The following is a 141,607-nucleotide window of genomic DNA, read 5'->3' on the forward strand; positions in this document are numbered from 1 at the left end:
CACTTTGGTTAGCAGGAAGCAGTTGAACAGCTTGGAGAAGTCAGCAGAGATGCAAGTTCTCAGACTTTCCCTGCTACAGTTAGCACAGTCACAGACAAGATCTACAAATAAAGTCTGGAAAAGGAGGGAACTTAGAGGATGAATATAATTACATAGCCGAGTCCCACACAGCAGACTACTGCAGTGTTAGTACTACATTTTTACAGAAAGAATCCATTTATGCCGTTATCCAAGAGGATAGAGTACAGGGGAGAAAGTTTTCCTCTCTAGGGCAGGTGAAGGAGGAGAGCACTGATAAGCAATCATTAGTAAAATAATTGCCTCCCTGCTTTGCACAATTGCCACAAAATGTTTGTGCTGTCAGTGCCATGAAAGTGTTGGCTTGCCAAAGTCACAGCTGTGCCAAGGAACTGTCTACCACCAAGGCTGCTGTTGCATTTCACCTTGTAGGTATAAGATGCACCCCTGGGTCATCACCCCTATTCCCCTGCTATCCCAGGCACCATATCAGCAAAATGTGTTATTAGCCTCCTTCTGAAACCTAGAATTTTGGTCCCCATGATTCCTATCAGGAGCTGTCCTGGTTTGAGTGACTCAGGACTAATTTCTCTTCTAATACTTGGAAAGACTGCACTTTTAGAAGACTCCGGTGTCTGAATTTGTGAAAATATTTACTTTGCAGCCAGCTATGGTATGTGAGTTTCAAGGTCTTGGTGTTTTCAAGCTCACCAGGCGCAGGGATGAGGAGGAGCAAGACCCGGGCACTTGACCCAAGCTGGCCAACAGGATTATTTCATACCATGAACACCACATCCAATATAAATTAGAAAGTTCGCTGCAAAGTTTGCTCTCTCCCTTGATGGCTGCCATCCTGAGAACTTCTTGTCCCAGTGCCGGACCCCTGAGCACTTCCCTTCCTCCCGAAGCTGCAGTGCTCACAGTGTCCGACAGTTATTGTCCAGTGCTGGGAGTGCACAGCTTCCTACAGATAGAATGGGCTGAGTATAATCTTTGCATATTCAGTATTGGTGTCAGGATCAATATTGGTTCTTTAGTGCTACTAATGTTAATTATCTTATTCTATGAAATCTATTTATATTTCAGCCCCCAGGTTTCCTTGTTTTTCCTTTGATTCCCCTTCCTGGGTCAGAAGGGGTCTAAACGACAATGATTGTCCAAACGACAGTAAATTGCTATGGGTTTCTCAAACCATAACAGGAACAAATATAACATCTCAAACCTACTTTTAAGAAATGAAGATACTATGCTGTCTGATAGAGGATCTGAATTAAGTTTTGTTTTCTTAAAGTAGTAATAAGTTGGAAGCTTCTGTGTCGGAGAACAAGAAAAAGACCTGTTGTTTTTTCCTGCTGTAGAGAGAAAGAAATGTTAACGTCTTACATTCAAGGGCAACAATACTGAGTTTATTGTACTGTGCTGGAGTGGGGTAGAAGTGTCACTTCAAGAAAGTATTTTTGTTTGCTTTTCCCCCCCTCATTTTCAAACAAACTTCAACAAAGCACACCTTGAAGAAAGAAGGATGTCTTTGTTTTGTATCAAAGAAGATAGACACAGAAAAGAACTCATAAGAGACCCAAAAAGGGTCAACCGAGCACAGGCAGTCATTGCAAAAATTTCTTGAAGAAGTCTCGCTTATCAGAGAGAAATCATATTAAAGAAGGATATGGTCTAGGAATAAAAGACACGCACCACACAGTAACTTATTCATATACTTCATATGTAAAGAAAGCTTCTAAGAGCACAATCCTGAAAGGTGCTGCAGGCTCCCTGCAAGTTATTGCTGCTCTCAGTTGAGCCCACTCAGCACACTGCAGGATTTACCTCTAAGGGCTATCTGATCCAAAAGCCAAACTGTTAAATGAATAAAATACCTGTGTGCTAGATCAGGACATGAGAGATTAAGATTATCAAGTAAATAAATCTAGCATGCGATAGATAAAACAAATACCCATTAAAATACAAATCTCTCAACACTAGGAAGACAAACGCATTCCCAGCACAGACTCTGAAAGACAGACATACTCAGCATCAGAACAGATAGAGAAAATGAACAATAATTGCTTTCCAAGCATCCATGCCCATAAAAGTAGGGAGCATTGGCCCACAAAAGAGATAGATGTTTCAAAGATACTCTTCATTTTTCTTTTGCTTTTATTATCTAAGAATTGACTAGAACAGGTGGGAATCTCTGCTTCAAAATGCTATATACTTGAGACGAACCCCGACATTTCTAGCTACTCAGTCAATAGTTTAGTTGGCATTGCCTTGATCTCGGACAGAAATTTTCACCAACTTTTGTAGGTGAGAGAGGTCTAACTGCACCAGACTTGTGACCCTCATTCTTGACACCAGTCAGCCCAAGGTAAATCCAAATTCCACATCTTTTGTCCCTATCCTTTACTGACTTTGGAAATCACCTTCCCCTTCTAAGGGCAAGACAGTTCCAGTTATTTCACACAAGTTTCCCCAGGTATGTCTCAGTCGAGAAGGTGCCGTTAGTCTTCCCTCATTCAACTGTCTGCAACCACATTTCTACATTTACCTGAGCACACTCAGGATGAAACTTAGCAACAGTGTTATGTAAAAGAGGTTGCTACCAACAGGGATCTTGGGTGGCTTCCCCAATTCACATGGACAGGGCAGACAAAACATAACTAGAGCATATGCATGGATATAGTATTATATCATAGTTCTTCCACTACTATCATGTAAGCTCTATGTAGAAGTCATCCCTGCTAACTGAACCTTTCCAGCTCAAGGTTTGGTATCTCCAGCTTGTCTTTTTCTCGCAAGAACCATGTTACAGGCTCCAACTCAGGGCACATCTGTCACAGCACAAACCGTCGCAGGTTGCTTCTGCATGTGTCAGAGCAGACAGAATATGAACCCATCCAGGCAGCCTTCAGGCTCAGTAGTAACCCAAGTAAAACCCTGAGCACAGTCCTGCTGGGAAGACCTTGGCTGCAAACTCAGGACTGCCTTCCCCTGCCTGTGCAGGCAGGTTTTTCTTTAGACAGTCCAATGTTCAGAATCACTGAACTAGTAACATATTTCAGGTCTGGAAGAAATAGGAAAGGACTTTTTAAGCCAGTGGAGAGAACCGGAACCATAAAGAATAGCTGAAAGCTAAAGCCATGTAAGTTATGATACAGCACATTGACAAAAGGCATTTAGTTGCTGGAAGGAGAATGACCACAAGGCAAATGTCCTACCTCCACTCTGCACCACAGTGGGGTTCAGCTGCATCCCCCTTCTGGTGAAAACTTGTCTTTTCCTATTTGCAGCCCTTTTAAGAATTTCCAGGACACCTTGCTGTACTGGAATGATTCAGGAAATTCCAACTCCAGCAGAGAGAGGGTAGCAGAACAAGGCTCATTATTAATGATTTAATCAGCCATTTGTGGGGATTTTTGGGTTTGTGCCAACTCTACCTTCAGAGTTTTAGGATGCACACTGTGTGAGGGGACGTAGAACTTCTGTGCGCTCTCTCAGGCTGTTCCATTACACCTGATTTATAGTATGACACTACTTGTTCTGGCCCATAACCTTGAGCTTGTAAACTACACAGGGGAAAATTTACTAACTACTGAGTTCATCTTAATGCACTTTGGGGAATTTTAAGTGGGGAAAAAAGAAGGCAATGGAATTGGGGGCATCTAGAAGAGCTGGTTTTGAACAGCAATCCTTTAATGGCCCAGCACAGTGCACCTCACGGTCCACTCCGTTTTCATTTAATTAAGGTTTTATTTTACATGGCCAGCATACAGTAAGGACCCATGTTTGTCTTACTCTGAAGGAGATAATCAATAGCAGATGTAGACACATTTCACCACTTATTAGCTGCATACGTTGATGGAGTTTACTACAATAAAACGTAAAAATGCCTTTACTCCACTCTTAGCTAGCCCAAGAGTTTGATTAATAACAGAAGCCAGAAAACTGTTTTGCAATTTCTCTATTAGGAAAGAAAATTATCATCACAGAACAATTTCCTAGTGGTAAAGGAGTCCTCACTAGTGTCTACAGAAAAGCAATGAAAGCTGGAACACTGGTGCCACAGGTACTTACTGCAATTCTGATGAGCGACCTAAAAAGGACCTGAGAGTTGCATGAACATCAAGCTGAATGAGAGCCAACAACACGCTCTCATCGCAGACACAGCAGACTGCATACTTGACTGTTAAAAGCATGGCAAGCAGACCAAGGGAAGTTATCTCCCTCTCATCACTGCCAGTGAAGCTGTACCTGGAAAACTGAGTCTGATTTTAGGTCCCCCCACTGCAACAGAGATGGGAAACTGGAAAGGGTACAGCACGAGGGCTAGATAACTAGATTTATGAGGAGAGACTGAAGCTGGGCTTGTTCAGCCTGCCAAAAAGGCAGTTAGCAGGGTGATCTGACAGCAACAGGAGAATTACAATGTGATAGAGTCAGCCACTTCTCAGTAGCACTGGGCAATGGAATAAAGGACAAGCACAACAGACTACAGCTTGGGAGGCTCAGGCTGAGCTTTGCAAGAAGTTTTCACAAGAGTAGAGTAGCGCTAGCACAGGCTACCCGAGAGGTTACTGGATTTCCAGTATTGTTAGACAGAAACACGGGTGACTTGATGCACTGCTGACAATGGTTCCAACTCCAAGCTAATTTAAAATAAGATACCATATGAATACACATATGGTTTAAGCCTCTGTTTCATTATTTTCGGAGGAAAAAAAGGGAGTGAATCTAAGTTCATATATGACAAATTCCTTTTACCACACAAAACTTGATGGCTGTACTACTGTGCAATACACAGAAGTAGCACCCACAGATGCAGCAGTTATTCAGATTATCTGCACCACATCATCAGTTTCAAGAATGCTCTGTTCCAGAGTTATAGCTGAGGAAATGAATATGAAAGTCTAATACTCAGAGGTGGATGCCTAATTTGCCCAATGTAAAGTTATGCTCTCCTTGGCTCTTTCTCTTCAATGGCAGTCTGCCCTCTGTATTAGCTTCTTTGAAACATGAAGAGAGTGTTGATGTTACAGAGCAAATACAAAATTAGCTCTGCATTTGCTGACTACTCCTAAGAGAGATCTTGTTCCTTACTTCAGTCCAAGCACTCAAAAGTCAGTTCCTGAAACTTTCCCCTCCTTCCAGGTTATTCTCCCTAGGTAAGGCTCCAGCAGACAGTAACTTGTATGATTATTATTGCTATTACAGTCTCTTATTTTGTATAATTAGTAATTATTTTAAATTACATGGCTGAAGTACAGCTAGACAGATGTCATTCAGCAATAAAGGCTTGGTCTTTGAAAAGTTAGAAACAGATATTTTCAGCAGGACTACAGCTCATACGGTGAAGAATGTCACACTGTTTCTATGGTTCATTGAGGATATTAGGAGTAACCTTATTTCTGTTTAAAGGAGAATTCTGTTTGCAAATGACTTTCCAGCATCCCAGCAGTGGATTTTCATACAGACTGGCAGAAAGCAAACAGTGATTCCTATTCTTCCTTCACACCAGTGACTGAAGGATTTCCCAAGCAACTCTGCAATGCAGAGGTAGCCACTGTCACACGCCTCCCATTTGTGCAAACAGGGGTAATCAGAAGAGTTGCATTGCATGACCTTGGTCTAGTCAAGTTCATGCCAGGTACAGCAACACAGCTCAAGCCCTGGGCAGAACATGCCAGTCTGTGCCCAGGCACCACCTGAGCCCTTATGCAGTCCACTTCACAACAGTACGCAGTCCACATCACAACAGCAATTTTCAGTACAGGCCTGACCAGAATCAGAGGTCCCCAACTGTCCAGTCACTATCACATTCACGTTTATCTTCCATGTTTTTAAAGAGACTGATGATCACTTCATAACTATATTCATGAGTCTTTCCTTACTCTGCCTTTGATGAACCATCTCAATAACTGTCCAAGAGTTTTAAAAAGAAAAAAGAAAACAAACAAACAAAAAAACCCCAAACAAAACAAACACCACATCTAAAAAAACATCACATTGTCTGACAAAAGTACTTTGACTTTCTCACTGGATACTTTAAAATGTTTATGAACAAACCCAACAGCAGGTTTTTAAGTTTTCATCAATTAAATCTCACATTGCTCAGCACAGCTCACAGTTATGCTCTCTTCAGATTTCCCTGAAGCCTTACTACACCTTCACGCGTACTTGCTCCTTCTCCAGTTTCTGTAACATCAGCACATAAATACACAAGTGGTGAGTTTACAGTGCCCCCAGATGTTACTAATAAAATTAGCATCAAGCAGCAGCCTAGGTGCCTCTCCCCCTCCCTTCTGGGGACAGATCATTTAAGAATGTTCTTTTATTGGAGGTCAAAGTAATAAGTGATCATCTTCTGCTAGAGACCCATTGCAGTTAGCATGAAATTTTCTGTCTGAATCCATATCAAATATCTAACTGAGGTGTAGATGTACTAATTACAAAGAAAGCACAGTAGAATCCAAACCTCCAAATTTTATTTATATATAGACCTTGACAGCACAAATCATTAGATCTTACTGAATTTTTAAAAGGCTCAGGCAGGTTCCCATACCAATGTTCTGACGCACTTATCACACAAACCACATCAGACACTCTTACCATTCCACCAGTGAAAGGCAGGGATTGAGCCAGTTCAAGTTCCTCATCTCACTAAATCTCCCATCGTTGCACTGTTACTGCCACAGAGCTTCCTTAGCCAACACTGTAAGGATCCACTACGGGTTACACACCTTCAAGAAGGCAGAAAAGGGGACTAGGGAATAAGAGGAATGCTGAAAAACATGTCAAAAAAAGTGTCTTCCCACTTACTGTTTTGAGAAAGAACAAGAATGACAAGCAACAACCTCGCTTTTTTAACTGAAAAATTTTAAAAGCCCAGGTCTGTTTGTTTAAAGGAGTGTCAGGGCCACCTGCTGCATCATAAAGAAGCTGGAAAAGACATCAGTCACATTCTCACTTTTCTCCCCACCTGCAGATTCATAACTAGAGCAATGACATCTATAAGGATACAGCCTTGTCCGGAGGTCCAGAAGGGATCCAAAGCAAAACGTACAGCATGCAGGAGAAACAGGTACTGGAATAAAATATCTAGAAGCCAGGTTTTACATGCTTAGATGACAAGTGCTTATTAAGCTTGGCTTATTTTGCAATTCCATAGTGTTCTCCCAGATCACTGGCCCCCAAAAAGATTAAGTCATTCAAGTCTGCTACAACTTCTAAGAGATTCGTTATGACAGAAAGTTTAACAGCAGCTGGCAGAGCAAAGCACAGCTGTTTATCATAGTACATCAGAAACAGCTCTTCAAGCACACCAGGAACATACCTTTCAGACAAAAGTTATACATCACAGCTTTAAAGCAAGTAATGCATCTGTAAGTGGACTGCAGAAAAAATGAGTGCAAATAAGCACCCATTAATGGTATTGAGTTAGGCATGTACTTCTTGTGTAACTTGACAATCCCCTAACACTCTAACATCATGAGATGCTTTCTTTGGTAGCCAAAAGAAGCAACCATATGCCACTTTCATTAATACAACAAAGATAACTTGTTTCCTTATAGGAACCGTCCCTTTGCCATCATTCAAGTACTGATCAAAGCAAACACATAAGAGGCTACCACTAGCTTGTGTGGTAAAAAGATCCAAATGAGCTAAGCAATCTATCTCCCATTCTAATGTTCCCAGAATGGAAAAGAAAGGTCTAAATATCAGACATTTGCATAAACAAGCAATTACTCATTCTCTTTTTATGCTGATGTTCATGATCTCTGGCCATCTGACTTGAAAATTTGACTGGGTGAAATGAGATTCCCCCTACTGACCTCAGTCTTTTTCTTTTTAAAAAAAAAAATAAGGATAGAAATAGGATTGTTTTCAGAGAACTGAAAGCCTGATTTGTATATGCAACATGCCATTCCATATTAAATCCACGGAGTATTTTACTCGCTTCAGCATTACAAAAGCAATTTGTTTTCAGACAGTACAGAATAATTAGTTCACTCTTCACCAAGACAAGCTTTTCTCCATATTGTGCCTGTTACCCACACCGAGTTTCCACGGAGCCTGAACTCCATGCACATACCAGACTATTAATGCCATGGTCAGAATCAAGGGAGTTTCAACATGCTGTAAGTTTTCATTGCTGCTTCCCTCTCTGACAAACTAAACATTGCCACCTACCGACTCTGTTCAAACCTGAACTTTAAATGTGGGGTTTTTTTTTGTTTTGTTTGGGTTTTTTTTGTTGTTTTTTTTTTTTTTTTTTTTTTTTTAAATTTCCCACTCCCACACACAATGCCTAAGATGCACAACAGAGGCTGTAAGGCAAGAGCATTACAGCCCAGACAAATAAACCATAAATTGATGCCCGATAAACTCAACTATTACCTTTACTTGTTTTGTTCCACAGTTGTAGCTACTTTAAGATGTCAAATTTTAGTAATTTTAGTTCAAGTCTATCTCGCAACTTGACTGTCAAGCACATATTTTTTTACAATAAAAGACCCATCAATACATAACAGAGACAGCTGTGTAAGTTTGAGGACAACCACAGTTTCTTACAAGCTTTATAACATCACTGTGCGTTCTAGATTTGATAGTCCAGGGTAGAGGTTGAATGCTGTGGTCCAAGTAACCCAAAAAGTAACATCTATTGCTCCTTTTCCAAGATTTTTCCATACCTATGGCTTGACAAATAAAAAAAAAAAAAAACACCACTATGATCATTCTTGCATCATCCAGCTCCAGCAGCACCAAAGATGTAAGTAAAACATTTTAATTATTCTTTTAATATAATTACATTGTCAAACAAGAAATACCTATACAGTCACAAAAGCCTGTCACAGTGTATTAACAAGTGTTCTACTTCGCAGCTGCTGCACATATTCTTTTGCTTGGTCAAAACCAGTCCTTGGTGGCTCTGGAGGAGGAGGAGGACCTTCCACCAACTTCACAAAGTAATGGCACCTGGTGATTTTCATGATGCCAAACATGCCTTTGCCATGGTAACGAATCCGCTTCACATAGCGGCCTCTGCCCGTCATTGACTCAGCTGAAGGAAAAAGGCGGGGGGAAGGGGGGAGAGAAGACTATTCAGTCAAGAATAAACTACTACACATCTGCAACTGAAACACCCACTTGCCAGTGTATTTTTCATGACTGCATATGAAAAGTTAATTCTATTCAGGATTCTCTCCTCCATCTTCTACCACATTTAGCAGATTACTGCTATAGAGGAAGCAGTGAGTTGAATTAAGACTCTTCAGAAGCACCAAAAAGGTGAATTTAGAAAGCATGCAAAGATAAATATATAGTAAAGGACAAATCCAAATGAAGCTACACTGAGCCCTGACTAGATTATATAGCTCTTCTGAAGGTGGTATTAATTCCATTGCTTTTTAGTAGCTTGTCTCATGAATTCCTGTAGAATAATTCTTAGAGACTTCATTTTCCCTCCTTTCTCCCTTTATTGCATTCAGCATAGGTATTTTCATTATCTACACATCCAGTCCTGCACTAGCAGATAAACCTCCTTCTGGCAGAGGCCTAGAAAGGCTCCAAAGAATTCTAATCTAATCTGCTCTACAATCCAGGTTACTTTAAAGTTATGAGGTCAGCTTAATAACATTTATACCATATTTGACAAAAAGGGAATTTCTTTCTTTGGGCCTAAAAACAGCTAGAAGTAAACATTTCTCTAAGCAAGAAAGTGCTGTAGTTATTACAAGCTTACCCTGTAATCATCTATAGCAAAGCCTTTTAAAGAAGTCTACTGTCAATATTCATTTACTTTTATACTGTTTCTAACAGAAGTTTGGATTCCAATCCTGCAAAGCTAGTAGTACTAGTCACAGACAAAGCTTCCAGCATCTATATTCACTGGCAACAGTAAAAAGTAGTAACAGTTTGCTTCTTGTTATCTCGTCTTTCATAATCATGTCACACATCTTCCTCCTCAGGACTTTCTGTTCACACAGGGAGCAGAAATTCCACTTTAAGATGAACGCATCTTAAAAACAATGCATCCAGCAGATTCCAGCACCGGTCAGACACCAACTATAACAAACCAATGGTTGAAGGCTCAACCACCACACTAACTTTAGTTCTGCTGCAAGTTGAAAGCACGTGCCTATCATGTTTTGGCAAAGATAAGTTTACTAGAAATTATCGCCTAATCACTTCTGCAACAAAACCTTAGGATTAAAACTTTTTCCTGTTGGGTAGGATGACATTTTTCTGCCCTAGAATAAGAAAAACATGTACCTATATGTAAATTTGATTTGAATTCCACGTTGTGATTTCTTACTGCCATTTCCTGAGCTTCTAATAGAACCTGTAACAAAAGGAAAAGAAATTGAAATACTGAGTAGGAATTTAAGCAATGCTATTTCTTATCTCTAGATAGCTTGGAAGAAATTGCAAGTTTAAGTCAGTTCCAGAAAAAGTATTCTACAGAGATCAAAATTCCTAAAAGACAAACACCTTTTACATAAGTATGTTCTTTTCATACAGACTGAAAAAGCTTCAGGACAACTTTATTACATTTTGGGGGAGGAAAGGGAGTGGAAAAGATGGTTCCCACCAGCATTTTTCAGCCTTCCATCCACAGACCTTTGTCTAATTAGACACCAGACTAGAAAAAAGTTCCAAGCTGGTCAAAATGAACTTAGGCCATTCAATATTTTCAGCTAATACAGGATACCACTTTGTCATTATTACGCCAGAAATCAACGCTTGGCTGAGAAAATAAGTAATTTGAGACTCCTAACGATTACAGTATATGAAAAGTTTTCATGCCTTTACAGAACTCAGTCCTTTCCCTGATGATATCCTTTATCTCTTACAATTTTAAGAGCCAAAGCATATAGGTGTAGCAGCTGTTAGTGACAACGATTCTGCATTATTTACCATGAACTTAACACCGAGCATTGCTAGAGAGGGTACTCATGTAATGTATTGTGTTGTCTATTTTAGCGTGTAATGACAAGTGACCTCTGCACATTCATAAGTCACTACATTACTACAAAAATATGTTGTTTGAATGTGCTCCTGACAGGCTTAATAGAAACATAGAAAAACACAGAAATAGAAATGTCTCCAAACTTCTAGTGATAGATATTTAAAGTTTTCTTGAAACTAGGAGTGTTAAAGAATACTCCCACATACCTCTTTAATCACCTTTGCTCCCTTTTTATCATTAAATTCCAACTGAGCAAGAGCCTGATCAATGGACATTCCTTTTATCTGCAATCAAAGTGTTAAAGTTAACTTCAGCAATTACAAATATTTCCCTTTACTTATTCAGAAGACAGTATTTATATTATTTTCCCATTATAAAGAGCAAATCAAAACTTATATCCTTAATTGCCATTTTTTCAATATAATATCTTACATAATTTCTGAGCTAAATACTGAGTAAATCTTGATAAAACATTCAATTATTATTTTTAAGAGAAGAACAGCCCATTACTATTGTTCCAAGTTCCCCTTGCCATCTACTACTAGGCAGAAACCAACAGGAAAATTCTTCCACACTGCATAATCTGAATATGATCCTGGGTACACATTTGAGAGTGTACAAGGATAAAGCAGCTAAACCAAACTACAAGCCACTGTTTGCCTGCACAGATGCATGCTCTTCCCTAGGACTTCTTTATGAAGATGCTGATTAGACTGTGATTGAATTAAGCTGTTAAGGCAAATACAGCAATTAAATTCTGCATTCTAACAAATACAGTACAAAGTACTTTTTGCTTACCAGTTTTGCCAGATACCACATCTTATCTTTGCTATATTTTATTTCCCTCCGACAGTGATATATTTCCTAGGTGCGAAGAAAAGTTAGAGTATCAGTAATTTTGCTGTGAAAACAAGAATGGAGCATACATGTCTGCTCCACAATCTATTTTCTTACTCAGAATAAAATAAGTATGACTCTCCCTACTATGCCACAAACATACCAAATCAGGCATACCTTTGACATTTGAAACTGAAAGGATTAAGAGAGGTAGCTAGCATATGAAAAATTTTAATATAACCTCATGAGAATTAGTTTATAAGCAGAAGTCCCTGCAAAGGATAACCAGAAGATTTTTAATCATCTTTTCCTTTCCTCCTCCCCACCTTTTGAAGCAGTCTAAGACTGACATGCCCATTTAGCATCAAAAACATTACTCTGCTGTCAAGTCAGCTTACTGGGATAGCAACTAAACAATATTACTAAAATGAACTTAATTAGCTCTTCAGAAGTGAAGAGGGTTTCAAGTTTGATAGGCATGAAGAGCTGTCTCCAAAGACCCATTTAACATTATTACTGTACCAACAGGGACCAAAACTAGCTAGTAAAATTTAACATCAATTCAAATTTGAAAAAGATGGCATTCTTTATGTACAGATACAAAACTGATTTAATAAGCGAGTTGGTCAATAACTGCATTTTCACATACATTGCATTAGTCAGCACAGTACGCAGCATGTACTTCTGTGTCCTAGGCCATAATGTTCACAGAAGCAATAAATATTCATAGTCCACAAAAGCACACGTCCAAAAAACCCTATTCATTTGAAATGCAAATATTTTGCTGAGCAGTATGCCTAACAGAGGCCACAATATATTAATTCCTAGTGAAGAATAATTACAAAAATGGAATTCCAAATTATCAGTTCTCAAGAGTGAGGAAATATTGAAGAATTCACCTAAAATTCTCCCAGGCTGCGGTGTAGAGAAAGCAGCACTGATTAGTCCCTTCAGTGACGAAATACACAACATTTAGTTTTCATGCACAACTTGAATGTGAATAGAAGTGTCTTAATTTAACTGCACTTCCCAGTTGTAAAGTGATCAATAAGAGGGGATAGGGAGAAACAGGCGTAAGCATGCTGTTATCAAAAACTAATCTGTTATGACTGCATTTAAAAAATCGACCATGTTACTTATGATGATTTTTCCAAAAGTTGTCTTGAACAGAAAGCAGAAGGCCCTATACCAAGCACACAGATAACAAAAAGATTTTAGATTCTTTGCTTCAGCTTCTGGTTTAGTAAAACACAAGTTACTGTGCAACAGACTGAAGAAACAACCCCACTGTACAGTATGAAATGGTTTCCTAAGGAAAAAAACTTACTGCAATCATATGCCACATGACTCACACATCCCTTCCCACCTAACTGTAGAACTTGTCAGTCCCTATTAAGCATTTAAAGCAACCACTGTGACAGAAAACAACCTCCGAATAGTTTCATTAAGGGGAGGCCATAGCAAGAGGCAACACCTTAACAGACCTCAGAGACTCTATAATGCAGGGAAATTAAGAAATGAAAAGAGTGTGCACTGTATTGTATCTACATCAAAACAGGCACCATCAGTTCCACTACGCAAGGAAAATTACCTTTATATCTTTGTGCACAGAGGTAACAATACAATCACGTTCTTCTCTAGTTATTTACTGTCAGTACAGACAGAAGTGTATCCTGATAAATCCTTGGTAACTTCTACCTCCTCGTAGTTCAGCAACTTCCACAAAGACAGGGTGGTACCTGTATTTGCAGTTCGCATCACAAGTTAGGTAAGTGATCAGCTGCAAGCAACTTGAAGCTCCAATATAATTTTGAAATGGAAAACATTCAAAGTGATGTTACCTTTTACAATATAGATATGCCAAACTGACTAAAATCTTAAATAACAAATGAATAAGCTATGTAACTAGCGCTTTGTGGAGTCACACAGAGACAGTGACAATCTGTTAGGAAGTTGCTAGACATAAACAGGTAAGGAAATTCACAGGTGTATCCTTACAGCTGGTCTGCGAGGTTCTCCAGGCAACTGCGGAGGATAAACAATCCTGTTCTTTTTCTCCCACTTCCCAAATTTCTGTAGAGATGTGCTCGTGTGGATGCATGACAGAGGAAAAAGGCTACCAGTTGCTAGCCACCTGCAAGACAAGACCACAGTCTTTGCTGATGAACATGAGTTCTTTGTCCTTGCGCAGTTTATCTGGAAAATTGTGAACCTACCTGACTTGATAAAGACAACCAACACATTTGATTACTCACAAAATAAAACTGTTCAAGTCCTCTATAGTTTATATTGGAAGGGCTTTTTAATTCAACAAGAAGCCTCAGGCTTCCTAAAGCAAACCATGAACCACAAGTGACATTGGTACAGCATAAGATTCCACATTAAGTGTCCCCGGATCGTGACACAAGGACACAGCTACCTCTTTGTTCTTATGTAGGGTTCATTACTCACACAATTTATATCTTCTCCAAGACTAGCCAATACTTATTTAACTTTTTAACAACATTTTTAGCAATAAAAGTCCCCTGAAAAACTAGAAATTGAGTATCAAAGTATTAGAAGTTTATAAACATTCTGAAATTTGAAAGGAAAGCTGTTCCAATCTACTTTCAAAATGCAATCAAGTCAATAGCAGCTGAGAGAAAAAAAAACTCTAGTTTTCAGTCAGTTTGCTCACCTCAGATTCAGAAAAAAACAGCTACCTTTTACTCCCTGCTGACTAGATAAAGCAGTACTGGGCAGCCGCTTGTAATTACAAGAAACAGATGAGTTCAAGACCAGATATTGTGAGTTTTACTAAGGCTTGAATGGCTTTGTGTGGGTAGCCCAACCATGCAAAGCATTTTAAAAATGACTGGCAAACAGAACACATTGATATAGTTTCAAGAGAGCACTGTACACTGTTAAAGTTTTCACATCCTATCAGTAGGGGGTAGCATAAGACACTAATTTAAATGTTATTTTTTCAGATATTTACCAAAACTGCTTTATTTGTTTAATATTTAAAAGTGTCACACAATGCAATTCATCATCACCAGACATAACATGATCAATTAATACAGGAAACTATTTGACAAACGCATAAATATTTTGCAGATTAACAACTTAAGCAGTAATGAATTAAGGATTGTCTTCCTGGTATTAGCAGAACACATTAATATATGCTACAAACTAAGGAATCTCACATTCCCTCTACCATAAGGTAATCCAACCTCATGTGAAGAGCAACTCTATTTATCACACCTTTAGGAGAAGAAAGAGGACACAAACACATTATAAGCAAAAGAAGATAGCAACAAGCAACAAACAAAAGTACGTTATTTATGGGTAAGTAAGGGGAACAGGAAAAAAAAGTGCTGAGCACCCTTCTAAAAAGAAACGTGCATAAGCAGTAAGTGAGAAACATACAGACTAGAAGAACAGAGTAAAACAATTAGCATGTAACTCTGTTCAACTGCAATACAGTAAGCAAAGCACAGACAACATAAGTCTATTTCTTCTTCCTTCAGTGACACAGGTCTCTGCAGTTCAAATCCAGAGACTCTAGCCGAGACCAAAGCTCTGCACTTTAAGAATCCACATCAGCCTTTCTTCTGAAGTCAGGGGTACAGGCAGCAGTGACCAAAACTCCCCCAGCACAACTTTGCCATTCCTCCAGACTCAGGAAAAGACCAGCAACTACAGAAAAGCAGTGACCAGGGAGAACGCAGGGGGGAGCAACAGGTACTATATTACTGTGACCTGCACCATAAAGTCGGAGGTAATCTGGGTGCCCGATAGAAAGCAGCCAGGAGAGAGAAGCACCTCCATCCCGCTACAATATAAAAAGTACGTAGAAAGAAACGACAGAGACACGGAGCAACCTGTTTCCCACAGCTCCGGGGCAGGGAAGAGCAAGAAAGCAGCGAGAAGACCGAGCCAATGACCCAGGGAGCCTCCAGCCCCGAGGAACACCCAAACGAGGAGGCCCAAAGCCCGGCTACCCAGGGCGCCGGAGGGACAGGCCTGCTCCAGGACTGACTCACCTCTCCGGCCGCGCCCAGCCGAGAAGACTGCACGCCCAGGCACTACCTGTAAGAAAGCAGCACGGTAAGCAAGGAAAAAGCAGGCGAGAACTCCCAAAACCAGCGCTCCACTCCATCCCCTCAAACTTACCCGCGTTAATTACCCACCGCGCCGCCATCTTCCCCGCCTTACTTGACGGCGGGCGCTATCGGCGCAAGCGCAGTGATGGGTTTTGTTTGCGACGGTTTGCGACGGCGTGCGCGACGCTTGGCGGCACGCCCGCGGCGGCCTGGCGGGGAGCGTGGGTATCGCGGAGCGGCCCGGGGCGATGGTGGCGGTGCGGGTGCTGCCCGCCTCGCCCAACTGGTACAGCAGCCGCTGCAGCGACACCAGCAGCGATGGCCGCCTCTTCGGCTTCGCGGCGAGGCACCGCATCTGCCTGCTGGATGTTAGCGCCACCGCACCTGCGTTTTACGGTACCGCCACGACCTGCTCCTGCGGAGACCCCGAGCCTGCCGGCGGCTCTCCTTTACTACCTCGGCCTTTTATAAGGGCGCTCCGGCCTCGTCGGACCGGTCCTCCGCCAGGAGCCGCCGTGCGCCGCTTGGGCAGGGGAGCCCGGGAGTCCGGGAGGCAGCGGGAACCCCGGGGATGGGGGGCGGGATCGGGATCGAGAAGGTGCCGGGCGCTTACGGCGGGTCCCATCTGCGGTCTTTTGCTGTCGGTGCAGGAGAGCTCATCGGGCACACGGACAGGATCTCCGGGTTCGCGTTTTGCCATAGCCCCGGGCAGAGCAGCCTTTGCGCCAGCAGCTCCGACGATGGAAGCGTCCAAATTTGGGACACGGAGGCCTTGGCTCCGGTGGCGGAGTACAGCCTGCACCAGGTAGGGTGCCCACCGGGAGCCACCGCTGAGGGGATGGAGACAGCGAGACAGAAAGAACCCACAGGGTGGGGTGGGCGTTTGTAGGTCTTGCAGACAAAGCAGGGTGATGTTACTTCAGCAAAGGTGAGTTTCAAACCCGGTGAAATTAAAACCGTTGAATGCTTTTGGCCAGCGTTTTGTTTTCGCCTTAGGCCTGCAGCGTTGTTACATCACCTCAATAAGGTGTTGGTTACCATCAAAGCCTCAGTGAGCGAGTGTGCTCGCAGGGCGTATTCTTTGCCGCTTAACCCAGCTCACTTAAAATCTTTTCAGCAAGTTATTGTTCCACACGGGACAGAGTAAGAACGTATTTTTGAACGGTTACTGTGACCCAGGACACCATATTGGCAAATATGTCCATCGTGCCAAAGCCCAAAAGAACTGAAACACTTTAGAACAGACTCAACTGATGCTGGGGTGTACTTGCAGATTATTTTCTCCTGTTACTCTGTGTTAGATGGTGATAAGACAGCTTTTAATGTATCCAATTCTTTTTCTTCAGAATGCGATCTCAGCATTGCACTGGTCACCTCTTGTGAAAGATCTGATTGTATCCGGTGATGAAAAAGGTATAATTGTTTGTTACTGGCACAACAGAAGTGACAGCCAGCAGTTCTTCCCAGAGCCTCGGACAATTTTTTGTCTCACTTGTTCTCCTCATCATGAAAACCTGGTGGCAATTGGGTAAATATTCGTTATGTTTTGTTTTCTGTTATTCTTCTGCAAAAACCTTATTGTTAATTTTTGGTACACAATTGTAAGGTTATTTTTAAGAGGGTTTGGTGGCTATTTTTTTCTTGTGGTATACAGTAATTTAGAAATAACATTTAGATTTGGCAGACCTGCAAGACCTAGAAATCCTTAACAGTGTAAGGGTCCAGGTTTGGTTTGCATCTCTGAAATTTCTTTAAACTGTTGGTTTTTAATTAGACTTATTCGTTGCATTATCGGTTACTTCATCTCAAGAGAGTTTTTTAGTTTTTCTACGCCTTTGTCAATCACTGCAGTTCCAGTCCTTTAGAGACCCAAGATTGTATTGAAAAGAGCAGGAACAGGAAAGCCCTTTAGACTTGCTGATAGTTCTCTTGAAGGAGAACAGACCCAAGAGGAGGGAAGGAATGAAAATAATTTGCTTTTGTGTTAAAGGGAAAAGTTTTCCTTGTATAAAAGCCACTGTTGTTTTTCAAGTCTCTGAAAACTGTATTACTAACGAATGGATGTCATTCTTGAAGCCAGACGTACTGGTTGCACTTCTTGAAAAGGCAGCTGCAGGTACATCAGTGCTATACTGGAGCTCCCATTCACCATTAGTCTGCTAATCCCATTGCTACTTGTGATTTGGCTTCTCTGTCTGTAATATGGTGATAGTGATCCTGGTAAAGAGCTGGGAAATCGACTCAGATATTATTACACAAGGATGCGAGAATCTCTTCATTAATTTAAATCTCTGGTTTTAGCTACAAGGATGGCATGGTGGTTATAATTGATATCAGCAGGAAGAGAGAAGTACTTCATCGGCTAAGAGGCCATGATGATGAAATACATTGTCTGGCCTGGTGCCCTGTGCCTGGTGAAGAACGGTTACCTGCTTGGCAAGATGAGCTCCAAGGTATGTAGAGGTGATTAATAGTCTATGAAGTGGTTTTTAGTTCATGTAAATGTTCTTCTAGAGAATTGAATTCCTTATAGAAAGTCAGTAAGTAGCTAAGCAGAGGCAACTGGTAAGTTCAATAAAGTATCTTCTGTTACAAATCAATATATTGTCAGTTAATTTTCATAAAGCTTTGAATTTTAAATTATAATAACATGACTTCGTTGTTATTCAGTAGTTCCTTCAGAGGAAGGCAAAGTTCCAAATGGGGAGCTGACACAGGACACAACCACAAAGAAAGGCTGTTACCTGGCTTCGGGAAGCAAAGATCAGACCATACGAATATGGAGCTGTACTAGAGGCAGAAGTAAGTAAGATTAATAATCTGCGATATACAGTAATAAGATGGTGAAAGAATTATACTCTAACTGCAGCATTCATTTACTAACTTGATGGTTTAAAGCTTCAGATTCACAGGACTTCTTTTTCCCTCAGACAATTTTTCTGTACTAGGTCTAGATGATCCCTCTTTGTTCCATAGGTGTGATGACTTTGAAGTTGCCACCCACGAAGAGAAGAGGTGGAGCCATTGATCCCGCTGTTAAAGAGCGCATTTGGCTGACTGTTCACTGGCCTTCTGGTCGATCCACAGAAATTGTATCCAGCTCTTTTGGGTAAGTAGGGTACCTTTGGGTACCGTCAGGAACTGCAGATTAAGACTTAAGGAAGAATTGGGTAGGAAACTTGGACACCCTCTTCCTTCCCAGTGTAAGTGGAGAGAAGACAGGACAAATGTTAAAGTGGGAGTTCAGTACTAGAAAACTACTATTTATCCCATAATTTGTCTGATAATCTAACTGAATATTGACTGCTAATGGCTTGCCCATCTAATAGGAGAAAAATGACATGTCAGTTTTCAGTGTGGTTAACTATGGATATCATATGTAGGGTGGTGTTCATGTGTGTATCTGTGTATAGGCATATATAGTGGATGTGTGTCTAGCTGTATTACTGTTGCACATGTAATGTAGTCTATATTTAGCCTATATTATTCTTTTGAAGTGAACAGTGAAGTACACACTTTAAATTTTGCAGAGGAGAATTGCTGCTCTGGGATTTGACCCAGTGTGGAAAACGCAAGTGGACACTTCTAGGATCTTCAGATGGACAAAATCACTCCCGTATTGTGTTCAATCTGAGTTCTGTGAAGCATCAAGACAAAGAGTTCCTTTTTTCCATTTCAATGGACAGAGATGTAAGAACCATTTATAAAATTAACATAAAAATAGCTGTACCTGTACAGTTTGACTGAGTGCAGCTACTCCTTTTAGGGCCACAAATTTCTCTTAAGGTGGTTTTACTGCAGCATTTTATAACATCATTCCTTAAAATTTGTTCTGCAAACAGGTTGTGTATATTTTTGTTAGTTTATAAGCCCAAGCTCTTACCATGGTGGAGTGAATGTTTATGACATTCTGGACTTGAATGGTTAGCATTTAATAAAGGGAGTTTACCATTTCTTTCTCCTGTATGTTTTATTTTTAAAAGGCCTGTTTTTCCTTCTTAAAATCATTTACTTTTACAAACTAAAGCATCTATTTTATTTTATTAACTTTCTGCTTTTTACAGGCAGCAATGCGCCTACTATTTTGAAGTTAGAAGAGGACTGTAGTATTAAAATATAGTTGGTTTGTCCATTCCATTGCAGTCTTCCAACTACTGCAGCCCTATCTGTGACATGTAATTCTCTAGGTTTAGATCACATACTATGTCAAGCCTCGAATTTGACCCTTTTATTCCTCATCTCACTCATGCTTTGGTTTTCCTTGTCATACCAGTCACTCTACATTTAACCATTCCTTGTTTCTTAAATATTCAGGTGAAATGCTGGGACCTGTCAACTCTCGATTGTAGCTGGACCATGCCCTCGCTTGGGGGGTTTGTTTATAGTCTTGCCTTCTCCCCTGTGGACACAGGCTGTCTTGCCATTGGTGTTGGAGACAGCATGATCCGGGTGTGGAATACTTTGTCCATGAACAATATTTACGATGTTAAAACCTTCTGGCAAAGCATAAAGTCCAAAGTTACAGCAGTAAGTGTGCTTTTGATTCCTTTTTTTTTTACTTTGTCTCTTCTCATTCCATATTTTTCTCTCTCTTTCACTCTGAAGAAGGTTTCTCCCAACTGAAAATATATAAAGCCAAGTTGTTCCTTTTGTACTCAATTCTTTTAGTATACAATACATTTCAGAATCTGGCAATGCATTTTTAGACCTTTTTTACAGCCTTAGATGTTTGCATGACATCTAGTGAAAATTAGCTGAAGTTCAGCTGGCTTTAAATTAATTTTTCACTTTTATCCTCCTTTGTGATCTTTTGTTGCTTCATCCATGGTTGCCCTTGCTCTGCTAGGAAGCTTGACATGCGCAAAACCCAACATGGATCTATTTAGTTTGGGTTCGACCAGTGGTTAGACTGCTGGCAGCAGTAAAACATGGCAGTTATTCTTGTTCACACCAAAAGTTTTCTTGCATTCCTACCACATTCTCCATTTCTGTTCTGTAATGTAGATGTCAAATAGTATTTTAATGATTTTAGTTCCTTTCATCTTTTCCCACAATAGCTGGTAGGGGAAGAGACTTTGATACTCATAGCAAAGTGATCAAATCAAGTGGCTGTAGTTGGAAGGGTTGGTATAAGGGATGGTACTTGCTTATCAGTTTCAATGTTTTCCTTTTGTTTATTGCTTAGAAATAAAGTATCTGTAGCTTGTATCATTATGGGTCTCTCTCTGTTTTGCTTGCAGTTATCCTGGCATCCAACTAAGGAAGGCTGCTTGGCTTTTGGAACAGATGATGGAAAAGTTGGCATATTTGACACCTTCTCCAGCAGGTAAGCTTTCAAATTCATTAGTGTCAGATCCTGTTGGTATATTACCATGCATAGGTGGTGTGGTCTTTCCTGAGGTATATCTTTACTGTTAGAAAAGATTAGGATTAAATTAGCTTCTAAGGTAATTTAATCAAATCTCATGACCAGAGATCATCTGTGGAGGACGTCAGTCAAGGAAAACTTTAGCCAGAAAGACATTTTCAGAGAATGAAGAGCAACTTGCAGGTACAGGTCATCAGGACAGTTTTGTTACGGTTTTAGTAGTGTCCTACAGGAGAAGTTAGATGCTTGGTTGAGCCATTGCTTTAGCATGTTAGAGCACGCGGTGTCTGTTTTCACCACTGGAAATATATTGCTTTTAATTATTTATTTTCCCCCTTTTGCTGAACTCTGACTGCCGCTGCTTCCTTGTCTCCCCACCCAGTGCTAAGAATAAGCCGCCTCAGATCTCCAGCACTTACCACAAGAAGACTGTATACACATTAGCCTGGGGGCCTCCAACTCCTCCTCTGTCTTCTGGTGAGTCTTCCAGCACTTTGTGACAAAGTAGAACACCCATGCAGAGCACACAGACTCCATGAAGTTGGTATGCCCTCCCTTCTTAGGAAAAGCAGCCCCATTTGCTTGGTAGCAATCCTTTCTAGCAGCTAAGAATGCATTCTGCTTGAGGAATTGTTAATATTTCTGCAAGGGAGCAAAACAATCTTTTTTAGTTTTTGAATTCTAGTAGCTTCAGGAAATAGGTGGGAGTAGCGTACCACACCTCTGTGCATACTTCAGGGTATTACAGACCAGTGACTGTCTGCACGGGCTTCCTGCAGTAACTGCATCAGATCAAATATGTGTTCCTTAGCTCCAGAAGTATGTTTCCAATAGTTGAACTAAACATTACAGCTCCATTAGCTCTTCTTCAACAACTTGGATGTTTTTAAGGACCAAACTTTAAAAGGAATTTTAATGCTTGCAGTGATTGTGCTATGGAGAGATGTGTTGGTAGAAATGAGAGGTCCTTTCAGAGGATCAAATTGTGAGAATTTCTTGCTTCCGGATCACAGGCAATTGAAGCGTGTATATAGCCTTTTAAAATAATGGTTTGATTTATAGTGGGAGTGATTACTTCTGGGAAGACCTATGAAAAACATAAATATATTTAGCTTTTTTTCTCTGTTGGATAGAAGAAGGTGAACATCCCCCTGTAACTTTATATAGTTGTGCTGGAGAAGGTATTGTTTTTCAACACAACCCCTGGAAGCTTAACGGAGAAGCAAATGACATCAACAAAGTCATCCGAGACACTAATTCAATCAAAGTGAGTATGATTTTGAGGAGGGTTTATGGATTTATGTTAACCATGTCATAGTTTCTGTGGCCTTGTAGTTGTTGGTTTCTGATTTTGCCTTCATGATGTATCTGTAACAAATAAAAAAATTGAAACCTGCAGTCTCCACAGATGAACTTCAGAGACAGTTATTGACTCAAACTATTAAAACAGTTTATGTGTTTGCCTCTGAAAAAGGGTCTCCTTTTTTTCCGCAATGTCAACATGGCACATCTGTTCCTGGCATCACTTACTTAATTTTCTACTATGTAATTTACTTAACCAAAAAAGTTAAACTGAAGTGTAGAGTTTGGTTTCAAAGCTCTGTGTGGCGGTTAAAAATAATTAGTTCATACAGAGCTTTCCAGCTGAAAAGCACTTGAAGTAATATCCTGAATAATGTCAATCACATGGTGGGCATGCATGAGTTAACTACCGCAACTTCTCTAGTTCTCTTCTTTCAAATGTTTCCTGCAAAATTTATTTAAAAAAAGAAAAAGTTAAGGCAGTCATGATTTTGCAGGAGTCTTTCCATTTACACTGCAACTAATGCAGAGTGGTTGGTAGTAACTGACTATAACATCTTCTCAAGTATGATCAGTCATTTCCTAGTTCTAAGTACAAAATAAGTGACGTGGGCTAGATCTTCAGTTGCTTTAAGTCAGCATAAGTCAACTGAAGTCACTCAAACTATACTGTTTTATATCAGCTGGGTTTTGGCTTCTTCCTTGAGTGGAAGACTCACTGGGGGTTAAGATATTCATGTCACAGGCAATGAAACGATTTTTAGGCATCTAAGTTTTAAATTATAAGTAGCTTTTGTCTGAATGAGAAAGAATAGAAATAATTACATGTAAACTTTGATTTCTTTTGAAATATGATTGCGATGTCTGGGCTTTGCAAGGAACATAAGGAGGTGAAGGTCCTACTGGAATCCAGACAAACTTCCTTTGGGACATTTCACTGAACTGATAAAAATAATCACTGGTTCTTGCATCAGTTCACTGAGTCTTTCTTAATTGCTCAAGCTTATGTTACTGCTACAAAAGCAGTGGACACTTAAGTGACTTTCATTTCGCAGACTAATTGCAGCTCTGTCCAGTTGCCAGTCTTGCTCTGTTGAATGTATGAGAGAGATTTAAGAGGTCATGTTAATAGTTTTGTCTTCTCTCTACAGCACAAACTGCCTGCACGTACAGAGATCAGCTGGAAACCAGATGGCAAACTCTTGGCTCTTGGCAATGAAGATGGGTATGTTTCACTTGTAGGTTAAGGTGGTATGTGTGCTCGTCTTGACTAGAATCACAGTAGTGAAGCAAAAGTACTTTTCGTTGCCCTGGTTTGTCTCTATTCTTTCACTGCCAATGTATTTGAATTGTGATAATACAGCATTCCTTGCTGTTATTTAGTTTAGCCGCTCTTGGCATGAAGAATCCACATCATTGTGTTAAATTATTTTTCAAGGATCCACTCACGGTTGAAACGCACTTTTGCTAATGTACTAAATAAGGGTTTGAGTTGAATCCAGAAGAGAAAAACTCATTTAGTTACTCTATTTCATGTTCTGTAATTCTGCTCATGCAGGATAACAAAAAAAAAATCCCTATTTTCACTGACTACTGGAATTCTTACACTTTCTTTCGTACCTTTCAGGTCAATTGAAATATTTCAGGCACCAAACTTGAAGCTGCTCTGCACTATACAACAACATCATAAACTGATTAATGCCATTCGTTGGCATCATGAGCATGGGAGTGAGACAGACCTGAGTTACTTGATAGCTTCAGGTTCAATCAATGCCACTATTTATGTGCATAATCTGAAGAGCGTTGTAGGTAACGGTTTGCAGATTATATTCCAATTCTTGGCCTCTTGTTTTCGTTTACTCCCAGTTTGTCTTGCTGGCCATATTTGATCCTTTTCTTTTTTCTTTCAGAGAGCACTTCAGAAACTCCTTTGACAATAACAGAGCCTTTTCGAACTCTGGCTGGGCACACAGCTAAAATCACAAGTCTTTCTTGGAGCCCCCACCATGAGGGAAGATTGGTATCTGCTTGCTACGATGGCACTGCGCAGGTATTGCTCCACAACCACTCAGGATTGTATTTCATTTAGTTGCAAATCATCCATTCTACAGTGTTTTAGAACCAGGCTGACTAAACAGCAAAGCTGCTTTTGTGAGATAAACTGCCAGTCATCATTTTCATATTGGCACTTTTGGATCCTTAAAAAAGAAAGATGTTATGCAAATGTATCAATGCAAACAAAGGAAGCCCTGAATTTTCTGCATTTGCATGTTGGTATTTGAAATATCTGTGCAAACACCCTAAAAGAGAAACTCCTACAAGTGCAAATAACTGAAGAGAAAATGCAGAGCATTAGGGGGAGATGAGACTTTCTGAGTAATTCGATTTCTTTCTTGTTTATAAGGTATGGGATGTTATGAAGGAGGAGCCACTCTGCAACTACCGAGGGCACCAGGGCCGGCTACTGAGTGTCCAGTGGTCACCAGTCGATTCAGATTCTGTTTATACTGGAGCAGACGATTTTTCTGTTCACAAATGGCACATTTCAAAGCAGGAGCATACACGGCCTCCCCAGGGTAAGTATATTCAAGCAGAAGATCCTTTCCTGAAGATGATGTTGGAGCTGGGAAGTAGAGGGTTGCCACATTGAAATGGTATGATAAGTTCTTATGTTGAATTCCAAATCTGTCCTGGTACCTATTCAGGAATAAATTGTGTCTAGGTTTTAATTGAGTTTTATTTGGAAACTAAATGTTCATCTTGAGAGACAGACAGCTAATACACTAAAAATCTCTACAGATAGTATCAGGGTAACTTTTGCAACCTTTTACAGGCAAAAAAAGTATAGAATTAGAGAAAAAAAGAAGTATGCAACCAAAAGTCAAAACCAAGAAGAAAAAAAAGCCTATAGGAAAGAATCCAGCCAAGCAGGATCTAAGTGATGCTGTGAATGGAGATGAGAGCATGAAGGAAATGTTGCTAGAGGAAAATGGAGCATCGGACCACGAAGGAGAAAAAGAAGCACAGGAGGCAGAGTTGCCTGATAAAGTCTCCATGACTGGTAATAATCAAATCATCAAAATGGTTCCCAGACTGTTTAGCACTCAGCACATCACCAAGTTTAATATTTTCATGCAGATCTTCTTATAATACAGTTTTATTGAAATAGTCCACTTGAATGAAATACAGTTCTGGAATGCCTTTCATAATTTTCTAAACTAGTTCAGGACTAACTGTCTTTAAATAAGATGATTCTGGCCTAACGAACAAAGTTACTGTGTTTGGTTTGAAACAATTTCATTTTTGATCAGTGTTGCCTTCTGGTGATAAATCTCACTATACTGGTGGACCTTTGTTAGTGTCTGTTGACATCTCATTTATCTTTCTGACAGTTCTGTAATGTTTTCTTAGTATTTCCTTTCCCTAAAAAGCTATTAAGTTCTATGGCAAAGCAAAGCTTGGTTTCTGTATGTTCTGAAATTAATGTAGTAGAATGTGAATATGTTAAGTATTCTGCTATGGGATTTTCTATGTATTGTTTTTCATTTTTTATCACTTTTTTATCACTTAACTCCACAGTGTCCAAGGATACATCTTCATCTGCATATGATAATTCTTCATTCAGCTTGCCAAAGCCCTTTGTGACCCAGAAAGCCATTCCTGTGAAAAAGGATCTACCTAAAGAGAAACCAAGTTAGTATGTTTCGGGAACTATTAACAGTCCTGCATCAAAGCAGAGTTCCCCATTCTAGGCTTCTGTTTGGCTGCAGCTTCCCTTCCTAATGTGACACCAAATATGTGCCAGGGAAAGAAGAGTATGCCTTTTAAATATCTTAAATGTTTTCAGTTGCTTCTTCTTTTACTTGCCCTGCTTGTCATGTCAAATGAGTAGTTGTTTAGTGTGGGCTTAGATATTGCCTTTTAGTTGCTAGTTTCATTCCAGGCAAGATGGGCAGAAAAATACGCAAAGTGATCAGCATTCAAAAGTCAGAGTTGTCACAGTAGAGATGCATGTGGCACTTGAGCATCTGGTTTTTGATTTCCTGTGTGAGGAAGAGGGGGTTTGGGAATACATTGGAGAGTTCTGCTGTAGGAGACTCTTGGAACTGTGCAGCAGCAACTAAAATGTATCTGGTTTTACAGCTCCTGATGCCTCTCTGAAGAAGAGGAAGCCTCGTTCTATTCTACCCTTCAGCACATTCATGGATCACAGATCAAAAGATGAATTGCATCAGGACTGCTTGAGGCTGGCTACGTGTCTGAAAACCAAAGGTATCAGTCTAAAACTAAAATACTTGGGGGGTAGGTGCTCTAAAGCATTCAGAAGCATCTGTCCAAGGACTTGACTTTGGCCAATCAATCTTAGACGTAAGTTCTAAGTGTTCATCTGCAAATTGTTAAATCTGCTATACAGGAAAGAAAGTAGACGACATACGTATTTGCTAACTGTTGAGGGTAATGGAGTGGTACAGTGACTTGGCAGGTCCCAGTTCCCAGTGTTTTACCAAATCTTAAAATACTCATTCTTTTTTATCTGGTTTAGATAGTAATGAAGATATGTCCCCTGACCTCAAGGATCGCATCCACCTGGGGCTGTTCACAGACAGGGCTTCTCTGCACAAGATGATTGATGTGGAAGGTAAGTGGAATAATGAATCCACTTTGACAATATGATCATTCAAGTGCTTGAATTTTCTTTACTGTGGATTAAAGTATAGGATTAAGAATGCAGGTCTGTATGAAAAGAAGAAAAGACATTCTTCCCAAAGAGTTTGTACATCTTTCAGGTACAAACTTGCAACACCTTATGCTTGAATAATCTCACTTTTGCCAAGTTAGTTTACTATGGCAAATAATGGTATTGCATTCGTGCTGATAGGAAGTATGTTTGCTTCCAACAGGAAAACATCACTTGGAGAATGGGCATCCAGAGCTCTTTCAGCAGCTCATGTTATGGAAAGGAGATATGAAGGGTGTCCTCCAGGCAGCTGCTGAGAGGGGAGAGCTAACAGACCAGCTGGTAGCAATGTCACCCATGGGTATGTTTGTTCTGGTAACAGATAAGCAGATGGAATTAGCTGCCAAGGGTGGCCTCATTCTGATTGATTTGGATTGGAAACTCATGATTGTTCCAGACTGGAAGGAAGTCGCTTCTTTAACTGTCTGGTAACAAAAATCAAAACACAAAACATATCTAAGTCTTTGTCATAAATAGGATGTTTCCACCAGCACCCTTAGGTTGGGATAGCAGGAAATAGATGGTTTCCTGCAGTATGTAGCAGTCCTTCTGGCTTGTTGTTCGTTTAAATGTGCTTTTAAGTTATTTTACTGATAGTGAAGTCCTACAGTTGTGTTCAAGCCATAGCTTTGCCCTGTTTCATTGCCTCAGTGATATTTATTAGGATTGTTAAAACACAAAAAACTAATCTGGGGCAGAGAAGAGGTACATGTTGAAGAAACCAGTGATGATGTCATGCCACAGGAATTCTTCCAGTTTTAAAACTTTGTCTCCAATTGTATTGCCTTCTCTTTTGCAGTGGGATACCAGGCCTGGGTTTGGACAGTAGAAGCTTTTGCAAAGCAGCTGTGTTTTCAGGAGCAATATGTGAAGGCTGCCTCCCATCTCCTGTCCATCCACAAAGTGTATGAGGCTGTTGAGCTCCTGAAAGTCAACCATTTTTACAGGTTGCTGTATATTTGTTTAGGATTTGCTCTTGTTTTCTAATGTGGTAGATTTGACATTTTGGTTCACTTCTTGTACACAGTCAATTTACTTTTCTGTCTGGTTTTGTTTATGTGCATTAGGGAAGCAATTGTAATTGCTAAGGCAAGGTTGCGTCCAGAAGATCCAATTCTGAGGGATCTTTACACCAGTTGGGCAGCTCTGTTAGAGAAAGATGGTCATTATTCCATGGCCGCCAAATGGTGAGTATTACTGGGAAGACAGACAGAATTGGTTCCATGCCTGAAACAAAGAAGGTTCGTTGTTTTGTAGCAGCTGAAATCTGTTAACTGGTCAGTCTGGTCATTATTTGTCTACGGTGCTTTCTGAGCCCAATCTCACTAGACTCCCTCTAGAAGCTCCAGAGGGCAGTTCAGAGCAGAAGGTCCAAATGCCATACTACAGTAGAGCCATCTCTTTCCATAGACATTACTGGAAGTCTTTGAAAACTAGTCTAGCAAGACTAAGATTAGTATATATATAGAATCATAGAATCATAGGGTTGGAAGGGACCTCTGGAGATCATCTAGTCCAACCCCCCTGCCAGAGTAGGGACACCTTAGAGCAGGTTGCACAGGAACGCGTCCAGGCGGGTTTTGAATGTCTCCAGAGATGGAGACTCCACCACCTCCCTGGGCAGCCTGTATGAAAAGACTATGTGATGTTTCCAACCTTTCCACTAGAAATGTGCAGTGCCACAGTTCATCTTGAGTTTCTTGAGGCCTTAGCTAATATCCTAATCACTGGGTTATCCTTCTCCAACTAGAGTGTTTAATTTTGGCAGTCACAAATTTTACTAATGATGCTTGAAATATTTTGGCTGGAATACTGTCTTTTTCTTGATGCTGATTTCAGTTCTGGCATTTTTGAGGGTGTTCACATTCATGAAAGGATTCAGATGAAATCCAGAGAAATGCAGTAGAGATAAACTACTGCATATAACCTTTCTCTCTTGAATCTATTGATTTCTGTTTCTCATCCAAGCCAGGCATGGTATGCACACCACCAAAGGTTTCAGTCCAGATTATTAGGCTGTGTGACTTTCCCTTTGTAGCTTTGCATCAGATTACATGCCCTATGTCTATAGTAAACTTTGGTAAGGCAAAGTGATGAGAGCTCTGAGAACAGGTTTATCTTCATTTGTATGTTTGTGCTATTGTGTTGCATTACAATTTAAAAATGCTATTTTAGTACTAATCAAGTCAATTTGCTTCTATCTCTTTTCAGTTATTTGGGGGCTTCCTCACCCTATGATGCAGTTAAAGTGTTGGCAAAAAAGGGGGATGTGACATCCCTTAAAACTGCTGCAGAGCTTGCATTGATATCTGGAGAGGAGGAGTTGTCAGCAAGTTTGTCTTTCAGATGTGCCCAAGACCTGCTGTTATCCAGGAACTGGGTGGGAGCTCAGGAAGTCCTTCAGCAACATAAAACTTTATTTGTGAGTCTGGTTGTTTCCTTTCTCCTTTCTTCAGCGTTGTCTCTCTCCAGACTAACTTGATTAACTTGGCACCACTTCCCATATGTTTATAGTCCACAGGTAGTCCTTCAAGCTGGTTTTGCCTCAAAATATTTTCCTAGAAGTTTATTGCAATGACCCAATGAAAAAGCACATGTCTGTGCAGAGGCAAAGGGCCCAGGGTGGGGAGGCACATAGACTCTATGCTTCTTAGTTATATGAGAGGTAGTTGAGAAAAGTGGGATTTTTTTAAGTATGTAATACTGATCATAAGAAGAAAGAAGCAAAGGAAAGTATTCACTGTTTACATTAAAGAAACAGATGAGCTAACTGTAACTCCGTCTGCTGGAGTCTTAATCCAGAAGTCCATTTTTGTGCAGACTGAGAAGCAGAAGGGTAGCTTAGCTTGTTCTGATGTTTCCTTCTTACCTTAAGTTATCAGCATTGTTCTTCAGTCGCTGCAGTTGTGAAACAGTCTATCACCAACAAGCTGCTACTAGCCATGATGTTCTTAAATTTGTCTACCTGCTGTGGTCAGTAAGGGATTGTTTTAACAGCAGCTCAGTGCTCTTTTTTTATTTTTCTTTTGTTAAAGGGACAAAGACTTGTTTTCTGCCTTAACGAACTGCTTTGCAAGTGCCTTAGTGAAAGAAATCCCTGTGACCGAAAGAGCCCCGTGCCTCCCTGTTATCACAGCTGGGAGCTGAACAGAGAGGCCTCATTTTTTGACATGGTGATAGAAGTGTGGCAGAATATATTTGGCATGGGCACCACTGAACAAGCCACGTGTGCATGGCAGCAGCTGCGCAGTATTGAGCATCCTCCTTCTACCAGCAACGCACACCCAAAGCAGGTAAATGGATTTAGATCTGTATACACACTAAGCTTTAGTATAGCATACACAGTAAAAGGCAGCCACATTGTGGTGTTGTGCCAGCCATTCCCAGGGGACTGATGTCTGCACCCTGCTGCAGGATGAGGTTATTGTCTGGGAGAAGTAGATGATAGGCAGCTGGGACCACTTGCATAGCCACCAGTTTGGTTTTGCATTTGTTTCTGTGCAGGGTAAGAACTGACATACAGTCTCAGTGATGAACACTGAGATCATCAAGATATGCTGGCTGGGTAGGAGTGATTGGCATAGCGAGTAGTCTCAGCAGTGATTCAGGGGTTTGTGCTGAACTGTTAGGAGAGGCAAGGCTGCTTGTTGTTAAAATATCCTGGAGCTCAGAAGGTGCGTTCATAGACTGGTGCTCCTGCAGCTCTTCTCTCTGACCACAGTGAGTCATTGACCTTTGGTGTGCTCCCACATCTCCTCTGCTTAGTAGGACACATGCAAGCACAGCTGCTGCTTTTACAGTTACACGTAATGTAAAAGTGCTCTCTTTCCTGCATGAGGGAGTCTATGTAAATGGCATTGTCGTTAAAATTGCTTTTAAGTCTTGTGCTTCTGGGCTCTCCACAATGGTCATAAGCTGTGAGTAATTCATACTTTGCAGTAAAACTATTAAGCGTGTTCTTTGGTGCTTCCTGTAGGTGCTTTTCCATATCTCCCATGACCTGACCCTTGCAGCCCTGAGCTATCAGACTGCTACCTGGGACGAGGCAGTGAAAAGTATTCTTGGAGCTGTGACCCGCAGTTATGATGCTGGTAATTTCACTCTGATGCAAGAGATTTGCAGTATCATCCTTCCTGAAGGTAAGTCTCTTCTTGTGTATCTCCTGGCACAGACAGATAGGGGGATCTTCCTTGTAATCACAGCTGTGTGTCCATTAATATTACTAGGCATAATAATGTTTGGGAGGAGCAAGACATACCCATATATCATGGAAACCTGTAGAATTTGGCTAGTGCAAGGGCCGTTGGGTGATCAAAATTCCCAACTGTGTAAGGAAGCTCAAGTGTCAGCTGGTGTGGGTGATGTAAGAAACTGAGCAAACTCTATTCTATAAGGGAGATGGGGACAGTGGAAAGCTGTGTTCATCTCATAGTTACAAATCACTCCAACCAGCCCTTCCCTTCATTCTCTGCAGAGTACGCAGTACATTTATTTTGCAGTTCTTGATCATGTGAACATCTTGATATGCGGCTCAGGGCCAAGGAATTTTGCTGTAGATGATGAGAACTTGCAGTCTCATGCTAGCTAGAACAGAGTATCGTGTTTAAAAAGATGCCAAAGGTGTCTGCCTTTCTGCTTTCCACACCACTCTGCCAGTATCTGAGTAAATCTCAGGTTTGGGTCTTCAGGATAGCCGTTCATCTACCAGATCTGGTCTTTTTCTTTGGCAATCTCTGTAAACTATTTGTAATCCCTTTTTTCATAATTAGGTTGTGATAACCTGAGAGACAAACTGGACAGCACAAATTCTCAGAGCACAGATGCTTGCAGAAGCTTAGAGGGCTTTGTGGCTTACGGACTGCTGTACGACCTGTGGTGGAACCCACCCAAAGACTCCCTTGGCTTGCAAAAGGCTGTCTTGGATCCTGTGCTGCGTCCCAGTGAGCAGACAGCTCTTGAGAAGAGTTACGTTTCAGATCAGTCCTCCGAAGAAACTCTTGATCAAACTGCAGTTGAGATGGATGAAAACCTCTGCAATACAAATGAAGTTTGTAGGTGTGAGACAGAAAGCGACTTGAGAACTAGCTCAGTCAATTTGGTATACAGTCAGGCAAAACTGAATGGCTGCAAAGTGCTTCTTTCAGAAGAGATTGCTGCTTTACAAAACACCCAGAGAGATATAGCTGAGGTCCAGCAGATTTTAGCAGATATGATCCGCCAGCATCAGCAGCAGAGGAACAATCTCCAGGAAAACACAAATGGGAGCACCCAGGAAAGCAACCTGCAGCAGAGTTCAGAGACTGAATCGGACAAACCATGCTCTGACAGCAACCAGATGAATCGGTAAGCTTCAGAACATGAATGAATGGATTGAAAAGCATTGGGGTTTTTGTGTGCTTGTGCAGCCTATTTCTTGGGTTTGCCTCTAATCTCAAGCTTGTCACCCAGGGAAACTTCAACATACAGCTCAAAAGTCTTGCATTTCCCTGGGGCTGAACTGCCATGTGCATAACCTTACTACAGCTGAATAACTTCCTGATACACAGGGTGTGTTGGTATGGTGAATAAACAGGGCAGCTTGAAAAGGGGAGGATAATGAAAAGGACAAGCATGATCTAAGAGGTCTGTCTCTTTGTTGAACAATTATTTGGGACTTTGGCAAGGATGACCTAGACCGTGTTAACACTTGTCCAACTCTCTCCTGTGCTCCCTGTACAGGAGGGAGGCTGTGTAGTCATTTAAGCAAAACAGTTACTCATGAGACCTGCTCTTTTCTTGACAGTAAAGATGAAGTAAAGGAACCAATTACACTCCCTGAGCTAACAAAGCAGCTTCTAAAAGCAAAGCAGAAACTGGCAGAATTTCCAGATAATTTAAAGGTAAGTTTTCGGAAGGGGCATTGTGGTTCTGAAAAAAAGAGTCTTTTTTTAAGGGCAACCTCATCATAGAGTACCTTTCATACAGAAAGTAAGGAACGTATTGACTTTCCTGGTGATCCTGTGGCAATTTTGAGAGAGAACTGACACATGGCATCAGGCTCATATTTTTGTTTCAAGCATAACTTTCTCTGTACGGTGGGAAAGTGTAGGTAAAGCATGGGAGAACTCAGTGGGATATTCTGTATGAATCTCTCCCATGCATTTTAAAAGTAATCCCTTGCTACTTACAATTATGTATGCAAAACCATTTTTGATAAACAGTGAAACCAGGAATTTAAGGTATAAAATGGCCTTTATCAATTAGGAACTCTAGAAACTACTCATCGCATGTTTGAAAACAATGTTTACTAGCCAGTCTCATCCCCTCTGTTCTTCAGCCTATAATATAACTAAAGGTAATCACGGTGATTATACAACAGGGGGCAAACTTGGTTAAAGTGAGCTGATACACTGGAAGAAGAGGAAAAAAATGCATCTGACTCGTGACTCTCTGTTCCAAAGATACTGTAAAGCAATTATAATTGAAAGAGTAGACATCACCTCACGTTCCTGTTTTTGCAGGTCTTCCCATTCCCTGATGTGCTGGAGTGCTGTCTTGTACTCCTTCATGCTGGATCCCAGTGCCCTCCTGAACTACATGAACAGGCATTGGATCTCCTTAGGAAACACAGTAGTGCTAATATTTACAAAAAGGCTGGCAGGAGGTTCTTGACATGACATTGTGAGACCAAACCATCTCCTCTTGAGCTGCCTACAGCTACTTAACACCAAGGCTGTTCTTTTTTCAAGTGAAGGCTTGTTTGGATGGCCGTGGTTATTGAAGACTACTGTTTTGGATAAAACTACAAAAAAATCAGGTTTATATACAGACTCACATGTAGGCATGAACTACTACTATTAAAGGAATTGTGTTAGAAAACTGAAAAGCGGTAGGTTGTGGCCTCGAAATGTATACAGGATTTTTGTATATTTTTTTTTTTTATTTGTTGGAAGTTATGCCGGTGAAAGCTCTTGGAAAAAGAATGTTTTCTGTAAGCAAACTGATCCTTAAGCCAGTATTGTTCTTAAAAGCATTGTAAGTTTCTTTTCCCTCCTTTAAATAAAGTCTTCTACCACCAGGAATTGGCATTTAGTTTGATGGATAGAAATCAGTACCAATCAAGGGTAAATGCATTATAAACCTTTTTTTTTGTTAAAGACACATCAATCAAACTTGGTAGATAAAACAAGTGTGTGCTATGACTTAGCTTTGCATGGTGAAGCCAACTGTACAACATAAAAGGAAGGGGAAGATCTTTCATACTTGATTCCAGCATGATTAGCAAGAGATAAGAGATTTCTCTGGGTCAAGAAAAGCGACAGTCCCTGCTTTTGGCAATATCTGTGACTGAACAAACTGCTTTTTGTTACAATGATGGTAAATTTGAAGTATCTATTTGAGGTACTATCATGTTCTCTAGAAAAGCTGCTCATCTAGAACTGCTCCAAGCTGAGTAAAGCATCAGAAGAAATGAAGAGCAGTAGGTAAAAGCCAGGGGTTATACCAAAAGATCCTCTGGTAGATGTGTTAACCTGGTAAAGTGCTGCCACTTAACTTGAACTTCCTAAATTCTGTACAAAGTACTGGAAACCAGGAGGGGGAGCTAGTGCTTAACCAAACAACCATTCTAGACTTAAGACTCTAGAAGCAGGAAAACTTCACACAGGACAAAGGAGCAAAATGGATTTGTCACTTTAAGTGATTATGCTGCACTTGAAAGAATATTCCACAATACTGCAAGCAGAAAGAGAATACAAGTCCCCCAAACAGATTTTGAGCTCAGTTTTCATCAGCTACTGTACAATAAGCTCAAAAGCAGGTTTTTGCTAAGAACTACTGCAGTGGCACATCATAAACAACAAAAGAAGAAACAAACAAGCATCTTCCCTTTGAGCATGTATCGCTCAAATTCAGATTCCAAAGCCTGAACTTTGGGAATTTTAGTGCTTGATGGAAAATCCAAAACAAGGCCTGGTTTAAAAAAAATTTATTTTACAAAAATTAAAACCAAGTAGTATTTACAAGCATTTTAAATACCAGCTGTAAACCTCAACTCCTAATAATGGTTTAAGCTTGTTTAAAATGCAAGACAAAGTCTTAAAATTTGAAGTTTGCCATGTCCAAAAGGGTTTGGTAGTGGTGGTGTTTCTGGGTTTTTTTGGTTGTTTTTTTTTTTTTTTTTTTAAGAAATGTCATTACAGAGCTGTTGAAAAAAAATACTATAGAATAGCTCATGTTTAAAAAAGTCAGAATCCCAAGTTGGTCTTCCATCCTCTAACTACTTTTCAGATGTTTATAATGAAAAGAAATTGAGCTGTTTTGTTGTCAAGCATAGAGTAAAATTAGGGGGTGGAGAATAGGAACAAATATTTATCCGTCTGCTGAACTGTGTTGCAATGAGAAGAATAAAGTTCGTAGGTTAAGCTGAAGAAGACTGAAGTCAGAGTATTACTCCAGTCCCCTATCAAAAGGTCCTCCAGCAAAGGTGAACTTTTAGGGTCTCTTAATCTATTCCAAAACAGTTTATTAACACCCATAAGTGCTAAGCTGAGGCTCAGTATGAGTCAAACCTGTACCATACAGAATTAGAAACTATGGAGAGCTGATCAGATCAGCTTAGTAACATCCATTCCCACTGTTGTTAAAGCAAGTCTCTGAATATTTTCAGCTGCAAGGATCATTTTTAATGTGATCTGTTCCCAAACCTCTGCAGTGATCAAAGAGAGCAATTTCCACAGACTACACAAAGATAAAATAAGCAAAACATGAGGTGAAGCAGCCACCCTCTCAACATGCAGAAGTTTTAAAATAAGCTTTATAAAGCACAATTTGCAAGTTTGTGTGCAAGTCTGTGTCCATTTTCACTAGATTTTCAGACCCTTAGCTCTACTGAATATTCTCCCATTAAGTCTTCCTTGCAGATTCTGTACAGTATAAAGAGGAAAAAAACAGAGGTATACACAGTAGGTTCTGTCTTTTGCCCTTGGTATTAAAAAGATGGCAAACCACAAATGCTGGCATTAGGAATTCAGTCAACTCTCTTCTGGGTTTCAAATGAAGATGCAGCTCTTCAGCAAAACTGCAGGCCTTCTGCAGGATGAATACTGTAGATGCCTGTTGTTTGAGACACTATTAGGGAAAATGGTTGAGGACAGCAGCTGCCAATATGGTAACCATGTTCTGCTGAGGGGTACCGCTTATCATGGCTGCATGTTGTTGATAATAGCCAAAATGCTCATTTTCTCCTGGGCTGAGTCCACATCTTCATTTTGTTTCTGAGCCACTCCTGTGCCAAGGCCATACAACCTCCCGCAATACTTTGCATCATCAATTGTATCTTCAAAAAACAACTGTAGATTAAAAAAAGAGTGAAGAAACAGGTATTGTTTAATTGTGCCTCTAAATCCGAAAGCAACCAATGTTAATTAAACAGCTCATTTGATGTCAGCCACCTCTAAGACACAGCATGCGAATTAAAATAAACACATGAAAGAGGTGTAAACAGAGGAAGAATGTGCCAGTATCAACAAGTCCTATTATTGACAGTTTGAAGTCTGAAAGCCACAAGAGTCAAGAAAAACCAAAACAAAACCAAAACCACATTGTCGATGATGACATTTATGGATAGGAACTGGAGAAAGAAGAACCATAAAGAATATTGCAGTACCTCTTTCATTCTGAAGAATGCCATTCCCGTGAGAAGAGAGTCCGATCCTGCCTGGTGTTGTCGTCCAATTCGCTGCAAATCCAGCTGATCTGCCACTTCTTGAAGGCCACCCTGCAATGAGAACAGATTTCATTTTGGAAGATCCATCTCTTACCAAAATTGCCACACTTGTCCAGAACATGAGGGCAAACACTGGCTACGATGAATCGATACAGATTCCAGCAATACACACACACCAACTGCGAGTGAAACAGTGCTAAATACTGTTCAAGAACACATAAGTACTGTTCTCAAATGTAGGTACCTTGCTATTCTGCTGCAGATTCTTGAGATGATTGCGGGTACATTCATAGGTTACAAATGCTATGTAACCTATGTATGGACCTTTCCTTCCCTTTCCTCAAACAAGGCTGTGATTCAGTAGATAAATTACTTTCAACCCTCCGAGTGTCTACCAGTTAATCAAGTCATGTAAGAAGAAATACTCCACCTTGCATAGGGAAGATAAGCATGCTGAATTATAATTAGCCTCTGAAATTACTGATACACAAACCGGAAGGTTATGGCAATGTCCCCTATATAATACACATATTGATAAGTCTAAAACCAGGGAGGCAGCATCTATTAGATACAAACTTAGTCATAGGTGCTTATGTGTGACCACTAGCTTTTATACACGTTCCAGTTTTAAGACTGGATAGATGCAGCAGTTCTGTCACTTGTCTTACTGTACATTTACAGTGTTGATGCCCATCCATCACTTGCTGGGGAGATATAAGTACCTTGAGGTTTTTGCAGCTCTTCATTAAGTACTTCACATCATAGATGGATGGGAAGAAAAGGTTCAAGATATGGAAAAATTCATGTTCCTCTTCTGGTAACCTGGAATCTGTCAACAGCTTCACCATGTAGCCAAAGTCATAACCACTGAAAACAAAACCGCAGAAACCAGATAAGCAGGCAACACCTATACTTGGTCAGTAACCATATCTCATTTTTCACAAAAGTTTTATATGCTGTAGCTTTACAACCTTAGCATTTTCTGACATTCATAGAACTCTTCTGGATCGACAGAATTCATCCTGATCATCTATGTCAATGTAGGACTTTTGAATGCTCCCTGGGTGCCTCCACTAACCTCTTGCAGAACAGCTAAGCCTTTGGGAAGAACATACTTTTCTTCCCAACACTGCAACTGTAGCTATAGGCAATACAGAAAAGCAGGAAACCCTGTAAGTATCTTCTGCCACCACCTTCTCCTCCCTCAAGTCCTTTCACTTGCGACGGTATCAAGGACCAGAGGCTTTGTAATCAAGTTGCTTGAAATGCTACAAGAAAGACATCTTAAGTACACAGATTTCTTCTTCAATGTAAACACAAGATAGAAGTTGAGAACACCACCAACAGTGTAAGGAAGAAGAAATAAAACCCTTACTTTACAATGCATACAAGTTAGTAAGTGTAGAAATCACATTTCAGCTTGTTAGTAACTTCTTCCATAGAGGAAAAGACTGTAACAGCAAAAAGATTTTCAAGCAACACATACAAAAAATTCAGATCACAGTAAGTGCTAGTACAAAATAAAGTGCTAAGTGTCCTTCCTTCTTAAACTTGGCCTTTATATCTTTAAGCTTATTTTAAGAACTGCAGAGCTGCTAATTCTCCTTAAAATCTGTGTCAGTCTCCGTGGACAAAAGCAGCAGTATTTCAACCAAAAAGAGATTTTTCACTTCACAGTGTCATGGACCATCTTGGACCTACCTGTGGAAGGACAGCCATTTCACACTGTCACTAAGGACGACCCCAGATGTCATAAGCAACTCGGCAAAATGCAGGGTATCGATCCCTTCTTCTTCGTGTTTCTGGAACTGCAGCCCAGAGCTGGCAAGGAGGTCTATGGAATCCTGAGAGTACATGTCCTCCCTGAAGGAGAAAAGCAGCTTTGCACTCAAGGTACTAACAAGTCAGGCTCATTTTAGAAAAATTCCCCCCACACACTGTGTTTAAAAAAATGGAGTGACAAGCAGGCAGGCTATCTCTGGGTTGCAGGTTTGTCTCTAGAAAATCAAATTGGATCACTTTTAATACTGCTGTTGCAGCTTCCTACATCCATAACAAGCTATTCTCCAACCATAAGTAGTTAATACTTCAGTGCGAATTCCAAAGAATCCACCTCCATGGAACTGAATGACATTTTAAAAAATGTCACTTCCACAAGGTGAACAGAAGCCCCACAGATGAGAACATGGAGAAAAGAGGAGGTCCCCCAAGTAGGATGACGTGCAACTCTAAATCACTGAGCATCATTCCTGTCTACATTTTTCTTTTTCCCTTCACAGCACATACCACTGTATCATCATTGCCAGTTCCAGCTCTGGGAGTAAACAAAATTGCATAATACTTGACTAAGGAAGGTGAGTGATGATATGCTTGGTGGAGAGCTGAGCAGGAACCCGACTCCTATACCAGTTTGTTTCATATGGGGCTGGGGGGGGAAGGACATGACAACACACAGAGCAAACTTCATGCCAAATGTGATAATTGAATCAAATGAAGTGATCACACCGTGAAAACCACTTTGCTCTGATTTCAATACTTTCAAGAAGCTCACAAAGTTGTGGAAGTAAATATTGCAACTTTTGGGTTCAAGATCTGCACATACTAGCTACAAATTTTTGTAGTGTTTTCCAATGACATTTCCATAAAAATACTGACTGATTTCCTAAAAATGTGTGGTTTTGCCAGATAAACCCTCTCTTTATGTCCTGGCAGCTCTAGGGGTAATTATGCTGAGTTTGTCTTCGCAATTACAGGGTAAGGGATAATGACATTTGTTTCAACTGTAACCCAGGGTATTGCAGCATGGAGCTGACAAGAACTGCCACACTCCATTTAACAAGATTCATTCTCCTGAACAGGCGTGATGATCACACCAACATTTTTTTAGATCCCAGTTTATATTTGGGCATGGATCTGTAAAGAGGTATCTTCCTTTTTTCTGAAAACAGCACATCCATTTATTTTTAGCAGAAAGAGATGGACTTTTTTATAGAGAGATATATATAAATGTATAAAGTTTAAAACTATGATGTTGTTGCAGAAAAGAAGTTTAAGGCACATACAATTATTTGGGCTAGGCTATTTATCACAGGAAAGGGTATTAAGAATAGGATTTTAGCATGGCTTTGACGTCCAGAAATACTGCAAACTCCTGTCATGCCAAAATAGGTTAACACATAAACTGCGTTAGAATCTTGTCTTTATTGCTCAGAACCAGCCACAGATGATGAACATACAGACACCTGCATTCTCAAAGGAAAGTATCACTTCAGCAGAATAAAGTAGATGATTATTCCCTAGCTCAAGAGACTCACGTAAGGTTGAATTTGAAGTTAAACTGCCAGGTGTTGATGCCAGAAGGATATTCTCCTTTCTCATTTGTGAAAGTCAGGCCCAGCTGGATAATTTTCAGAAGGTCAACATTACACCGAAGGAGCTGATATTGATAGTCTATGGAACTGCGGAATTCACCAATTGGCCTTACAACAACTCCAGGAAACTCTGTGTCCTAGGAGAGAAGGGAAAACCTTATTTCACCACCTACTTTATTAGGAGTCATTATTATCACTATTAGGAGTCTATTCAGTTCCACGCTTGCAGGTCTCAGTACTGCATTCTGTGAATTCTTCTGTAAAAATCATTTACTTTCTCTCCTTTTCCATATTCATACAGAATAAACTGCTACAAGTCAGATACTAAAAAAACCCTACACAATTTAACTATTGTATTTATTCATTTATTACAGGTATCCTTTCTTGCAGTTTTGTTTTATTCCAAAATAAAAATGTTATAAATTCATCCAATAGGCACTACTGTATAATCTAAACATATCTCTCTCACAAAGGACCAACTCTCTCATTTTCCCTAAATCTACTAAAATGGACTTTTATTTACTTATTCAGTGTTTTTTCATGTTTTAAGTACAAGTTAAATTTAGCACTCTGACCATCTTCATTCAACAGTCCAAACAGTGATAACCTTCACTGTTTTTGAGGAACAGCCTACAATAACAAAAACTATTGCCAATCAAAAAAGACCTTAGCAGCAAAGCAACCATCTATTATACAGAGAACATTTTACTTGGCCAGTAACTGTTGCTATCTTTGCTGAAACCCAAACTTCTAGACTATTTTTACTCTCAGACCAGGTCACGAAACTTATACTGACTAGAGTACACGCAAAAAACTTTCATGAAGAATCCAGTGCTGTGTGTCTGATAAAGTTCTTCCCTTGCCCAAGATCTTTTTGTGTCCACTCTTACAGCACAGCCACTAAAACAGGTCACACAGCACACTTTCAATGAGATCCAACAGAAACATTTTCCATTGACATATGGTAACAAAAAAAATCATATTCACTTACAGAACTCCGTTCTACACTGAAATACTACACACTCTGCAGGGGCATGTGTTTTTATGCTGCACTTTTATTAAGGAATTTTCATATCTTGAAGTTTAGTGTTCCTAAGCAAAGTTGGCATAACTTACAGTATCATAACTAAAACCAATTATTTATGTAACTGACCGGGTCGTGCCAAGCAGATACAGACTTTTACGAGCAGGAAGAGATTCCTCCCACCTGGGGGAGATTCTGGTCATCTTAAACAAAGCTTTCTGAGCACTTTATCTTACTTACAGCCAAAATATTTTCCTTTAATAAGAATCAACATCTGACTCCCTTAAAAAGGAGAGAGCCCAGCAGACTGTCACTTGCAGGTCTTTTGTCCTACAACATCATGGCATCTTCCATGACCAAAGGGAGAAAGACATTCAAAGGACAAATACACTGGTGGAAATCTGAAGATTTAAACCCAGTTGTACATCTGACCCATTTCATTTTCTGTTACATAAACTAATACATGCTGAAAAGGTAAATATTAAATGAATTCAGGTTTTTAAGGTGGTCCCTCTCTCTCCCATCTTTCACTCAATTCATGCGCAACACTACTTGTATTAAATTCCGGAAAGCTTCTACTGTACAGCTTCCTTATTTTCCAGCCCTTAACTGCTAGCTGAGTTCTAGCTGGGGGAAATCACTCCTTGCTCAAGAACTGACTCATTCCCCTTCTCCCCGAAATCCCCTGATTAAGCCCATTAGGTCAAGTATAAAATATTTACCATCGCAATGTAGCTGTAACTTAGAACAATCTCTCGAATCTTCCTCATCTCTTCTTCCAGATTGTTTGCCCATACTTCACAGATAACCTGGCTGTTCTCTGCAAGGGCCGCTGGCATCTTGCGGGGACCAGAGTAAAGACAGCTGACGCTGAATTCAGATGACAGCGTAGAACTGCAAGCTGTGCGATCTTATCAGTGTGCTGCACTAAACAGATAAATAAATAATGCTTTATATGAAGAAAGATCTACATATAAGAATGACAGCTCTGGCAAAGTCAGTCACACTCCCATTTTCAGATTCAAATAGCCCATTTCAAGTTTACACCAAGTTTTTTCTCGCTTTTATCACTTCCTGTAAACATGCTGAACCAGAAGAAAACGTAGAGCATCGTTCAGGATACAAAAGTGGGTGCACAGTTAACAGCCCAGTTATTTATGAATAGAGTCATTCTCCCTGCCTTTCTTCTCCTCGCATAAGCTCTGAAGCTCTGGGCATAATATATACAAGCAAGGAACCCTCATGTTTAATACTTTTCAAATACAGCGACAGCTTTTAGAAACACTAAGAGCATGCTTTACAGACTACAGTTACAGACACGAGCTTCTCTGACGTAATTCAGGAAACACTGAATTTCAGCTGCTGCTAACGGCGGTTCCCGCAGCGCCGCACCTCGGATAAAGCACCGCCTCTTTTACCATTTCCTCCAACAACACGGGCAAAACGACCCCCGGGCTCCGCGCGCGGGGCTCCAACGCTCCCACCAACGGCCGGGCCCCGCGCGCCCCCTCACCCGGGGACCCGCCCCAACGGCCACGCGGTTGTCCCGCTGCCTCAGCCCGCCGCGGCCCAGCCTAGTGGGAGAGCTGAGGGGGGGGGGGGGGGGGGGGGGGGGCGCCAACCCGCCGCCGTCCCCTCAGCGCCTGGGCCCGCCCCTCGCCCCCACCTGCTGTCGCGCCGCCGGGCCGGTCCCCGCCGCTCGCGCTCCGGGAGGCGGGTCCGCCCAGCCGTTCTAGCCCTCGGTCCCCCCCGCGACTCGTCTGCTCCGCCGCTCCCCATCGCCTTCCCTGCCCCCACCCCACCCCCCCTACCTGCCCGGAAGCCGGGGCCGGGCCGGTCACCTCCGCGCAGGCGCGATGCGACCTGCCGGGAGGGGCGGGACTTCCGGGTTGCGTTTCGCTCTCTCGCGAGAGATATGGCAAAGCCGCCGGGGGGCGCGCGCGCGTGCCGTTGAAGGGGGGGGGGGGAGGGAGGGGCCTGTGCGCGCCTGTCTCGCGGTCGCGCGCGCTCCCGCGGAGGGGAGGGGAAAAGGGAAGGGGCGGGGGAGGCGGAGCGCGCAGGCGCGGCGGTTCTGCCCGGAGTGCGCCTGCGCAAATCCTGCGGCTGTGTCCTCGTTTCCCCCCTCCCTCCCTCCCCGCAGTGCCGAGAATGGATTCGCCCGGGCTCTCTGCTCTGGGCGCGGCGGGCGAGCCCAAAGTCCGACGGCGTGGGGGGGGGGAGGGAGGTAGGGGCCCTCCTCTCCCGGAGGGCCTCGAGGCCGCGCGGCCTTCCACCATGGCGGCCCGACCAGCAACCCCGCAGCTAGGTCCCCCGGGCCAGGGGCTGCGCCAGGCCCTGGCTGAGCGTTCCCCAGAGAAATAGCGGCCGCCCCTCCCTCATGGAAGGGAGGCGAGCGGGTCGCACCAGAGAGCCGTAGGCTGCAGCCTCGACCAGGCCTGGGCTGCTGCGAGGCCTGAGCCTCCCATGGGCTCACAGGCCTTTGCGGCCCAGCCGTGGGCACGCAGGGTCGTGGAGTGGGATGAGGGTGTATTGTTTCAATGCCGTGAGGGCAAACTGCTGGTGTCCTGGCACGGGTTGCTCCTGCGTTGTAGTGTCCAGCAGTCTCATTAGTTGAGGGAGTTCTTCCTCTTCGTGCAGAAGCTTAGAAGTCATCATTCAAGTACCTACTATGTCTGCAAACTTTTAGGCTGGCTTCTTATGTTCCAAAAATGCTGTTTAAATTACATGAGCAAGAGAAGCTTGTATCCGGTAAAGCAGCGTAATGTAACTTCTTGTGTAACATAACTGCCAACATTTGTTTGCTGGCTGATGCTGACGGCAGCTATGCAATTTTGGAAGCTTGTCTACTAATAACTAAGCTTAGATAGTATTTCCTTTCTCTTAGACTGCCAGCCTTCTGGACAGGGTTGCATGTGTTATACTGCAGTTCTGGTACTGCTGCAGAATTGTAATCTGCCCACCATTCAGGAGCCTTTCACTGAATCTCAGCTACTTGCCTACCATTTTGATAAAAGTATCTGGAAAAACAAGTCTTGGTATCTTTCACACTTCAGACATAGTTCAGCGGCTACAGTTTAATGTTCATACCTCAGCAGAAAAATTGCTTTTAGAAAAGAAGAGTTTTTCTCAAGTACTGCTATCAAGTGGCCTTGGTGCTGTCAGCATCTCATGACATCCCATTACTGAAGGTTATTTTGAGTCAAAGTTTATCTTCATAGATGATAGATAGTTACCATTTTGCCTTCTCAGCTCTGCAGTCTCTTGTGTTGCGCAATTTATATATTATACAGTGTGCTAGATTAGCAGAAAGTAATCACCTTTCTTCCCGTGGTCACTTGAGTTTGGGATTTGTGCAAGAAAACGTATGTTGTTAACAGGTAAATATAACAGATTGGATTACAGCACTCTGCAAATAAAAGGTTAGATTTTATTTTCCTAAGGACTTCAGAGTAAAATACATATTTTTTTCTTGCTCATGAACCCAGCGCTTGAAGATATCTTGAATCCAGGGAAAAAAGGAGGATTAATCTTCTCCGGACACCAAAAATATGTGCACCCTGCTACTTTAATAAAAAATATATTGCAGGAAATAATCACTTGTGATAAATTATGCTTGTAATTGTTAACAGTCTGCATGTAGTTTATAAAAAAAGCTGTTCAAGGATGTTTACAAGCACTGGTGGTGAGAGCTGGAAACATTTTGCTCAAGGAGATCAGAATTTGTTCTTTCACTCATGGCTAATTTTCATCATGGCTAATAAAGAAGAGGAACAGCTGGAAAAGTCATCCTGCTCTTTAAAAAAGTCCCACAGTTATTGTATTTAGATTTAATCAGACTTGCTTCCAGGTCCAGCACTCCAAAGCAGGTTCCTGAAGAGTCCTCATACCCTCTACATGGTTAAGACCACAGTAACAGAACACTTTGTGTGTGCAGACCTACATCATAAGGTGTAAGGAAGGGCTTTAGCTCAGCATTTTCACGTTAGTCAGCTTGAGCTGCACGTCCTGGATTGTGCCCTGTTGAAACAGTTGAGGGTTTCCTTTAGAGCTTAGTTAGAGCACCACAAATGGTAGAAAACTTACTTATGGAAATCTTAAAATGTGATTTGAGAGTTAAAAGATGCAGCTATTGCTGAACATGTTTGAACCGTAACGGCAAGGCCATCATTTACCTTTTCCTAACCCTTCCATTGCTCCACAGATGTTTCCAAAGCATACTGCTGCAGTGCTAGGTGGTGGCAGAGGTGTGCCCTGGCACATGGTTAGAAATACAGTGCAGAATGCAGGGAATTGATGCTTAGGTGAGGTGCGCTAAGTTCTGATTCCTCTTCAACATTAGAGGAACTATGAGTGTGGGTTTGTACAATCCTGAAAGATAATTCAGTTTTTTTCCTCTGGTGTTTTTTTCAAACCGCAAAACAAACAGTGACTATTACAAAAACTGTGGAGAGTGAACACAGAGAAGTTATTTATGAATGTCTGATCAAAAAGCCTTTCTGCTGGGAAGAAATCCAACTTCTTGCATGCCTCAGCAAAGATTGCACGACCATTGGAGGGTTTGTGGTGAAGACACCAGTGCAGGGCACACGCCAGCCAACAGACAGAAGTAGCTTTTAGATTACTGCCAACCTGTGCTAGACACAAACTTGCAACAGAAGGTAAATTACGTTTACATACTTACGACTGACACGCTGAGCTGTCTGTTCCTATTGGGTATAAATATTTCAGAGGTAACCTCTGTCGGAATTGAACAGCCATTAAAAAGAAACACTGAGGTCTGTGAAATTCACTGGCTTATCACCCACTTTTGGCTATTGGATGAACAGTGCAAGCGCAAGTCCAAAAAAAGATCAGCTCAGGACAACACTCGTATGGCACTCTTCTCTTGAAATGACAAATTCCACTTCCTCCTCTGCACATGTGTAAATAGTTTGAAGGAATTGCATTCCTCTCTCTTGAGTCTGCTGTCTATGATAAATAACAATTAGTAGCAACAGCTAAGAATTACAAACTCTTTCCCCACTAGGGAATAGTGAGGATTAGTCAAGAGAAAGTGTCAATGAAAACAGTAACACAGTCTGAAGTCTGAAATGAAGCAACAGCAAATGTTTGCCGCACTAAGAGGACAAACAGCGTGAGGTTGGGAAGTGAGTGCTGGGAATACGCTCCTTCCAGAAAAAAGTTAATTGGTAAAAATACAGCTGTAGTGGTAGGTACAAGAAACCAGGCACAGACGGTGAGGCACCACCGTTGTTGGTGCTTGCTGATCTCTCTGCAGGTCTAGCTGCTGCTGGTTTGAGATACTGCCTACCAAACAAGAGCATGTGTGTGGCTTCACCTGTGAATGGCCATACAAGACAGGGGTGATATTCCTTGTTTTTCCTTGTGTGGCAAAATAAATCTGGAAAGTAATGGCGAGTAACACCCTCAATTCACAGAGCTTAATTCATAATAGGGCACTGTACGTTAGGTAAGTAACATAGATTGGGGCCACATTTACATAATAAAGACCAATGCTACTGCAAATTACATCTTGCTCTCTGCAATACAATAATTACAGACTTTATGGTCTGTAAACATCATATTTAAAGACAACTGAGCCCAAGCACATTCTAACCTATTTGCATCTTGTCCTTACAGACTGAACCAATACCTGTAACTGGTTGAGGACACTGTGTAGCAACAGTGTTGGTATAACTTACAGATTTAGTGCAACACGATGAAAACTGGACTGCTGTTTTTTTTTGCCAAATTCCACAGTAACCCTTACTGCTTTTAACAAACACACCTTTGACCCATTCAGTTGCACTGGCACTAGCTGTTTTGTGCCCGAAACATGAGTTAGTGCATTATAAAAACCACTTATCTTTAAGGTTTAGGTGGCTTTCTTATTCTCAGATACAGCCATTAACTCTTGATGAAAAAGTCTTACCTGCAGAGATGCATTCAAAATGCTTAACTGAGTGACAGCATGCGCATATGCGCAGGGAACGCTGCCAGTACTAACAGTGACACGGCACTGGCTTCACATGACTTGTCTGGGAGGGGACAGCCAGCTCCTGCTTGGAAACACACCCCCGTTGCCTTTGCCTAAACCCTCATAAAGTTTCCACAGCAGTAATGAAAGGTGAGGAGTTGAACTCTGGGCTCTGAATAGACACAAAGGACCTCTCCTAGGCTACCATCAGCAGGAGGTGAGCAAAGAATGGACAGCCAGAGTTCAGGGGTGTAGTACCTTGAAAAGATATGATAGAAACTTTGAGGAAATAATTAAAAGGCACCGTCATGTGTCTGTTTAAAGTACAATTGTAAGCTTTTCTAGGAACCGTGGTTGCCTCGAGATCTGTGCAGTGCTTGGCACAGTAGGACATCCACCAAACACGAAGTCTAGTCCCGTGTCTGTCCACATAGTGTGGCTGATATGCAACTTTTCGGGTGACCAGGTAAGTTGTCCTTACGTTTTCCTTTCCCTACTTTCATGGATAGTCATAGCCTTTTCTCTCTCAGGCACAGTTGTTTCCCACTGTCTGAGCACTATAAAGGTTGATCCCAATGAAGTAAGGTCTACAACTGAAGATTCAAGCAGGAGGGAAAAAGGAATACCAAGAAACTGTGGTAGGCAGGCAGCCCATCGCGGCAGATGTACCCTGTTCCTCAGCTGCACCTGCCAGCAGCAGGACTGGCTGGCTGGTGTTGGAAGAAGGATACAATCCAGTACAATACTGGGTGCAATGGAAGGAGAAGCGGGCGCTTGTGCAGCCGCAGCTTGGGACTGTCTGTGCAACAGCAATGTAAGGGAACAGCAGAGACGGGACATAAATAATAATGTAAATTTTAAAACAAATGTAAAAAATGTGGCAGTGCTTTCCTTTTCAGATTATGTTAAGCATTTTAAAACATGACTTAGACAAAGTAGCTTTTTCTGATAAATGAAGTGGAAAATTCAGTGAAAATAGATCTGGGACTTAACGAACAGTTGTTGGACAAATTATGAAGTACATGGAAATAATAAAAAAGAAGTATTAGAATTCTTTATTGACTAGTGTATGTTTCCTCTCTAATGTCAAAAGACTGCTTGGAAAAAAAAAATTACTTTTATTTTAGGGTTGAGAATTTGGTTTGATGAAATTTTGTGTTAACTAGTTTGAAATAACCAAAAAGGAACATTATTTGTTTTGGTTTTTTAAGTTTTTTTTTAACAGCACCATTTCTAGCTAATATTTGTAAATAGCTGCAGGCAGCTGAAGTCTTCACTGGTTGATTCGGAGCTGGTTAACATGCCAACATGAGATCAGTGCCAAGCAGTTGAATGGCTTTTTTGTTTGCCGAAACAGCCATGGTTACAGCAATGCTTTTTAAATGTATTTGGTGTATTCTGAATCAGAAAAAACATAATCCAACAAAAAAGAGTAGGTAATGAAACGTTGGGGGAAAAACATAATCCATAAAAACTTACTTAAAGTTTTATCCTGTAAATGTGGGTTAATAAAGGTAGTGTACTGAGATTTTGGCATGAGGGAGGGTAAGCAGACATCGCAGTACTGTTTCAAACTGGAATTCTTTGCCCAAGCAAGACTTGTATCATAATTTGATTATTTTAAAAGGAGTACTGCTAGAAATGTGATTGTAATTTTAACTCTTCCCTAAACTCACAGAATATGAGACTCGATCAAGCACTGGCTCTTTCTCCTCCTAAAAAGTCAAAGCAGAGTCACATCCTCTACTGTGCTCTGCTCTCTAGCTCTTCGCATGCAAAGATTCAGCAGGGTTTGACTCAGCACTGCTGTGTGGAGGAACCATTCTGGAGCATCAACCTTCCAGCAAGCAGCTAACAGTAACTGAGAAACCCCTTTTATGTCTGCCTCTCTAAGATCTAATGTTGTCTACTACAAGGTCATCAGAGTAGAATAATCTCGTTAACCACAGAAAACTATGGCCAATGCTATTTACTGTACTGTCCCAGCAGAATAATTTCATATTGCTGTTTTCAGCTCCTTACTGGATGGTTGTAGAGAAGACGGGGAGGTGCGCAGCAAAAGGGCAAGCGATATGAGTTATAACAAGAGAAATTCTGATTGTATACTGGGGACAGGGGAGGAGGGAATTACAGTGAAGGTAGTCAAATACTGGAACAGATTTCCCAGAGAAGCTGTGGAGTCTCCCTCCATGCAAATACTCAAAACTCAACTCTTCAAGGCTCTGAACAACCTGCTAAGAAAGCTGGAATGGAGCAAAGCCTCCAAAAGGAATGGATTATTCACACTTGACATATTTCAAGTATTAGTAGTGTTTTCTTAAGAAACAGTGGGCACACGTGGACTGAGAGGACCTGTGTGACAAGGTGGACATGTAGCACATGTTACATAACATCAGATGCATCACTGTGATTAGAAGGTCTTTTGGAAATGAAGATAAGATCAATTTGTCCCGTGGCAAGTTATTTACACTGTTCTACTCAGGCTAGCAGTGTATTTGTGATTGCTACTTATAGGTATTCTTCCTCAGATATGTTAGAGTCCAACTGTATTTTTTCAATAAGGTTGTGGTTGGCAAGCTTGATCTGTCAGACAGTATAGTAGCTCACAAAGTCTAATAGCGAGGAGCTGTAGATCTGCGAAAAACAAGACACTGTGACTTCCTTAACACATTCTCATTTTAAGCAATAGCACCTTAGGGCATTTCTCACACTACTGTTTTTTTAGCCAAGGGAGACAAAGTTAACTTGTTTATTGTTTTGGTTTTTTTAAGGCTGCTACCCAAAGTTAGCATTTCCCATAGGAGTATATACAACCCTAATGTCGAAATAGGGGGTTGGAGTTTGGGCTGGTGGTTTCAAGTTTCACTTTTTGCCTGATTTTTTTTTTTTTTTCCCTTCTCATAACCATTTAACATCAGTTTCTTCCACTAAAATATGTAGTTTGGTGGACTGGCCTCGTCCTTTTCTGTCCATGAGTAAGCAGGAACCCAAGCAGGAAGGTGGTGTCCAGTTTTTCGGTCTCGTGCCTCTTGACCTGCATACTAACACGTAATGCAGGGAAACAGAGCTGGAAACACTTGTAAATAAACAGGGTTGCATTTGTAAGAGCGTAAGCAGAAAGCTATCATTTCAAAGCTAAAGTGTAATCTCCTGGCTAATATGGGGGCTTCTTTTTGGCAGTGTATTCCTCCTTTCTGAAATACTCCAAGAGGAGTACTCCCCAGAGGCTTGCTAGCGTCATAAAGGTAATAGAATGTCACCTTTCTAATGAATAATTTTCCAACTGTTTTTCTTTGTCCCTTAGAAAGGTGCCTTTCTATCCTCTTTGTACTTTTCTTTGTTACCTTAGGTAACATAGTTTGCCTGTGCTTGAGTATTCTTCTGAGTATGAAAAGCAAAATGGAGTAAATTCTGCAATCCTCAAGTAATCTGGCCTTCGTACTGTCAGAATTCATGTGTTTGTTCTTAAAGACAGGGTGAAACCAAGAAAACCTTAAGGAATGTTTTAGCTTTTGCTAATTATAATTTATGGTAACAGGGCAGCGATATAAAAACAGCTACAGATAACCCCTCAGACAGCCACAGCATGTCCTGAAGTAGTGATCTTTCCCTGGCCATGGACAGCCGTGAAGCCCCGGCAGCTACTTAAACCTTGGATTTGATTTTTTTTTTGATTTTTTTTTTTAACCAAAACCAGCAAAAAATGGTCAAACCAGAACCAAATGCAGGGAGGTTTATTATAACCTGGCCACCCGTCCATTGAGGACTTTAAACCTTCAAATTGACCAGAGCAGGACTCAAAGCAAAGATGATTTTCTCACTTTCCACATTCTTTTGCTGTAACTTACAGTTCCTCTGCTGCCTGAGTGAAGGCTGTGTGGGGCTCTACTCTGTTAATTCTTTGTGGCACAAACTCACATGTTTGTTGTCAGATTTTTGTTTTCGTTCTTGTTAGTTTAACAGCATGTCGTTGTTATGGAAGAGCCCGTGTCCCTTATTGTCATTTGTTTGCAGTCTGTGAAGGGCTGGAGTTCCTACTGGGCGCAATGGGCCAGATCGAGGGCGGCAGCTGTGCCACAACACGCCAGTGCCACAATCAAAAGCTTTGGTTTTGCCTGTTCTCCCATTTTCTTTGTCACCCTTGCATCCCTGCTCGTCTTCTGGGACAATACTAACTTGTCAGGAAATAGGGGCATTTTTCTACTCAAGAGCTCAGCTGTGCTCCATGGCCAACACGAAGGAGAGAGCAGGACAGGACAGAGCACAGAGAGTAAATATTTTACAGTTTTGCAACTGAGCTCGAGGTTGAGGGGATTTGCTGTTGTCAGCAGTGTATTCTTCCACTCTCCAGCTGTACAAGGTTCACTTACTTAGATCACCTCTTATTTCAGATGACAAGAGACTCTGGATACTCCACCATGGCTGAGCAGCAGAAGCAGGTAAAGGCTCAAGGTCATCTGTTAAAGGAAGTGTTACGCGGGTGCTTTGGAAGGAGGGATGTGTTGCACCATCTTCTAAGAGAAGTGACAGAAACATCCACGCTCTGATCACTTTAGCACGACTAGGAGCTCAGCACAGCAACATCTCCCCAGCACTTTTTCCCTTCCAGTGGGCTGCAGCCACGGCACTGAGGGGTGAAGGGCCTGTTGTCTTTGCTTGCCTGGCAAATAGACCACAACACTCCCCTGTAACCAGAAGATGTGCCACCTAACTGGGCCCCGTTCTCAAAGTGGTCCTGCTGAACAATACGTTTCCCAGCTGACGTGCCCCAGTCTCTTTACCTTGCAGGCAGCAACCCTGTTCTGCACTTAAGGAATTTGCCAACTCCTACAAGCCCTTTAAGGGCAAGATCTCAAGCAATCCATGGGTCAGAGTTTGGAAACTACTGTGCTGGAGCCGTTGGCATGAAGAGAAACAGGGTGTTAGCACTTGAACTTGATGAACAAGATTTTTTTTTTCTATGTAAACTTCTTTGCTTCTACAGCTCATGTAATTATACTGCGTGGGATTCATTCACGTAATCGCTTCATCACGTGCAATAAAAACACAGCCTCAAAACAAGACAGTTTCTTGCCAAAGGGCTTTTAAAATAGCTCAAGTACTGAGCTTTAGCTACTTTCTGTCCTACCTCAAAGCAGGACACTCACAGTGTCTGATGAGTCTTAGGAGTTACTAGTTTTTGCAACACTGAGGTTTTTGGCTGGAAGATGCTAAAGACTCTGAAATACTATTTGGTCTAACTAAAAATTCTGACACTTGTAAGACATCAGAGTTTTTCCTTTGGTATGTTCTTTCTTCATCCCAGGAAAAAGAAAGTTTTATAGGATATGATTTGTTAAAAAGCTCTAAGCTTTTTATAGCTTTTGTAACCCTTTTTTCTAAAGAATATGTAGATGGTCTTCCAGGGGCTAAAGATTAAGAAATTCTTACCTCATGTCAGCATACACGAGGCATAACATGGATGCAATTGCAACTATGAAACTGCTACGAGAGCGAATCTTCAGAATCTGGCACACGCTATCTGAAGCTGGAATAGATGGTTTTCGCCTGCCTTGCATTTGTAGCTCAGTACACCCAGCGATAATGTTGGCAACTGATTGCATTGCTTCTAATAAAACCTAAAGGGTTCACACACATCGAGCTGTAGGGCAAGAGTCCTTTAAATGACTTCCTCCCCAGTTGCTAACTTGATTTAAAAAAAAAAAAAAAAAAAAAGAAAGATGATAAGAGAAAACGGTTGTTTGTTTTAATGAGGAAAGTCTCAGTGCTAATGAGCAAGGTTCTGTTCTGGGACAGATAAATATTGCTGACAAGTCCTGGGAGATGTTTAACGTTCTGTAGCTGTTACAGAATCTAAAAGAATCTCTTAGCACCAAAAGCCACGTAGAGAGGATTCCTCTATATTGCATTACCCTAAACACACCTGCATTCAACATTTATTAGTGAGCTGCCTCTCTTGTTTGTCCTCTCTGACAGGAGACGAGCAGGACAGCAACTATGAATCATTATTTTTACTTCAGTCTGTTTGTGCAGCACAACACCACTGTCCTTCCTGTTTTCTAACTGAGTGATGAACAAGACACCAGCTGGTTATTACACTATATTATTTTATAATTGCATTGATTATTTTTTTAAACATTTATCCTGCAGATAAACATAATGCGTATTTCACCTAAGAAAACCTGAACTAAGATTGCTGAACTCCAGAACCAGTTCCAACTTGGGCTACTCTAAAAGACACATAGTTAATTATACATTTGTCATATATTTGCTAAACAAATTGGTTTTGAATATTTATATGCTCAAATATATTGAATACTGCTTTTTGAATACACTTATTCCTGGAATCAAAAGGTCTCACTGGTAATTTGCTGACTTTCTTGCAGTTGCTTTGTACGGTTAAAATCCTTACAATCACGCTAACATCACAGCTGCCCTTGTGCTGTACACAGGAATATTTTTTCAGTAGATACCATTTCTGTGACCGAGAGCAGGGATTTAGAGACCTTTACACTTTTGAGAAGTTGAGTATTTTAGCTCCTTGTTACTGTGCAGCTGTTCTACACAGATGGCACATGGTACCTACTAGACAAGTTGTGCTCTCAGTACTAGAACTGAGTTGTACCTGTGATGGCCTAAAGGCACAGCAAAATGAATTCTGCAAAGAAAGGTATTGTCCCGTATTAAACCTCTGTTATACTTGGGGGGAAAAAAGGCAAGCTTCCGGGCACGCGAGCCTGTCTTCAGAATCGGTCTTCAAAGCAAAGAGGAAGGTTGAGAGGAGTGGTTCTGGATTAACTGGAGCTGTTAATGAGATCATCTGAGCACAACAGTTCTTGACTACTGTGGGGAGAAAGCATTCTGCATACTGGGAGGGAGAAAATACTGAGGGAGAGAGGTGTTGCGATGGAGCACCATTCCTCACCCCCAGTTCTTCCTTTCCGACTGCTTTGAGTTATCCAGAAGCCCCTTATATTATAGTCCTCCAGGTACCGATAAATGTGCCAAATAAAAACAAGGAGGTCCTTGTTTTTATCAAAAAAATCAGCGGTCCTTTCTCTCCTTTGGTTATTCCAGGGAAATTCCATGTCGGTGACACTCCAGGTCTCTGTAAGCACGGCAGATGGATGTGTGTGCACTCCTCCCCTCAGTTACACACAATATCACATAACAGCTTTGTTATTATGCTCTTTAGAGAGTTTGTGAAACATAATGGGCCATCATAGGACTGCCTTTACCTCTTGTGTTTCAAATACAAACAATGCCAGTGTAGGACGCAGCAACACATGGACACTCTTGCTGCTTGCTCGCAGGAAGAGAAGCTCTGGGATGCCATGAAGATCACTGCCTACGTCCTTGGCACAGGCCTGCTCATATTCACTGCCTTAGCGAACTCTGTTTCTTGGTAAGATTTTTGGAACAAAGGGGCTCGAGGAGAAACTTTTCTGGGGGGAGGGGAAAAAGTGGGTGATGAAAAGATGGGCAACCAAGAACACTTACTCCCACAGGCACGCACAGGACATCTGGGACATCTTAGGCCATTTCTGTCAAACAGCATGGCTACAGTTCTACTACACGTTTGAGGGAGAGGAGTGGACAATCTTCCTCCTTGGTAAGTTTTAACAGCTCTCTGCTGTAGGAGGAACCACCCGATGTATTACATCTAGAGGGGGGACACGGACATGCCTTCCCAAACTCATTAATGCTCCCACTGAAAAAGCACACGTAGGCTTCAAAGCCAGCCACTGCTGATGTAGCGCGACCGTGCTGCCTTTGCACTGGTTCATCGTTAGACCCCTCATACAAATTAAAAATTTGATCTTTTTGCTGCTGCTGAAATGGCTTCCTTGTGGAAAAACACTCTTTGCTCCTGTGAGAGCTGAATGACTCTGTAGAACTAATTACTGAAAATTATAGTAAAATTAGTGAATTTTACTCTTGCTGTAGCACCTACAAAACCCTGCTCTGTCTGTGGTTAACAGCTGGCGAACGGGCCTGGTAGGGACCTCACAAGGTTCCAGGGATCAACTCATCCTTATCCTACTTGTATTTAAAAACAACCCCTGACAGAGATCCCCCAGCCTCCCGGAAAAGCCCTTTCTTAGCCTCAGGTGTGGCAAATTGCAACCTATAAGACACTTGTCTTCTCTAACCTCCTCCCCATTCCCTAGGTCTTACCTGGCTGTCAGAACTTACCCATATTCCATTTTAAAGCTTCTCAGGGCAGGGGATACGCATCTGGCACATCTGGGTCCTCTAGATACTACGCCGCTGTATTTTGTTTCCAATTCAGCCGTAGCTCTCAATTTATTCACACACCTCTGCCCTTTGCTCACGCCACAGGGGCTGCGTTGGTGCCTACCCTTGCTTTCTGGTGCTTCAATGGAATCCTTATGGTGGCTGATGTAACAGGAAAGCCAACTTTCATTACCCGCTATCGCATTCAGCTGGGCAAGAATGATCCTGTAAGTATTTCTCACTCTGCCTCTTCTGCTGGCTAAACCCTTCCTGCAGTCTCCCGGGCTAGGAGTGGGGAGGAGAACCTGTCACGCTTTTCTCTTGCAACCAGATACGGTTCGAGGAGAATCAAGCTGAGTCTTGTATATCAACTGCAGAGAGGAAGGCGGTTCTTGTAATTAGGCTAGTGATCAGATCTGGTTTGACTGCTTGTTAAAAAGTTGATCCCCAAACTAACACAGAAACAGCTTACAACTCTTACAAGGCTCTTCATCCTCCCAACTCAAAGCCACATTGCTTCTGATTTAGCCTCAAGTCCTCACTTCTCTTTTGCAGGTGGACACAAAGAAATTGCGCCAAGCCATCTGCGTAGCGCTGTGTAATCAGTTCTTTATCTCCTTGCCCATGCTGGTGCCCATGTTCCACGTCATGAAATGGTGGGGCAACACCTTCAGCAAGGAATTGCCCACCTTCCACTGGTTTCTTGTGGAGCTAAGCATCTTCACCTTAATAGAGGAAATTCTCTTTTATTATACACACAGGTGAGTACAGGAACAGGGCTTTGTGATTTTCCCCCATCCCTTTAAGCTTATACCCATCTCCTGCAACATTAATAGTCCTAGTCCCCCCACTTCCACCAATCTTGTATTTATATGGGAAGACTCACAGGTCCTGGAATCCATCCTTACAACATGAGGCTTGGGCGCTGCAATGCTGCTCGTAACTCTAGTAAGCAAAAATGGGTAAAATTACAAAGGTGGCGGAGCTTAGAGGCTAAGAAAAAAAACCAAAGCAGCTAGCTTCACACAAAAGCTGTAACTCGTCATTCTTCCAAAAAAGGAGAACAAGACTGACTATCCTGAAAGAAAAAAGCTCAAGAGATCAGTGACCGATCTGCCGTTCACCAGTATGGCACCTACGAAACGGAGCCTGGATGCTGGCATAGCAGGCTGCCTAAGCACTGACACCAGTGTTAAAGGAAAGACCCAAAGCATGGAAGAAAAAAGCCCGCGAGGCTGCACAGAAGAGAGCACAGCATTCTCAGAACTATGTAGGTTTTCCTTTTGGACAAACACAGACAAAAAACTCCATAAAAAAAAAAAATTCTTAAAGGCCCACAGAACCTAAAATTCTGCCTCTAATAGTTGCCAGTAGGTAAAGTCAAAACAGTGAAAATATAAAGTGAGTCTTCCCCTCCAAAGTACTCCCAGGTTTGGGAAAAACAGCCATTCAGGGACTTCGATTTATGGGATTTGTCTGGACTTAAGTTTAACATCAGTCAGTGGACACACACATTAAGTGAGGGGTCTGTGTCAAAGAAAAAGAGATAGAGGGAAACCATGAGTCCTACACTCTCATTTCAGCTGCGCTAAAATCTTTATTATAAAGAGGAGGCGTGAGCAAGTCCCCATCAGAAATTCTGTGTTAGGTTACTCTACGTTCCCTTCTTCTCTGTTTTCTCTGCTTAGGCTTGTTCACCTCCCACTCCTGTATAAGCACATTCACAAGAAGCACCACGAATGGACGGCCCCCATCGGCGTGGTCTCCATTTATGCTCACCCGGTAGAACACGTAGTAAGTGGATTCTCCCACGGTCACCCTCCCGTTCCTGCACGGAGTGTGATTTCTGTGGGATGATGAGAAGTGGTAAGAGAAGACAAGCAAACGCGCCCCGAGACTCTTCTTCCTCAGGAAGAGGAAGCTAAGCTGCACGGCCACGAAGGCTAGCTGTAGAAGGGTTGCCATACCTGTTTATACTGGACTGCACTGGCTTTAAGTGCCTCCAACAGATAAGGAGATGACTGAACGGTGCTTCCTTGAGCACAAGAGAGCTGGGAGCACAGACGGTGCTTCCGGCACGAGATGTGACACTCAGACAGTCTGGGTTACTGCACGGGCTCAGAGTCCCATCAAGATTTCCGTGCTGGTGGCTGGGATCAGTGTTTGCAGGAGCGTCTCCCAGTGCTGCTCCAGCTGAGACTTCTCATGCAAACACATCCCGCCTTTGGAAGATTCCACTTCTCAGTACCGACTCCTGTTAACAACAGTCCTGGGCTGCAGCACCAGCCCTTGTGAGTCTCTGCAGTTTATAGTCTTTGGGCAGCAGAGTGAGTTTTTATATTGAAGAGTCCCGCTGAGCCTAACTGGTGTGGTAAACTTGGCCTGGGCAGTGGCAGGCGCATGTGCCACTGGTAGGACACAATGAAGTGATGCAGCCGGGACCACCACGTGGCTACCTTTGACTGCACGTGTCCCCAGGCCAGTGCCCTTTGACAGCGAGGTTTCCCAAGGGCACCTTCAGCACTGTTCCAAGGTGAAGCTGAGATTCAGAGCTCTGGCTCCAGGGTGATTTTCTGGAGCCCTACTGCCCTCACACCCCCGGTTTGATCTCACATCTAACCTCTACTACAAGCTTAGGGAGTTCGGGCTGTGACTATGTTCTGCAGCGAGTAAAACACAGTTAGCTCAGAGTAAAGTATTTCTTTGATGATTATGTAATTTTAGTAAGGCGTTTGCAGAGGGGTTTTCCCTTTATGTTGTGTGCGCAAAACTAATGTGACGTATCACCCAGGTGAAACGATTCAGCTCCTAGAGGGGAGTCTGCTTCTTGGGGACCCATTAATGAAGCAGAGTTTGTTTCTCATTTCTAGCTCTCCAACACACTGCCTGTCATGACTGGCCCGATGATCATGGGGTCTCACATTGTTTCAATCGCAGCGTGGTTCTCCCTTGCTCTCATAACAACAAGCATTTCGCACTGCGGCTACCACCTGCCCTTCCTACCGTCACCGGAGTTCCACGACTTCCACCACCTCAAGTACGTCCGGGCACTGCTCAGCTCCCCCTTCCCCTCCCGCCCGCCCCCCGGCACTGCTGACGGGCAAAGATCCCTTCTGAGGGTCAGGTGGGTTTGTGTAACTCGCGTACAAGCAGAGGAGCCTACACGGTTCCCCCGACAGCAGGCTGAAAGCTGTCAGTTCTTAGAGCCCACTGCCCGCGCAACTGCCAGCCGCCTCACTGACACCCACCCTCCTCCAGCAGCTGACTTGGAAACCTTCTCCAAAGCACAAACAGCCCAGCGGAGGCTGAGGGTCTCAAGTTTCCTAAGATTACACGGGAGGAAAGAAAGCACATAGTGTCTGAAGCAGCAGGTATCACCTGGGCTTCCCACAGCACAAGCACCGGGTCAGGGACGGCTCTCTGCAAAGCTCTTCCTAGAAGTTGAGCAGACGCTGCGCGTGATCTAGAATAGAGACAGAGCGAGGGCAAGTCACACAGCTGACATAAATTTGCAGGGAGTCTCTCTGTCTGTCCCTCTCCCATCCGCTGGGATGGGTAACACTCCATCAGATAACACCTTGCCCAAACAATCGCAGTTAACCCTTCCTGGCAGAGATCCCCTGCCTCCTCCTACACCGCAGAGAGCAGTTTCAGTGGGTTGTTCAGGGATACATTCCACAGTAGTGGAGGAAGTGTTCCCGTCTCCCAGGCGTGCACTAAATTCACTCCCTCGAACAGTTTGCCCCTCCTGCAGAGACAGACAACGCGGCAGTTCTACCACCGTGCAAATGCCGGGCAACATCCAAACCACCGCGCTGCTTCTCGTTACCAGTCATTTCCTCCGAAGCTCAGCTCGTGTCAGGACACAGATCACTGCAGAGCCGAGACACTCTCTGGGCAGAAGGGCTGTGCTGGTGTCCCCACGCGGGAAGCGCGGCCGTTCGGTGGCCCAGGACAGCGGGTCTTGGGAGCACACAGACACAGCGATGTGGCCGTCCAGCTGCTCCCGCAGCTCTGAGCCGCCCAGGAGACAGATGGCCGATTGTTCAGCGCCACCATTTCTGGGTAACGATGACACCAGGGAGGGAAGTTGCAGGAGAAGTTTCACCCAGGCTTCGTTAGGGCTGCGAGGGAGACTGGTGCAGTGGCAGAAATCACAGAGACGGCTTATCAGGGCTCGGAAAGGAGATGGAAATAGGAAGGGTGAGGCAATCCCAGTAACTTCTAGTGATGTTTGTTTGCTTTCCAGGTTCAACCAGTGCTACGGAGTCCTGGGAGTGCTGGATTACCTGCATGGAACAGATGCAGCGTTCAGACAAACCAAAGCCTTTGAGAGACACAGGGTCCTCCTCAGCCTCACGCCACTCTCCGAAAGCATCCCCGAGGCACCCAAGAAGGCAGAGTGAACCCAGCAGCCTGCGGGTCTTCCAGAGCCCAGCGACTAGCAAAGCGAGTGACAATTATTTAAGCCAAATAGTATTTTAATTGGGAAACAAGTTATTGTTCACACATAACAAAACCCAAAGCTGAACTTAAACATGCTACTTGAGATGACTGCACTTTTGCTGCCTGTTATTTTCTGTCTAAGGCACAAAATACTGCTCTGGAAAGCTATTTTTAAACAAAGTTGAGAGGTGTGGGTTGTTTTTTTTTTTCCTTAATTACTTGCACTGTTCCTTGGTTCTAGCTGCCTGCGTGTAAGCCAGATGCTTCCCTGGCCATGTGGCTTTGGGGAGTTATCATTATTAAGGTTTTAGCACTCAGTTTTCACAGGCCACGCTTTGGCCTCTTGCAGCAGCACTCTATAGAAACACCAGCAAGATCACTGGAACTACATATAATAGGAATTAAACCCATTATTTTTCTGAGACTCAGAACACCTGGGATATGAGATGCAGCCCCATGGAAAGCCCGTGGGGCCACGGCTTTGGAAACACTCTGCCCTGTACATACAACAGAGCCCTGACTTTCCCCCAGCAGTTTTTCTTCATGAGAGAGGTCAGTACAGGTCTGAATTAAGGGCTGCCACATCTTCATCTCTACTCCACAAACTAATGTCTGCAAATGTAAAGCGAGTTTGCCCCTCGCGGGACAGGGAAGCAGAGCTGGGAGCTGATGTGCTACACGGCAGAAGCTCTGGTACATCCCCTCCTCCTGCTGAGCCTCACCTCGCTGCCCACACGCCAACAGGAGGCACAAACCAAAACAAAGCAGCTGTGTACCACAATAAACCATGGGAAGAGACTTTCCGGGTAAAGAAGGATCGCTGCTGGCCTGGGCTGCATGGAGCTTAGTGAAATCCTTTAAGAAAGGATCCAACAAAAAGCACCCATACCTTTACGCACATCCCTAAGTACTCATGTAACCGACTGAGACATGCTATGAATTTTCTCCAGTATCTTTTTATGGCACAATCCTGCCGGGAGCCTGGGCCAAAAATGACACCTCCCTCTCACCATCGCTAGACCCGTGTCCTAAGCAAAACCTCCGAGGAGAGGACACGCAGGGCTGACCTGTGCTGCACTTACCTGGTGCCAAGCCCGGCTCTACCCATGGAAGCCAACTCTCTTCCCCCACCTACAACCGCCCAGGGATGAGCCCAGCCTGCTCATGCACTCCCAGCCCCCTGGGGAGGGCAAGTCAGCAGAACAGAAAACCCAGGCTGCATTGTCTTTTGAAGTTTTTATTTTTATACATTTTTTTTTTGTATTAAAAAGGAAAAAGCATAATTACCACAAATTACAAAGGACTAAAGCATTACTAGAATAATGAATCACATCAGCCTAGAAAGCAGATACTCTGAATAATATTAATGTTATAATACAAGCTCTCATTCAAGTATTTTACATTTTTTTTTCTTTTCCTTTATATGTGATGATGATCCTAGCACATGGGTCAAAGATTATGTACTATCGACAGAAGATGGATCATGTACAGCGGGCCATATTAACAAGATTTTCCTCCCAAGTGATACATGGTCTGTGATGAGTCATTTTAAGTTTGTCTCTACGATAAATGCAGCTGAAGAAGGTTGCACACACTTTCTAGTTTCGGGAAACAGAAGGCTGAGGTTGGGACACACAGGGTTTGAGAAGGGCCAGCACATCAAACCATCACCCATTTTGATCCAGGCGAACAAGGAGAGGGCCACCCTTGCCGTGGCGCAACTCAGCGGGGGTTTCAGAGCCACAGATCCAAAGGTTTCCGACCCCAACGAGACCAGGACAGGCTGGGAGAGGAGTAGGGGGAGGGGGGTCACACCAGGGAGGCTGGAGGGACCAAGTGCTGCCAGGGACCCCCTCCCGCAAGGGCCACCACTGCCACAAGCCAGCCCCCAGCTGACACCTGGAGAGGGAGCCACAGGGGGACAACATGGGGACCCTGGGGGTGACCCAAGCACACTCCGCAGGGGGCTGGCTGGTGCCCAGGGTGCTCCCTGCTCCTCTGGAGCTTCCCACCAAGGGGATGTGCTTGTCACAGATACTTCGGTCCTATGTTCAAGTGTCTGCAGAAAGTGAAACTGTAAACTACTCATTGAAACACTGCCCTCCAGCCACCTGCCCCACACCACCGAGATGAACATTTTCTTTAAGAAAACAACAAAAAAAGTAATTAATCTATTGCCTGTACTGGAAACTTTAAGAAAAAAAAAGTCAGTGAGGCATTTAACATCAAGTGTAGCAACCCTCTATTCAAAAGAGCCTAGCATCCATTTCAAAACAGTGACAAAGTGACATAGCCAGTCTCAGAGGAGACAGGAGAAAATAAGCATTGCAAACACAGCTTGCTACATTTACAGTTTTCCTTTTTTTTTTTTTTTCTTTTTCTTTTCCTTTTGATAAAATAACTGGAAAGGCATTAACAGCTAGAAGGCCCCCTCTGCACCGCCATGCGGAACGTGTACAGACACGTGGCAGGGTACTGAGGTTAACACATCATTTTGTTACAGTACAGTTGACCAGTCCTAAGCAAGACGAGCAGTTGCCGAAACTCGAGGGACCCCGAGGGCTACAGTGACAAGCCACCATAGGTGGTGCGAGGGGGGCAGCAGGAAGAGGGACAGACAGGCGAATGGAGCAGCAGGATTATTACTTCTTTTATTATTTTTTTTCCCCAAAATGAGCGTGGCAAAGCAACAAAGCCTCCTCTGAAACACACCTTCCACCTCCACTCCTGACCCCATGCCAGAGCTCTGTACCCATTGCAACCACCTGCATCTCAAAGACAGGCTGACACACAGGATCTCGGCAAGGAGCTGCGGCTGTAGCAGCCTGGGACCTCCCAAGAAGAGGGGCGCGATAGAGAGCACTCCCCCCATGGGCCCAAGGGCCTCCCCCAGCCTTTCCGAGAGCAGCTGGGGCTCCCTCCGACCTTGCCGGTGGCTGGGTGCCAGCACCACACGGCCCTCGCAAGCTGCGGGACGGATCAGCGTTCACAGGAATATGCATGCCCAACCACTAAAATTACAAAAAAAAAAAAAAAGAAAAAGCACAACACATGATCATGGTGACGCATCCAAGCTAAAACCAAAACCCCTCTCTGGACAGCCGTCCCTTTGTCCAGCGGTGTGTGATGCCTTCTGTATGCAGCGAGAGGGAAAGTGCCTCCGCAGACCTGTCCCGTGTCAGCCGTAAGAGGGGAAAGCCTTGCTGCGGTCAGCCCCTCCTCAGCCTGGCGTGGACCATGTGCTCTGCGGCCCCGGCCTCACCACGGCCGCTGCCCAGCACAGGGGTACAGGGTGCTGCCCTGTACCAGAGCATCGCGGAGCTCCCTGCCCTCTGCCACCACCCACGCCATGACCGGCGGCATCGTGCCGCGGCAGAGAGAAGTGCACTGCCTGCGTTCCCCAAATGCAGAGGAAGACAGACGGGAGCAAGGAACAGCTGCCTCAGGCTGTCATGTCTTTCCTTCGCTCCCTGGCCATGCTGCTGCCCCACAGACAGTAAAACAAGGCACACAGTCCGCAAATCCGGAGGGTGGCGGGACGGCTGGGATTGCTCTTCTGACCCACCTTCCCCAGGGAAACCTCTTAACCTCTTCTGTGCCAAGACTAGAGAGTCTCAGACTTAGAAATTAAAAAATAATTTAAATCAACTCAGCTTTTAGGAAACTCCTTACTTCTTCTACCACCCAAGCAATTCCACAGTCTGCTCCACAAGAAACAACTCCACAGCACGAGTTGTTCCAAAGAGGAGCTCATTCCTCCTCATTTCCTATTTAATTTGTTGCTAAAATGCAGACAATTGGCTTCAAAAAGAGAACACACACCGACAAGAGGACCATGGGGACGCAGCAGCAAAGGACCACCTGCGGCACATCCAGACCCACTTCCACTTGTGATCAACCAGCAACTCCTCTCCAATGTCCTGGATCAACCCCCACCTCCCGCCTCCGAGGCTCCTGCTTCCCAAATCAGGGGCAAACCCAGCCACATCCGTAACCTCAGAGATCTGACTCCAGCTCACGAGAAGGGAATTCCAGAGATAACAGTCACGGCCACAGCACTGTACAAGCATTACTTGCCCGTCTTGCCCAGTTACCACCCTGCAGCCCCAGGGCACTGCTGCTGTAACGGAGCAAGCCGTGGGGCTCAGACAGGTTGGGGTGCTGGAATGGGGCCTGCAAGCGGTACCGAGCTGCAGGGTGATGTGGCGGGGGCAGACAGACCAGGGCAGGATCACACCACCAGGAAACAGCAAAGTAGCAGCTACCCGGCCTCACTCAAACCCAGCTGTGCTTTCAACCCTAGCAGCAGTTCACAAAGCTGCTCCATGCAGACCAGCCCACCTCCTCCCCCCTAACCCACCCACTAAAGCAGCATCTTCAATGCAGTGTCAGTTCAGAAAGGTGCTAACTTCAGCCAGGGCCCCACGAGCACCCACAGCCACTGCTGATGGACAACTTGCCCAAGCTCGCCCTTTTCATCTCCACTCTCAGCTTCTGGCTGCTCCCATCCACCAGCCCCGCAGATATACAGGGACAGCCCTGGAGATGACTTCTCCCAGCTAGGAGACACAGCACTGGATTAACTGGATACTTTGGGAAAACGCTGTTCGGTACCAGCTTGTGATTTTGCAGAGAGGGTAACGCAAATAGCTGCATCTTTGAGTTAGCCCACTGCGGTGCTTGCTCCACACCGTGCTCAGGAGCACACTGTGCAGCTCATAAGGACAGGATGCTGGAGCCACAACCACGCCAGCTGCAGAGCAGGTATCCCAACCCAGGAGATGGAGCACAGCAGCAGCCAGACAAGCAGCTCTGGCTGAAAAGGAGCTTCCACTCTTACGGTGGGAGCACGACTTTCCAGTGCTACTTCTGGGCCCCTGGAGCAGATCTCACCCCTCCAACACGTGCCCCTCGCGAGGTAAGGCAGCTCGCCAGCCTGGGGAGGGTTTGCCTGCTGAAGCCCAGCTGCTGCTGGGCAGAGGAGCCAAGTAAATAGCACAGCAGCTCTACAGCCATCTCCTTGCCTCAGCCGAGCAAGGAACAGCGTGGTGTTATCTCAGCCCTTGGAGATGCACAGGGACACTGCCCTGAGCAGGAAGCTCCACACAGCCACCCAACTAAGACATGACATGTCAGAAAACCCAGGCGAGAGCCCTCCTTTGCTGGGCAGGTCTCCTGCTCGCACCCACCAGCAGCCCCAGGCCAGTGACGGCTGAGAGAGACGTGTTCCCTAGGGCTGCATCACTCCCTCATCAGTCTACAGCATTAAGTGGCACCAGAGACACACCAGCCCTCCCACTTGCTCGCACCAAGGACCAGTCCTTCCAGCTGCTGCGATGGCTCTCCCCACTCACCTCCCAACCACGCTGGAGGCACAGAGGGGAGCAGACCACCCTCCCGCCCCAGCCTGCCCAGAGAGAGCACAGGAGTCTGAGCGAGGCCATAAGCACATACAGTCGCCACCGCAGGGAGGATGCTACAATGGTATATACACAACGTAGCGGCTTCAACTACTTCATGAGCACAAGTCTTGGATTTCACTGCCCTCAGCACCTTCCCCCATGACAATCAGGGTGGGCAGGGGGTCTCCATGATGGGGGGGAGGCATCCGAGCAAGCTGCGGGGTCAGAGAAAAGGCCGCAGGGAAGATCAGCTCGGCAGCAATGCCGTGAGGAGTCTCTGGGCCCAGGGGGGCCGAGAGCCCAGCGCGCCCCAGGGTGTAGGAAGCCAGCAAGCCTCCCCAGTCCAGCTCCACCATAAGGCAACTATTTTTTTTTTGTGGGTTTTTTGTTTGTTTGGGGTTTTTTTTGTTTGTTTTTTTCTTCAATAATATTTCCAAGGAAGAAAGCAAAGGGAGATATGTCTTTTTAAAGAGTTTTTTTGTTGTTGGGGGTTTTTCTGTTATTTTGGTGTTTGTTTTTTTTTCTTTTTTTGTTGTAGTTTCATTTTTCCAAGGGAAAAGGAAGAGAAAACCTCCTTCAGCAAAGTCCTGTCTTTGCATGCGATGGGCGTTCCTGGAGCAGCAGGTGCACCGTCCACACAGGCTCGAGTCCAGGTGCCTGCTGGCCTCCCACCAGCCGTCCTCGCAGGAAGGAGTCAAAACAAGCCTATCCTTGGCAAAGGTCCTTTGGTTGACTTCCAAATTGTCCGTGATGGAAGGGAGAGGCGGGCGGATGGAGAGCCAGACCCTCGGGAAGGTTGGAGGTGAAGACGCTGGGGAGGGGGGACCAGAAGGACAAACAGGGCAATGCTCCTGTCGCGGTGGTCAGTGTCGGAAAGGCACCGCCACACGTGGAATGGGAGACATCAGCCAGGTCATGGAGATCAGAGGCTCCGCAGCATCGCAACATGCTGCGGCTTCGGTCCCCCATCAGGGAACCTCGCTCCTCTGAGCTTCCTAAGCAGGCTGCTCTGCGATCCAAGGAGGGACACAGAGGGGAGTCGTTGGGGCCACGCAGAGCAGACTTGTTTTGGTAAATCCAGACGAACTTCTAGCAATAATTTAAAACTTGATATATATATATAATAATAAAAAATCTCCCCTTTCCAACCCAGCCAGAACACTTTTTTTTTGTTTTTTTTGAAGAGACACTAAGACATGAGTGTGTGCACAGGAGGGGAGGGAAGGAAAAGCAAAGGGTGGTTCTGCCAGGAGCGGGTCTGGCTCTGGTCAGGGTCGTAATAGCAAAATGGTGTTTTAGATGCAGATCGTCTTTGCTTTCCAGCCACAAGAGAAAAAATTGTGTGCGTTGAAGTTTCTCCCAAGCAGCCTATTCCTGGGCACCCACCTTCCAGCTCCCTTCCTGTCCCACCCCTCAGGTCTCCCCTTCTCTGAGCCAGTCCCCCACCAACCCACCCTGTCCCCTGGCAGGAAGCAGATGCTGCAGCCTCTCTACTTCCCCACTGTCTGCGATTCTGCAGCTGACGGGGCAGGGGATTGGTGGCTCAGGTTTTTGGCATCCTCTTGTGCAGGCTGGCTGGGCGAGGCGTGGGCTTGGCTGGATGGGCACTGGCTGACCGTTTTGCTGGAAGACTGGGATGGGTAGCGCTTCCTGCCATCTCCCCCTGACGTCGTAGGGTATCTCTTGTGTCCACCTTCCTCCCCCATAGGTGGCTGGAAAAGAAGCACCCCAGTATCAGCACAGTGTCCTCCAAATGCAGATGCCCTCCCCCCGGATCAGAGAACAGCCCTCCTGCAAACCTCCAGTTGCAACTTTTCTCCCTGACCCACAAGGAACATGCATACTCACCCCAAGCACACAGCTGCCCTCCTCTCTAAATCTATCGCTGCCAGATTTGCTGACAGAAAGACAGACTGACTTCCAATCAAGCACAAGGGTGACAACTTGCTCTTAGGCACCTCCTTCCCACACAGGGGTACAGTCCAGAAGTCTGGGAGCTGAAGCTCCCCACAATGCTGGCTCCACTCAAGCCATCAAGACTCACTTTCTTCCTCTCTTCTCAGTTCATCAGGGAAGATAGGCTCATCCAATTCCCCAGAGAGCCACTCTGAAGTGGATTTGCAATATTCAAACCCTGCAGCTTGCTCCTGGCCTGGCTGCAATGATAGGGCATGACACTAGGTGTCACTGACTTCCCCTGCCTGGCACTGCTTGGGGACCAGCCCCCAAAATCCTCCTTGGAGGGGGCCGCGGGGTGTTTTTGCAGGGACCATTAGTATGGTGCAGGCATTGTGTCTACTCACATCCACTCGGAAGTCCTCGAGGCGCTTGAACTTGCTGAGGTATTCTTGCAGTTTGCTGTTAATGTCCAGATTTTTGGCTTTGGAATATTTTAAGAAGGCCCAGAACTTTTCCAGCCCATAGAGCTGTCCTGGAGAGGGAGAAAACCAAACCAGACATCAGCAGAACAAAAAATTAAAAAATAAAATAATAATAATAAAAATATATATATAAAAAAAAATCAAACCAGATGTCAGAACCCTTTCCTCCAGGCTTCCCCACCACTCACCCCCCAGACCCTCCTGTCCCACTGGTGGACACAACTGAGGCAAGAGGGAGAACCTGGAGTGAAGCAACCTACATCAATACTGGGTTGCCTTCTTGACAGGGGATGTTCTCCAGGCTCAGCTGACCTGGTGGTGACAAGGCTCAGCTACTGCAGGGCCTTGAGAAAACCTAGAGGAATCAGTGCCTCTAGGGAAATGTTTTCGGAGAGCTACAGCCTCCCATTATGCCCCCCCTCCACCTCGCCAGCAGTCTTCAGGCTGGTAAGCGTCTGCCCAACCCTCTCCCGTGAAGCGAGCAACAGGACATCCAGCTGGTCCCCATCGCACACATTAATGTACAGCATTACATGGCTTCCCCAAAGTCATGAGAAAAGGCCCAGGGGCAGCCATGCAGTTGAGCTACACCGCTGCCAACCCCAGAGGATGACAAATGAGGCACCTACCAGCTTCGTAATCCTTGATGGTCTCTTCTTGAAAGTCTTTAAATATGTCTGGCCGGAATTTCTTCTCCAGCCCGTAACTGTAGTATCTGAAAAGGCACTCCAGACCGTACCTGGGAACGGAGCAGCACGTGGTGCTCAGACAGTGGTGCACAAAACACCTGGGCAGACAGGCTCTCGAGGCAAGAGCCCCGCTGCGCGCCAGCAGCCAGAGGCGACTGTGGGTGGCCCCAGTCCTACCTTCAAGCAAGGCAGAGACACTGCCTTTGTTTTGCCATGAGTGGCGCAAAAGGCTGAACCCTTCTTCCCTCACTCCCCTCCCAGGAAAGGCCACTTTGCCCCCTCCTCTCCTACCTGTATCCCTCCTTCCCGTCCTCCACAGCCAGTTGCTTGAATTCCTCATACATTTTCTTGTTAAAGTGATCTCGTAGGAAGAAGGACCAAAATCGGAAGAGCGTGTTCATCTCCTGGGACTGACCAATGCCCAGTCGTTTCCGCTCTGTTTTGGGAAGAGGTGATGATGACAAGGCAGATCCTCTCTCAGGGAACCAGCTCTGCACAGGGGCTCACATACAGGAGGGCCCTGTGGCTACACCCAGCCCCAGTGCTGGACACCCTGAGCCACAGCTCAGGCTCACCACAGACTGTGAGGAAGCATCAGCTACCAGCAAGGTTGTCCTACAGGACCCTGCTTCTCTCCATGTGCGTGCTCTGCCACTGTACCCTGCCCCCCAACACAGCAGGGCACAGACACCCTGCCCCGTGCCCTGTGGTGCAGGCATGCTTACCGTTAAGGCAGCGCCGACGGTACTTGTGGTAGACGTGTTGCGTGAAGCCGTTCTCCTTGAGCAGCTCGTGCGAAGGATGCTGGAACTTGGGCAGGGACTGCGGGGTGCAGCCGTAGCTTCCAACGGCTGGGGTCCCCTCCGAGGGGCTGGAGCTGAGCACAAGAGATTCCCGTCAACCCCCTTCCTTGGCATCACCCAACTGACAGAGTGGGGTCACGTTCCACCCTGCGACACTTGTCTGTTGGTCCTACTGACTCCCTGTGACTGCCTACTCTGTGTTTTGGACCCGAGCCGTAGGGTATCCTACAATGAAGGGAACCAACATTCCCAACCGAATCTCATCTCATTATTCCAAGACCTCAGACTTCCCTCAGCTTGTTCCAGGTGGGACAAGTTGGACCCCAACCCTTTCTGCAGTAACACAACAGGAGACGTCCCCTCCAAGACAAGATGCTGCCTTTCCCCTTCCTTCCCACCAGACGCTCCCTTTCCCATTTCTGGGTCCTCCACGATCATGCATGTCTGCCTCCATTACCTGATGGAGGCAGTTCGCGGCCTATGCTCCCGAGAGTCCATCACCCAGCCCACGTGGCACTCCATCGGAGGGTTCGAACTGTGCCTTGTCTTCCTCTTCCGCGGAGTCTGAAAGACATGGTGCATCAGGGATGTGTCCCCTTCCTCCCCAGTCCCCAGCTGGGAAACCCCAGCTCTCGTCCCACACCCCAGCCCTGGTCCCACCTTGGCATCTATCGTCCTGCCCTCTTTCACCACCGGGTAGAACCGGGGTGTCTGCGTCGGGTCCTTCAGCTGAGGTGTGCGAGGGGTCCGGGGGGTCCTGGCGTTGCGGTAGTTGGGCGATTCTGGTACAGTTGTAGGCAAAGACCGGGCGATGGTTGAAGGCTCAGGGACTCCAAACAACTTGTTAGCCAAAGCATCTGTAGGTACTGCAGGGAGAACCCCCCCCAGCCCAGGTCAAGCTGAGCTCTGAGCACAAGAGCATCATTACAGCCAAGGGACACCCATCTGGTAGAGGGGAAGCAATGGGGGCAAGAATACAAGGATACATCCCAGCCCCCTGAGACAAGCAGCTTCAAATCCAGCATGTCACCAGCCTGGGGAGACAGCCCAAAGCCTAGCAGCGGATCCAAGGACTGAGCTTCGAGGGATCCCACAAGGTATCTGCTTCCCAGTGGCTAACAGCAGCAACAAATCCCCCATCCCCAGGAGACAGGGTACCAGGCAGCACGCACAGGCACGTGAGGCCCAGCAGGCAGCTGCCTTCCAGGTACTCAAAGGGTCCAAAAGTCACATCCAGGGACCTACATCAAAGCCCCCCAAAGTTTCCTCTCTGCTGGGTCACCCCTGCTTTTGGGCCTCCTCTTCTGGAGCCCCAAAACATTCAGCTAAGAGAAGTACATTGCTCTGGGAAAGATCATCCCACGTGCCTGTGACCCCACTTCCTTCTCCCCAGCTGCTATCCAACCTCTGAGGACCTCTCATTAGAAGGGACAAAATCAGTGCCACCTGCTCATGCCCCCCGTCTCTTACCTTGCTGGAACCTGGGGGGACCAGGAGGGACTTCCTGGTTTGGATCCACAGGGGGCTCTGGTGTCAGGGTGTCAAACTGCTCCCTGCTGATCATATTCACCTTCTTGAAGTTCTCCACTTCTTGCTGCATTGAAAGAGGAAGACAATGAAGCAACCAATTGCTCTCTTCTGCCCTCATCCCAACAACTCATTGTGACCACCGCTTTGCTTGTCCAGCAGCCACAATGCTGGGCACCAGGTGCAGCCACGAGACCTCAGTGCCCAGAAGGGTGATGTGCTGCACAGATATAGGGGAAGGGGAGATGCAGCAGAAAGAAAATGGGGCCCCACATGGGCCAGATCCGAGTCACTTGCTGGTCTCAAGCTTTCAGGGATCTTACAAGGCAGCTCCACTAACCATTGCTTGCTTCTTTCAGGCTTTTACTCACCTGGGTCTGTGCTGGTGCAGCAAGGTTCAAGGCAACCTTGGCCAGGACCCCATTGCCCCTGCCATGTTCTTGCATTCCCTAGAGCCTCTTCCCTGTACCCTCACTGCCACACCAGCAGTGGGGCACAATGCTCCCATGCGCTTGAAGGACCCATAACCCCGGCACATGCTGTCCCTCTGTCACCTGCTCTGCCCACACCCTCCGCTTCTGCCACTTCAAAGAGCAGCACTGCTTCAGCAATGTGCCAGGTACCAGACGTTGCAACACTGAGCCCAGCTGGTAGCTCCAATGGGCCATCCCACCTCACAGCCAAAATAACTTCAGACACTGAACAAGCCTAGGCAAGTCCCCGACCATCAGAGTCACCAAGCTGGGACCCAAATGTTTCAAAGCAGCAGACGGGCTTCTATAAAAAGCTCAGGTCTATGCAAACTGGCAGCAAAATGGAGAATACAGGCCAAGTGCAGCCCAGCCCTCAGTGAACCCATCTCCAGTAAGTGCAGTCTCCAAGGGACTGTGCCATGGAGTGCTGGGCACTATGGACAAGACACCCGGTTCCCTCCATAGATCTGGCACTGCCTGCCAAGACCCTGGCAGACAGCAGAGCAGTGGACCCCGTGTTCCATGTCAACTTGTTACTGGCACTTTGTTTACCTGGCTGCAGTCTTATGCCACGTTAGAGCTGTGTTTATCCCCAACACAGCAGAGCGTGACACTGGGAGCCAGGAATCCCAAGCTCTACAAGAGGACTAGTTGTGGCTTAACTACCCCACAAGTGTGCTGTAACCCGCTATACCACCTTTTCCACCCCACACCAACAAGGCGGCCTGCCTAGTGCACACGAAGCTCCCTGTGAGAAGCCCCGCACACTTGTGCGCTCCCCTCCTTGATCAGCTGCTCTCACCTTGATCTGCGAATACTCTGGCTCAAACTGCTCTGTCCACAGGTCCTGCTCATAGTAGTACAACCCATCGTTGATCACCTTGGCCAGCTCTGAGCTCATTTTAGCCCTGGATGTGTGGTTGCCAGTCCGATCCCCACCAGGATGCCGGCGCAGGTAAGGAGGCGTCTGCGTCACAATGAGGATCTTGTTCACATCCCGATCGTCGATCTCATAATCTGAATCTTCATCTGACCAGTCGGTGAAGGTGTTCTTGCGGCCATCCATCTGCTCCATCTCCTCATCAAAAAGGAAGTCTAGTTCCTCAGGTTCATCTTGGTCCTTCTGCTTCTGCTGCTGTGGTGTCTTTGACTCCTCTGGTTTCTACAGGTAGGGGGACAAAGGTGACACAGGATAAAGACCACACAGCAGCACAAGCCTACTGCTTGGAGGCCCAACTCTTGCCCTGTGTTTCTTTACCACAGCCAGAAGCTGCCCATCTAGGGAGAATACCTTATTTACACCACTGAGAAGCAGCTCCAAAGGGGGTCAGATGGGGCCAAGAGACACCAGGACATCACTCCCGTGGTCAACAGACCGTATTTGATCTGAAACCTGCCTACTTATGATTCCAGTCATCCAGACAACCGGGAGACCCTCACCCCAACAGCTCCTACATCACCACCAACCTTGGGCCTGGCTGGGGAGGGCCGAGGTCTCTTCTTCACTTCAATCCACGTCTCCGAATCCAGGTCTGGCAGACTTGCGGACAGGCCTTTGGGCATCGTCTTCAGGTTACTGACCTCCTCTGTTTTGGTGGGGACCGGGCTGGCAGGACGCGGGGAGCCAGGAGCAGACTCTAGAGCCAACAAGAGCCACGAGGTGCTTTAGAGGGAGGGAGCGAGCCCTGGGGGTTGTGTACTTAAAGCACCCGACCAAAGATGGAGTTATTTTGGCAGCATAGCACAGCTTGTGGGACTAACTAGCATTCAGTGGCCCAAAGGCTTACCAGCACATTGCCCACAAGTGTTGGGGGGGTAGGGGGTGGAGAAATAAAAAAGTATCTGGTTAAGGCTGTGATGCCAGAGGTGGTCACAGAGCTCTGCAGGTGACGGTTTCCCAGACACACAAAGCCCTAAAGCAGGTGCTCTGTTGCTCTTGGGGAAACCTTCCCAAGGCAGTCTGCAGCCAGTGGGAACAGATCTTCTCCTACCAAAACTAAATTCTTATGACAGCACCAGGCAGCACTAAGAAGCACCAACTCTTATGACAGCACCTCTTGGGACCAGCCTGGGCTCCTGCCAGCCCCCACAGGATGGGGTGACGAGAGCAGGGGCAGCCCATGAAGGACAGCAGATACTTCTCCAACACTTGGTTGACAGCTCCATACCTGCTGCCCCATTTGTGCCCAAGAGCTCCTCAACCATTAAGAAAAGGTTGGGTTCACAAGTGTTCTCTGCTCTGCCCAGCAGTAGTAGAGTATTTCCAGGCACAGCCAAGAGACTTCCAGCAGGACTGACCATGCCCGAATCCCTTCAGCCCCCACAGAGGAAAAGCCACAGACTCAAGTCTCTTCCAGGTCTCCCCATGTACAGAAGCAGCAGTGCTCTGAGGACAGCCCATACCAGCTCCCATCACCAAGTAGAAAGCAAACGGCAGAGCCCTGCACTGGGGAACACTCCTGATTCTCAGGGTCTCAGTCCTGCTGCAGTACCATCACTGCATCCCAGACCTCCCTCCACATTCCCCCAGTGCTCACCTGTCTCTTTCTGGAAGCTTTGCCGGGGCACAAACTCAGGGCAGTTGATGAACTGCGAGAAGTCTGTTTGTGTGTAGTCTGCCATAGGAGGGCCAGGCAGAGCCCATTTTTCTGGCTGTTCTTTTCTCCTGATCTTCTCATCCACGATTTCCACCACCTTGCTGTCCTTCAGAGCCTGGAACCAAGTGATACCCGGTTAACTTAAGGCCCTGCCTTGGCACGTTGAGTGGCTCAGCCCCAGCTCTTCCTCCCTACGAGGACCAAGAGGAGGAGGGAGCAAGCCAAGGACAAGGGAAGGCTCCACTCACATCTCGCCCATAGGCCATCTAGAAAACAGGCCTCAGACCAGGGTGGCAAGAAGCAGAACAAGAAGGAAAGTTCATTTTTTATTGCTCTCACCTTGATGATGAGGTTGATGTCGGTGGTCAGTGCCTGCACCCGGTGGAAGCTGGCGATCAGGGTGATGGGAAGGAAGCCATCTGAGTCCATCTTGCGACGCAGGAAGAAGTCTCGCTCCAGGTTGTCCACGCTGAAGTAATATTCTCTGTACAGACAACATGTCAGTGAGAGGCAGCTCCAAGCCAACTTCCTCTGGGCACCTCTGAGGAAATAATCTCCTCCCCCCCCCTCCCCCCCCCCCCCCCCCAGCTTCTGCTACTGTGAGGCTGAAGAGAGACAGTCTAGGGATCCCAAACCTGGGGCAAGCTGGTACTGTAAGCTGTGTGGCACAGAGTCAACACACCTCAGGTCTAACCCTACCCATGGGATTAGCTATGCAGACTCCAGGGAGGGCATCTGTGAACATCCCACCAACAACCAACACTCAGAGAAGAGGTGGTGCTTACATCTGCCGCTTGATGTAGTCCTTGAGCAATTCCTGGTCCACACTGTAGAGCTCGGCGCTACTGATGTTGTCGAAGTAGTAAGTGATGTTGCTAGCATACTTCTGGGTGCGGGAGCCATCCGAGCCTTCAAATTTCCGGTACCCATACTGGTAGTCGAAGTGCCCTGGGGGACACCAGTAAGGGTCATCACAGAGCCCCTCAGATCTGCTAGACAGACTGCGCTGCCAAATAGGGTTGGACTTCTGCACAAATAGCTCCCTCCACACTGTTCCTGGGGCCCCCATGGCAGCCCACAATGAAGCATCACTGACCCACACCCTCTCCTCCTGGTCTCAGCCTTCGCCACAGAAAGGATTCCAGTGAAGCCTCAACACACCAAGGCAAAGAGGCCAGAAGCATTCTTACACAGGAGCAACTAGGCAGCCCAGGTGACACACAAAGACCCTAGACTGAAGCTGTGCACAGACACTGCCCTGCCAAATGCCAGTGCAGATGTTCTTCCCCATCCAAGCCAGGGCTCCTGTGCTTGGCTCTCAACATGACATAAAACCTATGCAGAATATCAGCAGGCTTCAACTCCTGCACACAGGGATACTGCAAGGGGTAGAAGGAAACAGGTGGAAGAGCTTGGTCCAAATATCTGAAAGTAATTTCCCTTTATTCAAATACTAGTAAGAATTATTTGATTTTATTAAAAGCAACTCAACTTATCAGCTGGGATGACTTGCCACAATATTTTCCTGTATCCCTACAGTGCTCTGCCCTCCCCAGCCTGCTTTGGAGCCCCAGGTCACACAGACACACACACAGACACACACACAGACACACACACAGACACACACACAGACACACACACAGACACACACACAGACACACACACAGACACACACACAGACACACACACAGACACACACACAGACACACACACAGACACACACACAGACACACACACAGACACACACACAGACACACACACAGACACACACACAGACACACACACAGACACACACACAGACACACACACAGACACACACACAGACACACACACAGACACACACACAGACACACACACAGACACACACACAGACACACACACAGACACACACACAGACACACACACAGACACACACACAGACACACACACAGACACACACACAGACACACACACAGACACACACACAGACACACACGAGCCCTGCACACTTTGGCACATGCTCTCCTCTCTCCTACTGTCACAAGACCACATATAAGAGTGATCACCTCCTCGGCCACGGCCACGGCCCCTTCCGCGGCCCCGACCTCGGCCCCGGAAGGCCCCTCGCACAGCTCCTCCCTCGCTTTTCACACTGGAGGTTTCATCGTGGTCCTGCCAGCTGCGTTCATGCTTGTTGTCCGGGTGCCAGCCTGCAGCAGATGAGGAAAGAGAGGCAGGAGTGTTACAGGATGAAAGCACCTCCCTGGAGCAAGCCCGCTGCACGCAGAGCTGTTTGAATGCAGGAAGCATGCCCACCGCCCCATGCCATGCCTGGGCATCAGGGCTTGCTCTGCCCCACAGCTAGGGTGGGGAGAGTAAGTCCCCAGTCCGAGCCCCCACCTTTCAGCTCGCTGCGGTTGTTGGAGGGGTGCCTGTGCTGCTCATTTTGCCGGTTGTTCCGAGAGGCCGTTTTGTCCCTAGGCACCTCTGACTTCATGTCTATCTGCAAAGGGACCCACTTGTGTTTGTTGCCTGCAAAAGGACAGGGTTTGGGTGTGACACAGGTTCAGAGAGTGTCTGCTTCCTCCCCCGCAGCCCCTTCTTGCCACACAGCCCCCACACATGGAGGAGATAAAGCAGGGAGGGCCTTCCGGACCGACCCTGTCCTCTAACATCCCTCCAGGCGTCACTGGATGAAGAAAGACTCCGACCAGGACTCTCTGGGATGGAGGGAGATGACATAAAACTCCCCTGTTGCTTCACGGCACTTGTCCTTCCTTTCTACCTGACGAGGCTCAGGCCAGACTGAGCCCAAGGGTCAACCATGGCTGATGCAATCCAGTCAGGGGCTTTTCTGTGCCAAAACGGAGTGCACGTGAGAGGGCAGACTACTGCCACGCTCCCCAGACACACAGATGCCTTTACTTGGGCCCTGCTCCACGTGCTCCCACGAAAAATGACACTTTGCCCCACTGAAGCCTGCCTCTCGAAGCAGTCTGTGAAGAAGCAAAAAAGGCTTTTCTTAAAATCCCCGACTCACAGAAGCCGCAGAAAGCCTTTACCACTATCACTCAAGGACCCCGAGAGCCTTACATGCAGTTTATTGATAGACTGAAACAGGCTTTAGAATGTCAAATAGACAACACGGAGGCTCGAGAAATACTGTTGTTGAAGCTGGCTGTTGAAAATGCTAATGCTGATTGTAAAAAGCTATTGAAATCTCTTCCTAATCCGAATCCCACATTGATCAAAATAGTGGAAGCTTGTAATACCTCTACTTGGGCCCTGCTCCACGTGCTCCCACGAAAAATGACACTTTGCCCCACTGAATGAAGCCTGCAAACACCCTTTCACCACAGCTGTCCCTGCACTGGGACCATGTCCCACAGCAAGACCTCATGGAAAGCAGTGGACACTTCCACTGTGGGTCACAGAGAGGGAGACAGGCTGAGCCTGGGATACTGGCCCTGCCAGGTCCTGCCTTACCTTTCTTCTTCTGTGCTGACTTCTGGTTGTCATCATCACCATTCTTCTCCTCCCCAGACTCATCCGATTTGGTTTTCAGACTCTCTTTGCCATCGCTCCCATCCCCTTTCTCCTGCTCTTTCATGTCTTTCTTAACAGGCAGTTTCCGGAGGGACGGGGCTTTGTGCGGCTGCTGGAGACACACCAGTGAAGGAAAGATATGAAAGGTGGAAGAAATGAAGAGCTGGCAGCAGACCCCAGCTGTCCCAGCAGGAGCAGGAACAGGAGTACCTTGCCCTAGGCTGCAAGCATCCCTGCTCTGAGCCTCCCAGAGCTGTCCTGTTCCTGGGGAAGGGCTCATGTCTGAGCAGGGCAAGTGGCTCTACAGGTGCTGGGAAGTGCTCAAGCTGAGTCACAAGCCCTAGACACAGAAGTTACCAAGATGGACTGCCAGGGAAGCCTGGTGCTCCTGGATGACAGTGTCCTACAAGGGACCAGACTGCCCCAATGGCAAAAGAGTAAGTGACCTCATGCCCTGACAGACAGCCAGGAGCTGGCAAAGCAGCATCCAAAAATAGAAAGGTTTCAACAACACCCATGTCCGTAATGGGACAGGAAGGCCATGCCCCTCAGGCACACCAACCCTTTCTCACGCGTGTTTTCAGTTTCTCCCGTGGAAGCCTTGGCTTCTGCCCAGGGCCCTTCTTGCGCTGAGCGGCCCTCAGGGGAGCGGGACTGGGAGCTGCCTACCTGCTTCACCCAGCCCAGGGGTTTAGACCAGGCTCCCAGAATAGCACCAAGGGAGGGAGCCCAACACACAGGGCAGCCCTAAAAGGAAATCCCCTGCACACTATTCCTGGCTGCCTCCATACTGACAGTCAGCACCCCAAATGGCCCGGCTCAGCCAGTGCTTCCAGAGGGACGGGGAGGTCTGCAAGAGCCTTATTCTGCTCACCAGAGCAATTTTGTTTTCTCACCTGGACACTCTTGTGGGCTATTTCTCCAGGTGTTGGCCAATTTGTGGCATCACCGAAGTCACCAACCTTGTATCCAAAGAGAAAGGTCACATTAGTCCACAAGCTGCTAGTGCTGTTCCCTGCATCAGCAGCCAGAAGCCCTTCTAGCCACACTGTCACAGCCACCACCCACCACTGCAGGTGGCTGTCCCCAGGAGGTTTGGGGGTAACACAAACTGCATATACACAGTCCCTCTCCCCCCCCCAACCAGGGCGCCCAAATTAATCTCAGATAACTGCAGACAAGTTTATGTCTCTCAGGGATTGTAATGAGGCTGCCACCAGCCCTGTAAGCTACCAGCCTCCCAGTTCCCACCAAACATTTTGCCCCAGCAGTAGCATCTGGCACTAAGTTGCCCAGGGTAACTCGCTCATCATAGGCACCATCCCTTGGACAGGGAAAGCACGTGGCCTTCAGCATCCTAAATGCATCTGAAGCAACCACATCCCATGAAAGAAGCTGCCTCCATCTAGTGGCAGGTTACAGCCAGGCATAGCTTCACTTAAGTGCCTAACTGCAACCAAGTGCTGGCAACAACAAAGCAAAGGGATCATGTCATAGAATTGGTGGGAAAATTCAAGCCGGTATCTGATTGTGATGGGAGCTCCCTCATTCCTAACACCTCATGGCCACGTGGGGAAGCACCAGTCACTTCTCTGCTGAGTAAGTGACCTGGCAACTACCATCATTTCTACCTCTTATAGGTTTCAGAGAGGACCTGCAGGACAGAGAGGAAAGGACCCAAACAGCTACCCAGGTAATGATTCATCATGGCTGGGCACTGAGTTTATGTGAGCACATAATAATCCCACAAGACCAAGGAGGAGTTTATTTCTAAATTAATTTGGCATCACTGAGTCCCACAGGAGATCACATCTCTACATTCAGGTGCTATGCTCCTGTTCCCAGGAGGCAGGTTTGCTGGGAAAACTACTTCCAGTGCAGGGCCATGCATCCTGTCTGTTTCATAGACAGGAACACCTTCCATCTCCAGGGCCCTCCTCTCCCTGTGATGGAACAGATAAGGAAAGTCATATCAAGTTTCAGATGCGTCTTCACTGGCAGCTGGGAGCCAACACCAACAGCCCATGTCCCTAGCTGTGCCCCAGCTGCATGCAACATCCTCAGAAGCAACTGTCCCTCCATCACGTGTTGATCCCCTGGAACAGATTGCCCTGGTTCCTCCAAAGAAGTTGCTTTGTTTGAAATCAATTACCCTGACTCTCCACGTGCCAGTAAAGAACAGATTGCACAAGGAAGAAAGGACCTACAGACACACTGCTCTCACACCACCGCCTTGTCTGCACTGCAAAGCAGGGCACTGGCTAAGCTCTCAAGGGAGAGTTGGGGTGTCCTTGGGATAGGGAGAAGCTTTCCATATCCAGGACTGTGCTCCAAGTGCCTCCCTGCGAGAGGGGAGATGAGAAGGTCTCCTCTGGCCTAGCTGGGCAGAAAACCAGTCCAGGCAGAATGCAAGACCACTTAAATGCTAAAGAGGAAATGGAGTATCAGGATGTCGTTCTTCACGCTCTTGGAAGCAGCCAGGCCAGCACATCAACCCCTCCGCAACCAGGCTTGCGAAGGAAGTGGTCTGCTCACCAGACTCTCAAGATGCTCACACAGCACTGACAACTGCGCCAGAAGCTAAAGGCCAGCGAGGGGGGCGGCAGGCACATCCTTACCTTGCTTCCTTTCCGCTGTCTTGGGTTGGCAGCCCTCACCACTTTCGCAGGAGTTGTATGTTCTGCAAAAAGAGGAGGAGGAGAACAAAACTGTTAAAACACAGCTGAGGGCTTTGGAAGCGTTAGCTCTGGAGGGAAGCGGGTGGGAAGCAAGCCAGCTCCCCCTTCAGCAAAGGGGGGCTAAGAGGAAAGAGTGAATAGAAAACAGAGCCAGTTTCTGACCTGGGTCTCAGAAGGGCCCCATCAAGATCAGAAAACTCCTGATGAATCCAGGTGGCCAAGAAATGGACCTTTAACCCCATCTAGCCACAGGAAGGCACTCCCTGACTTAGCTCAGCCCTCCCCACTTGGCCTTGCCAGCCAGGAAGGAGGGGTGGCGAGGAGTTCCACTCGCTCCGTAAAGCACTACATAGAACTTGATCTGCTGTTATGCACAGCAAAAACCCCCATGCCCTTGAATAGGCAAGGGCCATCACCGCACCAATGTAGCTGGTCCTCCCCAGAGGGCGGAGGAGGGATGCACAAGTCTGCGGCACACAGGTGCTGCTCATCTCATGCTTTGGTCTCCGGTGCATCCCAGCACAGGGCAGCAACTTCACGAGAGGGGACATACAGAGAGAAGGAGCCAGATCTGGGAAGTACATAAATCCAGCTACAGTCTAAAGTATTTAGGCACTTGAGTGCCCCTGGGGTGTTTAAAGGTATCAGAATGCAACTGTTGGGCTTCACACCACCATGGACCTCCCTGCAAGACCTACAGTAAGTAAAGACCTCAGCCCCACCATGACCTGTCTCGGCTCCTGCTCACATACCACCTCCCTACAAGCGGAAGAAGAAATTTGTCTTGTTTTCTCCCTCCCAGGTTTGGCTGCAAGGTCCCCGCATCAGAAGCGAGCTCACACAGGGCATGCCAGAGTCCAACAGTGCAGCACACCGCTGCCTGACATAAACCAGCACCGTGAGGACCACATATGAGACTCTCCTCCACAACAGTGGTGCTCAGTAGGGAGAGGAGAGCCCACCAACCACTGCCTTGAGGGACAGCCTGTGCCAGGTGCCATGCACTCAGCATTTCTGCTGACTCCACTGGCTTTGTCTAAAAGAAAAGCACCCCAGACTGGGTAGGGGGCGAGGGTGGGAGGGAGGTGAAGAGAAGAGCCCCAAGGAATGGCAAAAGCTATCTGGGGATGCCCCGGGAAACACCCTGAATAGCCTACCCAGCTCCACTCAAAGCAGGCTTTGATCTCCTGCGTAAGCCGGGACAACTTTGCCTAGATGATCAAAACCGGTCCCCTTCAGAGCCTTGAAACCTGTGATTCATCCTGCCAGCCCAGCCTCGCTCAGAGCTGGAGGCTTTGAAGTGTCAATAAGGCAGAGTCAGACATGGCAGGACAGAGCAACATGCGCTCCCCTTCCCCAAGGCTCCTGCGTGGGGATTTCACCCCCAGCAGAACCCAAGCTCTCACCTAGGTGCCCAAATGCTCCTCTTTCCCCTCAGGACCTCCCCAGCCCACCTGCACTGCCTCCCCTTCCCAAGCACCAGCAATCCCACGTGTCTCATTTATTCCACGTGCACCTCATTGAGAATCCTGGTTCCATGGCACAAAGCTTGCTACAAGGCTTTTAAACTTTTCTGCTAGCATAGGAAGAGCAAGCGCTTTCAAAACAGCCCCTAAAATCCTCCACTCAACGCCCACATATGTCACCAACTAAATATAGCTTCAAAAGGCACCAAGTGCTACAGCACAAACCCACAGCCAGCCCAGTTTTCCACAGGTATGGAGCACCCCTGCGTGCTCCAACAGCACCGACATGCCTGGCACCATGGAAATAAAGAACTGAGCTTGCTCTGCAGCCTGATTAGGCACCAGTCTCTGGCTGGGGGAGAGCAGAGCTCTCACTGCCAGCACCTCACCCAGGCGCCTGCTCACACAGCACTGCAGCCCCAGGGTTCACGGCAATGGCATCCAGCCCTTTTCTCCAGCTGCTTCAGCTCAGGAGCCTCAAGGCCATAGAGGTTCTTGTGCTTTTTTGGGGACCAGTCAAAGAGAGGCTCCCTCACAACCTCTAGCAAAAGAGGACGCATAGGCACGGGCTGCAGGGGTGGGTGCCACAGACTCTATCATCTTTGCGGGGGAGGGAGGAGATTGTTTGAAACAAGTTCTGCTGGTTTCCTTATCTGCAAGATAGGAACAGGGATCCCTTATCTAGCTGAGGTGCTGAGAAGACTAATTAGCATTTGCAGAGCCCTGTGAAAGACAAAACACAAAAGCAGAGCTGCAGCCTGGCAGGGAAGCTGCTCCAGGGAGCACAGCGGCGGCGGGGGCTGCAAGGCAGCTCTTGCCAGTGAGTATGGAGTTCAAGATCTGCAAGTCATGGTGGAGACTGCTCAAGACCAAGGCAGGAGACAGAGAGGGTGTGACAGTGCTAGAGGACAGACAGGCAGACACACCATCTGCAGAGCCAAGAGACATGGGGGAGCAGAAGCTGTGCATGCCTGGCACCCTCCAGGGTGCGCCAGCCTAACCAAGAGCCCCAGCTCCAGCCCATCAGCGATTCTGTAGTCACGCTCCTGGACATCAAGCCCAAAACTGCTCATGTTCCCTTGCAGACACTCTAGCAAACTCCAGTTTAAAAAAAAAAAAAAAAAAAAAAAAACAAACAAAAAAAAACACCACAAACAACACAACAAACCCAAACCCACTCAAAACACATTTAAGTGCTCAGGCTTCAGAAGAAAACCTTCCTACAAGGACAGCAACACATCTTGTGGTGCACATCTGTAAAGATCACCTTGCTAAACCCCACTGCCCTTTGTCACTGCATCAATTTGGGAAATAGAGAGCAAGTGGGTGTTGCTTGTACCCACCCAGGAGCTCAGGACAAGCAGTGCTAGCAAGGGATAGTAGATACTGCCCCAGCTGATAGCTGACCCCTTAAAAGCTGCTGGCAGACGTTTCAGACCTCCCAGCATTTCACATCCTTTTTGCATTTATTTGGTGGCAGTAAGTGATTTTCAGTTGCACTAGCACCACCTGACCCTCCCCCCCAAAAAACAGGGCCCCTCCATGCGAGGAGACAGACAAAACAGCTGTAGCCAGAGCCAGGGCTTTAGCAGTGCAAGACTGGCAAGGGGACTGCGGGCAGGGAAGGAAGGAGCAGCTTTGCCTGTGGCCACAGAGAAGATGCTGGCACAGCCAGCAACAGAAAAGCAGGTCTTGAGTTTTGATCTGCTGCTTGCAGCCAGAGCCAGATCGTTTGCCCCTGGGGTTGCCCACCCAAGACGAGGTTATTTCTTAACAAACAAGGGGACAAGTCACAGGTGGGAGCACTGAAGCCCAGATGCCAATACTGCAAACCACCCCCACCACGGCCAAGGCACAGCCAAAGCATTTGCTGGCTTTCGGTGCTCACTCCCCAATGCACCCAGTGAGCATCAAGAAGGGCAAGGCCGTGCGGCCACCTTGTGCTTTCCTTCCAGCCTGCGGCTGGCGGCAGCACAGCAGCACTCGAGGCAGAAAGCTCATGGGGCAGTCCAGGTGAGCAAACACCTCATACCTGGAAGGAGAACAGCCATTGCACAAGGACCTGACAGCCAGGGTGATGGCAGCTCCACAGCTACGTGTGCCCTTTTGAGAGGGACATGTGCTGTAGGACACTGTGCTCAGCCTAGGAGACATATTCACTACCTTACCCGGGGAAATCAATCCCAATGCTTGATGGCCTGGTTCCCTGCCTTTTCTTACATCCAATGCAGCTTGTAATGGATTTTTAGATAAGGCAAAAGAAGAGGTGGAATAAATCTGCAGGGCTGGGCAAAGGCCTGGTGTTATACAGCAGAAATGCCTACACCTCTACCAAGAAAGCTGTAGTGCCTTCTCCTGGGGTACTGCTCACATGCAATGTAGACAAAGGTTTAGAGCACCCCAGCACCAGCTGGGACAGCCTCAGAGGTCAGCCCAGGCTCCCAGCAGGAATGCAGAGCCCTCAGCTCTGTCCCGCGCTCCATCCCTGACACAGCACACCTCTCCTTTCCTAGCAGCCAAGTCAACAGAAAGGAGCCAGCCTGCCCCCTTGCCGCTCCAGCCCAGAGCCTGGCACCTCAGAGAAACTGCTGATGAAGGCAGTTTTGAAGCCAAGAGCCTGGACTTTGTGCTGGAGAGGCTGAGGCAGGGGCGCACGCTCTGTGTTGCGGGTCCTGCAGGGGCTGGAAGAGCTGAACTGGTATCCCCAGAACCCTGGCAGGAGCCCGAGGGCACCACGCAGGACAGCCGGCCATACGTCCAGCAGTCCAATGGGATCTGCTTCACCACTCAACAGACAGTCTCCAAACGATCCTCCTTCCTCCCCAGATTCCGTGGCATGGTCCTGGCGCAGGTGAGGACCACAGCCTACACCCAGTGCTAGGGGACAGCCATGTCAGCAATGCTTCTTTGAGGTCTCCAGGTGAGGAAGAGCAAGTGCAGCTTGGGCAAGGGCAAGCTGCACCCTGCGCAGGCTGGGGGTCTGAGCAGGTTGCAAATGAGAGGGGGAATAGCGCCTCAGCCAAAATGATGCGGCAAGGAAAAGGTACTGCATTAACCTCCTGAGAAACCAAAGGACAGCCAGGTATGACAACTTCTGAGAAGAGTAAAGACAGAAACCATTAGACAGCTTACACCTAAGAGGACCACTACTCGCTCACACTATTTGTAAACACACGCTCGTTGTCCAGTAATTGAAAAATCAGAGAGATTAGCCATTTCACCTAGAGGTAGCTAGTTCCTTCAGAGTCTTTACAGGAGGGCAAAAGAGTCCCTCCTGGGGTACGATGCACAAGACAGACCTGGTGGGACAGCACCGACCTGCAAGGCAACTCCAGTAAGAAGGACCCTGCAGGCAGCCAGCCACAGCCAAGCCCACCAGGACCCCACCTGTGGCTGCAAGAATCCCCTTGCTGGTCTCAAAGGAGACCTAGGGAGCCAACAGAGAACATCTGCATGAAGGTGTGTCCCCACATTGCCAATGTGGGAAACTCAGAGCACCAAGCCTGTCTCTGTCCTACAGGTCTCAAGCAAGCTCTGTCCCAGGGTGGCCTGATCCACACAGCAGCAGGGGCAAGACATTGATTTGGAGGCTCTCCTGTGGCACCCAACACTGCCCACACACTCAAACTCTACAACTTGGGAGCTTGAGCCAGACTGAGCCATCAGAGGACGTAGCTAGTAAGCTTTGTGCCCATCAACCTCACATGTCCAGAGACATTGGCAGGATCAGTCCTGCAGGCCAGATGTGACCCAAGCTGAGAGCAGCCTTCCCCTCCCACCAGCAGCCCGCCAGCTGCAGTTGGTGCTGAAGGTTTTTCTTGTTGAGAGCCTGTGCCACAGATCCCCCTGAAGTTATGGGCAGAGAAAGCCCTGAAGGACAGGCAAATGCTTTCTGCCCAGCACCCAGGGTTGCTGCAACTGTCTATTAATCAGCAAGACAGCAGCAGTGGGCAACACATCCTTACCGTAATCAATCACGGAATCACAGAGTTGGAAGGGACCTCTAGAGATCATCTAGTCCCACTCCCCTGCCAAAGCAGGATTGCCCAGAGCACATTACTCAGGACTGCATCCAGGCGGGGCTTGAACATCTCCAGAGGAGGGGACTCCACAACCTCCCTGGGCAGCCTGTGCCAGTGCTCTGTTACCCTCACTGTAAAGAGGTTTTTTTGGTTTTTGTTTTTTTTTTTTTTTTTTTTGTTTGTTTTTGTTTTTTTTTTGTTTTTTGGGTTTTTTTTGTATTTGAATGGAACTTCCTATGTTCCAACTTGTGCCCGTTGCCCCTCGTCCCGTCACTGGGAACCATTGAAAAGAGCCTGGCTCCATCCTCCTTCAACCCACCCTTTAGATACTTGTATGCCATAATAAGGTCTCCCCTCAGCCTTCTCTTCTCCAGGCTAAAGAGTCCCAGCTCTCTCAGCCTTTCCTCATAAGGGAGATGCTCCAAGCCCTTAATCATCTTAGTTGCTCTTCGCTGGACTCGCTTCAGCAGTTCCCTGTCCCTCTTGAACTGGGGAGCCCAAAACTGGACACAGTATCCCAGTTGTGGCCTCACCAGTGCAGATTAGAGAGGGAGAATTACCTCCTTCGACCTACTGGCCACACTCTTCCCTATGCAGCCCAGGATTCCATTGGCCTTTTTGGCAACAAGGGCACATTGCTGGGTCATGGATAATTTACTGTCTACTAGGACCCCCAGATCCTTCTCCTCAGAACTACTTCCCAGCAGGTCCACCCCTAACCTATACTGGTGCTTTGCATTCTTCCTTTGGCACTTGCCTTTGTTGAACCTCATTAGGTTCTTCTCTGCCCAGCTCTCCAGCCTGCCCAGGTCATGCTGGATAGCAGCACGGCCCTCTGGGGTGTCAGCCACCCCACCCAGCTTGGTATCATCAGCGAACTTGCTGAGGATACACTCTGTCCCCTCATCCAGATCATTAACGAATATATTAAACAAGATTGGACCAAGTATTGACCCCTGGGGGACACCACTGGTTACAGGCTTCCAACTAGACTCTGTGCCGCTAATCACAACCCTCTGAGTTCTATCAAGCAGCCATGGGGCTGGGAAGCACAAGCAGACAGGAATGCTCAGCATAGGAGAGCAGACAGGACCTTGGTCTCCTTACGGGGCTATTTGGTAGCACCCCTTTGTGCTGAGAAACATGCAGATACCCCCAGAGACCAAGTAGCAACTTCCACTTCTGCCTGGCTCCCAAGGAGCTGCTTCCAGCACCAGCCTCAGCGATCCATCAAAGCTAATGCCTGAAAAGCCTGGGATTTATAGTGCTGATTGCTCAGCATGCTCATGTTTTGCTGAAGACATCATAAAGTACACAAAACCACCAAGGGTCAGAGCAAACTGGGCACGCAGACTGTACCTCCTCTGGGTATGCAATGGTTTATGGCTCTACCTCCCACCAAAACATGGTTGTAGCCGGAGGCATGGTTGTAGCCGGAGGTGCATGCACAGAGGGGGAAGTCAAGGGAGCACTAGGATGGAATTCTTCAACAGCTTTAAATGAGACACTCTCACAAGGACATCTTCCAGCCTAAAGGAGTCTTTGTCTCCACAGCAGAGGCTCCCACCCGCTCCTGGGGACTGCAGAGAACCACAGTCAGCCCCACCACTTGCAGCACACAGTCTCACAGCTCCCAGCTGGCAGCATAGCATCTCGCCCTGTCTACAAAGGCAAGAAGGATATTTGCAACACTTCTGCAATAGCAGAAGTTTCTTAAAGGTGCAAGAAAAATCACTGTAGAATGGGGAAGGTCAGGACCAAGTAGAAGACTGGATCCTCAAGCTGCATGGCTGAGTGGGATTCAGGCTTGTAAAGCATGTGGGAAGCCTGTTCAGCAGGAGCAAGAGACAAGCTGCAGGCACCGTGGCTCAAAGCCTTCCAAGCAATTTTCTGCAGCTCCTCAGCAGACAGCTCCACCTTACAAGCCCTACTGTAACAGCAAAGGGAGCAGGGAGCTGCCTACACTTCTCTGCAATGTAAGCTCTGCAACTGCTGCAAAGATCACTCGCTAAAAATAACTTCAAAAAGGGCATCTGACAGCTCTGCAGAGAGCATGAGAACACTCCCACCTGGGTGTCCTAGGCAGGCTCCAAGAACTCAGGAATTTGCCCCAGGAAAGCACAGGGAGATGACCAGGGAGGGGTACAGGCAGGTTCAACACAGCGTGCGGGGCAGCACTGTCACAGGCTGAGAGCACGGGCACCTGAGCTATATTCCCAGCTCTGCAAGCCCCAACATCCCTCAGGTGACACTCCCAAGACATCCCCAGAGCAGGGGGAGGTAACACAGCTCAGGACACTTGCAGAGCCTGTCTCTCCGCGGACAGCACCCTGCAGGCAGCGCAGACCTGCAGAGCAACCAGGGGCACCAGCTGTAACAAGGCCCTGGTCACAGGGAGCTAAAGAACAGTATTGCTTTTTAAACGCACTTAACTGTTACAAGCTCTACACACGTTATCTGCAGGGTCTGACTTTTACTTCCAGGGCAGATGAGGGGCAGTAAGGGTCTGGACTTACCAAAGACACATAAACCTCCTCCCTGTAACCTCCCAGTCCAAGACAAAATCTCTTCAAATTGTGGCCAAGCTACACTCTGGAAGAAGCAGGTTAAGAAATGCCAACGGGCATTTCTAACATTAACAGCAACAGCGAGGGCACCGCGGACTCTTCCTGGCACAGATGGCTACTAGTAATAGCCAGCAAATGAACTCTCTCAAGGGCGACCGACATCTTTCCACCGCCTTTTCAAGCAATGCTCTTCCCCGAAGAGGGCTTCTAGGAAACTTTTGACACACGATCATGCACTGCACTGAATCCTGAGATGCCAGGCTCAAGCAGAACAAGACGGCACAGGGACCCCCCCTATTCTCTAAGGAAAACCGAGCCCTAAACTAAGGGGGTCTCTGCTAGGAAAGCCAGTGGTTCCCAGACCCCAGAAAGCATCACACTGGGGATGCAGCCAAGGTCACCCAGCTGAGCAGACTCCAGAAACTGTCAAAACCAGGGAACTGGGCTGGCTCAGGCGCGCACGGTTGCTGAGCCACCCTGCTCTACCCAGGCAGGGAGAAAGGCAGCCATCACCCCGCCACCCCTGCGGGAGAGGCTTCTCCAGCACCAGTGCCTGACCCGGCTTGTCCGGTGCAGACAAGTCTCTGTCTCACAGAGCATTTAAACATCAATTCCTCTGCCATCATGGAAAAGCCTCCAAGGACATCTGCAAATACTATCCATCGCATTAAACGGTTCAGGGAGGGGGGCTGGAAAAGCCAGCAGGGCTGCAGAGCAAATGCCGCGTCAGTCCCTCACGGGCAGGCTGAGGCCCCTGAGAAAAGGCGCAAGTTGATCCAGCTGCTGCTGAGGGCGGCGAAGCGCAGCAAGGACACCTCGGCGTGGGGAGAGGAGGGCACCCGAGGCAAGGCTGCAGGGGCCCGGGGGCATGCAGGCAGGCCAAATTGCGGAGGAGCTGGAGGGTCAGGCTCTCCTCCAAGCCGGCTCAGAGACCAGCTGATAGTTCATGACCTAAAAAAAAAAATAAAAAATCAGCGGTGGGGGAGAGGGAGGGATGACATGAGCGGGAACTACAGGAGAGCAAGAACAGACACACAAGGCATGGTAGGACTCGCGACTCCTTATAAAACACAGCAAAAGAAACCAAACCCAACCCACTCACCTTTGGGGGCAACTGATTTGCAAATTAAAAGGGGGGGTGTCCGCCCTCCAGGAGGGACCGGGAGCAGTCTCCTCCACTCCTGCTTACTTCTCCTGCACTGCTCTGCCTGTTCTGCCAGGCTCTAATGAAAAGCTAGTTAACAGTTAATTATTACCCATTCAGACACACGATCCCTACTCTGACCGACTGCCGGCCGGGAGGGATAAGAGAGTCACGTGATGCAAAAATCCTGGCCTTATGAAAGCACGGGCAACTATATTTAGTCAGAAAAACGATGACCTAGCGAGCCCGGCCCTCCCCGCCCCCCCCTTCGAAAAGCTGACCTACCACCTCCAGAGATCCTACCTCCATGGGAAGTCCCTCATCCAGCCAGGAGGTGTGTTACACCAAGACAGGGATGCCTGGCACAGGAGCGAGCCCGGTGTGGATGCACATGCACAGGCTGTCCAGGGGTGGGGGGGGCAGATCAGTGTGCAGCTCTGGCTGGGGGGACCTTCCCTCCCCATCCCCAGTGCTGTGCAGCAGGTCACCTTGTCAGCGGCCAAAGCTGATAAGCACCAAGAGCAACAAACAGGGCCCAGCCCAAGGTCCTGGACCTTATCTTGAAAACAGGAGGCACATTGGGAACGTGACCAGTGTGACCAGTGCAGGGGTGGCATTTAGCAGCGACACTCCAGCTGCTGGCCTCTGCACACCCAGGGCTGGCAATGGTCAGAGTTGGTGGCAGGAGTTTGCCTCTCCTGGATCAGCTCACCCCTCTCTTGCCGCAGGGCGGTTGGGTGAATGGGACAGACATGGCCATGCTGAGAACAGAGAGGGACCAAAGGCAGCCGTGCAGCAGTCACACACGCGTGACACCGCCACAGAGAAAAGGTCCCCGAAAAATGGTGTGCAGCAACAAAAGCCAAGAGCATCACCTGCTAACCCTCCCACCGCAGTGGAAGAGCTTCAAAGGGAAAAAAAAAAAAAGCCTGAGGACCAGACATCATTAATCTCTTGTCATCAGCAGAGGGGTGCTCTCTGCCTGCATCCTGCTGCAGCCGATGAGACAGCACAACCAGCAGTGCCCGTAGCACAAGCGAGAAGAAGTCACCGCATCGTTGCCGAACCCAGAGCATCACACTGATGCGATCCCTTTAATGGCTGTCAGCCTCTTCTGCAGCTGCATCTGGGGACTTGGAAGCTGACAAAACCCTTCCTGGGAAGCATCTGGTACATCTCACTGTAAATATTTAACAATGAAGCGACGGGAATTGAGAGCCAAGCGCCTGCCGCGAGACCCTCCTGCTCCTGCTCCCCACGTTCGCGCTGTCTAGGAGAGGACTGCGCGGCTTCCACCATCTGCACCAGCAGAGCGGGGCGAGGGGTCATACAAGGCAAAGGTGCAAACTCTGCAAAACTCGCCTCTGGAAAACCTATCATCTCAAAGAAGAGAGGCAGAGAGTGGGTTTCTAGAAAGGAAACTGTGATGTAATTTAAATAACATCATTCTTAGTTCTTCCCTGCTGTGATTCCCGTACCCAACTTTGGCTACTCCTGCACAGGGATCTCCAGAGGACCAGTGTGTCCCCTGTGCAGTGGCCACTTGCAAAGCGACCACTAGACCTCATCCTCGACGCCTGCACCAGGTCAGCTGCAAACCTGCCTCCCTGACCGCGTATAATAAAAGAACACAGAGCAGCAGCTTAGCTTGCGTGGCCCAGGAAGACAAAGCCACCACCAGGCAGAAATACAGCCCCGTCTCTTGGGATGGGAGAAAGCAGTAGCAATTTAGTGGTAGGACCAGGTGCAGCAAACATTCCCAGGAATTTGAACAGGCCAGATCTAGGTCACCCACTAAACAGGGTGTCTCCAGAAATGAGCTGAAGAAATCCTACAGTCCCGTAGCCACCTGGATTAAACGAAGCATGGGTATGGGGGCTTCCTCCCATTGGCAAATCCAGAGCATTAAAACCGTGACAACAAGGCAGCCAAATATCCTTGCAATCTTTGAGAGTAGGCAGAAAGGCTCCTTTTTTTTTTTCCCCCGACTTAAGGATTACTGTACCTCATCTCAGTTGATTTCAGGGCATGCTCTCCAAGCACAAGACAGAACATCCTCACTTACGCCCCCCACCGTAAGCCAGATGCAGTGAAATTCAAGATTTTTCTTAATATCTTTGATATAACAAATGCTGCCAATTTCCTTCCTTCCACCATGTGGATCCTGCTGCATAAACCACTCTCTCCAATCCAGGTAATTCCAGTGCTACAGGTGGCTGCCTCCCCTGCCTCAATAGATGGCATAAGAATAAAAACACCCTAAAATCAAAGCGAGCCTTCCCAAAGGAATCAGGAACAACCAGCTACAAAAGAGCGCAACACAGCACTTCCCCTCTTAATTTCAAGATCCATCTCCCCTCCTCTTCTTTTTATAAAGGATTAAAAATCACTTCCTTGCAGTGGGAGCATCACCCACATCTCTTTATGGAAAACTTCACAATGTTTAATTCAAAGTGGCATTTATAACTCACAAAAGATATCTCGTCACTGCTGACAATTCTCCAAAATGATCAGCTCAGAGTGCAGAAGATGAAAAAAGAAAAATAAAATCATCAAGAGTAGTGAGACCAAGACAGAGCATCACTTGTTGCTGTGTTTAACACCAGCACATCCACAACTGCACCCTGCAGTCAACTCTGGTCTCCGCATTTCAAGCCATGTTACAGATGCACAGAGAAAAGCAACTGAATCACCCAGAGGCAGCCCCTTACGAGGCGAGACTAAAAAGGCTGGGATCCCCCACCGCTGAGAGGAAGAGGGCTGGCTGCAGTATATGATACCAGGAGGACACAGGAACAGCACACGAAGCTAGATCCATTTAAAGCAAAAAAATAATTAAAAAAAAAAAAAGTATTTCCTTAAATAGCAGGCAAACTTCACCACCCCATGCAGCAGTAAGTCCTGGCAGATGGACAGCACCGGCAGCCTCACAGAGGGGTTAGGTGTTCACGGCCAACATGTCCACAGAGGTCCTGGTACAGATGTGCCCTCACAGCCTTCCTCTAACAGCAGAAGTGGGGAACATGAGAGTCTGTCTCTCTGCTCTGCCACCACACCACCAAGCCCAGACTCACATCTCTCAAGAGTGTTGAAGTCTCTCAGCTTCCCACCTGAGCTCCAGATCACAAGGTTTGAAGTGGCTTCTTCTGAAAAGCACCCTACAGCTGCTGAATCCTAGTCACTGGATGTGGAAGAGTGAAGGACCGAGGAACTGCTGTGTTAGAGAGGAAAAGTCAGTCACCTCTCTCCAAGAGCAGCTTTATTTCCAAACGCTGTTAGGTAACTGGGACGCAAACACTGCTGCCCTTCCACCTCCATAGCGCTTGCACGTGACACCAGGCTGAGGGCAGAACGCCTCCAGCATCCATACACTAACAAGCAGGAACATGCTTTGGGGCACGCTACAGCTACTGTGCGTACAAAATGGCTGATTTTTGGCTCAGGCTCCCCACCTATGCAAGTTCCAACTCTGTTATGGCAACTCAGCATCCTCTGTCACTATGCTAACCAATTCCTTGGGCGGAAGAACAACGGACTTCTCATCAAGAGGGGAAACCAGCCATACAGACCCACCTGGCCTCACAAGATTAACCTTAAAAAAATAGGCACTGACAGATACAGGAGTCCTGGTGATTTGCAGTAACAGACCTGAGCAAATTGACTCGTTGAACAACCTCAGCAACAAAAGGGAGGCGAGGGAGTCAAACCCAACAGCCTCAGGAGTGCACAACAACTCGGGTGCTGGGAGCAGGTATGCTCCAGGCAAGCCTACTGCCCCCCCGCCAGTGGTGCTACCCTGCCTTCACCTCATGCATTCACACTTCACTGTGGTTTGAGATACCAGGGCTTCCAGGTAAGCTTAGTACATGGGAAGAAAACACATGGCACCAGCTTTAAGGCTTTTCAGGAGAAGGAATGAGAAAGGACCGTGCAGTGTCCGGTGTAGCTATCATTAAGAGGAATCCTGTTTAAGCTTTCACTTATCTCCTTACAAACATAAAATTGTTAAAAACAACAAAAAAACAAACAAAACCCCAAGCTCTGTAGGTAATGTTTTCTGCAACACTACTGACATGTAATATGCACTTAGTGAAACGCTATCTGCTGCAGACACACACTCACACCCCACCCTGGAGGCAGCTGTGAAGGTCCCCAACCAGTTGGATGGAGAGCAGAGGATGGAGTTGTGCCAACCAAAGGACATCTCTGAGTCTGCAGCACAGGCAGACAAAACACAACACCTGATGAAGGCAGATCTTCAGCACAGTGGAGAAAAGCCTCTTACAAGCTCAATATATGGAAATACACCTTTGCTCCTTCAAAACCAGTCTTAATACTTTACTCTCATACATGTTCTGAAAACAAGAAAATAACGGAAAACTTACAAACTGGCTGGGTTACTACTTGGGTTACTTCTCCAACACCTATAGAGGCATCTTCTGCAACACTCCAGTGGATCCAGTTACATACCACAGCCTCGTTAGCTGGCTAGAGCTCTGGAAACACATACACATGCACAACTTCCAGCCCTTTGTCCAGTTCATGAAGTCAAATTACACTGTCTCCAATGTTACACCACACCGCTCCAAACTGGTGAGTTATTTTTACTGAAGTCAACTTTAAGACAATGGAGTTGATTTCCACACTTCCAAATCCTGATCGCATAATGCCTCCACAATCAGCAGCAATTTATCCTCACGCTATCACGTGAACTGGGGAAATGTGATCCCAAAAGCCAAAGATGCCAGCAGGAGGTGGACATAGTGATGTGTCCAAGGTTGCACAAGGCCAAGCCAGGCACTGACCCCTATTCCCAGTGCCTTTGCTATGGGACATCTCCACAAGGCACTACAGCTTTGAGACAACAGGATCTCACTGTCTGGTCATGGTACCACTGGGTAAAACACAAACCTTTCCTTCAGTCTTGGCACTTCAACAACATCAACCTGGATGAAGAGCTCCTTTGGGAGAGGCAAGAATTGAGATAATCAATACTTGCTTTTAAAACTACATCCCCTTCCTGGTTTGGGACCTATGTCCAGAGCAGCCTCCCCTCCCTCCCTAGGACCCCAGTTCACTTCTAAAGGGTCCCTCCTGGCAAGGCTGCATGCACCACTGGGGCCAGGAAGTTTTCACTGGTCTTGCACTGACGGCAACGCAGTGTGTATCTCGGTTGTCATTAACAGCGACACTCAGCAGCAACAACAGGCTAAACAAGCCAAGGGTGAAGTCTGCATATTTTCAAAGTATTACAAATTCCAATATACATCTTCAGGGTCATGGACACATCAAGCTGTATACAACTAACATACAGACTAACAGCAGCAGTTCTGAGTTACATTTGCATCTTGACAAATCAATGTTTTCAGTTATGTTTGATGATCAAGTCCTACAACTTCCCAAACTCTTTCACCCTGGACACCCAATTTTGTCATGATACAATGTATGGGAGGAAAGTAACCTTCCAGCAGTTGCAGTCATCACTAAATGAAAGCATAAAACATGTCACTGACATGAAGGAATGGCCAAATATTAGAGGAGCTTTTTTGTTTGGTTGTTTCTTTGAGGTTTTTTTTGTTTTGTTTGGGATTTTGGGTGTTTTGGAGTTTTGGGGTTTTTTGTTTTGGTTTGGTTGTTGGTTTGGTTTTTTTTTTTTTGAATTAATGTCTGTCTGTTGCATATTCCTGTACCAGTCTTCTAAATCTGGTTCGTGCTGACTCTTCAGAAAGAGAAGTGCAGGGAAGGCATGGGAGAGGGACGTTTGAAGAACTCCATTTTTAATTAGTACATACCAGACTGGCTGTCAGTTGGAAATATATCTGTGGAAGAAAAAAAAAAAAGAAAAAAATTAGTATTGGTTGCAGCTGGAGTGCGAATCATATTTAAAAGGTCCCTCCTCTCTTGATTTGTTTGCTTTAGCTAAACAGAGGAAGTATTTTCTTAGTATCCCAAGTTAAACATCAATCCAGCTTGGAAGCCACCTCAATTCAACCACTTGTTGTGGGAAAGATTTTGAAGGAGTCTGTGTTTACCTCAATGTATTGCTCTCATAAATAACCTTCTACATTGGCTTCTAACAGACAGTGGTGATGAATAAAAAGCTCGTGAGATGTACAAAGCTCCACACGATGAGGTAGTTGATGGCACCCCCACACTCCCCCTGGCCAGCATTATCAATTGGAAACCTGTACAGAGAACACCTAACATGGTGACCAGCTGGGGAGCGCAGGTGGCAGCCAAAGCAAAAAGCAAAACGGGCGTTTTCCTGATGGTTCTTAGTTTTCATAGCCACAAGGGACATCAACAGCTGTGCCTGGCTCCAACACAGCACCTATTCCATAGAACGGGCAGCCAGAAGCACGCACCCATCACCTGAATGGGCGCCCAGTGGCATGGCACAACGCATGACCCTGAGGGAATGCTTTCACCTTCCCATCTCAGGTGGCTCTGCCAGCAAGCACAGTCTGCTGCGCAGAGCTGCTGGAATCTAGAGGGTTTCAGATCCCAAAACAGATTACTCAACCTTCCCAGCCCCCAAGCTCTTTCAGGAGAAGGTCCTGTACCTCTAACTGATGGACCCTATTTATTGCTGGAGGGAGACATTCACCAAAGTAGCTGGGGAGGATCAGATGAAAAATTCATTCTTTTGTGGAGCACACAGGACAGCATGTGTGGAGAAATCCTGTCGATAAAGGCTCCCTGAAAAACTATGAAAACACCACTTTTGAGAGCACAACACACTGTTTTATTCAAGGAATTTGGAAGAGGGGGAAGGGAGGCTGCCAGCGAGCCAAGGTCCTCCTAGGACAGGGGCAGGCCCCTGGCTCCTGCTTATCAGCTGCCCGAAACACACATTCAGCTGAAAAGTCACAAAAGTTGCAGCAAGGACTACCCCTTGGACAGGGCAATGCTCTCTGGCCTGGGCTCAACCAATGCAGAAACAGCAAAAACACGCCTCTATCAAAGAGCTCCTATTGACAGTGCATTGTGTTCAAGGCATCCTCAGCAGGGATGCCTTCATCCAACATATGAGCAGCAGAAGCAAGTATGAAAAAAAAAAAAAAAATTCACAGTTCTCTCTGACATTACGCACAGTTATGGTCTGCGGCCACATTGAAGGTATGATCCCAAGGAAAAACCAACATATCAATAAAATCCTCCAATCCTGGATCCTTTGCAGACTGTGTGTTCTACTGCAAACCTCCAGCAGCACATCACCCAGGCGCCTCTAAATATCTTGTATTTCTGCGATGGTCGCTGACGAGGTCAGGCTCTGACAACAGTGAGTAGAAACACTCTGTATTTTGATCTAACAGGGCCCAAACAAGAGGCAATTTCTGTGTTTCCCTACTTGGGTAACTCCCAGACAGCTTCTCCGCAGACGAACAAGGGAGAAGCACTGCTTAACGAATATTGCACCTGTTTAGAGCAGCTAGCTGTAATGGCTATTACCAAACCCCCTCAAAATTTAAATAATAATAGTAATAATACTACAATGGCTGAAAAAAGGAATTCCTTTGTGCCAGCCAAGAACTACAGGCCTTGATAACCATTCCCCTTACTATACCCCTGCCAGGAGCAGTTACCCAGTTCGCATTCCTGCTAGACCGTCCTACCAGCTCTGTCAAGTGCAAGCCACAGCCTGGCTGGCCATCTGCAGAACCAGCCAGCCACGAGAGGTCCAGCCTACCCCACTTCTAGAAACCACAACAACTCGGTAACAGATCTGCCACCACATTTACTAGAAAAGCAGTGGAAACTCCTCAGTGGCTTAGGTCAGTAGAAAGCAAGGACCACAGATGATGATGGCCAGGGGCAGATATTGCTCACATTCACCTCGAAAGGTTTGCCAGTGCACCTTCTGTCAAGGAAGGACACTTGCCTCCAGTCCTCAGCCCTCTTGTCTGGGAGAGGCTGAGCCTGTCCAACTCATCACACCTACCATTAAAGCAGATTTGACTCCAAGCTCTCTAGAGCAGAGACACAGAGCACTGGGCTTGCAGGCCTGTCCTCACTGCTGAAAACGAGCACAGAACAATCAGTCTGCAGGACTTGCTCTTCTGAAAAACAGGGTTGCTGGGAGGACACATATGAGGCAGGGCTGGTCAGGGACTGCCAGGCATAATGACCCTTTGGGACCCCTTCTTCCCTTGCAAGCACAAGTGACTAGATTAGAAATTAGCCTGCCAATTAAGGGCAGCACCTGCAGTGCCCAAGGGAAGTCTAAATTAGGCAGCACTTTCTTTTCCCAAGAAAGCCATGGTGGGGAAGGAGACTGAAACATGTGTGGCTGGCAGGGCAAAGATAAATGCCCAAGAGCCCGTCTAGCATACTGCAGGACTGAGGCTACCTGTCCAGTTTAGCTCCCTTCCCAGTGCTCCTGAGGTTTTAAAAAAAAAAAAAAAAAAAAAAAAAAAAAAATCAAACAAAAAGCACCCAGCCACAGAGACCAGGCTGGGATTTTGCTCAAGCAAAGTCCCAACACAGAGAGCCAAAGCCAGCAAACCAGCCCCACTGATTCCTCCCACCACACACACCACTTTCCCACTGGCCTCTCCCCAAGGGACCCCAATGCTCGGTATCCCGATGCAGGCCAGAGGCTGCAGAGGACAATGCTCCACAGCAGCTCTCCACCATCTCATGGGGCACCTGCCCAGCAGTGGGCACTCCCCACATGGGAACCGGGCAGCTCTGCCTCTGCCTGCACCTCATCTCCCAGCCAAATCCAGACTGGGCTGATACAAAACAGCCCCCAGGCAGGCAAACGGGAAGGAGCGAAAAATAATAATATCGCGATGCAAGCAAGGAAGACCCATGAAATTTAGGCCCTGTGGTCTCACATTTCCTTCCCCTTCCTGCATGCAGACACTTTGTTTCATAGCACGAACCCAAAATGAGAAATAATTGGTGTCTAAACAGAGGGATTATAATTACCACAGGCACCAGTGATCTCTTCTTCATTGTAGCACCAGTTTCTGCCAAGCCAGGTATTTCCCAAGCTCTTTACCATCCTACTCAGCTCTGTACATTATCCATACAGCCTACAACATCTCAGCAGAAAACACATTCCATGAATCTCCCTGTTATCAGCCAAGGGGGGTGGAGGAAGGAGCAAGCAGGAGGAGGTCAAGGATGTGTTGCAGCCGGCAGGATGCCAGGACTGGCACAGAGCATCCCCTTTGAGCAACTCTTTCGGGACTGTCACATGAGGGTGCAGACACGGAACAGAGGTGCTTGCTCTGAACACCGATACCCATAGCTGCTGCACAAAAAGCCCAGGAGGCATAACCAAATTGAGGGCAGTCATCCTTATTTCAGGTGGTACTGGGGGATGCATACCGAATCCCAATTTTTGCCTGATGATATTTTTAAACACAAGAGGAGATCGTATGCTAAAATGGGGCATCTGAAGAGAAAAGCTGATGCATCCACACACGTACCCCACCCCTCAGGGGTTATCTGGCCAGGGCTGCTATTCAGGTATCTGGGACAGATCCAGAAAAGCCACCCCATTTACAAGCCCACATCTCCCTTCCACTGCTCCTCCCCTCACTGCAGAAGCACAATCAGGCCCTCTACCAGCCACGCTTCAGCGCCAAATCCAAACACCCTTACAGGAAGCCTGCCTTCTCCCTGCTCGGGAGCTACAGCTGGGAAGGGACCTCCGCCACCCGCTGCTGTCCCCAGCCCCCCCTGCTGCCAGCACTCCTCTTCTGCCACCGATGCTGCTTCTTCCCAGCAGGGCCCGGGAGGCAGTGGCTGAAGAGCAGCTCATTAGCCCTGACGCAAGAGAAATGCTGACTCGTTATTACAGCAACCCACAGCCGTAACTGCCAAGAGGGGCAGCATGGCCGCAGGCTCCGCACCAGCAAGAACCAGCTCCCTGAACCTCACCGCCTGCGATTACCCTTCTGCTCCCCAAACTTGGTGGGGGGGGGGGAAAAGACCTCAGTGCACTTTATGTCACCTGTCAGTCACCAAAGCACACTGACTGGTACCACTGCACCGCTGTGCTGAGTGAGGGCTGCTCCTCTGCATGCACAGGTACAAGTATACATGATAGCAAGCTCCTCAGCCGTTCCCAGCACGACACAGGGTTCATCCATACCGCCACTACTACAGGAAGACACCAGCTGACTTGTTCTGGCATTCGACCCACGAAGTTGTAACTAAATCATCCTCCACATTTCGCAGACAAAGACTTGGACGTCAGCAAAAAAAATGACCTCTCCAAGGTCACACGGGGACTCAGCAGCAGAGACGTGACCAGAACTTGGTCGTGATGGCTCAAAAGCTGGAGGGCTGTGCTGGCTGCCCAGGAGAGGGACAGGGAAGGGAAATGCTGGCAGACGGCAGGATTGCTGGGGATCTCTCCTCCTAACCTGACCTGCCGCCCGGCGGGGACGATTCAGTTCTGCTCCTCTGGCTACAATGGCAATCCTTCCAGTGCAAACAGCACAGGCAGGGAAGAGGTCCAAATTACATAGTCCAGCATCTGCTGCAAAGAGACCAGTGCTGCTTGAATCTTTTCTCCGTCCCCAGGCAACATTTCAGCTCAAATCTCTATCACCTGGCTCCTGCTCAGAGGCCAAGGCAGTGCCTGCACAGGTTCCCAAGACAGTTACAGGCCTCTTCAAAGCAACACTCAGCAGAGAAGGGGGTGAGGTCTGTTAGGAAAAAGCAGCAAAGCAAGAAACCCCAAACCCAAAGATTAGCATGGCCAATTAAGCCCCTCCTGAGATCTTGCTTGCTTCCTGCTCCCCTCCTTCGTTACCTGCCGAGCAGGCTCGGGGAGGGTCCAGCTCTCAGCCACCCAGATCTTCCCAACCCTCCCCAGCTGCCAGGTCTGGGCAAACACTTCCCATGCCTCTTAACAAAGCTTGGCTACTGTAATAAGTAGTATCTTTACCCCCTCAAAGAGAAGCTGAAGCTTGAGACAGATGGATCAACCCTGATCTGATGCTGGTTACATCCTAAGACACCAATAAGGTCTGTGCAAGAAAAAGATAAAAAGCTACAGAAGCATTTATCAGCTCCCAAATCCGTTTCTCTGCAAGGGCATCCAGACAATTGGACCCCACCCAGTAAGTGGTTTTCTGCTCTCCATCCAGAGGAGAGGCTTGGTTCAATCTCAGACACCCCCATCACCTACACTGGCTGAAGAGCTGCAGCCAGTGTGAGCTCTGACATCCATTTCCCACAAACCACATGGAAACAAATGCTTGAAAGAAGTTTTCAGTGTATAAACGACTGTGGTTTTGTTGAAGCTCAGCTGGGGTGTCCATGTTAAGTACACGTAGTCAAAAGGGGATGAAGACTTCCAGTATCACCAAGCTGAAAGAGGAACAACCCTTGAAAAAAAACCCACCTACTCCAAAATCAGAGCATTATGTCTGAGATAGTTCCCTAGCTTTAACTTCACACCACACACTAAACTAAATTAGTACCTTAATGACGATGTTCAGTCTCTTCTGGACAGAGGGGGAGCAGAGCTGACCGCGCAGGGCTGCGACCCTGGCTGAACACACAGTCACCAGTGGGACCGACACTGTGCCCAGCAAAAGCCCCTTTCAGAGATCCACTTGGAAGAAGGTCCAGGTCTCTTCTCCAGGCACCAGAGATACCAACAGTGTTCTGCGGAATGCATCTGGTCAGCCTGACCAGAAAAAAATGAGAGCTCTCCAAACAGACAGTCCTGCAAATCCAACACTTACATATGCGCAGGCACACAAGGAATAACTGTAAGGTCACGGCTGTTTTTTCTCCCATCCACTTATCAGTGCTTGCACTAGAGAGAACAAACACTGGGTGTTCTCTCCCATTAACCCCTTCCCCCCCCCATCTCCAAAATGAAGCAGCAAAGCGCTGCGGCTCCAAACATGAGTCCCAACACTCCTATTCACAAAGCTGCAGAGAAAGTAGAAGGCACATTAAAGGTGCTTGATTACTGTTCCCATGAAGCCGCTGGTGACCCAGCTCTCTGCCTCACATCCTTTAATCACCAGTAAGCCTGAAGTGACACCACTGGAAGTCTCCAGCCTTCCAGGAGACTAACCCTACGTGATCACAGTCACCCTCCCCAAATTGTTCTTTAAGCTACTGGATATTGAACAGGCAGTAAAATTTCAGGCATGATGAAGCAAAATTAACGTGCCTCAGAGACTCTTGTTGAAACACAAGACTCATTTTGGTGAGGCCCAGAAGCCAACTGGATCCCACGCTGTGGAAACCAATACGGGACAGGGTTTCTCTCCGACAGGGTTATCGCACACCGCTCTGCAACGCACTCTGTGTGCACATCAAGGGCAGGCAGTCCCAGACACCACAGTAAAGCTTTGCTTAAGGACAGCTCAATGAGGAATGAGCAAGATGGATCCTTCTCCCTACAGAGGAGAATCCATTACTGTAGCCAGAAATCCAGCCCCTCCATGAAAGACAATCCCCCCTACCTTCTCAAGAGCACCATTATCACAGGTATGCCTCGTAACATCAGGCAGGGATGCCATAAACCCCTGTGAAAACCACAGGAACTGAAAATTGCAAGGCTCTCCACCTTAGGGCTGTGGGCAGAGGGCCAAGCAGGGGGTCTGTAAGATACACAAGGCAGCACAGTGAAGACAACATAATTAAATCTCTTAACTGAATTAGAAATCATCAGACTCACAGTCTGAGATGCTCCCCCCTCCAGTCCAGGCTATCGGGTTGGTTTTAATCAAACACACAGCTTCTCCAATCACCCTCCAAACTCCATCTTCGCTTGGTTCCACTTCTCTGCTGTTAATTAGATCAACTCAGATTTCAGCTCCAACTGAAGTTAAGAGTGTTGTCTGCCTGTTGTCTGCCTGTAATCTGCCACCTCTCTTCCAAATCATCTTCACAGTTGTACTTACAGGTTTAATTTCACATTTTAAAAAGGGTGGGTCACTTACAGCAAATTCCTCCCTGCACAGCACACAAATGTCACATCTGTCACTCTCCGGTTAAGAAAAGGGTAGCTAGAAGAGTTCACCTGAAATTAGGAAGCCAAAAGAAGTAAGTTCCCCTTTTGTTCAGCTCAGTGAAAGACCCTCTGCAGCAGCAGAGGATTTCTGAGCACTCGGAAGATGCATTAGATCATATTAGGTATTCCCCGAGCTCTCAAGGTTTAGCTGGGAGTTGGGAAGTGAAATTTAATATGATTACAGCCAACAAAGTCTCATGCTTTGTCATCTGAGCACATGGTGGAGACACCTCTGTGATTCGCTTTTCTGTCTTGCTGGGTGGGATCTCATGCACAAACATCCTATCGCTTCTATTTCAGTCAGAGTACAACCCCCAACAACATTTTTGGGATGCATTTCTCCACATTTCAGTATCTGCTGCTATGATCACATCATTTCTCAGCACCATGCATACTGGTGTCCCTCTTCACACTTAACTCTTTGCTGGTTTTCCCTTTGCTTGCCCCCTTGCACAGCCTTGTAGCTGACTTGCCAACAGGAGCCTATCTGGACGTACACAGGTAGGGCAAAGAGCTTCAGTCACTCCTTTAAATATATTTTTTTGTGCTAGATGAGGCAAAGAGCATTTCTATTTGTTATTATGGTCAAGTCTTTATTTTCAGTAGCTTTGCTCTGCAAGGCCAGGAGAGCCAACATAAACAGACATTGCTCCTGAGGTACGTTGACTTTGTAACTATTTGGAAGGGCTACAGTAAAGGTATAAAACTATTGTAGTGAGAGTGTCTTGCAGGAATAAATTCAGTGTTTCTTTTGCAGAATTAAAAAAAAAAAAAAGAAAGATCTGACCTTGGAGAATCTAAGAAATTAATTTCCTGTAGTTTGAAATGAAGTGAATGTTGGCTTATCAAACATTTGAGTATTGCTTATTAGCCGTAAGTTCTCACTAATTCATTCCATCACTAGCTTCATCACGTGTAAGTGCACAAACCAGATAGTTTGGTAACTAACATTTGGTAAATTAACAATCATTCATTTGTACCACTGACCAGAAGCTTTCAAAAGCACAGTTATAAAGGGAAAAAAAAAAAAAACCAAAAAAAAAACCAACCAAACCAAAACACGGAGTGAATTTAGAGTGAAAGCTGAATATATACTACAAATAATCTGCTCAGAGACAGTGCTGAGTATTTAGCAACATACCCACCTCCTGGCAGCACCCCCGAGTTACCAGGCAGGTAAGACACCAATCTCCACACACACCTTTTCTCTTACTTTCCCGTCAACAAAACTCTACTACCCTTTCCTCATTTTTGTGGCTTTTCCAATTTCATACTTGTTTCCCCACATATTCAGTCAGGAAAAACTCACCTCTTTTCTCAGTGTTTCAGACTTCTTTAAAACCTAACTTATCTAGCCCTGAAAACTCTCTGTTCTCTCCACGCACGCATCCGGCAGGCAAGTCAAAAAAGTCAAATGACTACCAGGAAAGGAGGAGAAGAGATAAGCAGCCCCCTGCACCCTCCCTCTTGCTGGCGGATCCCTTCCAGCACGCAGCCATGCCCTGCAGACTGCAGAGTCACTCTGCAGGAGCACAGCACACGCCGCTGCTCAGCTGGAAAAACGTGTTCAGCAGAGAGCTCGGGACGGACCCCGCGTCCTCCCACCACCCCCCGAGCCCGGGGGGCTGCACCCCTGTACCTGGGCAGGCAAAAGCAGAGCAACACTGTGCTCCCACAGCCCCTCTGGCGGCACTGGCGCCCAGCAGGAAGGACACGCAGCACCTTTCCAACCCCCCACCCAGCTTCCCAGTCACGGTTTAACTCTGCCTCGTGTGTCAAGGACACGTGAGGTTCAAGCCCCATCTGAGCTCCCCTCTCTCCCACTGTCCCCCTGGCCATCGCTCTCACCATCACCAAGGCATCTCTGCAAAGCCTGCCAGAGACCAAACAAGTAACGCTGTGGAGCACCAGAGATGCTTCTCCTCCACCATGCTCTTTCCACCAGGGATGCCTCTCCCGGGCCCCACCAGAAGCCAGGGCCACTTTGGGGAACAAGTCAGGAGTGGAGAGAGGCACCTGCGGGCACATGGCCAGGTCCCGGGCCAGCTCTGCCTGCTAAAGCAGCAGGCTGCAGACCTGTTTCCAGCCACTTCAAGGGGTGCCCAGCAGGAAGCGAACATGGTTCCCCAGGAGCGCAGGTCAGGGCAAGCCATGCCTGCCACGCACGGTCCAGAGGGAACCAGAGTGCCATTTTCTAGATCAAGTAAATAAAGGGTGCCTGTGTCACCTCTGAGTGCCACCAGAACCAGACTGAGTGGCACTGACAAACCTCAGTCACACCAACAACCACCTCCACCGGCCATTTCTAAAGCAAACGGAGACTTCCACCTGACCCATCGTGCCAGAGCATCTAACTCAGCCAGGGCCACCACAGCCACCTCCCAACACACTGTCAGCCCCAAGCTACCTGCAGCAGAGATGTCTACCAATCCTTCCGACTTGTGACCATGTAAAGTAACAGGATGACTCAAAATCAAAAACCAAAAAATAAAATCACAACCACCGCAGAATACTGAAGCACACTGCAAGCTCCCGTACAGCGCTGCACCACATGGAAGTGTCGAGGCAAGCTGCTGCTCCTAAGTCAGCTTTGCTCCAGAAGGACACTGAAGGTAAACCACTGATAATGCAGGTATTAGATCAGCCCTTCCTCCCTCTCTGTGCATGTCACGGCAGAATATCCCCCAGCACACATAGCTTTAATGCTGCGGGAAGAGCTCGTGATCATGGCAAAATCCACAGTGAGTGTCACAGCGAAGCTAGGCCAGATGACTTACTAAGGATGGCTCCGGCTGCTCAGCGCAACACTGAAACCGGCAGAGCCACAACATATTACACACCGATTCGCTCGGAAAAGGCAATCCCCCCAACGCCAGCCCACAGAAGCCCCCCAGACTGTAGCACAAACGCGTGCTCTGATACAGGGAAGTTCAGTTCGGAGGATCTTCTGGGAACCTGCAATTACAGGATGAGCTTTCGTTTAGAAATGTGTTGACACTTGACTTGCCCACCATTTCCACAACCCTTCCCAAAAAAAAAAAAAAAAAAACCACAACAAAAAACCAACAACCAAACTTGTATCTTGTGCAGTATTAGAATTGCCATCAGCAAACATATTTTCACCTAATGCATCGTGCCAGTTTTCAGTTCACGGCTGCGGGACCTTCACATGCGCACCCACCTCCTCTTTCAGCCAAGCAATCCAGACTGACCCTGACCCAGGACTCTCCCCACAAAGAAGTCCGGCAATTGATTTATCCAAGGCCAAATTCAGTTCCTGTTTGTTCTGGCCACCAAATATTGTTGCCTAAATGCACAAGTAGCTGCATTAAGTTCTCCGAAGCCTTTCTCTTACCTACCCTTTGACTGGTTCAAGTCATGCAACTGTATCATTTGCTACTAGATGTTCAGATTAGCCATTTATTTCAACACAAGGAGAAAAGTCTCCCAACTCCACTCAGAGATCACCAACAAGGACCTGGACCTGCAGAATGAGTTTGGAACTGAAGCTTGGTCTCAAGTGAAGAAAGAGACAAACGCAGAGCTGGCCACACCAGAGACCACACATCCAACACAGAGCACCCAGAGCTTTACCCAGCCCCAGGAGACAACTTCTTGCCCATGCAAAGCTCCACCTAGACAGCATTACCACCATGAGCGAGCCCAGCAGGTATCACCAAGGTTGCACCACCTCTATCCCCAAGCTCCCTGTGCACACAGCAAGCCAGGGATCTAACAGAGCCAGCAGCATGGAGGCTTAAGCCCTTGGTAAGAAGTCATCAAAGGTTCCAATGCCAAAATGACCAGAGGATAAGTAACATTTTAAGGACCATAATGTAAATGCATATCATGGTTGGGAATGAACAAAGCTCACCACTCCCAACTAGCCTTATGGTAAGAGCAGGGCAAAAAGCCTTCCCAGCTCTCCTATCAGTTATCTGCCACGTCTACAGCGAGGCCACCGTACCTCTGTTTACCTGGTCACCGAGATGGCAGACGAGCCCCTCTGAGAGCTGCACCACCATAAAGGACCCCACAATCCTCTGACAGTATTCAAGTGTCTTTAAGTTTTCATTAAGGTGATTTTTTTTTTTTAACCCTTGCTGTTTGCAGTTGTAGTAACTGTAAGGATTAAAACACTCAACCTGGTGTAGACAAGACAGCTTTCTACTAAAATGCCCATTCCTTATTTAGCCAAACAAGCACTACCACTGAGGTGGTGTCAGAAATTCATTACAAAGTAGTTTCAAGCATGCACAGAGCAACCTAACTCTATGCAAGTCGGCATTCGGCATTCTCCCGAGGATAATTTCACACTATTCGAGCACAGTGAAAGGATCAGGTGTCATAATTTGGAAGGGAGAGCAGAGCATTGCAGCCCCAGTGCCCCCATTTCCCAGCCCTGCTTTTTTGCACTTTTACATCTCACCCAAGTTCTTCTGCTGCCCAGTCTAGTGATCCCAGATGCAATCCTGGTGGAAACCCTCATGGCATCACAGGCAACAAGCAGTTTAAATAAAGAGTTGTGAGGGTAAGGAGGTGGTTGGTGAGAATCCTCCAGCCATGCCTCGGACCTGGCAATCTGAAACCAGAGGTCACAACAGAAGCAAGCATGGAAGCCCAGCAACCAGGGCCAGTGAGTCAGCTCTCAGGAGCTGCACCGCATTCCCCAGTCTTCCCGAAACAAACAGTGCAGAACAGGGCAAAGGTCCAGCACAAAGCTGAAGGGCAAAGGTATGCAGAGGAGGGAAAATACCAAGCTTCACAGTTTTTTTGGAACAGCAAGTTACCCTCATCCTCCCCAACAAGATGGTAAGAGTTATTCAAACGTGAGTTGTGGGATCAGAACAAAACAGTATTTTGGAGAGAAAACTTGGGCGGTTGTGGGGGGGGGAGGATTCCTGCTGCGATAGCAGCTCTGTTGCAACAAACAGCCAGGAGTGCTCCACAATTACGTGCCACGACAGAGCAAGAATTGCCCAACAACATTTTGGAAATAGGTGTGTGCAGCACTAGCAAGCTGGATACCCAAGCAGGCAGATGCACGCACCTACTCTCAACACAAAGAGATGCCAAAGGTAAAACAAGCTTCCCATACATCTTATCTCCTGTACTGGAGGCTGGTTTCAAGGAAAGCCCTATGGGGAGTTAGTCAACGAGGGGTGAGAAGCTAATGAATCTTCCCCTGCCTTCTCCTCCGTACCAGTAGCCAACCCAGCCTCTGCTCTGGCATAAAGCAACATGCGCTCTCTCTGAACAATAGTCAGCTAACCTCTGGTGCTTGCTGCTAGCAACTAAGGTGTGCCTTCTGGAAAGTACTGCTTATCCGCCCAGTGCATTTGCCAAACGGCAAGCAAGAAACTCTACTCAAGAAATTAAAACACCTCCTGCATCTCCACTAGGAAATGCGCTGCTTTCTCCCAGCTGAGTGTTTGCAAGAAGAATGAAAACTGCCATAAAAGTTAGTGCAGGCAAAGCTTGGCAATTGCAGTGCCAGTCATTAAGATCTGAGTGCTCTTATTTCCAAGATGTAAATGGCTTTAAAAATTAAGAAGTGCCAAGTGCGTTGATGCAACATTTCTTGAAATAAATCCAGCAGGTTTTCAAAATGGGGTGCTGTTAACACCTGTCCGCACCAACGCTTGCATCAGCACCAGCCCTGGTGCAGGGCACAGTGGAGGAGTACAACATGTTCCAGAAGGTCGAGCTGTCTTAACTGCAAGCCACACTTCTCCTCTATAGAAGAATATGAGAAAATACTTTGAATTTGGTTTATAGCCAAAAGTGCAAAGCTGTTTTTGCCTGAAAACGTTTCCTTCGCTACTGCAGACACACACATACTACCATCATGCCTCTGCCAGTCAGGCTGCTAGCTGCATTTATTTACAAGAAGAGAACTTACAATAATGAGGGGACAGTCACTCAGACCTCGTTACTAGATCATTAGAGAGTAAAAATGAGGGATCATTACCAGCTCTGCCAGCGTCCCTCACAAGCAGTGAGCAGCATCAAGTACCAGCCTTGCCACATAGGACAGGACCATGTGTTACCTCAGGACTCAAAGGATCCCCTCTGGTCTTGCACCCTGACTCCGAAACACACGCATAGGAATGTAACACGCATCTTGCCAACGCACCAGGGAAGATTTTCTGGTGTGCCACTCCAGCTGAGCCTCAGCCTCCGCTTACAGCATCAGCGGTATCACTGTTGTCTAACTCGATCTAATGGTTGCTCCACTTACTGCCACAGCAATGAGCTTTTGGAAGGAGGGGTTAAGAAGCAAGGAGAGGCTTTGCTTCAATAGTCATCCTTCCTGAAAAAGCAGAAACATTTACTCAAACACCCTGTTACAGACCTCCCTGCCAACCTTGAGCATAAAAAAGATGCAGCAGGTAGGCAAGAAACCAACTTCTGAAAATAAAGCCTAATCCATCAAAAAAGGACACTGTTCTTCAGTCCCAATGTATTCAACTTTCCCAGCTGTAGCGAGTCAAACAGTTCAAAACAACCAGAGGTGGATTTGTTAAGCTCTTCCCTAGCCATAGTCCAACAAAGACAGCAGAAACTCAAAGATCTTGAAGGTGGCTCTGTTTTCTCTGGGCCACAACTCAACGCCTTTACTTTTATAAGCACCAATTCCAACACAGACCATTACAGAATGGGTGAACACCTAAGGAGTAGGTCTCATCCATTAAATCTGCTCTGTGGGCCTATAATTAATATAATCATTATAAAAAATTAGGGCTTTCGAAGCCTGTAAAACAAGTCACAGACGGATCCCTTTATCTTTACAGAGCTGTCCTCACTAGGCTCCTTGGTCTCCTCGGTCTCCTCGCTACCTCTGGCAGGATGAGGGCTGGAAGCATTTAGTATCTCCAGCACACAAGCACTGTCCTGGGAACACTGCTGGATTGTGAGCCATGGTTTTCTAAGCTCTGCTGAAAAAACAAAAACATCTAGTGGTGCCTTTCCAGAGCCTGAAAGCTCTCAATACACTCCAAGTGTCCAAAGGAGTCACTTTCCTTAGGCAATCCTCCTGGAGGTCACTGCAACATGACTCACCTCACCAGCATCGTCTTTCACCCAAACTCAAGCTCCAGAACGTTTTTCATAAGCATCTGCCAAAAGAAATCCTCCACCCAAAGCAGCAAAGACACGGTAGGAGCCTGCAAACTCTCCAAGAAGGCGCTTGGGCAAAGGGCCGCCGGGCAAGGTCAGCTGCCAGCCTGCCTCTCGTGGGAGTTTGCCAGCCGTGTTTATTTTACACGTTTTCTTTTCTGCTAACGAACAGGCAGCAAAAGAAACAATGCCCCAAGAGAGGAGAGCCAAGTGGCAGTGTCTGGGGCACTGCAGGAACTGATCGCTGCTGCCAAGCGTCCCAAAACGCACCACTAACCAATTCCATTATTTAAACACCTTTGGGAATACCAGGACAACCGTGCTGGGCCCAAGAAAATTCTGAGCGTTGCAGCATTACTCCCCTACCCTACCGCAGGGTGGACATGCTACTGACACGCTCTGTCCCCTCCAAAAAATCATCCCGGAGTCACAAGGGCCCCCTCCCTGTGTGGGGCAGACAGCCTCATCCCTGCTCATGTTGACGAGTCACCCACCTTTGCAACGGGCCTGGTAACGAATCTGGAGGTGCCAGAGATGCAAGCCTCAAACAGGAGTGTTCAGTCTTGTGGTTTTGCATCTTTTGTGTTATTTCTAGGGACTGTCACCCGAGAAGGCAGTGCAATGGAGTGCACCTTTCACACAAAGGAGTGACCAGTTTTACATGATGCCACAAGAGGCAAATGCAGACAGCAACGCTGTCCTGGATTTCGTTAAGCTTTGCTTACATTGGTGCGTACAATAACAAACCACCAAACAATCAGAACATAGACTTTTACCTGGCACTATTAACTTCTCCTCTATACTCCCCATTAAGATGACAGCTTTCCAGGTGGAAATTGCAGAGCTGTCCATCTTCCAAAGATCAATACCTCTGATGAATCATCATGCCAGGCAGTAACAGTTCTTGCAAAACACTACCCATACAGTAACAGGGAACCTGATGTCATATCTGGCGGGGTGATTTTGGAGTTAACAGAGGCAGGCCAGAAAAATCCAAGAGTCTTTCCCAAACAAGACGCTTAGGGAAAACTTCTGTGTTTTCCTCTTTGCACTGATTCACCCGAAGCAGGTGCGAGCGATGCCCTCCTGGTCAAAGCAGCACCCATCCCAAGGTCTGAGGAAATGGTGTTCTGCAATTTCAGCCTTTGCTGACGACAGCGGCGGGTTACAAACGCGGTTTAGGACAGCGTCGCTACCGCCGCACGCTGCCCCTCTCCTCCCCACAGGCGACACCCTTTTGAGGGGGACACCCACCCCCCTCCCGAAGCCGTGCAGGCCCCGCTGCTGACAGCCTCTATTCGCCGCCGCAGCCCCCGGCCCCGCCGCCATGAGTCGGCAGAGAAAGGCGGCGCGGCCTGCGCGCCCGGGGAGCCGCCGCCGCCGCCGCACACGTGGGCAGCGCCGGGCCGCGGGCCGGGGAAGGCCCCGTGTGTGTGTCCCCCGACACTCCCGGGGTTGTGGGGGGCGGTGGAGCGGCGGTGGCCGGGCCGCGCTGCGTTGCCCTCCCGGGGGAAGCCGCAGGCGGGCGGTGGTGCCCGGGGAAAGCGACCACGTTGCCTTCGCTGGGCTGCAGCGGAATGCTGGGAGCGGGAGGGAGGGGTGGGGGGGGGTGGAAAGAAGCGGGGGGGGGGGAGGTGGGGTGCCGCGCCGCGTTGCCCGCCCGCCGAGCGCCTTCGGCCGCCTCACGGCCGGGCCCGCCGCCGGGCCCTCAGCGTCCCCCCCTCCAACTCCCTCCCTCCGCCGCCGCCTCATGGCCGGGCCGGGCCGCGCTCCCCTCCCCCGCACACGCGCTCCCCGCCTCATGGCCCCGCACGGCGCCGCCGCTTCCTACTTCCAACGAACCACCCCCCCTCCATTCCCCTCACACACACCCTCCCCACCACACACACGCCTCCCTTCCCCCGCCGCCGCGCTCCCCTCACGCCGGCCGCGGCCCCGCTGCCCGGCAGGCCGCAGGCGCGGCGCCGTCCCCACGCCGTGCCGCATGGCGCGGCCGGCCGGGGCGCGGTCGGCGGCGCAACCAAGGCTCCCCCCTTCACTTCTTCCCCCACCAACCCGGCTCCAACCCTCCCTCCTCCGGCCCCGGGCACCCACCGGGAGGCGACTGCCCGTTCACTGCCGGCGCGGCGGCGGGGGCGTTCTTCGTCCAGGGGTTCACCTTGGGCGGCGGGGCCTCGATGAACTCCCGGCGCCCCGCTCCGCCCGCCTCGCCGCAGTCCTCCGCCTCGCCGCCCGCCCTCAGCAGGCTCTCCTTCTCCTGGTTGTTGCTCTCCTCCTTCTGCTGTTTCGCGCTGGGCGGCCGCGACGCCGCCGGGCCGCCGTCGGGGCCCATGGGGGGTTCGCCCTTCTCCCGGCCGCCGTCCTGCGGCGGCTTCAGCACCAGGGCGCGCTCCTCGGCGGGCAGCAGCGGAGGGGCGCCGGGCAGCAGCGCCTCCACCTGCGTCGCCATCTGCGCGCCCCCGCCCCGCCGGGGGAACTCCCCGAGCCCCGCCGCCGCCGCAATATGGAGACGCGCGGGGACCACGCGACTGCCGCGGGGGCGCGCGCGCCGCGCCGGCCCCGTCCAGCCCGTGCGCGCCGCCGGCGAGGGGAGGGGCGGGGCAGGGCGGGGCGCGCCCCCGCGGGCCGGCCGGCGGCGCGCACGTGCCTGATGCAACGCCCGGCTGGGCGGGGGGGGGGCGCGCTTAAAGGGACCGCGCCGGCGGGGAAGGGAGGGGGGGGACCGGCGGGGGCGAGCACCGCCGCAGGGCTTCATCCCGGGCGTACCGGCTGGGAGAGGCCGCGCTCCGGCCCGGGGTTCCGCTTGCCGGCTCGGAACGCACCGGGGAGCCCCGGTCCCCCCGAGCCGGCGAGTGAGGAGGGTTGGAGGTGTGAACCGGAGAGCTTCAACCCGGAGCCGAGGGATGAGGATGCTCCCGGGTACCCGCGCCCCGTGATAACGGGGCGGGCGGCTGCCAGTGTTTTCCTCTCCAGTGGAAGGTGCAGTAAGGGACCGGGTGCGTGTCCCGGGGAAATAACCCTGTCCTGGGGAAACCCCCTCCTCTCTCCTGAGCCCGATGAGCCCCACGGACCTTCATTTGAGGAGGTTTAAATATTTGATTGGTCTCCAGCTGATGGGACGTCGCTCTCTCATCATCGTCACTAACACCCCCAGTATTTGTCCCCTAATTCTTTCGGCCAGCGAGGCAGAGAGTCCAAACCAAGTGTATAGGCACACACGAATTATACACATTTAAAAGGCAGCTTGCACCGGCGATACCATTTAGCACGACCTGTCTAATTCCCAGCGGCCCTTAGTCGGTGCCTTTTTTATTGCAGCCTCTCCTGGCCTTTTCTCAGGAGCAGCAAGCACGCCGCCCCACTTCTCCCCAGAAAGGTTCATCTGGAAGCCCCGGCATGTCCTGTAGCCCCGGTGAGACATCTGTGCAAACCCCGCAGGAGACCCGGCAGTGTGACAAGGCACTGAGGACGTAGCTCCCAGCTGATGGTGCGTGGAGAAGGATGAAAAGCTGATTTCACAGCAGAGCCATTAGAAGGAAAGAGACAAACGTGAGCTCAGCACTCCATTTGGAAGGGCAACAGTGTCGAGGGCCTGGTGGAGCTGCAGAGGGAGTCTCAGGCTGTCAGGGTTGCTCCACTGAGACCATCTCAGCTGCATCCCGTGGTATCCTTGGCTCAGGGAGCACCCTTGTGTGCCGCAGCCTTGGGAATTGCCAGCGTGTGCCACATCCCAAATACATTTAAGAATTTGGCTGGTAAAATTCCAAAATGAAGTTTATTTATAACTCCAGAAGAGCCGGCCACTGGCCTCGCTGAATGTCTGGAGGGGATGCTCTTATACCTGAGTTGCAGTAACACAAGCTGTGTCCCGTACTCTCTATAGCCCAATCCCCTATTTGCTGGAGGGTCGCTGTGCTCCTGACAAGCACGGCTCGGGGGGCACACAACTCCCATCAGTTGGGGCCGCCATCCCTGCCAGCCAGGCTCGCACCTTTACCCTCTCTAGGAGCGGGTCCTTGGGTGGGGAGCGCAGCCCATCGCTGGTTGAGGGACATGGCTGCAGCCAGGATGTGCAGCCCAGAGGAGTCCCTGTCCCGTCCCCCAGCCGGGTCACAGCGTTCCTGCTGCTCGGTCCCTTCGGGACGCTGCTCTGCCTGCCACGTGAGCGGGAAGGAGCCCGCGGTGGCTGAGCGCCAAACTGGCTCCGGAGCTGCCAGTCAAGAGGGAGCTGGGCGAGTTTCACCCTCCACGCTCCCTCGGTGGCCAGCCAGGCCAGACCTCGGCAGAGTTTTAAATGTTAGAAAATAAATACACAGGCGAGGGGGGAGAAAGGGAAGTGTCCGTGCAACTTTTCTGCATCAGCCACAGGGACAGACCGCCTTGGCCGGTCAGCTCTCAAACACCCGTCCGTCATGTGATGGGGAGCTCAGTGTGAACCATCTCCAGCTGGCAGAAATACACCGGCCACATCTAGCAACCTCCACATGCCCCACTTCTCCCTCTGTGTCCTCACCTCTGCCAGACCCATCTTCCCCTGCTCTGCCCAGCATCTGCGGCACTGGGATATTCTGCTCCTCAGCTTCAGGGTCTTGCTGAGAAGCAGCCAAGAAGTTGCTGCATTTCAGCGGCACAATTCACCGGGAAGTAATCCAGCTCTGCTTTCCCTAAATTCCATGAAAGCACTTAACCATCCATCCCCAAGCCTGCTTCACCCCAGATGTGTCCCCGTGCCTGCCCTGGTCACGCCGAGTGGCTCTGGGTGCTGCCTCCCAGCCCCGTGCTGGCTCGTGCAGGCTCCGAGGAAGCAGTCTCCAGGGAAACTCCTCTGCTGGCATCAGCAGCCACACAGCAGTGATTTGGGCAGGAGCTCCCCACCTCCCTTTCTCCATGTACAACAGCTGACTTATTTCTCCCTGACTAAAGCATGGCTTGCATATTTATCACAGATGCCTGGCTGCTTTGACGCTGGCCTGGAGGTTTAAGGACGCTTTGATGGTGGCCGTTAACCTCTTTGAGCACCTCTGGGTCTCTTCTGGCCCTGAATATCCCATTTCATTTCTGCCCAGCTGGTGACCTCACCTGCGGTCCTGTCCCTCCCTTTGGGAACAGCTTCAATTCAGTGGCCTGGAGTGAGCGGTGTGCGTGGGGGGAAGCACAACGCAGCCGAGGTGACTGATACACCCCTGAGCACCACCATCCTGTTGGATGGTACCTCAGCCCCTTTCTCGGGTTCTACTTGCCTAATTTTGTCTCTGCTCATGCAAGCACTGTGCTGCGTGCACCGTGAATGGAGCAGTCTGAGTTGTTCCCCTTCAGCCCAATGCATTTCCCCCCTGATCCCCGTAAAGCCCAGGGCAGGACGCTACCAAGCCAGCGGGGTGGCTGATGGTATACACGGAGCTACCCATACATTTCATCTTTTAGCTAAGGTACAAACACCTTTATGTTAACGGTTTCTGAACTGATTGGCATTTGAGGAGGTATCAATACCCTCAGGGTACGTGTGGCCAAATGTGGAGTGTTTTTCTCCTGAGTGAGTTGTGTTTGTAAATAACTAACATTAAAAAAGGGGGGGGGGGGGGTAACATCTTTTCCACCCTCATTCCCTCCAGCAGCAACATGAAAACCAGAGCCGAGCCCGGCTAGACGATTCAGGTCTTAAAATGACAGCAGCTACACCAGCAAGTTGCAGTGGGACTGGGGACAGATGCTGGGGACAGGGGATCACCATCACTTGTGTTTCCTGAATTTTTACTTTTGCTCCATCTGTCCCAAGAACCAAATGCCCATCAGTGGCTGCTGCACACTGGCGGTCACATCTCTTTTTCCTGCATGTGGGATCTGTGCCGACCTTGTGGTCAGCTCGGACCAGAGGTGCTCTTCCAAAGGGAATCTTCTCCTCGTTCCCCAGCACCTCCGGACCAGCTTGCTCACTGCCAGCCAGTGCCAGTCACGCTGTTCCCTGGTGAGGTGAGTAGATGCAAGCCCAAGCTTTACACGTAGATGGCAGAATATTAAGGCTCAGGCATCTTTAACACTTTGCAAGAGAAAGGGGATTTTGCCAAGAAAAACCCAAACTTCCTATCCTGATTCATATGCTTTGGCTTATTTACGTAGTCGTCACTGCTCTGTGAATTCTGCCAGGCAGGAACGCTGTCAAGGACAACGCACTCAAGGTTGGGCAAATTTTCCTGCCCCAGAAGGGTGTCATCGTCCTGCTCCCCAGGGACTTGCAAAGGCAGCGTGACCCACCAAACGGCAGGGCTACCCCTGGCATTCACGGGGGGGATACTTTTCAAAGGGCACCTAGAAGAGAAACATCAGAGGGTGGCACGCTGGTGCACAACCCTTCCCAGGTCTCCAAGGCACCAGTTACAACTCTAAGGTTGAACGGAGCATTTTCAGTTTCAGAAAATCTGATGGTTTCCCTGCCAGCACACCCCTGTCACCCTGCCGTGGCAGGTGCCTCCCAGCCCCGGCAGACACCTATTAGTGGCACATTGTGGCCATCACAAAGGACTCGAGTGTTTTTAAAATAACACCCCCAAGCTTTTATTCTACTACTCCAGATACTGCCATTTCAACCCACTTTAGCTCAGAACCAGAAGAGAGCTCCCATTCCTGCAGGTATCTGCCGGAAAGACCTCCTGCAACATCTCCTTCCTCAACGCAGCTTTTCACCTCTCCTTGTTCTGGGTTTTTAACCCCAGAGCTCGTGCCCCTGCTCTGGGGAGAGGGGCCATACACGAAAGCACCACACGCAGCCAGACCAGCGACCTCTCCGCTTCTCCTGCCGGGGCAACAGGATGAGAACATACCGAGTGCTCACGGACAGTCCCATAGGCTTTTTCTATCTGCAGCCATGTGATCCAGAAAGGTGAAAGATATTTCCCGGCTCCGAGATAAATGTCCCTGGACCCTTCTAGCAAAGCATATGAACGATCAGCGTGAAGAGTGAATGCATTCATGCTAATAAGTAATTTTCAACCTGCGTAATAAAACAGCAAACACTAACGACTTCCATTACATCCCCATTAAAAAGTGCTTTCACTTAGCAGGACTCCACGGCCCAGGGGCTTGGCGGTTTGGTGGTGCAGTCCAGCCGAAGGCACGGTGCTGCTCAGGGCACTCACGCCACACGTGGGGTAGAAACTGGCTCCCGTCAGCTCTGCGGAGCTGCTGGACCCTCACCGCTTCCACCCATCTGCTGCCATCTCCACCCATCTTCCACTGGGAAGTGGTGCGGCAAACGTGTTTGTGTCGAGAGTGCAACGCATAGATTTTCCTGGAATTAATAAGTTAGATTTAAATGAGGTTAAATATCCCACAATTAAAAATCTGAAGCGTGCTATGCCCTTTTTTGCATGTTTTTAATAAATGGATTGGGGGGGGCGGAATGTCTAATGATACATAACTGCTTTTATCATCACAAGTTTTTCATCCAAAAGCCACAGTTCGTGTAGGACTCTCCCAAAGCCAATAAATAACCTTTACTGCTCTAGAAAAATTCTGAAAACACCCCCATTTCCTAGTTATTGATGACATTGGCTGTAGAAAGAAATACCTCCTCTAGACCAGAATTTCCCACCTTGTATATTTTGCTGCAGATATATTAGCCTGAGGTTGCTTAACACGTCCCCTAAGTCATTTCATTTTCCAGGTGCTCGTGCAAACATGGCATAAGTTAACCACCGAGGCTGATATTTTTGTCGATGGCTGTCTACCCTCTGTGCCACCCCTCTGCCATCAGAAATTTCAGCAAAATTATTTCAGACACTTCTACAAAGAGAAATGAGATATAAATGCTCTAACATCCTTCTTCAAAAGGCCCTGAGCTCTCCGTGCTTCAGATGCGACGTCCTGCATCCCTCCCAGGTCCTGACTGCCCACAGCAGTCCTGGAGGCTCCTGGCTCAGCTCAGCCGGGGATGTGCCATTCCCACGGAGAAATGAAGTGTGCTGGCAATGTGCTGCGAGTCCAAGGAGCCCACGTGTCTGTGCCATCAGCACCTTGTGCCAGAGCTGGCCGGGGACATACATCTTTCTGCCTCGCGCCTAATGTGCAGGGAGGCACCAGCCGGCAGCTGCTCCGCAGAGCTCAATTAATTCAAGCGGTGGCAGCTTGTGCAGGTGCCCTAAAAGCTCCCAAGGACTCAAGGTGAGAATCAATAAGATTTATGGGTGGAATTGCTGGGATATTTTCCTCTAAGCACCTAAGGATAATTAACAGCCAAAAGGCTCGGAGTCAACCACCAACGTTATGAAATAAATACTAAATCAGAGACGGCTCCCAGCAGCTTCGTTCACTCCCTTTGCTGGTTGTATGTTCATGATAAAACCATCAGCCATGCACGGCCGCAAATTCTCTCTTTTCCCATGGGACTCCTGCTCATTTCAGTGGCTGGCAGTTATTTAAATATTGTTTTACCCCTCTGCAGTCAAAGCAAAGCCCTGGGCTTTGCCATTCAAATCCTAGCCTGACCCACAGCACAATTACAATGAGGCCTGGTGTTTCTCTGGCTGGCAGCACTTTGGGATCTGTGCGCTGTATCGATACGCATGGATCCTATAGGTGCTCCTCTCTTCAGACAGCTAGGGAGCTGAGAAGTCAGAAGAAAAGTTAAAAGCTTCCTGTTAGTTTTTGTGTAAGAGTTCAGACTTCTGTCCCTAACTTTTGAGGGCGCCAGGCATCCTATCATGATGCTTCCCTTCCCTTCCCTTCCCTTCCCTTCCCTTCCCTTCCCTTCCCTTCCCTTCCCTTCCCTTCCCTTCCCTTCCCTTCCCTTCCCTTCCCTTCCCTTCCCTTCCCTTCCCTTCCCTTCCCTTCCCTTCCCTTCCCTTCCCTTCCCTTCCCTTCCCTTCCCTTCCCTTCCCTTCCCTTCCCTTCCCTTCCCTTCCCTTCCCTTCCCTTCCCTTCCCTTCCCTTCCCTTCCCTTCCCTTCCCTTCCCACTTTTGCAGCCACATGGACTCTGGCGCCAGGCACAAGCACCCAGCAGCGCAGGCTCCGAGGGGCATCATGGGGGTACCAGAGGAGGAGGAACTGTGCAGGAACCCCACCAAGAACCAGTCCTGAATTGTGGAGCCGAGCTGCCCGGCTGGCTCTCCCACGTAGTTCTTGGATCTCCTCCCATCACCTGCAGCGGAGGGTCTCCGCACACCCGCTCCCTGCCCAGCCCAGCCTGGCTGCCTGCCCCGAGCTCTGGCCATCACACCGCAGGTGGCAAAGGACACCCAGGAGGGGACAGCACATCTCTCTGTGACCAAGAGCTGAATCGTGCACACAAACAAAGTGGCTGAAGCGAGGGCAGCTCCATGCCTGGCTCTGCCTGACCCCCAGGCATGACTAAATGACCCCACCTTTAACTGTGGGGATGTGCTGTGCGGGGCTGCCGCACTCCCTGTGCCACGAGGGTCTTCCTCCACTGCACAGGTTTCTGCTCCCATCCCTGTTCCCGTTGCAGGGATGTTTCCATGCTGGGCTGGTTTTCCTGGCTTTCCTCCCCACACTGTCTTTTGGGGAGAGCTCCATCCTGCACAGACACTCCTCCACTGCCCAGCACCGCTCTCCCATGCACCCAGCACCCAGGGTGCAGGGGGGACCATGGCTCCAACCTGCTCTGAGCATCCTCTCCTCTCCACTTGTGCCCTGCAGTGAGCCGGGCTCTCTGGCTGTAACTCCCACCCAGCCTCCCTAGCTTTGTGTTTGCTTTCCCAAATATTTTGCTGGTGCAAAGGAAACATCAGCCTGCCGAATCGTGAGCTGAGCCACCTCCGCCTCCGAGCTGGGAGAGATGACAAACTGGAACCAAAGCAATGCCAAAACATAGTACAGCACACACTGGTACTCCCCCCCTCCCCCAGCCTGTCCTGGTGCCACCAAGCCAAGCTGGGGACAGTGTCCTTAGCCAGAACGCCAGCACTGCCACCAATCCTGCTGGAGCCCCCCGATAACACCCCGTCAGCAGCTGATCAGCGAGTCAGAGGTAAAAGGGCTTCAGTAAAGTGCAGTGCCAGCACCCAGCCATGGCCACCGCTGTACAAGCATGGTCTGTGGGACACAGGCGGGGGGATTAAGAGATCTGTGTCAGCAGCAGGCCTGTGTATACAAACACGGCAGCTAAAAGGGCTCATGTTCACGCTTTGTCCCCAGGGAGGTCATCGGTGATGGGAATGGGTTGTGGAGGGGCGGACGTGCGGTGTCCGTGTCAGCCCTCCCGTCAGCCAGAGCAGCCAGTGGGGTGACGGGACTGGGGAGGGCAGAGTGAGACTGGCCTGGGCAAGAGGAGCCCCCCACCTGCTCCCCTCCCAGCAGAGACCCAGACTGGGGATGTCAGATAATGCTGTAGTGCCTGGAAGGTTCTAGGGAGCTCCCTGGCTCTGTAGTGGCCCTCAGGAAGGCTGGAGAACCTCACCTGGTCCTAGAGATGGGAGCAGTGGAAAGGAATTGCTCCATCAGTGGTTTTAAAAAGCCTGAAGCTGTTGCTGTAGGAAAGGTTCATCGAGATGAGCAGCCACCAAGGCACCAACCAGAGTATCTCTAATTAACCCCAGAATGTCTGCTTTCCCTGCTCCAGGGGGCAAGCAAGACTACGGGATGCTCAAGGACGTGCTCCTGTAGAGCATCCAGGAGAATCATGAATCTACTGTCCACGGAGAGCAAATAGACCAGGAATCCAGGCTGTGAGAGACTGTATTTTATGACTTTATTCTTGCCCCTGTCTCTTCTGCCCCTCTACTTCCCACCAAACTCCTGAGGTTCTTGACAGCCAAGCGAGCAACGAGGGAAAAAGAGACCCACCCCGGGGACTTGAGACATCCTCTGCCTCCAACACTGTCAGTGGAAATTAGCGTGGAATGGGAAGTTTAATTGCAAAGCTGGGGGTGCAACAGCTATGTTCTGCATCGTTTCATTCATTTTTACAATTATATCAAGCAATATCAATTATATCAAGCAAACAAAGAAGTCCTGATGATGTTAGTTGATGGAGGTTGTTGCAGTGGTGACAACTACTGACCAGCTCCAGCCATGCTGGGTGAAAGGGACCTCAGACCAGAAATGCAGAGTTTTCAAGTGGATTTTGTTATATTTGACTGCCCGATTTTGTAGTAATACGAAAGCCCTCCCTCATCCATCAAGAGGGATGGTGCTGCCCTGTAAGGGAGTCTGACCTCCCGCCAGGCTGGTTGTTAGATTTTGAATTTAAATCATGAGCAAAATAAATGCAACGTGAAGCTGTGTGCAATCGGAGCCAGGATTTCTCGCCTGTGTTTCAGTCTGTTTGATTTTCACGCTTCTCAGTTAACCTCGTTTGTTCCTAAACACATTTTCATCTGACAGAAAGCAGGGTCAGGACTTTAGAGTGGAAACAACAGGTACCAGACAGGAGCTCATCCTCTTCAGAGAGAGACACCTTTCAGATCCTCTCCATCCTCAGAAAAACAACAGGGGGAAAAGCCCATATTGCACCTCTCCTCCCCTGCAAGTGGCTTCTAAGCTCCTTCTGCTGTAGCAAAATCTTGTCTCGGCCTCAGCAGAGCCAGCACAAGGTCACCACAGGACCACCCTGAAGCAACGGTGAGGGCTTTCCAGCTCTCCAGAAACCCTTGGCAACAATTTATGTCCTCAACCAAGACTGCCAGGCAGGAGAGACTTCTTTGCACTTGAAACAGCTTTTTTTGAGCTTGCTTCCAGTCTACAGCCTTATCTTATTATTTTGTAATTCCTCTTCTAAACACACAAAACCAAAGCTCGTGCCAAACCAAAACATCTCCGCGGTTTATCTGAGCAGGGAGGAGCACGTGATGGTGGCCTGGAGCCTGGCACAGGATGGCAGCCGGAGCCTGCAGAGCAGCCGGGGACGGTTAACGCTGGTGGGGCACGAGACCTCCCTGGTACAACACGAGAGAAGGACAACAGCCACATTAGAGGCTGCTTTTGAGTCTCTCTCCTGCTTGGTGGGATGGGGCCACCAGAGAGGGGAAAATCCAGGGCAGCGTCAGTCCCTGCCCACACATCCCTCCCCTTCTGCACCTGCTAGACCACCAGCTCTGCTGTTCCTCTTCCCAGTAGGTCCCAAGGTGGTTTTCCCCGACACACTCCCCCATAGGGATGAGCCACTCTGCTCTGCGCAGCACTGCAGTTCCTGCACCAGCGCTGGTCATTTCTACAGTTGCACTGCCTTAGCTGTTAATTCAATAATCTACTTTAGTGAGCCTCATTAAGGCACCTCCTGCCTTTCTGCGCGTGGTGACAGCACGTTACAATTGCTGATAATATTAGCAGAGGCCGGAGCATCGAGCCGCTGCTGCTCATGCTAACCGTGGGGCACCCGGGCACATCTTCTGCTTGATCTTCAAACACAGATACCTCCTCCCAGGGCTCTCCAGCCTAACTCCCCCGCCCCATGCTCCTCTGGGGATCAAACACTTCTATGTTGTCCCCTTTCCAAGCAGACGATCTGGTCACTGATGCAGGGGCCCTAACAGCTCTTTGGAAACTATTTGGGATGGCGCTGTCCTTTCACCGGGCAGTGGAAGATGCTCCCATGGGGCTCCCCCAAGTGCTGCTGGTTTGGATGCTTTGCCTAGTGAAGCTGTTCTCCATGTCCATGCAACCCCTCTAGTGACCTACTTGGTTGTGTGATAGCCCAAACACCAGGAAAACCCCCAGGAAAAATGCAGTGCGGTCAGATGCTCACATTTAAACATTTTCTGACACACTGCATAACCCTTTTCATCCCATTCTGAAGGCCTGCTGGCTGCTGGAGGACAATCCTGCCCCTTCACCCCACTCCCAGGGTCAGGACAGGGCTTGGAGCCGGCTCCTGGGCTCAGCCAGTCCCAGCAGCAGCTGCTGGTGTTCAGGGGGTCACAACGGCAGCAGGAGAGCAATCAGGATCCATCCTTCCCTGGAAGAACCAGTTTGCCAGGTAGCAGCAAATGGCACTTTCCCTTGGGCAGAGGCCAGGGACCCTGACCTGCTCGGCATCGCTTTTCAGATAGGCAGGCTGCGAGTCGCACAGTTCACGTGAGGAGGGGAGATAGCGCAGCGGAGCTCCGAGTGCAGGGCTCTCGGGAGCGGCCGAAGGGACCGAGTGAGCCAGCAGGGCTTTGCCCACGATAAAAGCTTCAGCACCCACGTGTGTAATCAGGAGAGGGCAGCCCCGGCTCTTAACTGCATCTCTGGTGAGCCAGGCTGGGTGGGGTGACGCAGGCACCCAGGACCCCAGCGCCAGAGATAACTCGGAGCCCCAGGAGGCAGAGCTGGCAAGCGAAAGAGGGGGCTACCTCTGACAGGGAGAATTTCCCACCACTGCAGTTGCTGGTGGAGCCCAAGAGGTTATGCAGCTGCGGTGAGCTTCCCTGCACGGTCGGTCCTTTGGGAACTGGCAATGCCAGTGCTGGGGCTCCTGCCCTCGCCCCAGCCCCCATTGGAGAAGTCCCCCCATCCCTTCCAGGGATGCTTCCAGTGACAGGAGAGCCAGGGAGTAAAAGAGAGATATCTCAGGGTGGCTCAGCACCAGGGGTTGCGGATCCTGGCACCACCAGCATCACCAGCTGGTTCCAGCCACCTCCTCTCCTGCTCAGAGTCACTTGCAGGCTCAGAGACCCGCTAATTGCTTGCAGCAGCCTCTGTGTGCCCTTGCGGCAAGGCTTGAGCTTCCTAAAATCATACAGCACTGAAGCAGGGCCTGGACCCAGCTTTGCAGCCCTAACCATGCCTCCAGGCACAGCTCAATGCCTTCCCTGTGCCCACCCTCCTGGCAGGACCTGCTCCACCAGCATGGGCTCTGCACTCCCAAAGCAGAAAGCAGACGTTGCTCTCTCCCTAGTTTTTAATTATTATTTTTTTAACAAGCAGGATGTTAAAGGAGCCCGGCAGGCTGGAGAAGATGCTCCCAGCTCCCTTCCAGGGTTACAGTTTTTTCCCCCACAGTTTCTCTGAGGGTGGCACAGCCCCAAGCCTCCGTCAGGCTGGTGGTGCAGCGCTGGGTGCTTGCCAGTCCCGACCTGTGACTCAACAAAATCACCCACTCCTGTAAACAGGCACCCCAGAGCGTCCTGAGAAGAGGGGTGTCCTTGGCCCCCTCCCAGCATTGCCCTGGCGCTGGGTGCCAAGGGAGAGCTTCGGTTGCCTTGGCCAGCCGTGCACCCCCGTGGGCTCTGGCTGTGCTCCCAGCCGTTGGGCAGGTGCCATGGAAAACCCACTGAAAACCTGTTTACAGCTCTCACAGCCTTGCACTTTGCTTTTTTTTTTTAATTTATTTTTTATTTTGGCAGAGATTGTTTGGGGGTTGGGGAGCCTGGCCCCTCTCCCTGGCACCCAGGGCTCTCCCTTGAGAGGGATCAGAAACCACTGCTCAATGCAGTGGGAATTGCTTATCCTTCCTGGGAGGGATAAAAGCCCAGGATGGGGCAAGGAGAGAGATGTTTGGGCTGTCACCGTGCCCCACAGAGCCCTGGCGAGGTCACAGTGGTGGCCTTGGGATGGCTGAGGATGGGGAGCAGCGCGGAGCCAGCTCGAACTTGCCAGTGCGCTTCCCCTTCCCTGCTGGGAAAGGAGATGGGGCATGGCAGAGCCGGGGAAAAAGACACTCGCCCTGCAGGAGAAAACAGTTTGGAAGGAAATGCTGCTGCTGGCTTCTTCCAGGCTGGGCCCGGGAGCAGGACAGCCCAAGGAGCAGCGGCAGCCCGAGCCCGGCTTTGCTGCCATCTGCCGCCCGGCGAGCCGGGGCCGGCGGGGACCAAACACCGCCCAGCTCCAAGGGATACCCACAGCACTGATTTATCTCAGCTAGAGCATCTCTCTTTCACCTAAAGACTTTCTTTTACCAGTTTTGGGCCCCTCACCACAAGAAGGACATTGAGGCGCTGGAGCGTGTCCAAAGAAGGGCATCGAAGCTGGTGAGGGGTCTGGAGCACATGTCTTATGAGGAGTGGCTGAGGGAACTGGGGTTGTTTATTCGGGAGAGAAGGAGGCTGAGGGGAGACCTTATCGCTCTCTACAACCACCTGAAAGGAGATTGCAGAGAGGTGAGAGTCAACCTATTCTGTCAAGTAACAGGGGATAGAACAAGAGGAAACGGCTTCAAGTTGCATCAAGGGAAGTTTAGATTGGATATTAGGAAGAATTTCTTTACTGAAAGGGTCATCAGAAATTGGAACGCATTACCCAAGGCAGTGGTGGAGTCCCCATCCCTGGAGGTATTTAAGGGTTGTGTAGATATAGTGCTCAGGGACATGGTTTAGTGGTGGGCTTGTCAGTGTTAGGGTTGTGTAGATATAGTGCTCAGGGACATGGTTTAGTGGTGGGCTTGTCAGTGTTAGGTTAAGGATTGCACTAGATGATCTTACAGGTCTTTTCCAATCTAGGAGATTCTGTGATTCTGTGTAAAAACATCGAAACCAGCCCTTTCCCTCTTACCAAAGGGAAGCGTTTGACCTGCAGGGACAAAGGGTTTGCTTGAAAAACAGCTAGCCCGGGGTGGGAAAAGCTCTGTGGGCACACAGCTGCCTGCAGAAAGCCTCCTCCGGCCTGGCTGCAGCCCAGAAATAAATCTCAGGAACACGTCAGGACGTTTGCAAGGTGTCCTCAGCGCAGTACAGGTTGATATGCCCTGGCTCTTGCTGGGACTGCCAGCTAGTCCCCAAGATAGCATCTCAGGTCCTAGAGGCGGCATCCCACAGCACCGGTGCCAGGAGGAGAAACAGCGACTCTTCTGCAAGAGCGATAGCCTTTGTGGACATACAGGTGCAAATATCTATATGTGAAATTAATTTATATAAAATCCAATTTTCTAATGGGTTCTCAAAAGAGACAATTTCTTGTTTCTGTGTCCTCTTCTCTCAGGACCAGTGAGAGCTGATTCCTTGCCTCGTTTCCCCAAATCTCAGCTCCACATGCACCCCAGCTGCCACCAATCCAAGATACACCCCAGAGGGCTGGGCTGGCAGAAACACAATGGTGAAAAAACCCAGAGGCTTGGGGTGGTTTTTTTTTGCTTTTTGCAAATTTGGAGAGAGTTTAAATGGAACACCTCCTAAACCCTGCTGCTCCCTGTGGTGCTCTGTGCTCCTTAGGGACAGGAGAGCCAAACCCCACCAAAGCTGCGATAGCCCAGCTGGGAGGATGTGCTGAGGGCTGGCAGGGCATGGTTAAATCACTCCATGGCACTACTCGTCCAGAGGTTCGTCTCTGAGCCCCAGTGCCCCTTTGGGTCCCGCTGTGCCAGGGAGGAGACTCCCAGGGGTGCCAAACATCTGCCTTCCCCACCAACAGCAGCCGGACCTGGAGGTTTCTGCTGCGGGATCCAGTGGCTTCCAGTCGTTTACGCCGAGTGTCCAGGGGGTGGCACATGTGGACTGTGGCCAGTGGCTCCGCTCGGGGCTTGGCCCAATCCAGCCCTCCTGGCTGGGCCCTGTGGCCGGTTCCCGGTCACCTCCTACCCAGGGATGCTGCTGGCCAGGTGACAGTCACCCGTGGTCAGGAGGTCCCTGCAGCATGGACAATATGTGCATCCTGCATTGCTCCTTTGAGTTTTTCCTGCTGCGGATGAGCAGGGACACAAGATGGAGCTGCAGACAGGCTGGGCTTACCTGCTTGGTCTTCAGCTCCTGTCACTTACGTGTCTGGCACCACTGGTGGGGAAGCAGAGCCCTCCCCGGGGGTCCCCCCTGCCCACCATCCACTGAGCAGGGATGTACGTGCAGGATGCTCTTGCTGCCAGCCTGCCCGTGCTGCCTGCGCCCTGTGAGCCGTTCGCATCCTGCCCAACACAGCGCTCTCACTCCAGTGCTGGTCCTTTCTGTGATCAGGGAGGATGAGCTGCCAGGATGATGTACCAAGGGAGCTGGGGGATTCGCCAGCTATCCAGAGGTTTGGCCGTCACCGAGTAGCTGCCTGAAAACATGCCCAGCTGGCAGCTCCCAGGGCAGCAGCGCAAATCCCCCATGCTGGGTTGGTTACTCCCCTCCTGGCTGCCATGCAGGTCCCAGGGGTATTTCCCTCTAAACTGGAGGTGGCTGTGGATTACAAGAGCTCAGCCTGGAGCATCCATGCTCGGCTGCCTCCCCTGGGAGAGCTTGTGGACAGAGCAGGGATGGCCATCTCCTTGTCTAAGGGAAACTTATGGCTCCAAAACCAGGATCTTTCCCCGTGAAAACTCCCTTGAGCTTTTCTCCAAATATCAAATTACTCTGCTTGTTCAGGGACCGCTCACTTGCCAGACGGATATTAGAGCTGCTCTTGGTTGTTGTGTTCAGCAAGGCACCAAGGTGTTAGCTGTGCGCACTCTTGTTGACTCATCCATCCAGCTCCCAGGGTCACCATGACTCTTCTCTGAAGTCCTGGTGGGGATAAAAATTATTGGGGGATCTGTGTGGCACGGTGCCATTTGCAGATGGTGGCATTGCCCAGGTGGCATTACATCACGCTGCCGTCAGCTCACAGCAGGTGTGATGCAGCACTTGGCACTGGAGGGAAAGGGTTGGGCTGGGGTGCAGGATGCACAGGTCGGTCCAAACTGAAGGGGGGAACTGTACAGGTGGCAAGTTCATAAAACACACTGGATTGTGGGGTTTGTACTGCAGGCTGCTGCCTCTCATGGTTATTAGGAAAAACTTCAAAAGGATCATCAGCAATAAACATTAGCCCATGGGATGGAAACCATATGTGGGGAAGCCACGTACAGGGCCATGAAGTGAGGCAGAGGAGGACGAAGTGCAGGTCCCAGGGTGGCCTCACAAGCCACCTCAGCTGCGGGGTACGGGGATGCGGCAGCCTCCCTCCCAATCCCTCCAAGCTCCCACCTCCAACCGGGGAGTCAAGGGGTGTGTGACAGGGCTGCCCCTCCGAGCTCTGTAGGTCTTACCACCAGCCCTGACACCTCCTGCAGGAAGCCAAGTCACCCCACCTTAGGCTTCACCACCGCAGTTTCTGCTCCAGTTTGCTCCTAAAGATTGCTGTACCCCAGGGAGGCACTCCAGTCACAGGGGAGACTGCACCCCTGGCTGCACCGCCCTGCCCTGCACTGCATCCCAGCACTGCACCGTCCTGCCTTGCATTGCATCACATTGCACTGCCCTGCCCTGCATTGCATTGCCTTCCCTGGATGGCACTGTATTGCACCCCAGCACTGTACTGTCCTGTCCTGCATTGCACTGCACTGCTCTGCCCTGCATTGCACTGCACTGCATCCCTGCACTTCACTGCCCTGCCTTGCATTGCATCACATTGCCTTGCCCTGCCCTGCATTGCACTGCACTGCATTGCATCCTGGCACTGCAAGGCACTGCACTGCCCTGCCCTGCGTTGCCCTGCCCTGCGCTGCATCCCAGCACTGCACCGTCCTGCCTTGCATTGCATCCCAGCACTGCATTGAACTGCCCTGCACTGCATCCCAGCGCTGCACTACCCAGCCCTGCATTGCGCTGCCCTGCCCTGCATCCCTGCCCTGCCCTGCATCCCAGCACTGCCCTGCATCCCTGCCCTGCCCTGCATCCCTGCCCTGCCCTGCATCCCAGCACTGCACTGTCCTGCCCTGCCCTGCATCCCAGTGCTGCACTGTCCTGCCCTGCCCTGCATCCCAGCACTGCACTGTCCTGCCCTGCCCTGCATCCCAGTACTGCACTGTCCTGCCCTGCGTTGCAGCGCAGCCCGGCAGTGCCCGGAGCGGCTGTCCCAGCCCGCCGCTGCCGCTGGCTGCTGTATCCGCCTGTCAACAGATGGAGCTAACGACCCGCCTGGTCCCCGCGCCGGGCGGGATGGGAGGCTGGGCAGTGGCAGCATCCCCGGCCGATACCCCGTCCCCAACATGTCCCACAGCCCGTCAGGTTCCCTCTGCGCAAAAAGCCATCCCAAATGGACCTCCAGCCCCGACGGGGTCTGGCACGGGAGAGCAAGCCCAGAAGAGGGTGATGGGCGTCAGCGGGAGTCGCAAGGCTGGGCCAGGCCAGGGGGATCCTGTACCAGCCCAGCCGGGGGCTGTAGGAGCCAGATCTCAGGTCTCCTCCGTCTCAAAGGGTCGGGCTCCTCCGTGATTAACTGCTGGGCCACGCTGCAGATTAGCCGTGGGACCGCTGCGTTTGATGTATGGGGCAGAAGGCCAGCGAGGGATTTTCCTCCCCCTTCTGGGGTTAATCCTACCCTGCCTATCGCAGCCCTTTGATTGCAAAGCCCCGCAGATAAACCTCCTTAGTCACCAGCAGACAGCAGGCACCGACGAAAAGAATACAGGCAGGAGCGTGGGCTTGGGGAGATACAGGATTTAGGAGTTTTCCTGCAGTAGCTGGTGGCTACGGAGTGTGTGTGCTCCTTGCAGCCTTGAAGCCACCCTCCAAAAAGGGAGGAAAGTGCTTTTCTTTTTACTAATCTTGATTAATTCTGCTTATTTAACCTGAGATCTAATTGCACGCAAAAAGAAACTTTGAAACGTCAAACGAGCACAGTTCTCCACCCTCCCTGTTTCAATGAAACCTTTCCAAAGTCGGAGTGCTTCAGCAAATCACTAACACACCCGTGAACATGCGGTTTGGGATATGGCAATAGCCACACCACTCTGCCGCTAGCCCCAGCCAGTTTTTATCACACACATATAACAGCCATAAAAGCCAGCCTGGAACAAGCAGGGTTGTTTTTGCAGGAGTGGTCGAGTTTTGGATTTTAATAAGCCTCAGACCTCTCATAATTTTTCTCTTTAAAATGCCAAAAAGCACCAGCCCAAAAAAAGGCTTAGAAAATTCCTGTAAAATAGCTTGTAAGTGTCTAAAAGCCTCTGAGCTTCCCTCTCTTGGGCTTAGAAATGCCACCTCTGGAGTGGTGCTGCGGGGCAGGGGAGGGCTTGGGGACGTCTTACCGGTCCCCGTCCCACCCCAGGGCAGGAGCTGCTGAGGGAACATAGAATGGTCCAGGCTGTGCTGTGGTGGAGGGTTGGATGGTTTGGGTCAAGCCTGTCCAGCCAATTTGGAAACAGATGGAGCTGCTAGAATGGGGATGTCTGGGGACAGGGGTGTCCTCGGCACATGGCACCGCTGCCTGTCCCATGCCTGGCTGCTGAGCTCAGAGGATTAAAGTCCTTCCAAGCCCTATGCCTACACCTGACTATTCCAGACACAGCCTCGTCCAGCTCGGTTTTAAAATACCCTTCATGTGACCTGGCCCAGGCTTGACTGTCCTCCTACAGTGCCTGAATCGTTTGTTAATATCTAACCTTTGAGCTTTCTCGTTGCAAATTAAGTTGATTACATCTTGGCCCAGCTCCAGCACACCCTGAGACCGATTGATCACTGTTGTCTCGGAGGTCTTGGAAGGCTCTTATCATGTCCCCCTCCATCTCCAGCTTTCTAGAGAAAACAAACCCCATCTCTTTGGCCAGTTTGGGCTGTCCCCTTCATCATCCCTGCTGCTGCGCTGACTCCTCTGAGCACCTCCGTCCTGCCCTGAGCCTGCAGCCCTGAGCCCTGCGGGGCTCACTTTGATTGACGTTCAAAGGAGGAACCTCAATGCTCTGAAGGCAACCCTAGGTCACTTGCTTTGCCTACATACTCGAGTGCACATGTGAGTTGAAGGCAGACAGCTGACTTGCAGGCTTCAAGTGAGGTTTGGCCATCTGGGCTCCCCCTTCGGCACATGCCATCCCAAGTGTGCCTCTCAACGATGCTGCGTTCACCAAAGCACTCTGCCATCTGTTTTGCTCAGAAACGCAGCTCTGGTTTCCAGCAAATGAGGTTCATCTGTTGCTGGATGTAGGGCATGGGCTCCTCAAGCCTTCAAGCCTTGAAGTTGGGGCAGGACATCACGCTGCATTGTGGCTGGGGCTGGAGGGACCGAGCTGCCCAGGGCCTCCAGGCTGGGGTGTCCTCAGAGCCTCACCGTCTCTGCAAGGGGCCACCAAATGCACACTCACATCTGTATGCACATCTGCACACCCAGAGCCATGCGCTGCCTGTCCACCTTTTCAGGCAAGGATGCTCCAGCCTGATGGTGGAGCGAACCAGCCCGGCCTGCCTGGAGGGTGCTGTGCTTTGCCCCTTCAAGCCTTTACTTTTTCCAGTGACCAATACCCCAAATCCCTCCGCATTTGAGGCCAGCAGAGAGCCCTCTCCAGCTGCCCAGACTTCAGCGCCAGGGATGTAATATTTTTCACCCACCCCCCTACCAGTCATCCTCCCCTGCCCCCTGCTCTAGGATTTAAAGAAAGAAAGATCCACCGGGCAAACAGCTCGAAGCCGGCATCTGAGCAATTATAAGAGTGCTTTCTGCCAGCTGCTAGACTCCTCGTCACCAATCTGATCGGTAGACTAAACAGCGAGGACCCGGGCTGATCCCCCCCTGCGCCTCTCCAGCCTGGAAACAGGGGGGGCTCGGGGGAGCGCAATGGTTAGTATCAAAACTGGCAGCAACGTCCTAACGGAAAAGGCCAAGGGAATCCTGTGGCTGTTAATGGCGGCGGGCGGGAGGAGGTGGAGGACGGGCTGAAGGGACTGTGGAGGATGGAGCCCCGGCTGTGAGAAGTGGGGCCCCCCCCAGGCTGGAGGTCGCTCCCCCCAGGGTGAGCTGGCTCCCCGGCTGCAGTCCTCCAGCTTTGCATCGTCCCTCCTCCATCACCAAACCTGCGTGTCCAAGCCTGCCGTGCCAGGGCTGAGGTTTCAAAGGTGATTTTTTTCCCCTTCAGTTTCCCGAACCCTCCTCTTCCTCTCGCTTCCCGTGCTCTGTGGCCAGATAATACAGGCAGTTTTCCCCGAGGGGCTTGTACAGAGCAGCTGACGCCGTTATCTGGGAGTCACTCCCTTATCTGGCAGCCGATTTCGGCTCCAAGGAGTCAGCACCTCTCAGGTGAGGAAGGCTGGGCTACCAGCTGCCCACACTGGGCACCCGCGGGGGGTTATCAGCCTGGTCACCTCCTTGTCTGGCCAAGTCCCATCAGATAGCGGCGCTCGGACATCCCTGGGGGTGATGGGGTGGAAATGGGACATTGCAGCCAGGGAGCCCTGGGAAATGCCTGCTGCTTCCTAAAAATAAGGAAAGAAAAAGAAAAAAATAATTTGGGCTCAGGTTCCTCTTTCCATCAGTTAGCAGCAATGCGTGATCGTGCCAAAGAAAAATGAAGCGGTAGTGGCGCTGGAGAGAGAGCTGCGGCTTTTATTGCTCTTATCTCCCGGCTTCTGGAGGAGCACGCTGCCTGCGTGGGGGTCTGGGCAGGGACACAGTGCACACGCCACAGGGAGACCAGCTCCCCCCTAAATCACGGCTTGCCATAATTTACGCGGAGGCTCACAGGTTAGGTAACTGCAGTAAACAGAATAAACAGACTTCCCTCTGGATTTATGGACCGACAAAAGGACCTTTAACCACAAAAGAAATGTGCTTTCCAGCCCTCTTCTATCACCAGATCCCAACCAAAGGCTTAAACGCTTATGTCAAGCCCACAGAGCTCAGGATTTGGGCCAGATTCAAACTGCTCCTCCATCCTCCCCGCTACCCGAGTAAGTCATCTCATAGTTCATCTCCCATTCACCTCTCAGCTGCCCGCTGACACACACGCGATGCCGGAGGGGCCAGAGGGAGCAAGGAGAGGATTTTTCTGTTTTGCTTGGGCTTAAAATAAGTGACTAACAAATGCACAAGCAGGCAAAGGTGTGCAACTGCTCTGCAAAGAGGTTGCTCTGTCCAAGAGCTGCCTAAAAGGGGGACATCTTTTTGGGGTGCTGCTGGACCTTTTCTCCCCAGCAGCTACCCATGGTCAAGTGAGGAACTTTGACTGCTATCGCCGAGATAAACCTTCCCAGCACAAGAACTGCCGTCTAAAGAGAAATTAAGGGTGGCTTTTTTCTTTTCTTGGAGTAAAAGAGGTGTTAGATTTTCATGTGGTTCTCAAATATCTGATGCGTTTCTCCCTGTAGATGTGGAAACTTGTATGATGATATTACCGATGTTTCATGCCAAATCAAAGGGTGTGTATAAAGGCACAGTGCCCAAGGAGTCCTTTGTTATCAATCTGTAGGCTATTATTTTTAATGTGGCATCACTGCAGAAAAAGCAGCTGGACAAGAGGAGCCTGTCCATCCCCAGACTGTCATGGCTCGTGCTCAGCGAGCCGGTCCCACTGGTGGCAGGAGCACGGTAGGGAATGCAGGAGGTAAGCGTAAAACCAGAAGCCAGGCTAAAAAAATTTGGAAAAATTGGCATTAATAGGACTTCTTGCTTTCCTCCATTCATCAGCTGAGTCAGCCACACTGTCAGCCACACAGTGCAGCCCAAAAACCACACTGCTACCAAGTAAGTTCTCAGAGTCCAGTGTTACCCCTTCCCTTGATAGCCGGAGAGGGAAAAGCATCCAGGAAAGCATCGCCTGCCTTCCATCTTGCACATCTTTATTTAATTCCATTGAAATAAAGCACACATATTTGAAATGGAACAATTTAAATCCATGAATTGTTCTAAATCCAGGAGAATTGCCAAAACCCCTGTTTTAATACATTTTCAAATTGCCTTTTCCTCCTGTCTTGGGGAGCCAAGATATGGCTATGTATTTAATTACAAGCACAACCTCCATTTAAGTAACCCTGGTAATGAGGCTGGCATGGAAAGGCATCCGATTTTTCCATTGTCTGACTGAGGCGCTGCAATTAGTGTGTTTTATCCCAGGTTTGCATTTGGCACGGCTCGGGGAGCGATGCTTTGGGGACACGGGCTAATGGTAATCTCCGTGCTCTGGGCTCTTCGTCACCCTGCCTGTTAGATGGGACCGAATCCAGACTCCTGCCAGGGGACGGGGATTTGGGCTGGCTGCTTTCTGCAGCTCGAACCTGGGGGCAGAGATGTTTAGTGCTCCATGGAACAGGTCGGGGGACTGGGAAAGAAATATAAAAGGGAGGGAGCTTTGCCTCAAATGGAGGCAAAGAAAAATCGTGGTAAGAGAAGCAAGAACGGCATTGCAAAGAAACTACCAAGTGGTCCTTATGGCAGCTGCTTGAAAATGTTTCCCTTGGCTTGCTTGGAGTCTGGAACAAGAGCTGACCCATGGAGGGGGCTGCTCCAGGTACATTAGCAGCGGCTCAGCTCTGAGAATCACTGCAAAGAGCTCGCCTGAAGGCTGGGGAGACCCAGATATGAAGGGATGTGATGCAGCATAGTCTCCCAGCTGGGATGCCCTAAACCCTGTTGATGCTGGAGTCACCACATGACATGTGAGGACCAACCGCTCACAGGTCACCCCATGCCATCAGGCTGCTCCTAATAGGTGTGGTGCCACCCTGGCAGCGCAGTGGCTTTCCCCCACCATCACCTGCCAAAGCCACCCACTGCCCTCATCCCACAGAGGGGACCAGGGTGGGCTGGACCTGGAGGTGATGGAGCAGGGTGGGGGACATCTCACTACCACCACCACCCTCACAGGCTGCGGATTTGGGTCTGTGCTGCCCACCCTGCTCTGCGGGCACGGGGATATGGAAAGGACACTGGGTGACATGCGAGTGGTACCAACACCCACTGTCAGGGCTGGTGGAAGGCTCAGCCAGGCAGGGAGCCGCTTGCATCCCATGCCGGCTCTCCATCCCTCAAAAACGCATTCCTCCAGGCTCAGGGAGAGCTTGGCTGGCTCCGGCTCCCAGGAAGCTGCCGGGCCGTGGTGGAGCCAGCCTCTTCCCCATCCATCATCCTTATCAGCCGGCGCTGGCAGCTCGGCGGTCCCTGGCAGCGGGGCTGCACGGACGGCGGGCCGGGGCCGTGCGGCGAGAGACAGGCAGGAGGCATTGCGGTGATAAGCCACATCGCAAACAAAAACAACCACTCTCCTCCTTGGGCACTTCAAAGCACTGACCTGAAATTTATGCATCTTCAGAGCCCTCGTGGGTGCTGGGAGGGTGGGGGCAGCCCCCCGTGGGAGGACGTGGGCAGGACACGGTGCCGGGGCCACGGTTTGCCCACATGGAACCGTGGATGCGACAAAGTCTCGTGTGGGATGTAAATGGGATGCAGGCAAGAAGCAAAGCAGGTTTCCCTGCGCTGGGATGGGCACAATACGGTAAAAGCAGCAGCTCAGCTCTAAGCGGGGATGTGCCTCATGGCCGTGGGCTCTCTGCACCTATGGGCTCCCAAAGCATCCCATAAAAATCTATTCGATGAGAGCCATTTGCTTTTCACGTGGAACCGTCTCACCAGGCATAAAGTAGCTTTGGAGACCGGCTCACAGACTGTCAGGCAGATATAGGGTTGTTCCCGAAGAAAGTAAGAGCCCAGACACAACCACGCTCCACCTGCCTTGGAGAGGTCCCACGAGCATTACCCCTGCTTGCATTAACCGGGATTTTATTCCTCTGATGGTGCCTATGAAATCCGTGAGACCTCTTGTGGCATGAGCTGAAACTCCACACGTGTCCCTCAGGTCACATTGGGGCATCACAGCCGTAGGGTTGTGGCCACCCCATGGGCACTATCACTGTGCGTTCGGGGTCAGCATCTGGGCAGCACCAAGGGAAAAGACATTTCAGGACTAACTGGAAAAAGAATTGTGTTGAGGTTAATGCAGGGGTGAAAGCGTCTCACACCTGAGATGGCATTTGGATGTTCCACTGCTGCAAGCTGCAGGGAAAGAGACCCAGAGGGGAGACCTGAGGGAGGTTAAAGCCGGGCTGCAGCATGGTGGTGGCCTTGGGGAGAACAGCAGTGTGGTATGGGGGGGCTGATGTATAGCAATATATAGGCACTCACAAACATATATATATACACGTATGTTTATACACACATTAACTTCCAGCTGTACATACACTTATCTTAACTTCCAAGGGTAATAATGCTACTGAAAGAAAGCGCCACACACCTTTGCTGGTAATTGCCTCTTTTTATAGGATGCAATTTCATTGAGGTTTGTCTGTACGCCAAGTCATGTTGAAAAATTAATCGTATTAACTTTTTTTAAGGTCTCTTAAATTTATATAAGCATTATTCATCAAGGACTCTTGTATTTATTTGTCAACAAAATGACTCAAAATTAGAACTGTTACCTTAATTTGATTTAATTTCCTTTCCTCCAATTTTAAGAGCCTGTTCTTTCTGTTTCCTTTCTCTCCTCCCTCCTCATTTTTAGTAAATGAGAGGAGACTTAAGGGATAAGGGGATTCCCATCTATTTCACTTGAGTTGCATTTAACTGAATTAAAAGTGGAAGGATTACTTTATTTTTTAACTTAGTTTATCACAAATCAGACCTCTTCCAGGTGAAGGAAGACGTGTTTATTTTACCTTTTACCTTTTTTTTTTTTTTTTTGAGAAAAGGCCCTTTTCCTCAGTTGCCCCCACAGGGGGTGTGGAGGAATGGCCCCATCAGATGCACTTCGTTAAAAGGTACCCTGATGCTGGAAGACCCACATTCCCTGCTTTGTTTCTTGCATTGGGGCAGCCCTTCTTCTGCCTTTCTCTTCCTACTATGAGTACAGCCTGAGCCTCCCTTAGCACACTGCTGCCCTTCCAGAGTCCTCCCTTTTGCTTCCAGTAATGACATCCCACATCAGCCCCACATATGGGCACCACGCACCAGCACCATGGATGCGACCAACCACCACGCACCAGCACCATGGATGCGACCAACCAGCACCATGGATGCGACCAACCAGCACCATGGATGCGACCAACCAGCACCATGGATGCGACCAACCAGCACCATGGATGCGACCAACCAGCACCATGGATACGACCAACCAGCACCATGGATACGACCAACCAGCACCATCGATACGACCAACCAGCACCATCGATACGACCAACCAGCACCATCGATACAACCAACCAGCACACACCAGCACCCATCTACAGCAGAGCTCAGCCTCTTCACCTTTTATAGCAGTGATGGTGATGTTAAAGGTGCCTGCCACAGCCTGATTGGCTGGCAGGTGCTGGGGGTGTGGTCTCCCTGCTCAACCCCTCTTTAAAGGGGGCAGAAGCCCCCACCCCAATGGCCATGGTCCAGTTTTTTGCTGGGAGCAGCCTGGCAGCATCCTGCTCCTTCCCCACTGCCCTGCTAGGAGAGAGCGTGCCTGCACAAATACATACTTACATACATTATGATATCTTGTTTTAATTACATTAGAGCAAATGACTCCTTCCCCTATGGTTTATATCAGCGCTTTGGGTTTGTAATTTATCTTGGCACAGTCTAGACTGGAGCCACTTTGAAGCTGTTTCAAACAGGATGAGAACAAACAATTTTTCCAAAGTGGCTGGATTAAGAAAACTGGCAGCCATTCATCTTTGGGAGAAGGCTTGTGGCAGCGCCGTGTCCCCGCTGGAGTCCCGCCAACCTCCTGCTCCCTACCCTGCTGGGACAGAGAGGTCCTAACCCTGTGGAGGGTGGGAAATCACACCACTAGCTACTGTGTGTGCGGGGGGGGTGGGGGTGGCAAAGGGCACCACCAGGGGCATCTGCGCAAGGAAGACCTGATTTATTGCTAATTATCTGCACTTAGCTTATGCCCAGGTGTTAGAGATGAGGTGGTTATGCTGAGCGGATGGCACCACAGCAAGACATGCAGCATCCAGCATCAGGGACCGTTGGCTGTGGCCGGTTCTGCTGCTCCTCCAGCCTGAGGGGACATGGTCACCCCATTCCATACCCAGCGCACAGCTCCTTCACACATTCGTCAACCCCTGCACAGTGCTTTTCCTATAAACCTTTTTGACATCTTTAATGCAGGAAATTTCTCCTTATTTTATTACTTCCAGCTGGAGTACTGCATCCAGCTCTGGGGTCCCCAACATAAGAAGGACATGGACCTGTTGGAGTGAGTCCAGAGGAGGGCTATGGAGATGATCCGAGGGCTGGAGCACCTCTGCTGTGAGGACAGGCTGAGAGAGTTGGGGTTGTTTAGCCTGGAGAAGAGAAGGCTCCAGGGAGACCTTATAGCCCCTTCCAGTACCTAAAGGGGACCTACAGGAGAGAAGGGAAGGGACTCTTTATCAGGGAGTGGAGTGATAGGACAAGGGGTAATAGTTTTAAACTGAGAGTAGATTTAGATTAGACATTAGGAAGAAATTCTTCACTCTGAGGGTGGTGAGGTGGCACTGGCTCAGGTTGCCCCGAGAAGCTGTGGCTGCCCCATCCCTGGAGGTGTTCGAGGCCAGGTTGGATGGGGCTTTCAGCAACCTGGGCTGGTGGAAGGTGTCCCTGCCCAGGGCAGGGGGGTTGGAACTAGATGATCTTTAAGGTCCCTTCCAACTCTAACTATTCTGTGATTCTATGATTTTCTTCAGATAAAAGTAATCCTGAAAACATCTTTACTAACATCTACAGTTTCCCCAAGATATTTTGTTCTTTTAAAAGCCAGACACCAAACTCTTTCATTGACTGGGAAAGGTGTTTTTCTTCTAAATCGCTGTCTTCAAGCACCCCAAAAGTTGGAGGGCTCATTTTAGAAGCACATTATTTGAGCCCTGCACTGAGCTCGTATGGATCCCTCCCATGGGCAGGGTGGGGGTCCCAGGAGGTCCTCAGGGCCACTCAAGCCTGTTGGTGCCCTCAGGTCCTGGTCCTCTATCCCTGCTGGGGACAGCTCTTCCTCACATTGGCACCTAGCAGGTCCTGAGGAAGAGCCGTCCCCCGCAGGGCTGGGGGCTGAGCTCCCCTACCGCCCCGTGTTGCACAAATCCTGATCTGAGCAGCAGCAGAGCTCTCATGGAAACACATGTGTTTTCTATATTTTTCCACCCAAACGCTGGGTTTTTAAATATTCTAGCAGCACCATTCGCTTGGCGAAAGCTGCCAGGGTTTATGACAGATCCCTCCTCCTTAAGGCTTTGAAATAAGGCTGTAAACATGCTCACCAGGCTAAAGTGTTGCCTGTAAAGGGGGTTGCTCCCCTCATGATGTGCCTATTGGCTCCAATTAGCACTGGCAGGAGTCAACCGCAAAGAGAAGGCAGAGCTTATCCCTGGGAGTGAATTGATTTATTTACAGCATTTTCAAAGCAAGATGAATATGGCCCTTTTTTTTTTCTTTCTTTCTTTCTTTTTTTTTTTTTCCCCAAAGCTACCCATTTGCAACAGGGAAAAAAACCCCAACCATCCCCTAAATAGCTGGAAGTGGGAGGACACTGCTTTCCTTGAGATGGAAATTAATCTTTGTTTAATAAGGGTGTGATAAGATCACCTGGCACTTTACTGAAGCCTTGCTCTGGCCATCGCCAGACTGGGGGACAGGGAACGCTGCCCAGCCATGCCTGGAGCAGGAGACCAGCACCTCGGTGCCGCGGGGTCAGGAGCCAAGGGCTGGTTCTAGCTTGTTTTGGGTGCCTCAGTGAGAGGAGCTGGGTTTTCTCGGGGTGCCACCTTGGTACCACCGAAGCTGGTTTGGGCAGGAGCTGGAGGAGCTCAGCCCAGCTGGATTTCAGACCCATCTCATGCAACTGTCCCATCATGGATTTAGGTACTGTAAAACACCTGTGTTGGGAAGCAGCAGCTCTGCTCTCTGCTTCGGAGCTCACTGGAGGCAACATGCTCTCTATGGGGCCAGTTTTAGCCGCCGGGGTTGGGGAATGGCCACGCTGGGGGAAAACCTGTGGTAACCCTGTGAAGAGACAAACCTCTTCATCCAAGAGAGCTGGGGAGCGTGCCAGGGGAGATCCCCTGTGGGACTTTCTGCTCCCACACCAACATCCTTGGCGGGAAGCAATGGGAGAGAAAAGCTGTGTGCCCCATGGGCTCAGCCATCCTCCCACCCCACACCACATCCAACCATCGCTTGTGTTCATCACCCCATCAGCACACCGGGGCACCTGCCTTCATCCTTCGGGCTCCCTCCCCCTCCGCTGGCTGCAGCCTGAATGTCCCTTCTCTGGCAAAGCAGCTGCTTTCCGTCACAGCGCCATCGGGAAGGAGCCGGGGCGAGGGGGTGTTTGTACGGGCAGGAGTTACAGCCATCGCCTGCTACCGACCACGCGCTCTGCTTAGCCAGCAAGAGCTAAGCGGCACGGCCATAACTCAACGCCGAAGCTGCCCAGGCGAGGTGGCAGCCAACAACGGTGGGTTTATGAACTTTGGAGGGGACTTTGTTAAGGGTAACCTCAGGGGATTTGCTGACGGGGAAATGCTGGAGGCGTGCTGTGCTCATTAAAGGAGGGGAGGCGATGCCGTCGGCAAAGGTGGGAGTGCGCAGCCCAGCTCTGCCCCCGCGTCCCTGTGCCATCGCGGCGGGCGGCAGCTCTGGTTCTCGCTGGGGCTTGGAGTCCTCCGAGGGGACCGAACCCCACAGTGCCGGGGCCCCGTTCTCATGCTCGCTGGTGAAGGGAAGAGAAGAAGCGCTGCGGGAAGATGAGAGAGGATAAAATCATGACTCCTTCAGGTCTACCAGGGATAACTTGTGCCTCGGTTTCACTGCAAAACCTGCTCGTCACGCAGGGCAGAAGGGGAGCCGGGGCTCAGGCACCATGCTCAGCTTTGCCTCTCAAGAGAAAACAGGCGACGCCAAGCCCCGAGCACACCCAGCACCGATAGCAGGCGTGGGCCAAGGCCCCGCTTTGGGGCTGGACTATGCTCGACAGCTGAATCAGCAAATAATTAGCAGCAGCCAGAGCCAGGGGATTAGCATCCCTCTCCTCTCCAGCCATCCAGCCCGGCTTAACCCTTTCATCTGCGCATCTCCGAAGACCCAAAGCTGTAGGGTCTCCTGGGTGGAGATGCTGCCATGGGGTCGGCACCACTGGGGGGATGCCCAGGGTGCCACAGCCGGTGTCCCCTCGCCGGAGCGGCATCCTCGCCGTGGTAGCAGCCAGGGAGCTGGCTCATGGCTAGGGGCGAGCCGTCAGTCCCGTGCCTGGCGGCTCGTTTGTTCACCTCCGGGCAGCCCGATGACAGCGCTTCCCTTTACTACCAGCTGCAAAAACCTGGCAGCTGATTTAGGAGAGCTCCCGGGGCCCAAAATGTAAACCGTTTTTCACCAGGAATGTATAAGCAAGCCATAAAATAAGGGATTTGAGTCTGGTCACATGGGACAGGCCTCCCATAAAATTGAAGCATTGATCTGTATTTTAGTGAGCAGCTTCGAAGCTGCCCGGATGATTGAAGACCTGAGCTTTAACAAACTCTGTAATCTCCCACCATACATCTGAAGTGGCATGTTTGAAGTCCGAGGACGAGTTATTTATAATATTTGTATAATACATGGTGAAAGGACATTAGCCACAGCTCGAGCACCAGTGGCGGGTATTGCTGCCGGGCAGAGGGACGCAGCGGCTCCGCGGCGCATCGCTCCGTGTCGGGGCTGCCCCGCATGTGGGCACACACGTGTGATGGCGGAGGTGGCCCAAAACCACAGGATACGGCTGTGCTACTGCACACCAGTGCTGTCCTGGCTGCCCCGTGCCATCCGCAGCTGCTGGGCTGGGACATGTAGTTCTGCTCTGCTCTCCTGGTGGGGGTCACCCCCTTCCTGGCTTGTGTCACCCCCTTCCCACTAGGTCACCCCCTTCTCAATGCCTGTCATTCCCTTCTTGATGTCCGTCAACCCCTTCCCAGCAAGTGTCACCTGTTCCTGGCATGTGTCACTCTCTTCCCAGCATATGTGCCACCACCATCCTGGTGGGTGTCACCTCATTCCCAGCGTGTCACCCCTTCCTGGCATGCATCACACCTTTCCCAGTGTATGTCACCCATTTCCAGTATGTTACCCCATTTCCAGCATGTCACCCCATTTCCAGCATGTCACCTCCTTTCTGGGATGGATCACCCTGCTCGCGGTGTGTCCCCACTGTGGGTGCCAGATGGGCTGCGCTGGGACACACCGCTGCTCATGGAGTCCCCCCACCTTGGCAAAGCCACACAGGGAAAAAGCCCACTGCTCCCCTTTCATTTCCATGGCGCAAACTGGCCTTGCCCATCCGCAACAACAAAAAAAATAGTTGGAGAAGTATATGTTCACTATAAAAAGTGTAAATTTGGTGGTAAAAAAAAATAATTATAAATTGCAGTCAGACCCCGAACAGCTCTGGCAAGGCCGGGGGGATGCCTGGGGTATGGGCTGAGAAAGGCCAAGTGCCATTTAAGATCATGGTGTTTTTCCATGTCTGGGAAATGTTTCCTCTCTGCCTCAAGTTCACTTTGGTGATTTGAAGGGGTTAAGCAAAAAATGATTGAAAACTGGACAGTGTCTCCAAAAT

At 48.4% G+C, this 141,607-nt stretch overlaps 5 protein-coding genes across 8 annotated transcripts; 2 read left to right on the forward strand and 3 right to left on the reverse strand.

Annotated features, from left to right (window-relative positions):
• Positions 1-8,781: 8,781 nt before the first annotated feature.
• MRPL22 (mitochondrial ribosomal protein L22) lies at positions 8,782-16,005 on the reverse strand. Of its 2 annotated transcripts, XM_082489833.1 has the most exons (7): positions 15,974-16,005; positions 15,844-15,889; positions 13,817-13,952; positions 11,780-11,845; positions 11,188-11,265; positions 10,285-10,354; positions 8,782-9,073 (listed from the first exon to the last, which is right to left on the reverse strand). In XM_082489833.1, exons 1-7 carry the CDS (start codon positions 15,999-16,001, stop codon positions 8,862-8,864), a joined length of 636 nt encoding a protein of 211 aa, XP_082345959.1. In that variant the 5' UTR covers positions 16,002-16,005; the 3' UTR covers positions 8,782-8,861. The 2 variants fall into 2 exon arrangements, with proteins under 2 accessions (XP_082345959.1, XP_082345960.1); XM_082489834.1 differs by lacking the exons at positions 13,817-13,952; positions 15,844-15,889; positions 15,974-16,005 and adding an exon at positions 13,410-13,516.
• A 146-nt stretch (positions 16,006-16,151) lies between these two features.
• On the forward strand, positions 16,152-34,366 carry GEMIN5 (gem nuclear organelle associated protein 5; the record flags this gene model as incomplete). Its single annotated transcript, XM_082490216.1, has 28 exons — positions 16,152-16,501; positions 16,606-16,708; positions 17,250-17,431; positions 18,205-18,356; positions 18,574-18,705; positions 18,880-19,012; positions 19,434-19,593; positions 20,218-20,430; positions 21,144-21,229; positions 21,654-21,748; positions 22,405-22,538; positions 23,725-23,798; positions 24,201-24,382; positions 24,484-24,623; positions 24,978-25,149; positions 25,407-25,634; positions 26,153-26,266; positions 26,717-26,845; positions 27,117-27,212; positions 27,475-27,612; positions 28,111-28,258; positions 28,379-28,498; positions 29,523-29,733; positions 30,347-30,604; positions 31,288-31,450; positions 32,081-32,654; positions 33,094-33,190; positions 33,812-34,366. The coding sequence occupies 28 exons, from the start codon at positions 16,152-16,154 to the stop codon at positions 33,965-33,967; spliced, it is 4,740 nt and encodes a 1,579-aa protein (XP_082346342.1). The 3' UTR covers positions 33,968-34,366.
• Positions 34,367-35,262: 896 nt separating this feature from the next.
• CNOT8 (CCR4-NOT transcription complex subunit 8) lies at positions 35,263-43,247 on the reverse strand. Of its 2 annotated transcripts, none has more exons than XM_082489998.1 (7): positions 43,224-43,247; positions 42,135-42,339; positions 40,332-40,525; positions 38,719-38,880; positions 37,740-37,884; positions 36,958-37,068; positions 35,263-36,640 (listed from the first exon to the last, which is right to left on the reverse strand). In XM_082489998.1, the coding sequence occupies exons 2-7, from the start codon at positions 42,249-42,251 to the stop codon at positions 36,491-36,493; spliced, it is 879 nt and encodes a 292-aa protein (XP_082346124.1). In that variant the 5' UTR covers positions 42,252-42,339; positions 43,224-43,247; the 3' UTR covers positions 35,263-36,490. The 2 variants fall into 2 exon arrangements, with proteins under 2 accessions (XP_082346124.1, XP_082346123.1); XM_082489997.1 differs by lacking the exon at positions 43,224-43,247 and adding an exon at positions 43,079-43,105.
• Positions 43,248-51,780: 8,533 nt separating this feature from the next.
• FAXDC2 (fatty acid hydroxylase domain containing 2) lies at positions 51,781-60,033 on the forward strand (the record flags this gene model as incomplete). Its single annotated transcript, XM_082489806.1, has 8 exons — positions 51,781-51,828; positions 54,703-54,794; positions 54,898-55,001; positions 55,733-55,854; positions 56,183-56,388; positions 57,316-57,421; positions 58,498-58,664; positions 59,877-60,033. 8 exons carry the CDS (start codon positions 51,781-51,783, stop codon positions 60,031-60,033), a joined length of 1,002 nt encoding a protein of 333 aa, XP_082345932.1.
• LARP1 (La ribonucleoprotein 1, translational regulator) lies at positions 59,595-111,819 on the reverse strand. 2 transcript variants are annotated; one of them, XR_014269656.1, is made up of 21 exons: positions 111,561-111,819; positions 95,140-95,166; positions 80,089-80,150; positions 78,367-78,432; positions 77,411-77,582; positions 76,325-76,456; positions 75,991-76,134; positions 74,731-74,893; positions 74,285-74,429; positions 73,886-74,060; positions 72,816-72,985; positions 72,151-72,510; positions 70,819-70,942; positions 70,009-70,214; positions 69,806-69,912; positions 69,271-69,422; positions 68,837-68,981; positions 68,486-68,595; positions 67,779-67,906; positions 65,528-67,187; positions 59,595-59,916 (listed from the first exon to the last, which is right to left on the reverse strand). XR_014269656.1 is itself a non-coding variant. In XM_082489805.1 (20 exons), the coding sequence occupies exons 1-20, from the start codon at positions 111,796-111,798 to the stop codon at positions 66,966-66,968; spliced, it is 3,048 nt and encodes a 1,015-aa protein (XP_082345931.1). In that variant the 5' UTR covers positions 111,799-111,819; the 3' UTR covers positions 61,301-66,965. The 2 variants fall into 2 exon arrangements, 1 of the variants encoding a protein (XP_082345931.1); XM_082489805.1 differs by lacking the exon at positions 59,595-59,916 and having other exon boundaries at positions 61,301-67,187.
• Between the last annotated feature and the right edge of the window lie 29,788 nt (positions 111,820-141,607).

This window comes from Vanellus vanellus (genome assembly GCF_965231255.1).
Source record: "Vanellus vanellus genome assembly, chromosome: 13".
NCBI lineage: Eukaryota > Metazoa > Chordata > Aves > Charadriiformes > Charadriidae > Vanellus > Vanellus vanellus.

What these genes read in the sequence shown, in the direction of transcription:
- MRPL22 (XM_082489833.1), bottom strand. Translation starts at nt 16,001, where the DNA reads ATGGCGGCGCGGTGGGTAATTAACGCGG. An exon ending in GAGAACCTCGCAGACCAGCT is followed by an intron (nt 11,846 to 13,816) that starts GTAAGGATACAC and finishes CTTCGCACCTAG; the next exon opens with GAAATATATCACTGTCGGAG. An exon ending in TGTGGTATCTGGCAAAACTG is followed by an intron (nt 11,266 to 11,779) that starts GTAAGCAAAAAG and finishes CTTTGATTGCAG; the next exon opens with ATAAAAGGAATGTCCATTGA.
- CNOT8 (XM_082489998.1), bottom strand. Translation starts at nt 42,251, where the DNA reads ATGCCAGCGGCCCTTGCAGAGAACAGCCAGGTTATCTGTGAAGTATGG. An exon ending in AACTTCAAATTCAACCTTAC is followed by an intron (nt 38,881 to 40,331) that starts GTGAGTCTCTTG and finishes TTTCTCCTTCAG; the next exon opens with GGAGGACATGTACTCTCAGG. An exon ending in AAATGGCTGTCCTTCCACAG is followed by an intron (nt 37,885 to 38,718) that starts GTAGGTCCAAGA and finishes TTTTGTTTTCAG; the next exon opens with TGGTTATGACTTTGGCTACA.
- LARP1 (XM_082489805.1), bottom strand. Translation starts at nt 111,798, where the DNA reads ATGGGCCCCGACGGCGGCCCGGCGGCGTCGCGGCCGCCCAGCGCGAAA. An exon ending in CCGCGAACTGCCTCCATCAG is followed by an intron (nt 69,423 to 69,805) that starts GTAATGGAGGCA and finishes TCTTGTGCTCAG; the next exon opens with CTCCAGCCCCTCGGAGGGGA. An exon ending in CCGTCGGCGCTGCCTTAACG is followed by an intron (nt 68,982 to 69,270) that starts GTAAGCATGCCT and finishes TTCCCAAAACAG; the next exon opens with AGCGGAAACGACTGGGCATT.